This window comes from Diceros bicornis, chromosome 27, assembly GCF_020826845.1.
Source record: "Diceros bicornis minor isolate mBicDic1 chromosome 27, mDicBic1.mat.cur, whole genome shotgun sequence".
Taxonomy (NCBI): Eukaryota; Metazoa; Chordata; class Mammalia; order Perissodactyla; family Rhinocerotidae; genus Diceros; species Diceros bicornis.
Window position 1 is genome coordinate 1,651,422 of NC_080766.1, and position 121,896 is coordinate 1,773,317.

The following is a 121,896-nucleotide window of genomic DNA, read 5'->3' on the forward strand; positions in this document are numbered from 1 at the left end:
TTGGGAATCTGTGTCAAAACTTTCTTAGAAATTATGTGATCCTTACTAGCTGAAAGTAAGGGAGCTGGGTCATGAAGTTATTTCTAGGAGTTGGAGACATACAACGTTTAGCTCAGTTCTGGGCATCTTTGAAAGTCCTATACAAACTTGTTCCTACATAGTAACTTGCATCTTTGAATGAGAATGTGCTTGCTTACAGCAACGTGCTATATGTTCTGAATGCCCGAATTGGGAATCTGTGTCAAAACTTTGTTAGGAATTATGTGATCCTTACTAGATGGACGTAAGGGAGATGGGGCATGAAGTTAATTCTTGGAGTTGGAGACAAACCAAGTTTAGCTCAGTTCTGGGCATCTTAGAAATACCTGTACAAACTTGTTCCTACATAGTAACTTGCAACTTTGAATGAGAATGTGCTTGCTTACAGCAAGGTGCTATATGTTCTGAATGCCCGAATTGGGAATCTGTGTCAAAACTTTGTTAGGAATTATGTGATCCTTACTAGCTGGAAGTAAGGGAGATGGGGCATGAAGTTATTTCTAGGAGTTGGAGACATACAACGTTTAGCTCAGTTCTGGGCATCTTTGAAATACCTATACAAACTTGTTCCTACATAGTATCTTGCAACTTTGAATGAGAATGTGCTTGCTTACAGCAACGTGCTATAAGTTCTGAATGCCCGAATTGGGAATCTGTGTCAAAACTTTGTTAGGAATTATGTGATCCTTACTAGCTGGAAGTAAGGGAGATGGGGCATGAAGTTATTTCTAGGAGTTGGACACATACCAAGTTTAGCTCAGTTCTGGGCATCTTTGAAATACCTATACAAACTTGTTCCTACATAGTAACTTGCAACTTTGAATGAGAATGTGCTTGCTTACAGCAACGTGCTATATGTTCTGAATGCCCGAATTGGGAATCTCTGTCAAAACTTTGTTAGAAATTATGTGATCCTTACTAGCTGGAAGTAAGGGAGATGGGGCATGAAGTTATTTCTAGGAGTTGGAGACATACCAAGTTTAGCTCAGTTCTGGGCATCTTTGAAATACCTATACAAACTTGTTCCTACATAGTAACTTGCAACTTTGAATGAGAATGTGCTTGCTTACAGCAACGTGCTATATGTTCTGAATGCCCGAATTGGGAATCTGTGTCAAAACTTTGTTAGGAATTATGTGATCCTCACTAGCTGGAAGTAAGGGAGATGGGGCATGAAGTTATTTCTAGGAGTTGGAGACATACAACGTTTAGCTCAGTTCTGGGCATCTTTGAAATACCTATACAAACTTGTTCCTACATAGTAACTTGCAACTTTGAATGATCATGTGCTTGCTTACAGCAACGTGCTATATGTTCGGAATGCCCGAAATGGGAATCTGTGTCAAATCTTGGTTAGGAATTATGTGATCATTACTAGCTGGAAGTAAGGGAGATGGGGGATGCAGTTCTTTCTAGGAGTTGGACACATACCCACTTTAGCTCAGTTCTGGGCATCTTTGAAATACCTATACAAACTAGTTCCTACATAGTAACTTGCAAATTTGAATGAGATATGTGCTTGCTTACAGCAACGTGCTATATGTTCTGAATGCCCGAATTGGGAATCTGTGTCAAAACTTTGTTAGGAATTATGTGATCCTTACTAGCTTGAAGTAAGGGAGATGGGGCATGAAGTTATCTAGGAGTTGGAGTCATACAACGTTTAGCTCAGTACTGGGCATCTTTGAAATACCTATACAAACTTGTTCCTACATAGTAACTTGCAACTTTGAATGAGAATGTGCTTGCTTACAGCAACGTGCTATATGTTCTGAATGCCCGAATTGGGAATCTGTGTCAAAACTTTGGTAGGAATTATGTGACTCTTACTAGCTGGAAGTAAGGGAGTTGGGGCATGAATTTATTTCTAGAGGTTGGACACATACCAAGTTTAGCTCAGTTCTGGACATCTTTGAAATACCTATACAAACTTGTTCCTACATAGTAACTTGCAACTTTGAATGAGAATGTGCTTGCTTACAGCAACGTGCTATATGTTCTGAATGCCCGAATTGGGAATCTGTGTCAAAATTTTGTTAGGAATTATGTGATCCTCACTAGCTGGAAGTAAGGGAGAAGGGGCATGAAGTTATTTCTAGGAGTTGGAGACATACAAACTTCAGCTCAGTTCTGGGCATCTTTGAAATACCTATACAAACTTGTTCCTACATAGTAACTTGCAACTTTGAATGAGAATGTGCTTGCTTACAGCAACGTGCTATATGTTCTGAATGCCCGAATTGGGAATCTGTGTCAAAACTTTGTTAGGAGTTATGTGATCGTTACTACCTGGAAGTAAGGGAGATGGGGCACGAAGTTATTTCTAGGAGTTGGAGACATACAACGTTTAGCTCCGTTCTGGGCATCTTTGAAATACCTATACAAACTTGTTCCTACATAGTAACTTGCAACTTTGAATGAGAATGTGCTTGCTTACAGCAACGTGCTATATGTTCTGAATGCCCGAATTGGGAATCTGTGTCAAAACTTTGTTAGGAATTATGTGATCCTTACTAGCTGGAAGTAAGGGAGATGGGGCATGAAGTTATTTCTAGGAGTTGGAGACATACAACGTTTAGCTCCGTTCTGGGCATCTTTGAAATACCTATACAAACTTGTTCCTACATAGTAACTTGCAACTTTGAATGAGAATGTGCTTGCTTACAGCAACGTGCTATATGTTCTGAATGCCCGAATTGGGAATCTTTGTCAAAACTTTGTTAGGAATTATGTGATCCTTACTAGATGGAAGTAAGGGAGATGGGGCATGAAGTTATCTAGGAGTTGGAGTCATACAACGTTTAGCTCAGTTCTGGGCATCTTTGAAATACCTATACAAACTTGTTCCTACATAGTAACTTGCAACTTTGAATGACAATGTGCTTGCTTACAGCAACGTGCTATATGTTCTGAATGCCCGAATTGGGAATCTGTGTCAAAACTTTGTTAGGAATTATGTGATCCTTACTAGCTGGAAGTAAGGGAGATGGGGCATGAAGTTATTTCTAGGAGTTGGAGACATACAACGTTTAGCTCAGTTCTGGGCATCTTTGAAATACCTATACAAACTTGTTCCTACATAGTATCTTGCAACTTTGAATGAGAATGTGCTTGCTTACAGCAACGTGCTATAAGTTCTGAATGCCCGAATTGGGAATCTGTGTCAAAACTTTGTTAGGAATTATGTGATCCTTACTAGCTGGAAGTAAGGGAGATGAGGCATGAAGTTATTTCTAGGAGTTGGATACATACCAAGTTTAGCTCAGTTCTGGGCATCTTTGAAATACCTATACAAACTTGTTCCTACATAGTAACTTGCAACTTTGAATGAGAATGTGCTTGCTTACAGCAACGTGCTATATGTTCTGAATGCCCGAATTGGGAATCTCTGTCAAAATTTGTTAGAAATTATGTGATCCTTACTAGCTGGAAGTAAGGGAGATGGGGCATGAAGTTATTTCTAGGAGTTGGAGACATACCAAGTTTAGCTCAGTTCTGGGCATCTTTGAAATACCTATACAAACTTGTTCCTACATAGTAACTTGCAACTTTGAATGAGAATGTGCTTGCTTACAGCAACGTGCTATATGTTCTGAATGCCCGAATTGGGAATCTGTGTCAAAACTTTGTTAGGAATTACGTGATCCTTACTAGCTGGAAGTAAGGGAGATGGGGCATGAAGTTATTTCTAGGAGTTGGAGACATACAACGTTTAGCTCAGTTCTGGGCATCTTTGAAATACCTATACAAACTTGTTCCTACATAGTAATGTGCAACTTTGAATGAGATTGTGCTTGCTTACAGCAACGTGCTATATGTTCTGAATGCCCGAATTGGGAATCGGTGTCAAAAATTTGTTAGGAATTATGTGATCCTTACTAGCTGGAAGTAAGGGAGATGGGGCATGAAGTTATTTCTAGGAGTTGGAGACATACCAAGTTTAGCTCAGTTCTGGGCATCTTTGAAATACCTATACAAACTTGTTCCTACATAGTAACTTGCAACTTTGAATGACAATGTGCTTGCTTACAGCAACGTGCTATATGTTCTGAATTCCCGAATTGGGAATCTGTGTCAAAACTTTGTTAGGAATTATGTGATCCTTACTAGCTGGAAGTAAGGGAGATGGGGCATGAAGTTATTTCTAGGAGTTGGAGACATACAACGTTTAGCTCAGTTCTGGGCATCTTTGAAATACCTATACAAACTTGTTCCTACATAGTATCTTGCAACTTTGAATGAGAATGTGCTTGCTTACAGCAACGTGCTATAAGTTCTGAATGCCCGAATTGGGAATCTGTGTCAAAACTTTGTTAGAAATTATGTGATCCTTACTAGCTGGAAGTAAGGGAGATGGGGCATGAAGTTATTTCTAGGAGTTGGAGACATACCAAGTTTAGCTCAGTTCTGGGCATCTTTGAAATACCTATACAAACTTGTTCCTACATAGTAACTTGCAACTTTGAATGAGAATGTGCTTGCTTACAGCAACGTGCTATATGTTCTGAATGCCCGAATTGGGAATCTGTGTCAAAACTTTGTTAGGAATTACGTGATCCTTACTAGCTGGAAGTAAGGGAGATGGGGCATGAAGTTATTTCTAGGAGTTGGAGACATACAACGTTTAGCTCAGTTCTGGGCATCTTTGAAATACCTATACAAACTTGTTCCTACATAGTAACTTGCAACTTTGAATGAGATTGTGCTTGCTTACAGCAACGTGCTATATGTTCTGAATGCCCGAATTGGGAATCGGTGTCAAAAATTTGTTAGGAATTATGTGATCCTTACTAGCTGGAAGTAAGGGAGATGGGGCATGAAGTTATTTCTAGGAGTTGGAGACATACCAAGTTTAGCTCAGTTCTGGGCATCTTTGAAATACCTATACAAACTTGTTCCTACATAGTAACTTGCAACTTTGAATGAGAATGTGCTTGCTTACAGCAACGTGCTATATGTTCTGAATGACCGAATTGGGAATCTGTGTCAAAATTTGTTAGGAATTATGTGATCCTTACCAGCTGGAAGTAAGTGAGTTGGGGCATGAAGTTATTTCTAGAGGTTGGACACATACCAAGTTTATCTCAGTTCTGGGCATCTTTGAAATACCTATACAAACTTGTTCCTACATAGTAACTTGCAACTTTGAATGAGAATGTGCTTGCTTACAGCAACGTGCTATATGATCTGAATGCCCGAATTGGGAATCTGTGTCAAAACTTTGTCAGGAATTATGTGATCCTTACTAGCTGGAAGTAAGGCAGATGGGTCATGAAGTTATTTCTAGGAGTTGGAGACATACAACGTTTAGCTCAGTTCTGGGCATCTTTGAAATACCTATACAAACTTGTTCCTACATAGTAACTTGCAACTTTGAATGAGAATGTACTTGCTTACAGCAACGTGCTATATGTTCTGAATGCCCGAATTGGGAATCTGTGTCAAAACTTTGTTAGGAATAATGTGATCATTACAAGCTGGAAGTAAGGGAGATAGGGCATGAAGTTATTTCTAGGAGTTGGACACATACCCACAATAGCTCAGTTCTGGGCATCTTTGAAATACCTATACAAACTTGTTCCTACATAGTAACTTGCTTCTTAGAATGAGAATGTGCTTGCTTACAGCAACGTGCTATATGTTCTGAATGCCCGAATTGGGAATCTGTGTCAAAACTTTGTTAGGAATTATGTGATCCTCACTAGCTGGAAGTAAGGGAGATGGGGCATGAAGTTATTTCTAGGAGTTGGAGACATACAACGTTTAGCTCAGTTCAGGGCATCTTTGAAATACCTATACAAACTTGTTCCTACATAGTAATTTGCAACTTTGAATGAGAATGTGCTTGCTTACAGAAACGTGCTATATGTTCTGAATGCCCGAATTGGGAATCTGTGTCTAAACTTTGTTAGGAATTATGTGATCCTTACTAGCTGGAAGTAAGGGAGTTGGGGCATGAAGTTATTTCTAGAGGTTGGACACATACCAAGTTTAGCTCAGTTCTGGGCATCTTTGAAATACCTATACAAACTTGTTCCTACATAGTAACTTGCAACTTTGAATGAGAATGTGCTTGCTTACAGCAACGTGCTATATGTTCTGAATGCCTGAATTGGGAATCTGTGTCAAAACTTTGTTAGGAATTATGTGATCCTTACTAGCTGGAAGTAAGGGAGATGGGGCATGAATTTATTTCTAGGAGTTGGAGACATACCAAGTTTAGCTCAGTTCTGGGCATCTTTGAAATACCTATACAAACTTGTTCCTACATAGTAACTTGCAACTTTGAATGAGAATGTGCTTGCTTACAGCAACGTGCTATATGTTCTGAATGCCCGAATTGGGAATCTGTGTCAAAACTTTGTTAGGAATTATGTGATCCTTACTAGCTGGAAGTAAGGGAGATGGGGCATGAAGTTATTTCTAGGAGTTGGACACATACCAAGTTTAGCTCAGTTCTGGGCATCTTTGAAATACCTATACAAACTTGTTCCTACATAGTAACTTGCAACTTTGAATGAGAATGTGCTTGCTTACAGCAACGTGCTATATGTTCTGAATGCCCGAATTGGGAATCTGTGTCAAAATTTGTTAGGAATTATGTGATCCTTACCAGCTGGAAGTAAGTGAGTTGGGGCATGAAGTTATTTCTAGAGGTTGGACACATACCAAGTTTATCTCAGTTCTGGGCATCTTTGAAATACCTATACAAACTTGTTCCTACATAGTAACTTGCAACTTTGAATGAGAATGTGCTTGCTTACAGCAACGTGCTATATGATCTGAATGCCCGATTGGGAATCTGTGTCAAAACTTTGTCAGGACTTATGTGATCCTTACTAGCTGGAAGTAAGGGAGATGGGTCATGAAGTTATTTCTAGGAGTTGGAGACATACAACGTTTAGCTCAGTTCTGGGCATCTTTGAAATACCTATACAAACTTGTTCCTACATAGTAACTTGCAACTTTGAATGAGAATGTACTTGCTTACAGCAACGTGCTATATGTTCTGAATGCCCGAATTGGGAATCTGTGTCAAAACTTTGTTAGGAATAATGTGATCATTACAAGCTGGAAGTAAGGGAGATAGGGCATGAAGTTATTTCTAGGAGTTGGACACATACCCACTTTAGCTCAGTTCTGGGCATCTTTGAAATACCTATACAAACTTGTTCCTACATAGTAACTTGCTTCTTAGAATGAGAATGTGCTTGCTTACAGCAACGTGCTATATGTTCTGAATGCCCGAATTGGGAATCTGTGTCAAAACTTTGTTAGGAATTATGTGATCCTCACTAGCTGGAAGTAAGGGAGATGGGGCATGAAGTTATTTCTAGGAGTTGGAGACATACAACGTTTAGCTCAGTTCTGGGCATCATTGAAATACCTATACAAACTTGTTCCTACATAGTAATTTGCAACTTTTAATGAGAATGTGCTTGCTTACAGCAACGTGCTATATGTTCTGAATGCCCGAATTGGGAATCTGTGTCTAAACTTTGTTAGGAATTATGTGATCCTTACTAGCTGGAAGTAAGTGAGTTGGGGCATGAAGTTATTTCTAGAGGTTGGACACATACCAAGTTTAGCTCAGTTCTGGGCATCTTTGAAATACCTATACAAACTTGTTCCTACATAGTAACTTGCAACTTTGAATGAGAATGTGCTTGCTTACAGCAACGTGCTATATGTTCTGAATGCCCGAATTGGGAATCTGTGTCAAAACTTTGTTAGGAATTATGTGATCCTTACTAGCTGGAAGTAAGGGAGATGGGGCATGAATTTATTTCTAGGAGTTGGAGATATACCAAGTTTAGCTCAGTTCTGGGCATCTTTGAAATACCTATACAAACTTGTTCCTACATAGTAACTTGCAACTTTGAATGAGAATGTGCTTGCTTACAGCAACGTGCTATATGTTCTGAATGCCCGAATTGGGAATCTGTGTCAAAACTTTGTTAGGAATTATGTGATCCTTACTAGCTGGAAGTAAGGGAGATGGGGCATGAAGTTATTTCTAGGAGTTGCAGACATACAACGTTTAGCTCAGTTCTGGGCATCTTTGAAATACCTATACAAACTTGTTCCTACATAGTAACTTGCAACTTTGAATGAGAATGTGCTTGCTTACAGCAACGTGCTATATGTTCTGAATGCCCGAATTGGGAATCTGTGTCAAAACTTTGTTAGGAATTATGTGATCCTTACTAGCTGGAAGTAAGGGAGATGGGGCATGAAGTTATTTCTAGGAGTTGGACACATACCAAGTTTAGCTCAGTTCTGGGCATCTTTGAAATACCTATACAAACTTGTTCCTACATAGTAACTTGCAACTTTGAATGAGAATGTGCTTGCTTACAGCAACGTGCTATATGTTCTGAATGCCCGAATTGGGAATCTGTGTCAAAATTTGTTAGGAATTATGTGATCCTTACCAGCTGGAAGTAAGTGAGTTGGGGCATGAAGTTATTTCTAGAGGTTGGACACATACCAAGTTTATCTCAGTTCTGGGCATCTTTGAAATACCTATACAAACTTGTTCCTACATAGTAACTTGCAACTTTGAATGAGAATGTGCTTGCTTACAGCAACGTGCTATATGATCTGAATGCCCGAAATGGGAATCTGTGTCAAAACTTTGTCAGGAATTATGTGATCCTTACTAGCTGGAAGTAAGGGAGATGGGGCATGAAGTTATTTCTAGGAGTTGGAGACATACAACGTTTAGCTCAGTTCTGGGCATCTTTGAAATACCTATACAAACTTGTTCCTACATAGTAACTTGCAACTTTGAATGAGAATGTGCTTGCTTACAGCAACGTGCTATATGTTCTGAATGCCCGAATTGGGAATCTGTGTCAAAACTTTGTTAGGAATAATGTGATCATTACAAGCTGGAAGTAAGGGAGATAGGGCATGAAGTTATTTCTAGGAGTTGGACACATACCCACTTTAGCTCAGTTCTGGGCATCTTTGAAATACCTATACAAACTTGTTCCTACATCGTAACTTGCTTCTTAGAATGAGAATGTGCTTGCTTACAGCAACGTGCTATATGTTCTGAATGCCCGAATTGGGAATCTGTGTCAAAACTTTGTTAGGAATTATGTGATCCTCACTAGCTGGAAGTAAGGGAGATGGGGCATGAAGTTATTTCTAGGAGTTGGAGACATACAACGTTTAGCTCAGTTCTGGGCATCTTTGAAATAGCTATATAAACTTGTTCCTACATAGTAACTTGCAACTTTGAATGAGAATGTGCTTGCTTACAGCAACGTGCTATATGTTCTGAATGCCCGAATTGGGAATCTGTGTCAAAACTTTGGTAGGAATTATGTGATCCTTACCAGCTGGAAGTAAGGGAGTTGGGGCATGAAGTTATTTCTAGAGGTTGGACACATACCAAGTTTAGCTCAGTTCTGGGCATCTTTGAAATACCTATACAAACTTGTTCCTACATAGTAACTTGCAACTTTGAATGAGAATGTGCTTGCTTACAGCAACGTGCTATATGTTCTGAATGCCCGAATTGGGAATCTGTGTCAAAACTTTGGTAGGAATTATGTGATCCTTACCAGCTGGAAGTAAGGGAGTTGGGGCATGAAGTTATTTCTAGAGGTTGGACACATACCAAGTTTAGCTCAGTTCTGGGCATCTTTGAAATACCTATACAAACTTGTTCCTACATTGTAACTTGCAACTTTGAATGAGAATGTGCTTGCTTACAGCAACGTGCTATATGTTCTGAATGCCCGAATTGGGAATCTGTGTCAAAACTTTGTTAGGAATTATGTGATCCTTACTAACTGGAAGTAGGAGAGATGGGGCATGAAGTTATTTCTAGGAGTTGGAGACATACAACGTTTAGCTCAGTTCTGGGCATCTTTGAAATACCTATACAAACTTGTTCCTACATAGTAACTTGCAACTTTGAATGAGAATGTGCTTGCTTACAGCAACGTGCTATATGTTCTGAATGCCCGAATTGGGAATCTGTGTCAAACCTTTGTTAGGAATTATGTGATCCTTACTAGCTGGAAGTAAGGGAGATGGGGCATGAAGTTATTTCTAGGAGTTGGAGACATACAACGTTTAGCTCAGTTCTGGGCATCTTTGAAATACCTATACAAACTTGTTCCTACATAGTAACTTGCAACTTTGAATGAGAATGTGCTTGCTTACAGCAACGTGCTATATGATCTGAATGCCCGAATTGGGAATCTGTGTCAAAACTTTGTCAGGAATTATGTGATCCTTACTAGCTGGAAGTAAGGGAGATGGGTCATGAAGTTATTTCTAGGAGTTGGAGACATACAACGTTTAGCTCAGTTCTGGGCATCTTTGAAATACCTATACAAACTTGTTCCTACATAGTAACTTGCAACTTTGAATCAGAATGTGCTTGCTTACAGCAACGTGCTATACGTTCTGAATGCCCGAATTGGGAATCTGTGTCAAAACTTTGTTAGGAATAATGTGATCATTACTAGCTGGAAGTAAGGGAGATAGGGCATGAAGTTATGTCTAGGAGTTGGACACATACCCACTTTAGCTCAGTTCTGGGCATCTTTGAAATACCTATACAAACTTGTTCCTACATAGTAACTTGCTTCTTAGAATGAGAATGTGCTTGCTTACAGCAACGTGCTATATGTTCTGAATGCCCGAATTGGAAATCTGTGTCAAAACTTTGTCAGGAATTATGTGATCCTTACTAGCTGGAAGTAAGGGAGTTGGGGCATGAAGTTATTTCAAGAGGTTGGACACATACCAAGTTTAGCTCAGTTCTGGGCATCTTTGAAATACCTATACAAACTTGTTCCTACATAGTAACTTGCAACTTTGAATGAGAATGTGCTTGCTTACAGCAACGTGCTATATGTTCTGAATGCCCGAAATGGGAATCTGTGTCAAAATTTGTTAGGAATTATGTGATCATTACTAGCTGGAAGTAAGGGAGATGGGGCATGAAGTTATTTCTAGGAGTTGAACACATACCCACTTTAGTTCAGTTCTGGGCATCTTTGAAATAGCTATACAAACTTGTTCCTACATAGTAACTTGCTTCTTAGAATGAGAATGTGCTTGCTTACAGCAACGTGCTATATGTTCTGAATGCCCGAATTGGGAATCTGTGTCAAAACTTTGTTAGGAATTATGTGATCATTACTAGCTGGAAGTAAGGGAGATGGGGCATGAAGTTATTTCTAGGAGTTGGACACATACCCACTTTAGCTCAGTTCTGGGCATCTTTGAAATACCTATACAAACTTGTTCCTACATAGTAACTTGCTTCTTAAAATGAGAATGTGCTTGCTTACAGCAACGTGCTATATGTTCTGAATGCCCGAATTGGGAATCTGTGTCAAAACTTTGTTAGGAATTATGTGATCCTCAATTGCTGGAAGTAAGGGAGATTGGGCATGAAGTTATTTCTAGGAATTGGAGACATACAAACTTCAGCTCAGTTCTGGGCATCTTTGAAAGTCCTATACAAACTTGTTCCTACATAGTAACTTGCATCTTTGAATGAGAATGTGCTTGCTTACAGCAACGTGCTATATGTTCTGAATGCCCGAATTGGGAATCTGTGTCAAAACTTTGTTAGGAATTATGGTATCCTTACTAGATGGAAGAAAGAGAGATGGGGCATGATGTTATTATTAGGAGTTGCAGACATACAACGTTTAGCTCAGTTATGGGCATCTTTGAAATACCTATACAAACTTGTTCCTACATAGTAACTTGCAACTTTGAATCAGAAGGTGCTTGCTTACAGCAACGTGCTATATGTTCTGAATGCCCGAATTGGGAATCTGTGTCAAAACTTTGTTAGGAATTATGTGATCCTCACTAGCTGGATGTAAGGGAGATGGGGCATGAAGTTATTTCTAGGAGTTGGAGACATACAACGTTTAGTTCAGTTCTGGGCTACTTTGAAATACCTATACAAACTTGTTCCTACACAGTAACTTGCAACTTTGAATGAGAATGTGCTTGCTTACAGCAACGTGCTATATGTTCTGAATGCCCGAATTTGGAATCTGTGTCAAAACTTTGTTAGGAATTATGTGATCCTTACTAGATGGAAGTAAGGGAGTTGGGGCTTGAAGTTATTTCTAGAGGTTAGACACATATAAAGTTTAGCTCAGTTCTGGGCATCTTTGAAATACCTATACAAACTTGTTCCTACATAGTAACTTGCAACTTTGAATGAGAATGTGCTTGCTTACAGCAACGTGCTATATGTTCTGAATGCCCGAATTGGGAATCTGTGTCAAAACTTTGTTAGGAATTATGTGATCCTTACTAGATGGAAGTAAGGGAGATGGGGCATGAAGTTATTTCTAGAAGTTGGAGACATACCAAGTTTAGCTCAGTTCTGGGCATCTTTGAAATACCTATACAAACTTGTTCCTACATAGTAACTTGCAACTTTGAATGAGAATGTGCTTGCTTACAGCAACGTGCTATATGTTCTGAATGCCCGAATTGGGAATCTGTGTCAAAACTTTGTTAGGAATTATGTGATCCTTACTAGATGGAAGTAAGGGAGATGGGGCATGATGTTATTATTAGGAGTTGGAGACATACCAAGTTTAGCTCAGTTCTGGGCATCTTTGAAATACCTATACAAACTTGTTCCTACATAGTAACTTGCAACATTGAATGAGAATGTGCTTGCTTACAGCAACGTGCTATATGTTCTGAATGCCCGAATTGGGAATCTGTGTCAAAACTTTGTTAGGAATTATGTGATCCTTACTAGATGGAAGAAAGAGAGATGGGGCATGATGTTATTATTAGGAGTTGCGGACATACAACGTTTAGCTCAGTTCTGGGCATCTTTGAAATACCTATACAAACTTGTTCCTACATAGTAACTTGCAATTTTGAATCAGAATGTGCTTGCTTACAACAACGTGCTATATTTTCTGAATGCCCGAATTGGGAATCTGTGTCAAAACTTTGTTAGGAATTATGTGATCCTCACTAGCTGGATGTAAGGGAGATGGGGCATGAAGTTATTTCTAGGAGTTGGAGACATACAACGTTTAGCTCAGATCTGGGCATCTTTGAAATACCTATACAAACTTTTTCCTACATAGTAACTTGCAACTTTGAATCAGAATGTGCTTGCTTACAGCAACGTGCTATATGTTCTGAATGCCCGAATTGGGAATCTGTGTCAAATCTTTGTTAGGAATTATGTGATCCTTACTAGTTGTAAGTAAGGGAGTTGGGGCATGAAGTTATTTCTAGAGGTTAGACACATACCAAGTTTAGCTCAGTTCTGGGCATCTTTGAAATACCTATACAAACTTGTTCCTACATAGCAACTTGCAACTTTGAATGAGAATGTGCTTGCTTACAGCAACGTGCTATATGTTCTGAATGCCCGAATTGGGAATCTGTGTCAAATCTTTGTTAGGAATTATGTGATCCTTACTAGCTGGAAGTAAGGGAGATGGGGCATGAAGTTATTTCTAGGAGTTGGGGACATACCAAGTTTAGCTCAGTTCTGGGCATCTTTGAAATACCTATACAAACTTGTTCCTACATAGTAACTTGCAACTTTGAATGAGAATGTGCTTGCTTACAGCAACGTCCTATATGTTCTGAATGCCCGAAATGGGAATCTGTGTCAAAATTTGTTAGGAATTATGTGATCATTACTAGCTGGAAGTAAGGGAGATGGGGCATGAAGTTATTTCTAGGAGTTGGACACATACCCACTTTTGTTCAGTTCTGGGCATCTTTGAAATACCTATACAAACTTGTTCCTACATAGTAACTTGCTTCTTAGAATGAGAATGTGCTTGCTTACAGCAACGTGCTATATGTTCTGAATGCCCGAATTGGGAATCTGTGTCAAAACTTTGTTAGGAATTATGTGATCCTCACTAGCTGGAAGTAAGGGAGATGGGGCATGAAGTTATTTCTAGGAGTTGGAGACATACAAACTTCAGCTCAGTTCTGGGCATCTTTGAAATACCTATACAAACTTGTTCCTACATAGTAACTTGCTTCTTAAAATGAGAATGTGCTTGCTTACAGCAACGTAGTATATGTTCTGAATGCCCGAATTGGGAATCTGTGTCAAAACTTTGTTAGGAATTATGTGATCCTTACTAGCTGGAAGTAAGGGAGATGGGGCATGAAGTTATTTCTAGGAGTTGGAGACATACAACGTTTAGCTCAGTTCTGGGCATCTTTGAAATACCTATACAAACTTGTTCTTACATAGTCACTTGCAACTTTGAATGAGAATGTGCTTGCTTACAGCAACGTGCTATATGTTCTGAATGCCCGAATTGGGAATCTGTGTCAAAACTTTCTTAGAAATTATGTGATCCTTACTAGCTGAAAGTAAGGGAGCTGGGTCATGAAGTTATTTCTGGGAGTTGGAGACATACAACGTTTAGCTCAGTTCTGGGCATCTTTGAAAGTCCTATACAAACTTGTTCCTACATAGTAACTTGCATCTTTGAATGAGAATGTGCTTGCTTACAGCAACGTGCTATATGTTCTGAATGCCCGAATTGGGAATCTGTGTCAAAACTTTGTTAGGAATTATGTGATCCTTACTAGATGGACGTAAGGGAGATGGGGCATGAAGTTAATTCTTGGAGTTGGAGACAAACCAAGTTTAGCTCAGTTCTGGGCATCTTAGAAATACCTGTACAAACTTGTTCCTACATAGTAACTTGCAACTTTGAATGAGAATGTGCTTGCTTACAGCAAGGTGCTATATGTTCTGAATGCCCGAATTGGGAATCTGTGTCAAAACTTTGTTAGGAATTATGTGATCCTTACTAGCTGGAAGTAAGGGAGATGGGGCATGAAGTTATTTCTAGGAGTTGTAGACATACAACGTTTAGCTCAGTTCTGGGCATCTTTGAAATACCTATACAAACTTGTTCCTACATAGTAACTTGCAACTTTGAATCAGAATGTGCTTGCTTACAGCAACGTGCTATATGTTCTGAATGCCCGAATTGGGATTCTGTGTCAAAACTTTGTTAGGAATTATGTGATCCTTACTAGCTGGAAGTAAGGGAGATGGGGCATGAAGTTATTTCTAGGAGTTGGAGACATACCAAGTTTAGCTCAGTTCTGGACATCTTTGAAATACCTATACAAACTTGTTCCTACATAGTAACTTGCAACTTTGAATGAGAATGTGCTTGCTTACAGCAACGTGCTATATGTTCTGAATGCCCGAATTGGGAATCTGTGTCAAAACTTTGTTTGGAATTGTATGATCCTTACTGGCTGGAGTAAGGGAGTTGGGGCATGAAGTTATTTCTAGGAGTTGGACACATACCCACATTAGCTCAGTTCTGGGAATCTTTGAAATACCTATAGAAACTTGTTCCTTCATAGTAAATTGCTTCTTGGAATGAGATAATGCTGCTTAAAGCAACGTGCTATATGTTCTGAATGCCCGAATTGGGAATCTGTGTCAAAACTTTGCTGGGAATTATGTGATCCTTACTAGCTGGAAGTAAGGGAGATGGGGCATGAAGTTATTTCTAGGAGTTGGAGACATACAACGTTTAGCTCAGTTCTGGGCATCTTTGAAATACCTATACAAACTTGTTCCTACATAGTAACTTGCAACTTTGAATGAGAATGAGCTTGCTTACAGCAACGTGCTATATGTTCCGAATGTCCGAATTGGGAATCTGTGTCAAATCTTTGTTAGGAATTATGTGATCCTTACTAGCTGGAAGTAAGGGAGCTGGGTCATGAAGTTATTTCTAGGAGTTGGAGACATACAAAGTTTAGCTCAGTTCTGGGCATCTTTGAAAGTCCTATACAAACTTGTTCCTACATAGTAACTTGCATCTTTGAATGAGAATGTGCTTGCTTACAGCAACGTGCTATATGTTCTGAATGCCCGAATTGGGAATCTGTGTCAAAACTTTGTTAGGAATTATGTGATCCTTACTAGAAGGTAGTAAGGGAGTCGGGGCATGAAGTTATTTCTAGGAGTTGGACACATACCCACTTTAGTTCAGTTCTGGGCATCTTTGAAATACCTATGCAAACTTGTTCCTACATAGTAACTTGCTACTTCGAATGAGAATGTGCTGGCTTAAACCAACGTGCTACATGTTCTGAATGCCCGAATTGGGAATCTGTGTCAAAATTTTGTTAGGATTTATGTGATCCTTACTAGCTGGAAGTAAGGGAGATGGTGCATGAAGTTATTTCTAGGAGTTGGAGACATACCAAGTTTAGCTCAGTTCTGGGCATCTTTGAAATACCTATACAAACGTGTTCCTACATAGTAACTTGCAACTTTGAATGAGTATGTGCTTGCTTACAGCAACGTGCTATATGTTCTGAATGCCCGAATTGGGAATCTGTGTCAAAACTTTGTTAGGAATTATGTGATCCTTACAAGCTGGAAGAAATGGTGATGGGGCATGAAGTTGTTTCTAGGAGTTGGAGACATACCCACTTTAGCTCAGTTCGGGGGATCTTTGAAAGTCCTATACAAACTTGTTCCTTGATTGTAACTTGCTAGTTGAAATGCGAAAGTGCTTGCTTAAAACAACTTGCTATATGATCTGAATGCCCGAATTGGGAATCTGTGTCAAAACTTTGTTAGGAATTATGTGATCCTTAGTAGCAGGAAGAAAGGGAGATGGGGCATGAAGTTAATGCTAGGATTTGGAGACATATCCACTTTAGCTCAATTCTGCAGATCTGTGAAAGTCCTATACAAACTTGTTCCTACATAGTAACTTGCAACTTTGAATGAGAAAGTGCTTGCTTACAGCAACGTGCTGTATGTTCCGAATGCCCGAATTGGGAATCTGTGTCAAAACTTGTTAGGAATTATGTGATCCTTACCAGATGGAAGTAAGGAAGATGGAGCATGAAGTTATTTCTAGGAGTCGGAGACATACCAAGTTTAGCTCAGTTCTGGGCATCTTTGAAATACCTATACAAACTTGTTCCTACATAGTAACTTGCAACTTTGAATGAGAATGTGCTTGCTTACACAACGTGCTATATGTTCTGAATGCCCGAATTGGGAATCTGTGTCAAAACTTTGTTAGGAATTATGTGATCCTTACTAGCTGGAAGTAAGGGAGATGGGGCATGAAGTTATTTCTAGGAGTTGGAGACATACCAAGTTTAGCTCAGTTCTGGGCATCTTTGAAATACCTATATAAACTTGTTCCTACATAGTAACTTGCTACTTGGAATGAGAAAGTGCTTCCTTAAAGCAACGTGCTATATGTTCTGAATGCCCGAATTGGGAATGTGTCAAATCTTTGTTAGGGATAATGTGATCCTAACTAGATGGAAGTAAGGGAAATCGGAAATGAAGTTATTTCTAGGAGTTGGAGACATACCCACTTTAGCTCAGTTCTTTGCATCTTTGAAATACCTATATAAACTTGTTCCTATATAGTAACTTGCTACTTCGGATGAGAAAGTGCTTGCTTAAAGGAACGTGCTATATGTTCTGAATGCCCGAATTGGGGATCTGTGTCAAAACTTTGTTAGGAATTATGTGATCCTTACTAGCTGGAAGTAATGGAGATGAGGCATGAAGTTATTTCCAGGAGTTGGAGACATACCCACTTTAGCTCAGTTCTGGGCATCTTTGAAATACCTATAGAAACTTATTCCTACATTGTAACTTGCTACTTGGAATGAGAAAGTGCTTGCTTAAAGCAACGTGCTATATGTTCTGAATGCCCGAATTGGGAATCTGTGTCAAAACTTTGTTAGGAATTATGTGATCCTTACTAGCTGGAAGTAAGGGAGATGGGGCATGAAGTTATTTCTAGGAGTTGGAGACATACAACGTTTAGCTCAGTTCTGGGCATCTTTGAAATACCTATATAAACTTGTTCTTACATAGTAACTTGCTACTTGGAATGAGAAAGTGCTTGCTTAAAGGAACGTGCTGTATGTTCTGAATGCCCGAATTGGGAATCTGTGTCAAAACTTTGTTAGAAATTATGTGATCCTTACTAGCTGGAAGTAAGGGAGATGGGGCATGAAGTTACTTCTAGGTGTTGGAGACATACCAAGATTAGCTCAGTTCTGGGCATGTTTGAGATATCTATACAAGGTTGTTCCTACATAGTAACTTGCATCTTTGAATGAGAATGTGCTTGCTTACAGCAACGTGCTATATGTTCTGAATGCCCGATTTGGGAATCTGTGTCAAAACTTTGTTAGGAATTATGTGATCCTCACTAGCTGGAAGTAAGGGAGATGGGGCCTGAAGTTATTTCTAGGAGTTGGAGACATACTAAGTTTAGCTCAGTTCTGGGCATCTTTGAAATACCTATACAAACTTGTTCCTACATAGTAACTTGCAACTTTGAATGAGAGTGTGCTTGCTTACAACAACGTGCTATATGTTCTGAATGCCGGAATTGGGGATCTGTGTCAAAACTTTGTTAGGAATTATGTGATCCTTACTAGCTGGAAGTAATGGAGATGAGGCATGAAGTTATTTCTAGGAGTTGGAGACATACCCACTTTAGCTCAGTTCTGGGCATCTTTGAAATACCTATAGAAACTTATTCCTACATTGTAACTTGCTACTTGGAATGAGAAAGTGCTTGCTTAAAGCAACGTGCTATATGTTCTGAATGCCCGAATTGGGAATCTGTGTCAAAACTTTGTTAGGAATTATGTGATCCTCACTAGCTGGATGTAAGGGAGATGGGGCATGAAGTTATTTCTAGGAGTTGGAGACATACAACGTTTAGTTCAGTTCTGGGCTACTTTGAAATACCTATACAAACTTGTTCCTACACAGTAACTTGCAACTTTGAATGAGAATGTGCTTGCTTACAGCAACGTGCTATATGTTCTGAATGCCCGAATTTGGAATCTGTGTCAAAACTTTGTTAGGAATTATGTGATCCTTACTAGATGGAAGTAAGGGAGTTGGGGCTTGAAGTTATTTCTAGAGGTTAGACACATATAAAGTTTAGCTCAGTTCTGGGCATCTTTGAAATACCTATACAAACTTGTTCCTACATAGTAACTTGCAACTTTGAATGAGAATGTGCTTGCTTACAGCAACGTGCTATATGTTCTGAATGCCCGAATTGGGAATCTGTGTCAAAACTTTGTTAGGAATTATGTGATCCTTACTAGATGGAAGTAAGGGAGATGGGGCATGAAGTTATTTCTAGAAGTTGGAGACATACCAAGTTTAGCTCAGTTCTGGGCATCTTTGAAATACCTATACAAACTTGTTCCTACATAGTAACTTGCAACTTTGAATGAGAATGTGCTTGCTTACAGCAACGTGCTATATGTTCTGAATGCCCGAATTGGGAATCTGTGTCAAAACTTTGTTAGGAATTATGTGATCCTTACTAGATGGAAGTAAGGGAGATGGGGCATGATGTTATTATTAGGAGTTGGAGACATACCAAGTTTAGCTCAGTTCTGGGCATCTTTGAAATACCTATACAAACTTGTTCCTACATAGTAACTTGCAACATTGAATGAGAATGTGCTTGCTTACAGCAACGTGCTATATGTTCTGAATGCCCGAATTGGGAATCTGTGTCAAAACTTTGTTAGGAATTATGTGATCCTTACTAGATGGAAGAAAGAGAGATGGGGCATGATGTTATTATTAGGAGTTGCGGACATACAACGTTTAGCTCAGTTCTGGGCATCTTTGAAATACCTATACAAACTTGTTCCTACATAGTAACTTGCAATTTTGAATCAGAATGTGCTTGCTTACAACAACGTGCTATATTTTCTGAATGCCCGAATTGGGAATCTGTGTCAAAACTTTGTTAGGAATTATGTGATCCTCACTAGCTGGATGTAAGGGAGATGGGGCATGAAGTTATTTCTAGGAGTTGGAGACATACAACGTTTAGCTCAGATCTGGGCATCTTTGAAATACCTATACAAACTTTTTCCTACATAGTAACTTGCAACTTTGAATCAGAATGTGCTTGCTTACAGCAACGTGCTATATGTTCTGAATGCCCGAATTGGGAATCTGTGTCAAATCTTTGTTAGGAATTATGTGATCCTTACTAGTTGGAAGTAAGGGAGTTGGGGCATGAAGTTATTTCTAGAGGTTAGACACATACCAAGTTTAGCTCAGTTCTGGGCATCTTTGAAATACCTATACAAACTTGTTCCTACATAGCAACTTGCAACTTTGAATGAGAATGTGCTTGCTTACAGCAACGTGCTATATGTTCTGAATGCCCGAATTGGGAATCTGTGTCAAATCTTTGTTAGGAATTATGTGATCCTTACTAGCTGGAAGTAAGGGAGATGGGGCATGAAGTTATTTCTAGGAGTTGGGGACATACCAAGTTTAGCTCAGTTCTGGGCATCTTTGAAATACCTATACAAACTTGTTCCTACATAGTAACTTGCAACTTTGAATGAGAATGTGCTTGCTTACAGCAACGTCCTATATGTTCTGAATGCCCGAAATGGGAATCTGTGTCAAAATTTGTTAGGAATTATGTGATCATTACTAGCTGGAAGTAAGGGAGATGGGGCATGAAGTTATTTCTAGGAGTTGGACACATACCCACTTTTGTTCAGTTCTGGGCATCTTTGAAATACCTATACAAACTTGTTCCTACATAGTAACTTGCTTCTTAGAATGAGAATGTGCTTGCTTACAGCAACGTGCTATATGTTCTGAATGCCCGAATTGGGAATCTGTGTCAAAACTTTGTTAGGAATTATGTGATCCTCACTAGCTGGAAGTAAGGGAGATGGGGCATGAAGTTATTTCTAGGAGTTGGAGACATACAAACTTCAGCTCAGTTCTGGGCATCTTTGAAATACCTATACAAACTTGTTCCTACATAGTAACTTGCTTCTTAAAATGAGAATGTGCTTGCTTACAGCAACGTAGTATATGTTCTGAATGCCCGAATTGGGAATCTGTGTCAAAACTTTGTTAGGAATTATGTGATCCTTACTAGCTGGAAGTAAGGGAGATGGGGCATGAAGTTATTTCTAGGAGTTGGAGACATACAACGTTTAGCTCAGTTCTGGGCATCTTTGAAATACCTATACAAACTTGTTCTTACATAGTCACTTGCAACTTTGAATGAGAATGTGCTTGCTTACAGCAACGTGCTATATGTTCTGAATGCCCGAATTGGGAATCTGTGTCAAAACTTTCTTAGAAATTATGTGATCCTTACTAGCTGAAAGTAAGGGAGCTGGGTCATGAAGTTATTTCTGGGAGTTGGAGACATACAACGTTTAGCTCAGTTCTGGGCATCTTTGAAAGTCCTATACAAACTTGTTCCTACATAGTAACTTGCATCTTTGAATGAGAATGTGCTTGCTTACAGCAACGTGCTATATGTTCTGAATGCCCGAATTGGGAATCTGTGTCAAAACTTTGTTAGGAATTATGTGATCCTTACTAGATGGACGTAAGGGAGATGGGGCATGAAGTTAATTCTTGGAGTTGGAGACAAACCAAGTTTAGCTCAGTTCTGGGCATCTTAGAAATACCTGTACAAACTTGTTCCTACATAGTAACTTGCAACTTTGAATGAGAATGTGCTTGCTTACAGCAAGGTGCTATATGTTCTGAATGCCCGAATTGGGAATCTGTGTCAAAACTTTGTTAGGAATTATGTGATCCTTACTAGCTGGAAGTAAGGGAGATGGGGCATGAAGTTATTTCTAGGAGTTGTAGACATACAACGTTTAGCTCAGTTCTGGGCATCTTTGAAATACCTATACAAACTTGTTCCTACATAGTAACTTGCAACTTTGAATCAGAATGTGCTTGCTTACAGCAACGTGCTATATGTTCTGAATGCCCGAATTGGGAATCTGTGTCAAAACTTTGTTAGGAATTATGTGATCCTTACTAGCTGGAAGTAAGGGAGATGGGGCATGAAGTTATTTCTAGGAGTTGGAGACATACCAAGTTTAGCTCAGTTCTGGACATCTTTGAAATACCTATACAAACTTGTTCCTACATAGTAACTTGCAACTTTGAATGAGAATGTGCTTGCTTACAGCAACGTGCTATATGTTCTGAATGCCCGAATTGGGAATCTGTGTCAAAACTTTGTTTGGAATTGTATGATCCTTACTGGCTGGAGTAAGGGAGTTGGGGCATGAAGTTATTTCTAGGAGTTGGACACATACCCACATTAGCTCAGTTCTGGGAATCTTTGAAATACCTATAGAAACTTGTTCCTTCATAGTAAATTGCTTCTTGGAATGAGATAATGCTGCTTAAAGCAACGTGCTATATGTTCTGAATGCCCGAATTGGGAATCTGTGTCAAAACTTTGCTGGGAATTATGTGATCCTTACTAGCTGGAAGTAAGGGAGATGGGGCATGAAGTTATTTCTAGGAGTTGGAGACATACAACGTTTAGCTCAGTTCTGGGCATCTTTGAAATACCTATACAAACTTGTTCCTACATAGTAACTTGCAACTTTGAATGAGAATGAGCTTGCTTACAGCAACGTGCTATATGTTCCGAATGTCCGAATTGGGAATCTGTGTCAAATCTTTGTTAGGAATTATGTGATCCTTACTAGCTGGAAGTAAGGGAGCTGGGTCATGAAGTTATTTCTAGGAGTTGGAGACATACAAAGTTTAGCTCAGTTCTGGGCATCTTTGAAAGTCCTATACAAACTTGTTCCTACATAGTAACTTGCATCTTTGAATGAGAATGTGCTTGCTTACAGCAACGTGCTATATGTTCTGAATGCCCGAATTGGGAATCTGTGTCAAAACTTTGTTAGGAATTATGTGATCCTTACTAGAAGGTAGTAAGGGAGTCGGGGCATGAAGTTATTTCTAGGAGTTGGACACATACCCACTTTAGTTCAGTTCTGGGCATCTTTGAAATACCTATGCAAACTTGTTCCTACATAGTAACTTGCTACTTCGAATGAGAATGTGCTGGCTTAAACCAACGTGCTACATGTTCTGAATGCCCGAATTGGGAATCTGTGTCAAAATTTTGTTAGGATTTATGTGATCCTTACTAGCTGGAAGTAAGGGAGATGGTGCATGAAGTTATTTCTAGGAGTTGGAGACATACCAAGTTTAGCTCAGTTCTGGGCATCTTTGAAATACCTATACAAACGTGTTCCTACATAGTAACTTGCAACTTTGAATGAGTATGTGCTTGCTTACAGCAACGTGCTATATGTTCTGAATGCCCGAATTGGGAATCTGTGTCAAAACTTTGTTAGGAATTATGTGATCCTTACAAGCTGGAAGAAATGGTGATGGGGCATGAAGTTGTTTCTAGGAGTTGGAGACATACCCACTTTAGCTCAGTTCGGGGGATCTTTGAAAGTCCTATACAAACTTGTTCCTTGATTGTAACTTGCTAGTTGAAATGCGAAAGTGCTTGCTTAAAACAACTTGCTATATGATCTGAATGCCCGAATTGGGAATCTGTGTCAAAACTTTGTTAGGAATTATGTGATCCTTAGTAGCAGGAAGAAAGGGAGATGGGGCATGAAGTTAATGCTAGGATTTGGAGACATATCCACTTTAGCTCAATTCTGCAGATCTGTGAAAGTCCTATACAAACTTGTTCCTACATAGTAACTTGCAACTTTGAATGAGAAAGTGCTTGCTTACAGCAACGTGCTGTATGTTCCGAATGCCCGAATTGGGAATCTGTGTCAAAACTTGTTAGGAATTATGTGATCCTTACCAGATGGAAGTAAGGAAGATGGAGCATGAAGTTATTTCTAGGAGTCGGAGACATACCAAGTTTAGCTCAGTTCTGGGCATCTTTGAAATACCTATACAAACTTGTTCCTACATAGTAACTTGCAACTTTGAATGAGAATGTGCTTGCTTACACAACGTGCTATATGTTCTGAATGCCCGAATTGGGAATCTGTGTCAAAACTTTGTTAGGAATTATGTGATCCTTACTAGCTGGAAGTAAGGGAGATGGGGCATGAAGTTATTTCTAGGAGTTGGAGACATACCAAGTTTAGCTCAGTTCTGGGCATCTTTGAAATACCTATATAAACTTGTTCCTACATAGTAACTTGCTACTTGGAATGAGAAAGTGCTTCCTTAAAGCAACGTGCTATATGTTCTGAATGCCCGAATTGGGAATGTGTCAAATCTTTGTTAGGGATAATGTGATCCTAACTAGATGGAAGTAAGGGAAATCGGAAATGAAGTTATTTCTAGGAGTTGGAGACATACCCACTTTAGCTCAGTTCTTTGCATCTTTGAAATACCTATATAAACTTGTTCCTATATAGTAACTTGCTACTTCGGATGAGAAAGTGCTTGCTTAAAGGAACGTGCTATATGTTCTGAATGCCCGAATTGGGGATCTGTGTCAAAACTTTGTTAGGAATTATGTGATCCTTACTAGCTGGAAGTAATGGAGATGAGGCATGAAGTTATTTCTAGGAGTTGGAGACATACCCACTTTAGCTCAGTTCTGGGCATCTTTGAAATACCTATAGAAACTTATTCCTACATTGTAACTTGCTACTTGGAATGAGAAAGTGCTTGCTTAAAGCAACGTGCTATATGTTCTGAATGCCCGAATTGGGAATCTGTGTCAAAACTTTGTTAGGAATTATGTGATCCTTACTAGCTGGAAGTAAGGGAGATGGGGCATGAAGTTATTTCTAGGAGTTGGAGACATACAACGTTTAGCTCAGTTCTGGGCATCTTTGAAATACCTATATAAACTTGTTCTTACATAGTAACTTGCTACTTGGAATGAGAAAGTGCTTGCTTAAAGGAACGTGCTGTATGTTCTGAATGCCCGAATTGGGAATCTGTGTCAAAACTTTGTTAGAAATTATGTGATCCTTACTAGCTGGAAGTAAGGGAGATGGGGCATGAAGTTACTTCTAGGTGTTGGAGACATACCAAGATTAGCTCAGTTCTGGGCATGTTTGAGATATCTATACAAGGTTGTTCCTACATAGTAACTTGCATCTTTGAATGAGAATGTGCTTGCTTACAGCAACGTGCTATATGTTCTGAATGCCCGATTTGGGAATCTGTGTCAAAACTTTGTTAGGAATTATGTGATCCTCACTAGCTGGAAGTAAGGGAGATGGGGCCTGAAGTTATTTCTAGGAGTTGGAGACATACTAAGTTTAGCTCAGTTCTGGGCATCTTTGAAATACCTATACAAACTTGTTCCTACATAGTAACTTGCAACTTTGAATGAGAGTGTGCTTGCTTACAACAACGTGCTATATGTTCTGAATGCCGGAATTGGGGATCTGTGTCAAAACTTTGTTAGGAATTATGTGATCCTTACTAGCTGGAAGTAATGGAGATGAGGCATGAAGTTATTTCTAGGAGTTGGAGACATACCCACTTTAGCTCAGTTCTGGGCATCTTTGAAATACCTATAGAAACTTATTCCTACATTGTAACTTGCTACTTGGAATGAGAAAGTGCTTGCTTAAAGCAACGTGCTATATGTTCTGAATGCCCGAATTGGGAATCTGTGTCAAAACTTTGTTAGAAATTATGTGATCCTTACTAGCTGGAAGTAAGGGAGATGGGGCATGAAGTTATTTCTAGGAGTTGGAGACATACAACGTTATCTCAGTTCTGGGCATCTTTGAAATACCTATATAAACTTGTTCCTACATAGTAACTTGCTACTTGGAATGAGAAAGTGCTTGCTTAAAGGAACGTGCTATATGTTCTGAATGCCCGAATTGGGAATCTGTGTCAAAACTTTGTTAGGAATTTTGTGATCCTTACTAGCTGGAAGTAAGGGAGATGGGGCATGAAGTTACTTCTAGGTGTTGGAGACATACCAAGATTAGCTCAGTTCTGGGCATCTTCGAGATATCTATACAAGGTTGTTCCTACATAGTAACTTGCATCTTTGAATGAGAATGTGCTTGCTTACAGCAACGTGCTATATGTTCTGAATGCCCGATTTGGGAATCTCTGTCAAAACTTTGTTAGGAATTATGTGATCCTCACTAGATGGAAGTAAGGGAGATGGGGCATGAAGTTATTTCTAGGAGTTGGAGACATACCCACTTTAGCTCAGTTCTGGGCATCTTTGAAATACCTATACAAAGTTGTTCCTACATAGTAACTTGCAACTTTGAATGAGAATGTGCTTGCTTACAACAACGTGCTATATGTTCTGAATGCCCGAATTGGGAATCTGTGTCAAAACTTTGTTAGGAATTATGTGATCCTTACTAACTGGAAGCAAGGGAGATGGGGCATGAAGTTATTTCTAGGAGTTGGAGACATACCCACTTTACCTCAGTTCTGGGCATCTTTGAAATACCTATACAAACTTCTTCCTACATAGTAACTTGCTAGTTGGAATGAGAAAGTGCTTGCTTAAAGCAAGGTGCTATATGTTCTGAATGCCCGAATTGGGAATTTGTGTCAAAACTTTGTTAGGAATTATGTGATCCTTACTAGCTGGAAGTAAGGGAGATGGGGCATAAAGTTATTTCTAGGAGTTGGAAACATACCAAGTTTAGCTCAGTTCTGGGCATCTTTGAAATACCTATACAAACTTGTTCCTACATAGTAACTTGCAACTTTGAATGAGAATGTGCTTGCTTACAGCAACGTGTTATATGTTCTGAATGCCCGAATTGGGAATCTGTGTCAATAGTTTGTTAGGTATTATGTGATCCTTACTAGCTGGAAGTAAGGGAAATGGGGGATGAAGTTTTTTCTCGGAGTTGGAGACATGCCCACTTTAGCTCAGTTCTGGGGATCTTTGAAGGTCCTATACAAACTTGTTCCTAGATAGTAACTTGCAACTTTTAATGTGAAAGGGCTTGCTTACAGCAACGTGTTATATGTTCTGAATGCCTGAATTTGGAATATGTGTCAAAACTTTGTTAGAAATTATGTGATCCTTACTAGCTGGAAGTAAGGGAGATGGGGCATGAAGCTTTCTCTACGAGTTGGAGACATACCCACTTTAGCTGAGTTCTGGGGGTCTTTGAAAATCATATGCAAACTTGTTACTACATAGTAACTTGCTTCTTGGAATCAGAAAGTGCTTGCTTAAAGCAACGTGCTATATGTTCTGAATGCCCGAATTGGGAATCTGTGTCAAATCTTTGTTAGGAATTATGTGATCCTTACTAGCTGGAAGTAAGGGAGATGGGGCATGAAGTTATTTCTGGGATTTGGAGACCTACCCACTTTAGCTCGGTTCTGGGCATCTTTGAAATACCTATAGAAACTTGTTCGTACATAGTAACTTGCTACTTGGAATGAGAACGTGCTTGCTTAAAGCAACGTGCTATATGTTCTGAATGCCCGAATTGGGAATCTGTGTCAAAACTTTGTTAGGAATTATGTGATCCTTACCAGCTGGAAGTAAGGGAGATGGGGCATGAAATTATGTCTAGGAGTTGGAGACATACCCACTTTAGCTGAGTTCTGGGCATCTTTGAAAGTCCTATACAAACTTGTTCCTACATAGTAACTTGCAACTTGGAATGAGAAAGTGCTTGCTTAAAGCAACGTGCTATATGTTCTGAATGCCCGAATTGAGAATCTGTGTCAAAACATTGATAGGAATTATGTGATCCTTACTAGCTGGAAGTAAGGGAGATGGATCATGAAGACATTTCTAGGAGTTCGAGACATACCCAGTTTACCTCTGTTTTGGTGATCTTTGAAAGTCCTATACAAACTTGTTCCTACATAGTAACTGGCAACTTGGAATGAGAAAGTGCTTGCTTACAGCAACGTGCTATATGTTCTGAATGCCCGAATTGGGAATCCGTGTCAAATCTTTGTTAGGAATTATGTGATCCTTACTAGCTGAAAGTAAAGGAGATGGGGCATGAAGTTATTTCTATGAGTTGGAGACATACCCACTTTAGCTGAGTTCTGGAAATCTTTGAAAGTCCTATACAGACTTGTTCCTAGATAGTAACTTGCAACTTGGAAGAAGAAAGTGATTGCTTAAAGCAACGTGCTATTGTTCTGCATTTCCGAATTGGGAATCTGTGTCAAAACTTTGTTAGGAATTATGTGACCCTAACTATCTGGAAGTAAGGGAGATGGGGCATGAATATATTTGTATGAGTTGGAGGCATACCCACTTTAGGTCAGTTCTGGGAATCTTTGAATGTCCTATACAAACTTGTTCCTAGATAGTAACTTGCAACTTGGAATGAGAAAGTGCTTTCTTCAAGCAACGTGCTATATGTTCTGAATGCCCGAATGGGGAATCTGTGTCAAAACTTTGTTTGGAATTATGTGATCCTTAGTAGACGGAAGTAAGGGAAGGTGGCATTAAGTTATTTCTAGGAGTTGGAGACATACCCTCTTTAGCTCCGTTCTGGGGATCATTGAATGTCCTATACAAACTAGTTCCTAGATAGTAACTTGCAACTTGGAATGAGAAAGTGCTTGCTTAAAGCAACGTGCTATATGTTCTGAATGTGCGAATTGGGAATCTGTGTCAAAACTTTGTTTGGAATTATGTGATCCTTAGTAGATGGAAGTAAGGGAGATGGGGCATGAAGTTATTTCTAGGAGATAGAGACATACCCACTTTAGCTCAGTTCTGGCAATCATTGCACTTCCTGTACAAACTTGTTTCTACACAGCAGCTTGCAACTTGGAATGAGTAAGTGCTTGCTCAAATCAACATACCATATGTTCTAAATGCCCGAATTGGGAGTCTGTGTCAAAACTTTTTTAGGAATTATGTGATCCTTAGTAGATGAAAGTAAGGGTATGGGCCATGAAGTTATTCCTAGGAGTTGGAGACACACCTACTTAAGCTCATTTCTGGGAATCATTGCAAGGCCTATACCAACTTGTTGTTAGATAGCAACTTGCAACTTGGAATCAGAAAGTGCTTCTTCAAAGGAAAGTGCTATTTCTTCTCAATGCACCAAACATGAATCTCTTCCAAATCTTCTTTAGGATTTATGTGATCCTTAGTAGCTGGAAGTAAGGGAGATGGAGCAAGAAGTTATTTCCTGGAGTTGGAGTCATAGCAAGATTTTCTCAGCTGTGGGCATCTTTGCATGTCCTATACAACTTGCTAGACAGCAACTTGCAACTTGGAATCAGAATGTGTTTCTTCAAAGGAACTGGCTATTTCTTCTCGATGCCCAAAAAGGGAATCTGTGCCCAATCTGGTCAGGAAATGTGTGATACTTACCAGATGGAAATAAGTGAGATGGGGCATGAAGTTATTTCCAGGAGATAGACACATACCCACTTTCGCTCAGTTCTGGCAATCATTGCAAGTCCTATATAAACTTGTTTCTACACAGCAGCTTGCAACTTGGAATGAGAAAGTGCTTGCTCAAAGCAACGTTCTATGTGTTCTGAATGCCAGAATTGGGAATCTGTGTCAGAACTTTTTTAGGAATTATGTGAACCTTTCTAGATGGAAGTAAGGGAGATAGGGCATGAAGTTATTTCTAGAAGTTGGAGACATACCCACTTAAGCTCAGTTCTGAGAATCTTTGCAAGTCCTATGCAAACTTGTTGCTAGACAGCAACTTGAAACTTGGAATCAGAAAGTGCTTCTTCAAAGGTACGTGCCATTTCTTCACAAAGCACCAAACATTAATCTGTGCCAAAACTTCTTTAGTAATTATGTGATCCTTACGAGATGGAAGTAAGGGAGACGGAGCATGAAGTTATTTCCAGGACTTGCAGTCATACCCAGTTTTTCTCAGCTGTGGGATTCTTTGCAAGTCTTATACAAACTTGTTACTAGACAACAACTTGCAACTTGGAATCTGAAAGTGTTTCTTCAAAGGAACTTGCGATTTCTTCTCAATGCCCAAAAAGGGAATCTTTGACAAACTTTTTTAGGAATTATGTCATCCCTACTAGATGGAAGTAAGGGAGATAGGGCATGAAGACATTTCTAGGAGTTGAAACATGCCCACTTTAGCTCATCTCTGGGAATTTTTGCAAGTCCTATACAAACTTGTGGCTAGACAACAATTGCAACTTTGAATCCGAAAGTGCTTCGTCAAAGGAACATGCTATATCTTCTCAAGGCACCAAACGTTAATCTCTAGCAAAACTTCTTTAGGAATTATGTCATCCTTACTAGCTGTACGTAAGGGAAATGGGGCATGCAGTTATTTCCGGACATAGAGACCTACTCACTGTAGCTAAGTTCTGGCAATCTTTGCCAGTGCTATACAAACTTTCTTCTACACAGCAGCTTACAACTTCGAATGAGAAAGTGGTTTCTCAAGGGAACGTGTTATTTCTTCTCAATGTCCTAATTGGGAATCTGTGTCAAACCTTTATTAAGAATTATATAAACCTTACTAGATGGAAGAAAGGGAGATGGGGCATGAAGTTATTTCTAGGAGTTGGATACAGACCCACGTTAGTCCAGCTCTGGGAATCTTTGCCAGTCCTATACAAGGTTGTTGCTAGAGATCAACTTGCTGCTTGGAATCAGAAACTGCTTCATCACTGGAACGTGCTTTTTCTTCTCAAGACACCAAGTATTAATCTCTCCCAAAACATCTTTAGGAATTATGTGATCCTTACACGATGGAAGTATTTGAGATGGACCATGATTTTATTTCCATGACTTGAAGTCATACCCAGTTTTTCTCAGCTGTGGGCATCTTTGCAAGTCCTACAGAACTTGTTGCTTGACAGCAACTTGCAACTTAGAATCAGAAAGTGTTTCTTCAAAGGAACGTGCTATTTCTTCTCAATGCCCAAAAAGGGAATCTGAGACAAAACTTATTTAGGAATTATGTGATCCTTATTAGCTGTAAGTAAAGGAAATGGGGCATGCAGTTATTTCTAGGAGATAGAGACATACTCACTTTAGCTCAGTTCTGGAAATCTTGGCCAGTCCTATGCAAACTTGTTTCTACGCAGCATCTTACAACTTGGAATGAGAAAGTGCTTCCTCAAGGGAATGTGCTATTTCTTCTCAATGCCCTAATTGGAAATCTGTGTCAAACTTTTTTTAGGAATTATGTGATCCTTATGAGATGGACGTAAGAGACATGGGGCATGAAGTTATTTCCCGGACTTGGATTCTTACCCAGTGCTTGCTCAAAGGAACTTGCAATTTCTTCTCAATGCCCATTTGGGAATCTGTGACAAATCTTTTTTAGGAAATATGTGATCCTTACTAGATGGAAGTAAGGGAGATGGGCCATGAATTTATTTCTAGGAGTTGAAGACATACCCACTTATGCTCATCTCTGGGAATCTTTGCAAGTCCTATACAAACTTGTTGCTAGGCAGCAACTTGCAACTTGGAATCAGAAAGTGCTTCTTCAAAGGAATGTGTTATTTCTTCTCAAGGTACCAAACTTTAATCTGTCCCAAATCTTCTTTAGGAATTATGTGATCCTTACTAGGTGGAAGTAAGTGAGATGCGGCTTGAAATTCTTTCCAGGAATGGGTGCTATATATGGCTTGGCTTACCTCAACTCTGGATTGCCAGTCCTATAGTAACCTGTTGCCATACCTGCCCTGAGAAGCCATGATCAAGACACTGTCTTCTGAAAGGCATTTGAGATTCTTTCTCAAGGACCAAAAATGGCATCTTTTTCTTAACCTGGTTTACGTGTCTGATCATTACAAGATGGAAGGGAGAGAGTTCAGGCACAAAGCAATTTTTAGGAATGGATGTCACACCCAGTTTCGCTCAGCTCAAGGTATTACTGCCAGTCCTATACAAACATTTTGCCAGACAGCGACTTGGAACTTGAAGAAAGAAAGTGCCAACTCAAAGAAATGTGTAATTATTTCTGAAGTCCCAAAATGGTAGTCTGTGCCAAACTTGTTTAAGTATTATGTGAGCCTTATTAACTTGCACTAAGGGAGATGCGGCATGAATTTATTTCCAGGAATGGGTGCTATACATGGTTTGGCTCAGCTCCACTCTGGATTGTCAGTCCTCTACAAACCTGTTGCCAGAGCTGCCCTGAGAAGCCGGTATCAGAACATTGTCTTCTGAAAGACATGTGAGAATCCTTCTCAAGGGCCGTAAATGGCTTCATGTTCTAAACTTCGTTTAGGTATGTGATCCTTATGAGATGGAAGGGAGAGTGATCAGGCACAAAATCATTTTCAGGAAAGGGTGTCATACCCAGTTTAACTCAGCTCTAGCTATGTTTTGCAGTCCTATACAAACTTGTTGCTAGACAGCGACTTGCAACTTGGAATCAGAATGTGCCTCCTCAAAGGAACGTGCAAATCCTTCTCAAGGCCCCAAAGAGCATTCTGAGCCAAATCTTGTTTAGGTACTATGTGATCCTTACTAGATTGAAGGAAGTGAGATGGGGCATCAAGTTATTTCCAGAAATGAGTGCTAGACATGTTTTGGCTTATGTCTACTCTAGATTTCCCGTCCTATACAAACCTGTTCCCAGACGTGACCTGACAAGCCTGATTCAGAACTCTGCCTTCTGAAAGTCATGTGAAAATCCTTCTCAAGGGCTGTAAATGCCATCATGTTCTAAACCTGGTTTCAGTGTATGATCTTTGCGAGATGGAAGGGAGAGGGATCTGGTACAAAGTTATTTTCTGGAGTGGGCATCATACCCAGTTTAGCTAAGCTCTAGGTATGATTGCCAGTCCTATGCAAACTTGTTGCTAGACAGCGACTTGGAACTTGGAATCAGATACTGCCTTCTCAAAGGAACGTGAGATTCTTTGTGAAGGCCCAAAACGTGAATCTGTACCAAAATTTGTTTAGGTATTATGAGATACTAGCTGGAAGGAAGGTAGATGGGGAATGAAGTTATTTCCAGGATTGTGTGCTAGACCTGGTTTGCCTCAGGTCCACTTTGGATTTCCAGTCCTATACAAACCTCTTCCCTGATCAGCACTGACAAGCCAGGATCAGAACACTGCCTTCTGAAAGGCATGTGAGAATCCTTCTCATGTGCCATATATGGCATCATGTTGTAAACCTGGTTTCACTGTGTGATCCTTACGAGATGTAACGGGGAGAGATCAGGCACAAAGTTATTTCCAGGAATGGGTGTCATACCAAGTTTAGATCACCACTGGTATGATTGCCCATCCTATACAAACTTGTTGCTAGACAGCGACTTGGAACTTGGAATGAGAATGTGCCTTCTCAAAGGAACGTGTGATTCCCTCTGAAGTCCCTAACTGGGAACCCGTTCCAAATGTTGTTCAGTTACTACTTGATCCTTACTAATTGGAAGGAAGAAGTGGCTGTGCAGTTGCCGTGCCCAGGTGAGGCTCACCCCGAGGCGGTCGTGAGGGTGGTGGGTGGAATTGGGACGGCGTGTGTGTTGGCACCAGCAGTGGCGACAGAGACTCAGAGATCAGGGATCTCTCTCTCTCTCTCTCTGTCTTTCTGTCTCTCTCTCTTTTTCTCTCTCAGGGACCTGAGGAGAGGAGGTTGGCATGCCCTGCCCACCTCACTTACCTCTCCCCTGGGCCCTTCTTTCTCAGGCCACTCCAGGAGCCCTGCGGGCTTGGATTCCACCCATCAGACCAAGGGTACATGCGCAGCCACCGGGACCTGTGGCGGGCCTCAAGAGTCCTCAGTTGAGGCCCCGCCGACTGCCAGGCTCTGACCGGGTGGGGCTCTCTTTCTTGCCTGCCAGATTCAGGTGAAGAAGGAATGCCGCCCTTCTTTACTTGGCTTCAGCTGTTGTCTCCCTCCATTCCCCCACTTCCACTCAACTGGCTGGCTGCTTCCCTTCTTTGGAAGCGGTGGTCTGCCCCTGGTGGCCAAAGGCAGACTGGGGTGGGAGGTCAAGGCTCTGTTTCAGCCAGCTGTTTTGTGCCAGGCCTCATTTCATCCTGGAAAGACAGAACCATAGCGTCACCCCAGGCCTGCACTTTTTGACTCCAACCAGGTGGAGGAAAGGCTCTGTGGAGTCCGAAGGGCTGAGACAGGCATATGGCAATGTAATGAGTGTGGCCCAAGCAGGCCTCAGGCCTAGGGACCCGAGCCCACACTGGGCACACCCTTCCAGCATCAGGTCCCAGCCTCTTCTCTGGAGTTGGGAAGGCCTGGCCTTCCTAGTGCCCAGGTTATGGCTCTGAGGAGAAATCCATGATGGAGGGCATGTGTAAGGTCCTCTGCCTGAGGGTGCAGGTGCAGTGCCCATGGCGACAGCAAGGCTGGCTCGGCTTGCCTGCTTTCTCCAAAGGAGGCTGGCCAACCAGCCAAAGCAGCCACCTGGTCCATGCCCCTTTTGAGTGGACAAGTTCTGGAGGAAAATGCTCTGGGGCCTGGCACCAAGATTCCTTGGATGTGTGCTGGGCCCCATCAGAGCAGGAAGCAGCCTGGCAACCAGTGTGCCAGACCTGAGATCTGGTCTCCCACACCTGCATCCCTGTCCAACCCAGACCTCTCGAGGGAGGACGATGGTCTTGGCAGTGGTGAGTGAGGTAGGACTGGCAGTAAGACTTTCCTGGGATGCTCCGGGAGAGGGGGCCAGGGGATGGCCTGCCCCTGGCCAGGACTGCGGGACTGACCCAGCTCAGGGCTGTCAGGGGCAGAGAGAGAATCACCCTCTGCCCCTTCCCTTTAGGTTCTTATGGCAGGCCAAATGCTTAACAAATCAGATTATCTGGAGAAAATAATACCAAGCTTAAGCACGTGTGTACATGGGGGAAACCAGGGAAACTGAGTCTCTAAACACAATGGCAGAGATTCTCCTCTTATATCCTATCTTCACCCAAAAACAAAGGAGGATTTTGGGGATGGGGTTTTGGGATTAGAGAGAGGCAGAAGATAATTATCATGGAGTGGGACATGTAAACAATTGTCTGAACCATTTCCCCTGCACTGGGTTCAGGTCCAGAAGGGACAGCATGGAGGTGACCAGGAACTGGCCTCTCTGTGGTGGGGCTGGCCCAAGACAGCAGTGGTGGTGGGTGGAAGTGGGATGGCATCTGAGTTGGTACCAGCCATGGTGACAGCGACTCAGAGATGAGGGATCTCTCTGTCTCTCTGTCTGTCTGTCTCTCTGTCTCTCTCTCGGGCACCTAAGGAGAGGAGGTTGGCATGTCCTGCCCACCTCGCCTACCTCTCCCATGAGCCTTTCTTTCTCTGGCTGCTCCGGGAGCCCTGCAGGCTTGGGTTCAAACTGTCAGGCCAAGGGCGCAAATATGGCTGCCGGGGCCTAGGGCAGGCATCGGGGGTCCTCAGTCAAGGCGCCGCCTGCCCTCCAGGCTCTGACAGACTGGGGTGCTCTCTTGCGCCCACCAGGTACAGGTGAATAAGGTGCACCAACGTTCTTGACTTGGCTTCAGGTGTTGTCTCCTTCCCATCCTCCGCTTCCACTCAGCTCGCAGGGTGCTTCCCTTCTTTGGAAGCAGTGGTCTGGCTCTGGTGGCCAAAGGCAGACTGGGGTGCCAGGCCAAGGTTTTGCCTCAGCCAGCTGCTTCGTCCCGGGCCTCATTTCTTCCTGGAAAGACAGAACCACAGCCTCACCCCACGCCTGAACTTTTCAACTCCAACCAGGTGGAGGAAATGCTCTGTGGAGTCAGAAAGGCCGAGACAGGCATAGGACAAAGCAGTGAGTGTGGCCCCAGCAGGCTACAGGCCTAGGGAGCCGGGGCCACACTAGACAAGCCCTTCTGATGACAGGTCCCAGCCTCTTCTCTGGAGTCAGCAAGGCCTGGCCTTCTTAATGCCCAGGCCACGGCTCTGGGGAGAAATCCATGATGGAGGGCACACATGAATCCCTGTGCCTGAGGGCCCAGGTGCCATACCCAGGGCAGACTGCAAGGCTGTCTCGGCTCGTCTGCTTTGTCCAAAGGAGTCTGGCCAACAAGCTGAACCAGCCACGTGTGCCAGGCCCCTTTCAAGGGGACAAGTTCTGGAGCAAAGAGCCCTGGGGCCTGCCGCCAAGTTTTCTGGGGCTTGTTCTGGGCCCCGTCAGAGGAAGAAGCAGCCTGGCAACCGGTGTGCCAGACCTGAGATCTGGCGCCCTACCACACCCGAGTTCCATTCCTGCCCAGGCCTCCCAAGGGAGGAAGACGGACTTGGCAGTGGCGAATGTGGTGGGGCTGGTGCTGAGCATTTCCTGGGATGCCCCAGGAGAGGGCGCCTGGGGATGGGCTACCCCTGGCCAGGTCTCAGGGACCAAGCCAGCTCAGAGCTGTCGGGAGCAGAGAGAGAATCCCCCTCCGCACTTTCCCTTAAGGTTCTTATGACTGGCCAAATCATTAACAAGTCAGGTTAGCTGGAGAAAATAGTACCAAGCTTAAGAACTTGTGTACATGGGAGAATCCCAGGAAACTGAATCTCTCAGCACAGTAGCAGAGATTGTCCTGTTGAATCCTATTTTCCACTAAAGACAAAGGAGGATGTTGGGGGTTAGGTTTTGGGATTTGAGAGGGGAAGAAGACAATTCCCATGGAGAGTGACATGTAAATGTTTCTCTGAACCCTTTGCCCAGCACTGGGGTCAGGTCCAGAGGGGCCAGAATGGAGAGAATCAGGAACCGGCCTCTCTGTGGTGGGGTTGGAATGGGTGAGGGCGTGGGGGTGGTGGGGGAAGTGGTATGGTATATGAGATGTCACCAGCGGTGGCAGCAGAGACTAATGGTCTGGGATTTCTCTCTCTCTATCTCTCTCTCTCTGTGTTTCTCTCTCTCTGTGTCTCTCTCTCTCTGTCTGTCTCAGGGACCTGACAAGAGGAGGGGGGCATGCCCTGCGCACCTTGCCTACCTCTCCCATGGGCCTTTTTTCTCTGGCCCCTCCTGGGGCCCTGTGTGCTTGGGTTCAACCTGTCAGGCCAAGGGTGCATGCGTGGCCACTGGGGCCTATGGTGGGCCTTGGGGGTCCTTAGTGAAGGCTCCCCCCATCTGCAAGACTCTGACCAGCTTGGGCATTCCCTCATGCCTGCCAGGTGCAGGTGAAGAAGGTGCACAGCCATTCTTGACTTGGCTTCAGGTGTTGTCTGTCTCCCATCCCCCACTTCCACTCAGCTCGCAGGCTGCTTCCCTTCTTTGGAAGCGGTGGTCTGGCCCTGATGGCCAAAGGTGGACTGGGGTGCGAGGTCAAGGTTCTGCCTTGGCCAGCTGCTTCGACCCAGGCCTCATTTCTTCCTGGAAAGACAGAACCATGGCCTCACCCCACGCACGCACTTTTTGACTCCAACCAGATAGAGGAAAGGCTCTGTGGAGTCAGAAGGGCTGAGACAGGCATACAGCAAAGCAGTGAGTGTGGCCCCAGCAGGCTACAGGACTAGGGAGCCAGGTCCATGCTGGGGAATCCCTTCCAGCGACAGGTCCTAGTCTCTTCTCTTGAGTTGGCAAGGCCTGGCCTTCCTAGTGCCCAGGCCACAGCTCCAGGGAGAAATGCACGATGGAGGGCACCTGTGAGACCCTGTGTCTGAGGGCCCAGGTGCCACACCCAGGGCAGACTGCAACGCTGGCTTGGCTCGCCTGCTTTGTCCAAAGGAGGCTGGCCAACCAGCCAAACCAGCCGAACCAGCCACATTTGCCAGGCCCCTCTCAAGGGGACAAGTTCCGGAGCAAAGAGCCCTGGGGCCTGCCGCCAAGTTTTCTGGGGCGTGTGCTGGGCCCCGTCACAGGTGGAAGCAGTCTGGCAACCTGTGTGCCAGACATGAGATCTGGCAGTCTCCCACACCTGGGTCCCTGCCCCACCCATGCCTACCTTCATCGAGGGAGCACGACGGTCTTGGCAGTTGCGAGTGTAGGTAGTCATTAGAGACTTAACTTGGACTTGTAGTAAAAGAGCCTAACATAAGAACATTGGGCTTGGGCTCTGCCATTTGTAACCTGGGTGAGTTTCCTAGCCTGTGTACCCAGTCTCTTCATCTATAAATTGTGAGAAGAAAAACATCTACTACATCTGGATATTTTGAGTGTTATGTGCGTTAATGTATGTTCAAGCGCAGAATTAACATTCAGAGTGTAGTCCCTGGCTCAGAAGAACTGTTTGATGCTATTATCATAATTATCATTATTTCACGTCCTTATCATCCTCGTGAGTTGCCTGTAAAACCAACCATTATCCACAGTGTCAACAGTTTTCTTCCTGGTCCCTGCTTAAAGGCCTGCAGTTGGTGCCTCGTGCTCTTAATCTCCTGTTTTTATCCCAGTCCTTGTAGGGATACATTTATTCCTTTCTTCTTTGCACTAAGGTGCTGAATTGGGGGCCCACACCCAACCCTGCATGTTCTTTTAATATCCGATGCTTTTGAAACACTTATTACTGTTTACCTGGTGGATTATACTCCCTCACATGAACAACGTACAGAAGATAGGATGTAGGAATCGTTACATGTAGGACTCTGAGTTTATCATAACACAGATTACAGTTGATCAAGGACCAAAGTAGTGTTCCTTAATGCAAAAATCTTCAGAGATGAGTGTGTTCTAATGTGACACCACCTGAAAATAAAACAAGCACATAAAAGCATAAGTAGTTTTAAAAGGAAAAGCACACAACTAAAAGAATTGATCCCATTAAATACACTATTCTATTTGTTTATGTATCAAATTATTGATAGGAAATAGCCAGGTGTAGAGATAGTAGAATTGAAGAATTTCATAGAGAATTATTTAACAATTGTTCATATCTTGTGTTTTACATCTTTGATTAGGGTAATATTTTCACCTTTTCCTTTCCTGGTGTCTCTATCTTTCTCAACTTTTCCAAGAGATATATTTATATTATCCTCTAAAATTTTAGAGAAATTTTTAAAAAGTTCTGAAACATTTTAATTTGTATTAAATTAATGTTGTTGATTTTGTATATTGGAATAGCACTAGATTGCAAGTTAATTAGTGATAATTCGAGATTTAGTTTGGTAAAAGATGGTAGTTGGAATTAATACCAGGATGTTTGTAACCTAGTTTTTCTTCATTATTTGATGTAGTTTTCAAAGTGCCAGAGCTGGTCATTTTTAATATAATAAAGAGTCTCATTTTAAAATATGTGTTCCTGGAGAGGGTGATGGAAGTAAGTAGAAAATAATTTACTGTAGTGACTTGTTTTTCTCTAATGGATCTGTTATAAACCCAACAGCCATATAGCATTCTTTTGTCCAAATGACCTGATGGCACATAAATTTTCTTGCTGTGAATCGAGCAATCTGGGATCACACTATATTCTCCCTCTTAGTCAGGCTTTCAGTTGTAACAGTGACATTGTCAATAATATAGTGACAAATTTGCACACAGTCTAATATTTACTAAAATATATATATATCAATTGCAAACTTTGATAACATAATTGTTAAGTAAGGAACTATTTGCAGTGCACTTAAGAACTGATTGCTACACATTACTGTGTAGTGACATCATGGTTAAAACCATTCTTTGCAACATGTGGCCCATTTCAATTTTATTTTAAAGGAAAAGGTTCAATAATCTTTCTCTTTTTGAAGAAGAAAGAATTGCATTTCCATCTCAGAAAATTGAGAACTTGTTTTTTGCCTTCGTTTTTCTCTTCAGCTCTTTATATTGCTTATTAATTCACATGTCCAGTTACTTCAGATTCATGGTGCTACCTCCTCTGCCTTTTTCATGGTTCTCACTTTAATTTTTTCATAATCCCGTCTGTGAGAGAGGTTTCTCTCCACCTTCATATATCAAGGAAGGAACTGACCCTCCTTTATGTGAACTTGGAGACAGAGGCCAAAGTGAAGCCTCAGTGCCCCTCCCCACCAGTGAGTGGCAGAAGGGCTGCAGATTCCTGTGAATCTTTTTCTCCCCTCCTGGCTCTCTACATAGTTGGCATTGTCTCCATGGAGGAGCCCAGCTTGTTACAATGGAATTTTTGAAGTCTATAGGAGCTGGCTGAAGGATGAGACTGGCTAGAAAGGACACCAACAAGCAGTGTGTTCCTAAAGTTGGTGGCAGAAACATTAAGAAGAAGAAAACCTTTGCATTTATCTTCTTTTGTCTTTATCTTCTCGCTCTTTGTTTTCCTTTACTTATATGGTACAAACCCTGTCCACCCCCCATGGCGGTTTTTTTTTCCCTCAAATCCCCAGTACTTAGCTGTATATCTTGGTTGTGGTTCAACCCCTGGTGGTTCTTTTTCCTAGAGTCCCCTTGCATTTTATACATATCTCTTTAGTTCAAATTATTTCTGTAATGTAATTTATCTGTTTATACATATCTGTCTTCCTTGCAGACCCCCAACATTTCAAGACCTTTGGGCACATAGTATATACTTAAGTATTTGAGTGAATCAATGAAGATCTTTTGTGGAATAAGATCTAAATAAATAAAATACCTACCCAGCACACGAATGCAAGCATTTGAGAGAGAGTTTTCTGTCTGCTGAAGCAGGCTGTGGACAAGTTTAGGGGCTCAGTGCCAAGGTTACTCAATAGATTTAGATAAAATGAAAGAGATAATTAACTTCAGTTTTAAAATTCATGGAGAACAGGAGCAGGATATCTAGGTGTGACTCAGGACTTGATCATTCTTGTTGCATCTTTGAAAAATCCAGTGCTTTATCTTTCTATGAACATGTGACTGGCCAAGAGAGTGAACAGAGGACTGGCTTTTAGAAAGGCTATTTTGTCACAGGAAATCCTGGAGGAAAATATATGGAAGGAGAGCTGGTAGAAACATGGCAGAAACTTTTTGTGTAGAAACCCTAAAAATTGTGTTTACATGCTGGCTGAAAGAATTGTAATCCAACTTTTCTCCAATATAGATTTGAGCAGCTTTTAAATATCTAGGTATACAAAAGGATTACAATGGAAAATAGATCAAACCTAAAGGAATTTAGGATGGAACAATGAAATGAAGCTGAAATAAGCCAGTGCACTGAAATGTGTTTCAGAAGGACCTGCAGTTTTTTTTTTAATGTTTTAATTTTTTTTGTGTGTGTGTGTGTCAGGAAGATCAACACTGAGCTAAAATCCATACCTCTCCTCCTTTTTTTGCTGAGGAAGACTGGCCCTGAGCTAACATCCGTCACCAATCCTCTTCCTTTTTTTCCGCCAAAGCCCCAGCAGATAGTTGTATGTCATAGTTGCACATCTTTCTAGTTGCTTTATGTGGGATGCAGCCTCAGCTTGGCCAGAGAAGCAGTTCGTCGGTGCGTGCCTGGGATCCGAACCCAGGCTGACAGTAGCAGAGCTTGGGCACTTAACCACTAAGCCATGGGGCTGGCCCGAGGACCTGCAGTTTTTAAAAGTAGTTGGAAATGTATCCCTCAGGTTTAAAGTAGAAAGGGAAATGGGAACAATTCTCTATCATCTCATGTCCATGAGATTAAAAGCAACAGTCTCTCAGAGAAGCAAAACTTTTCTGGCCTCTAATGTCCCAAAAAAGTGTTTTGAATGGTGCCTAATGAAAGAGATTCTGTGTGACGTAATGCAAATACAGTGTCATCAGCTCATTTTCAAGTTTAGTTCAAACACTTTAGGACACGTTCGGTTGAGGCAATGCAGAATTCTATAAGGGGCCAAGGAAGAGGCTGACAGCATTCCCTCTCTCAGCTTCTCACTTGAAGGGAGAAAATGTTCTTGAACAGAATGACCATGTCTCCTAAAGATAATGCTCCATCTTCAATTTTTCTTTTTGTAAACTCAGCCCACATTTCCCCTTACATATGCAAGCTAAAGCCTGAGTGTAGACATCCTTTGTTGGCAATGAGGAGCAGATCCATGCTATTAAATGATCAAATAGGCAGAACATACGGTTGGGCCCTTTCAGGAAAATTACAGGTTCAACCCCACCTTCATTGGTGGAGGACATGGTATACCAGAATTAAAATATCTACCATTTATTATGTAGTTAATCATAAATCATGTTATTTAAATGAAATTTAATGAATTCTTCTTCTATTAAGTTGACTAGACTTTAGTCAACCTGATGTATAATTTCATATAGGTGCATTTTTACTTAAAATGTAAAACTCTTTAGAGACAGCTTCATTCAGTTTTAGAGGTGTATTTTGTATATTTTGGTGTGATTTTATTTATTTTCCTTCATAGCAGAGAGGCACATCCTAGTCTTTTTCTTGCTGCCCTCTCTCTACAAGATAAAACTCATCCAAGTTTATTTTGTTTTTTAAGGCATAGGCTTACTTTGTGATGATACAGAGATCATTTCTGAAACATATTTAGAACTGTGGGGAGCCCAGAATTTTAGATTATGCTCAGAATTTTGTGATGTAACTTCAAAAAAAATGGAACATTTAAAGTTTTGCCAGGAAAGTTTTCTCCTACTTTGCTTCACAGTAATTAAAAAAAAAAAACTGTTTAGTTTCTTAATTCTTCAGAAGGGTGAGTGAAGGATTTGGCAGGTTTAAATGTACCCTTGAGAGAGCTCTCTCTGAGTTACTCTTTCAAAGCAACCATCCCAGTTGATGAATATTTAATGGGGACTCTGTCAGTCCCAGAGATGAGAGAGGCAGTTCCTAAAGCTCCAGCAGGTACTGGGAGAGGAGAGCACTGATAAGCAGTGCCATCAGAGCTTGGATGAAGCGTGGTCATTCTCAAGATGTTAGAACTGAGTGGAGTTCTCAAATGCAGCCCAGGGACTCTAGACCTGAGCCCTGTTCAGAAGCCAGTTGAGTTGTCATTTGCTCTGAGCATGGTGTTGTCAGGGAAGAGGGAGGAGCCCCCTCTTCCCTTTTCCTTAAGGTTCTTCGGGCTGGCCAAATAATTAAAAGACAGGTTAGCAGGAGAAAATAATACCAAGTATAATAACACGTATACATGGGAGAAACCAGGGAAACTGAGTTTCTCAACACAATGGCAGCGATTCTCATCTTAAATACCATCTTCAGCTAAAGACAAAGGAGGATGTTGGTGTAGGTAGTGTTTTCGGATTTCAGAGGGGAAGAATGCAATTCACAAGGAAAGGGCAATGTAAATATTTGTCAGAAAATTCTTTACAGGGCTGCCTATAGAGAATGTGGTTAGAGAGACAGAAATCACAGTAATCAAGAGTATATAAGGCCGGCCCCGTGGCTTAGCGGTTAAGTGCATGCACTTCGCTACTGGCGGCCCAGGTTCAGAACCCAGGTGCGCACCGATGCACCACTTGTCCAGCCATGCTGCGGCCGCGTCCCACATACAGCAACTAGAAGGATGTGCAACTATGACATATAACTATCTACTGAGGCTTTGGGGGAAAAAAGGAGGAGGATTGACAATAGATGTTAGCTCAGAGCCGGTCTTCCTCAGCAAAAAGAGGAGGATTAACATCGATGTTAGCTCAGGGCTGATCTTCCTCACACACACAAAAAAAGTATGTACATTTAAGACCTCTCCTTCTGTACTGATAAGAGTTTCCAGAGACAAGGCCATACCCCCCCTTCCCAGTACATGGAGGGAGATACCTTTACAAATGTAAATATTTGGTAAACAGAACATTGAAAAGAATGGCCTTATTGAGGACCCTGCCAGGCTGTCCATACCCAGAGTTAAATTCCCTTAGGCAGTTAGTGGGGAAGGTCAAATGTCCGCCAGAGAAAATAATCAAAGTAACGTGATATATTTCAGGGTGGTCAATTTTGATTTCCCACAGTGTGTTCTCTCTGCTCGTGCCCCTTTTTGCCATTTCTCATGCTTCCCCTAACTCTTTCTCTTTCCTACACCTTCTTTCTTCTTTTTTCTCTCTTTCTTACTTTTACTCTATCTTATATTCTTTCTCCTTATCATTTTTTTCTTCTTCTCTCATTGTTCTCATTCATTTTCTTTTTATTTTGTAGTACAGTTACTCTGTACATCACTTTCATCTTAAAATCTTGACCCTCTACAACTCCTATACTTCAGCTAGCTATTTTGAAGAGAGTATTTTGATAAATTTCTCTTAGATGTTATAACATGCTGATTCAGGGAAATAAAAACTATCACGAAAGGGATGGGGATGGAGAATGAATTCAGTTCAGGTAGTCATGAAATAAGACAGAGGGAAACTGAGAGCTTAGGTGTGGGTGTTCAAAATATTTCCTGATACATCTTTGTAGTTCATTGGTGTGGTAAACTGCACACAGTCTTATTTACTGTTGGAGCCCAGAAGTTTGCTCCTCTGGGCAAGTCAGCATGTCTTGGCCTATAGAAAAGACTCTAGGAAACACTGCCTGCATTTCTAATGTAAAGAGCTGTTCGTGTTCCACCAGGAGACCCTTTGGGCTCTTCCCTGCACTATCTGAATAGAAACAGAGGAAGAGAAGCTTTTCTCAATCTGCACAAAGCCGGGACCCTATCTTGAGTTTGAGAGGATTTGCATGTGACTGAAAACACAAGTGTTCCAGAGTTTGGATTTGCTTTAATAGGATCTATTGGCTGGCTTTGATGTTAAAGGTCTTTATTCAAAATTGACTACCTCTAGTGCTAAGTTCAGAGTGGAGATTTGTCAGTATAAGAGAGAAGAATCCCTTTTTGATTAACTCAGTGAAATATAGTATTTGGGAAAATGGTTATATTTGAAGGCCACTTGTTAATATTCTGTTGCCACAGTGACATCTGTTGGTAAGTGACTACTTCATGTTATTCTTAATCATTTCTGTTTGAAAGACACACCTTGAGCTTGATAAATAAATGGCAAGCAATAGGATATATTGGAGTATATGAGGAAGCCATTTGGGGTAAAGCTAATTCGGCCTGAATTTGTTTTTCCAAAAAGGCCTGTGGCCTGCATTGTGTAACTGCTTTGCCATGTCCCAAAGAGAAGAGTAAATGCCTTTAAGATAAGGATGCAACTTCCCCGCCACTGGCATTGCCTTAAGGATAAGCATTTCTCCCTAATCTAGGATTTGATTGCTGCAGTCATCCTGTGACCACCCAGCTCCAGACAACAGACCTGACACCAGCCAAGCCCATCGAGACAGCAGACCTGCTCCCCGCTGTGTCCATCTATATCTATTCTGGCAGGGCAACCTGGCAGGGCGGATCTTGTTATAGTAAAAGAGACATTGCAATCATATGTGATACTTTCTCTTTGACAGTATGTAACTGCTCTGTACACCCCACTTCTTTGTTGCCCTTCCTTCCTTAGGGAAGGAAGGCCCCGGGCCACGGTCCTCAAAAGTTGGCTCATAATAAACTCACCCCAATTTTGATTTATAGTTTGATTATGGATTATTTACATCGACAAGCTGACATGCAGGAAGTAGTAAAGGCACAGTGGTATCTGTGTTGCCAGATATAAAATCTTTCCTCCCTCTTTCCCTTCCCAGGATGCCCACTCTTCATGGTTTCACCTACTTCCATGCTGTGCTCATTCTTCTGATTACTCCTTTCATTCCCTCCTACAATTACTCAACAAATATTTAAACACCTACTCTATGCCAGGCTTGGGATACACTAAGGAAAAAATTTTCTACAAAATCTCTGTCTTCACAGAGTTTGTTTTTGTTGGGTAAGAGAGATAATGGCTAAGTAGGCAGACAAGTGAATTACATAGTCTATCATGTGATGATCTGTTTCATGAAGAAGGTAAGTGACAGGCAATGGGGAGAGCTAGGGAATGAGTGGGTTGCTACTTTAGAGAGCCCAGGGAGGCTGGAGCAAGGCCCAGAGGGAAGAGACAGGGCAGGAGGACATGCAGATGTCCCAGGGCTGCAGAGATGCTGTGGAGGGACTGTGACTCGGATGTCAGTGGGCAGCAAGAAGCCAGTGTGGCTGGAGCACAGTGAGCAAGAGCAGAAATGCAGAGAAGGTTTGAGATGTCAGGGAGGGTGAGCAGATGAAAGAAGGCCCCTGGGCCCATCAAAATTGTGCTGTAAGTGAAATGAAAACTTTCAATGTCATTTAACTATACGTTATACAATTTAGGTAGTAAATACCTTTTGTTTTTCTATAGCCTTGTCACGTACATCAACTAAAATGTTGCTAAATTGGGAATGTCTAAATTATCCCCAGGAGTGACTGCTGTATCTTGTCAGGTGTCTAGTCTGCACAGCAGTCGGAGGTGGGAGTGACGTGACAGTCAGGAGATGAAGTCTAGTCTTCAGGTTGCCACCAACTGCTTGTGTTATGTCTCATCTGTAAAACGTGGAGGATGGAAAAGACGAGTGGTTTTCAGACTCCGATCCATGGAGCACTGGGGATTCCTGAAGGCTTTTTGTTTTTCTTCTTATGTTTGTAAACATCGCTGCAAGCTTCACGTAGAAGAAAGTGTCCCCTAGCTTTAAAAAGATTCCTAGACTTGGTTATCCCTCAGGTTTTCCAGTATGAAGAATTTGCAGTCTCACAGACTCCTAAAGGACAGACTAAAGGAGCACAATCCCTTTCTCCCGAATGTCTCTGGTGACAGTGCTCATCATCTCTCATTCAAACCAGAAGGTGATTTGTCAATAGTGAGATGTGGCATTTGAGACCCCATCCTTCAAGATGGCTGAGTTGTCATCTATCATTGTACAGACTTACGATAAGTGAATAATATAAAAAGTGAATGTCTCAGCAGGTACTTTCTGGCACAAAATAGAAACTAGGAATTGAGAAAAGTAATTATGATTGATGTCTGTCAATAAGGGCATAGGGCTATTCTAATTCCAAAAGTAATTAACTGCATGAGTGTTAGTCACTGTACATATTAAATATATTGAAAAGCAGTCATGTTCTCATAACACAGAAGTATAACTGGAAGATAAACTGGATGTTTTTGGTACTTATAGCTAAAGATATATTTTATTTAGTTCTATTTTCTGATTGAGAAAATGAGAAAATTTATTTTTTAGTATACTGACTATCTTCTTCCTTTCCAACATAGAATCTCAATCTGCTATTTTGGAAACTCCGAAAAAAATGTTCAGATGTTGTTCAACAAGTAAGAAGATCTTGTTAGGATGTGGAATCCTTTTCTCTCTTATTTGTCATAAAATTGTGACAAACTCTGATTTATCTTCCTGTCTGCCCAGCTGGCTAGGCCACCTTGTTTCTCTAAGCCTGCAGGGGAATCCAATCAGGTGGAAGGGGATGTTTTCTTCCACTTAGACTTTGCAGAGGAAATCAACCTTGAAGTGGAACTGAGCACATGCTTTTCAGAAGCTGCATCATTCTCTACCCAGCCAGAACATTGGACCTGACAACAACTGGATCCAGCAGAAAACTGGCCACTCTAGGAGATGTCATGTGGAAATGTGCTTGGTTGGACTAATAATGACAAGGATATGATTTTTAACAAAATCTCTCAGAGCTTTTCTAAAATCAAATAATATTCTTAAGTTGCTTTAGTAGATGAAACATTAGTTAGTGTCTTTTTAATTTTCACAGCTTTTTTTTCTGTTACTAAAGAAGCCACATTTTATGTCTTTTTTTCTTGTACCAAAATGGACTCACTATTAAAAAAAGGAAACCTGCAAGAAAGGAAACACTCATATGGGATAGAAATTGTGGATAGCAGTTGCTACTTTTTATATAAAACTATCTGTTTAATTTATTTATACTTTCTCCCAACTCGGCTTTTGAAAATAACTTAGTATTAGAAATTACCAGTAAGAAGAGGGTGTGCTCTCTTGAGTGTGGTCCAGTAGAAGTCAGGCGACTGAGACATGAGTTCTAGGCCCAGGTCTGTTTCTGGGTAGTGTGTGAAAATGTACTTAGGCTCTCTGGAATGTAGTATTCCTTTCTGTAAAATTAAAGAATTTGATGATTTTTGAAAACTTTTCCAAATATTAAATGACTTCTCTTTTAAAAAGAAGCAGACATATCCTCCTTAAACTTAAAAATTATCAAAAATGTTTTGTGACCTTTCACTTGTCAAGAACAACTGATGTCCCTTTAATTATATTTATTGAAAATAAAGATCATAAAAGTATAAATTTAGGAATCTAATAAATGAATTAGCATAAAAATGATCCAGGAAAAAATTTATGATCAATCAAGATACTACATTATGAAAGTATTACTGCTTATTACAGTATATAAAATTATGACACTAAAATAGCAGGTTTTTCCAGTTTGTAAGTTTATATTGTTACTCACATATCACTATTAACCCTATTATGTTTTACAAGTAATAAAATATCTTGAAAGGAAAAAACAATAAACCAGCAGCCCTGCATTTCACATGAAAGTTGTGCTCCCCTGGAGGGAAAATGAGGATACAACATTGGTCGAGTACTTCATTTTGTAATCCATTGGTGCCTCTCAAAACTATAGCTATTATTGTAAGAGTAAAGATACTCTTAAGAATAGTGCCACAAAACAGGTTTTCCCAGCTTCTTTTTGTCAAAGCTGAGACCTACATCAGGCTGGGGCACTTGAAGAGGCATGGTGGACTCAGCTGAGGGTTACTTAATTACTGTGAGATGATTAGCAAATAGCGAATAAGATGGAGAAAGATTAAAAAGAGGTAAAGGGAAACAAAGCTGGAAATAAGAATAATAGTGCCTTCAAAATATCCTCTCATTATTTTTATAGCTTTTTTTTTTTTTTTGAGGCATGACTAGGATAGTATGTTAGATTTTTCTGAATCCTTATCTCCAGGGCATATATTACTGAGTTCTTCATTATATATGAAAATGCCAAAGAAAATCTGGACAAAAGTATTCTATATTATCAACAAGGACAAAACATGTACAACATGTTAATTTATTATTATTATATTATTTATTATATTTTATATAATTTATATATATAATTATATAATTTTATATTTATTATTATATATTAAGATTCCAGCTGTAATAGTCAAGATATATATTCACGTGTGTAAAATTGTGATGATTTTCTATTTTTCTCGGGCTATGAACCGTGGTAAAATATACAGTAATAAGCAGAAAACCTGATGAACTAGGTGATTTAAAACACCTGATATTACAGCTTGGCCATTCGAGGGTGAAATGGATGAATTTAAATTTCACAGCTTCTCCTTTCTTTGTAGCCAGTGAAGTGTCTGGAAGACAGAAAACACATAAAACTAATTGAGAGTTAACAGTATTTGGAAGCAGTTGAGGTTAAGCACTCGACAATGATGTTCCTTACTTCTGGAGCTATTGACTCTTTGTTATGAGTTTATTGTATAGGCGGGTTCTCTTCTTAGATGATTTGTGTATGTGTCATAGAAGAGAGACAAAGAAGGAGAATTAACTGTCAATCTACTGTGCACCGGTTCCTTTATTGTATTATCTCATGCAATTCTTACAGTAATCTTTTAAAGTAACTATTATAATTCATATTTAACTGATAAAGAAAACCATGTTTACAAAATTGATCAAGGATAAGAGGGAAGATCTGAACATCAGTCTGTTGGGTTTTATGCCTCATATTCTCTCCACCGTGATAAAAATGGTACTTCAACATGGGTACTCACCGTCTGGCTATTTAATACCAGGTCCTGCCAACAGCATTGGATGAGATGAGATGAGAAGTTTATTTCCAAAGTTATTCTACTATATTTAAACTATATTATTTATGAGTCAGATGTCAAGACATGTTTTAGAGGCAGAGAGAGCAACTGATTAGTTCACCTACACATTTTTCAGGTTCACTATAACTTTCGTGTGCCACCTTGTGTCAACTTTACCAACTTTAGTGCTTCACTGTTCTTCTTTAAAAAACTCACAATTTCACTTTTCTTGTAAAGCACCTTGCTGTTTTCTTCTTAGTCACTAGATGGCAGTTCTGTATGTCTGTAAATTACCACTGCAGCAGGAAACGAGAGGTCTTAAGCCAGTTTACTCTGTACAAATGATGGCCATAGGAGGATTTCTGGTCCATCAAGGCTGCCTGTGTTTTTCCGTGGCCGTAACGGGGATGTCTAGGACAGCTTAGTCAGAGGCACGAAGCAGAGTCAGAAAGCATCCTCTAAGTTCTTCTTCAGATGTGCGTTCAGTCACCTGCCCTCTCACCTGAGTACAATGGAGTTTGTTGAATGTGTTCTGACTCTTACTCTCTCTGTAGTTAATAAGTCTGGGAGCTCCATACCCCTAGAAAAAACACATGACTCATAAAGAATTTTCTCAACTAAACGGAGTTGAGGGTTGTGGTGTTGCCAGAGAGTTTGATGCTTAAAGAAAATACAGCTGGTGCTCATGAGGAAGAAAGAGGGTCACCTACTCCTGGAGGGCTTTTATTGATGCTCCTATAGAATGAGCAAGTTTAAAATAAAACCACATTGCTTAAACCTCACTAACTGATTGTTTTATTTTCAAATAATGTGCTCTGAAAATCTGCTATGTCTAAAAAACTATTTCATAAAACTGACACAATTCTGTTTTTTATTCTCTGGTATTTGAAATACTATTAAAACTGTAACTCCTTTAACATTCTACAATATACAAACAGGCAAATATCAATTATATTCTCTAAAAATGTTTGCTCCCATGCTAAATATTAATATATGGTAGCAAAACTGGTTACCACCCAGTTTTTAACTAATTTTTTGCTTTTGAAATTACATATAAAATTTGTGTTTTGAAGTATTTTCCTAAAACTCAACATCTTTCTGACATAAGTGGACTAGTTGAGAGGTAACTAGAATGAAATTTGATCTTTAAAACTCTAGCTTTATGTAAGAATTGATAATATCAGGCAGTTGAAAGTTGAGTCTCTCCACATTATATTTATTAATTGTGAATAGCCACATCTATTACCAAGTGCTGAATAATAAAAAGAAATTAAACAATATCAGCACTCTTACCCCACATGTGGTACAGTTTATATGCAAATAAATTCTCAAAGGTCAGAGAAATGCTTATGATTTCAGATAACTGGTAATATACTTGCTCATTCCAGTTTTAACCTCATTTGAAATTGACTTAAAATTCTTCTCTTAGGATCCTGGTCTAATCAGTGCCCCCTGCTCCCCTCAATGCCTCATTTGATTGCAAAGTTATCTGAAGAATTTAATATTCTTTTCCATTTGTTCTCTTTAAAATATCTGTGATAGTGATTTTTATACAATGACCAGTTGGTACAATTTATTATTAGTTTCAGAAACATCTTTATTTAGGAACAAATCAAGGAAATGTAGCCAGAAAAACCCAGGACCCTGTCACCGTAGCCGAATCAATGAACGCAATGACCAGGGACCGAGGAAAAGAAAAGTGGTTTAATTTTGCCAGCAAAATGAGGCTGTAGTGGGCACATGCCCCAAAATCCACAGTCCTCCTGAGGCATTAGGAGTTGAGGCTTTTAAAGGAAAGTCTGTGGGAAATAATATATCCTTGGTGACTGATTATTTGTTGGAGGAGTGATCCCAGTCTTCTGGCGCCAAGCCGCTGTCATCTCTATCTACAGCGGGAGATCTAGGGCTCCATCAACCAATCTTCTCTCATCACCAGAAATTTGGCCTTGGGGTGTGGACGGCAACTGCTGCCAATTAACGATTACAGTTTACAAGGTTTTAGGTGGGGGAGGGGAGCTGCGGCTTTGCAGTTCGGCGTCCTCCCATCAGCCTGCGTTTAGCTGAGTTAGGGGAGCTGCAGGTGTCCTCTGTTTGTCTGTCCCTGTGATGAATGGTGGATTCGGCGCCAGGAAGCGGGAGTTGGGGAGCTTCAGCTTCTTGATAATTTTGAGATCTCAGTCTCCCTGTAACAAACCACAAGAACTGGTAATTAGTCAGAGTTTCAGTTTGTAGACACCTGGGCTTTCAACAATTTATTACCTCCATTTGTCTTGTGGAATTCAGGAACACAAAGGGTAAAACAACCCATATCTACATGTGAATATAACTTAGAGAAGCAGAGAAGGGGGAATGAGTGCTTTTTGATTTAACCCCATATATGGTGGGTTCAATGCTGGGGAACAGATATCAGGGCTGGTATCAGAAACAGATGTGAGGAATGTGGGGTTGCCTAGCTGATGGTGCTTGAGGGATTCCTCATGGGAGTCTTGGCATAGAAAAGTTTAAAGAGTAAAGCATCATTGGTCAGATCAAAAGTGTGGGGTGAACATAATTCTGAAGGAATAATGATGGAGATATAAGAAAAAGAAGCCACTTGAATTGCGTTGGAAGGTATTAGACACATCAAAGAGCTGGGAAAAAAACCTTGTTTAATGTAAGTTCTTTCTAAACTCTAAGGCAAAAAGTAATATGAATTTACATGGTAATTATAAGCCACAAAACAAAAATTCACAAGACAAGTAAAGAACTAAAGTAGAAACCAGAGTAAGAAAAATAGAGGTTAAAGGAGAGATGGAGAGAGATGGTTGGGGTAAGAAAACAGACAATCCTTGAAGTCTCCCTCAGACTCTGATCATTCTTAGTGCTCAGTAAACACTTTGAGCCCATGAGCCTGGGGAGGGGCAAAGTGAGAGGTGGTTGGGAGGGACCACAATGCAAGGATACCCTTGTGGAGGCACTGACATTGAAAATCAGTGACATTTTGCCAAGGTGTTTACCATAATATATTAAGGATTATTCTGGAAAGTTAAGGATTTTTCTGGAATGTACATTTTCATTTTATGGAAACTCCAACTAGCCTGGAGAACGATTTAGACATTTCAGCTTTAGAAATAAACAGAGGGGTCGGCTCGGTGGCACAGCAGTTAATTGCGCACACTCTGCTGTGGTAGCCCCGGGTTCACAGGTTCAGATCCCAGGCGCGCACCAATGCACCTCTTGTCAAGCCATGGTGTGGCGGAATCCCATATACAGTAGAAGAAGATGGGCACAGATGTTAGCCCAGGGCCAATATTGCTCAGCAAAAAGAGGAGGATTGACATCAGAAGTTAGCTCAAGGCTGACCTTCCTCCCCCCAAAAAAAAGGAAAGAAAGAAATAATGAGAATCTTTTCTGTCAGTTTTAAGAATGAAAACCAGTTAGCATCTGGAAAACAGTTGCAATTTGACATGAGAATGTGAAGAAAGAATTAGATGTCACACGTTGTTTTTGCTTTTCTCTGGGGCAGTAGGGCTTGCAGGGGGAATGAAGTTCCATCTTTGCTCTATTGAGTTTGAGAAGGTGTAAAATTCATTTGTGCTGGGCAACACTGTTGACCTGTGGAGAAAGACAAATGGTTCCAGCAGCTGATCTAAAGGAATAACTGAGCTCATAAAAGTTCTTAGCTTATAAAAGGTGCTTCTTCTTTATTGAACTTTACTGGACATCCATTGACCTATATGTGCAAGATATTTGTGGTAGGTATTGAAGAAAATACAAAGAATTATAAGGTTCCAAGCTCCTCCACATACATGAAACTGTTTGCAAGATGTAATTAGGTTCTGCCAAGGTATTTAGTGTATGTTGTATTACAGAACCTAAAAAAATTGGGAATGTTATTCAGAAAATGTAATTAAGGACAGCTCCTTAGGAGAGGTAGACTAGATCAAGTCCTCAAATGGATCACTTTTGGGCAGGTGGAGGGAAGAAAGAATGAGGATTTCAAATGGAAGAAGAGGGGAAAGGTACAGACGTAGAAAGGAACATGGCGTTTGGGCATGGGGGTGGGGAGGCCATGACAGGCACAGTCTTCCTGTGACTGAGAGGCAGCTCAGTTTCCTCCTCCAGGAGCCCAGCACTGCTTCCCACCTCCTGGCCTCCTCCACCTGCAGACCCCCGGCCTGAACCAAGGCCTATTTATCTGGATCGCTGCCCAGTCTCCCAACAGGTCCCTCTACTTCCAGTCTTAATTTCTTCTAATCTTTCCTCCACAATACCTCCAGAGTTACCTTCTAGAATCTAAATTTGCTTAAATCTGATATCTGCTTAGACTGCTACAATGACTGCTCAGAGCATCCGAGAGAACATTCAGACTCCTGAGCTGGACACGCAGGCTTTCTCTTGCTGTCCTCATCTTTAGCCTCATCACCCACTGTTTCCTACATGTTGGCTTTTTTCCAGCCTTAAAAATACCCCCGTACTCTGAAATCCTTAGCATCCTTTATATCTGTCTTTTTATATGTGTTTCTTCTGTCTTCCTACCCTCTTTTTTGATCAACTTAATTCCTATTTCTCAATCTAAACTCATGTCAAATGTTCCTTCCTCTTGGACACTTTTCCTGGGAGGTCTCCATTTAGAGACCCCTTTTGATGTCGCCACTCGGGGACCTTGTACTTATCTACTTTTTCTTAACTGTTGTTTTTTTCATGTCTCATTGACAGTGAGCTCCTTAAAGCTGAGACTATCCTTCTTCTTCATAAATAAATGGCAAGCAAGAGGATATATTGGAGCATATGAGGAAGCCATTTGGTGTAAAACTAATTAGGCTTGACCTTGTTTTTTTTCCCCCCCAAAAGGGGCCTGTAGCCTCTGTTCATCCATTGTATATCAGCTTTAAGCAATTAACATGTCCCAAAGACAAAAACAATGACCTAAGGTGCTGATGTGATAAATGCAACTTCTCCCACATTGGCATTTCCTTAAGGATAAGCATTTCTCCCTAGGCTAGGATTTGATTGCTGTGCTCATCCTGTGACCACCCAACTCGAGACAACAGCCACATCCATGGAGACAGCAGACCTGATACCTACTGTGTCCATCAATCAACGTGCTGAAAGGTCAATGTCACGGCTATTATGAAAGGAACATTGCAATCACATGTGAAACATGCTCTTTGATGGTATATAACCACTCTGTACACCCCACTTCTTTGGAGTGCTCCATTTCTTAGTGAAAGGACTCTCCCCGGCTATATGGCCCTCAAATGTTGGCTCATCATAAACTCAACCCAATTTTGATTTATAGATTGGTCATGGATTATTTGTGTCAACATTCTATTTGTCCCTCCAGTATCTAAACACAGTACCTGACACCTTTGGGGCACTCAGAAAATGTTTGATGATTGAATATGTATGTGAGAGACCACACTGACTGGAGAAGAAGAGGCTTTTCGGGGCGTGCTAGAAAATTCGCTCACATTCCTACCACAGTGGTTGAGGCTGTGTGCTTTGGACCAGTTTGTCTGGGCACCAATCCCAGTTATTCCACTTTTAACTGGGGAACCTGTGCAAAGTATTTACTCTCTGAGATTTAGTTTTCTCATCTATAAAATGAGGCTACTGAGAACTCCTGTCTCATAGGGTTTCAGTGAGACTGAAATGCATTAACTTATGTAAAGTGCTTAGAAGAGCTCCTGGCGCATAGTAGGCACTAAAATGTTAGCTGTTATGTTATCATTATTGCTCTTATATATAAGCAATACTCTGGTTTTGAAAAGATGCTTTCATAGTATAGTTGATCCTCATTATTTGTGGATTCCGTGTTTGCACACTTGCACACTAGCTAAAATGTACTGACAGCCTCCAAATAAACACTCACAGGGCTTTCATGTCCATTTGCAGATATGCACAAAGTGGTGAAAAACTTGAGTCACTCGACATGCACGTTCCCAGCTGAGGGGAACAAGGTGACGCTCTGCCCTCTTGTTTCAGCCCATGCTGTAAACAAGTGTCCTTCTTGCAGTCTATTTAGTGCCTCATTTCTCATCTTTTTGTGCCTTGTGTTGGTGACTTTGCTGTTCAATATGTCCCCCATGTGTAGCGCTGCAATGCTGCCTGGTGTTCCTCAGGGCAAGAGATTGTGACATGCCTTTACAGAGAAAGTATGTGTGTTCGACAAGCTTCTTTCAGACATGAGGTACAGTGCTGTTGGTGTGAGTTCAATGTTAATATATCAACAATATATTTTAAATAAGGTGACTTTAAAGAGAAACACACAGAGAATAAGGCTACGTATTGATCAGTTGAAGAAAATGTGACTAAGGCTTGCAGCAACCTAACCCTGCATTTCTCGTAGGAGCAGTGGGTCATATTCACTGACTCAGTGTTCACAGTGACTTTATAGAATGTCACACTGTGCATAACAAGCATCATTGTGCATATCTTATGTAATCCTCACATACTCCTTTATAGTAAGCAGGGTAGGGAATAGGTTGTCCACATTCTACAGGCTATTCCAGACCTTATGAGCCAAGTAGAGAATTTAAAATGTCTTGTGCTCAGCATAAGAGCCATGAGATTTTGAGCAAGGAAGATCTATGATGAACTGATGTTTAAGGAAGAATTACCTAGCAAGAGAATGTAGTATCAAGAGGAAGAGGGAGAATTGAGCCAGAAAGGACGACCAGTTGTTAAACTCTCCAAGTATTGCCAATGCTAGATGAGGAGATTCGGAGCTAAGGTGCTGATGTGATAAAAGAAAAGTAGCAGACAAATGATGAAATAATGGATTTGGTAACCATATATAGGGTGTAAGTTAGGCTGTGGTTCTCAAAGTGGGGTCCCTGGACCAGCAGCATCAGCATAACCTGGGAACCGGGTAGAAATGCAAATTCTCAGGTGCTGCTGCACACCTGCTGAACTGGAAACTCTGGGGTGGGGCCTGGCAATCTGGGTTTCAACAAGGCCTCCAGGTGCTTCTGCTGCCCATCAAGTTTAAGAGCCAATGAATTAGAAAAATGATTCAAACACGTCACCATGCCCAGGTAAGCGACAAGGCAGAGAGGTGGTATTTGTTTGGAAGATAAGATGCATTTTAAACTTTAAGAAAAAGTAGTTCAACGTCTGTTTCATCATAAGGATTCCAGCATTTAAGATCTTTTAGCTCTCTGCATTTAAGATCTTTTTTCCACAATATGTTTTCCTTTAGAGAGCCCCTGGTAAGTTATTTACCATTTACCACATGTTCTGAGAATCCCTTCTTTCTTGAAATACCCTTTCAGACGTGAAAATGTACTTTATTTTTGTACACAATCTCCTCTATTTAAAATTCGGATTTCTCTTCTTATAGGATCATGTACGGCACATGCAGCCTTACTGTAAATTTGGAATGTCATTGGTTTGTTCCAAAACCTTAGAATGTTTTAGAATTTAGAACAAGATGAAGAGAGAATTTATATGTTTCTCTGTAGGACTCATATTTTTCAGATGTCTAGAGGTATCCCAACTTGCCAGTAATGTGGCCTTAGATTTAGCAGAACTTGAAAATCCTAATATAGTAGGAAGTGAATTACTTCTTTTTTTTTTTAAGATTTTATTTATTTATTTTTTCCCCTCAAAGCCCCAGTAGATATTTGTATGTCATAGCTGCACATCCTTCTGGTTGCTGTATGTGGGACACAGCCTCAGCATGGCCAGAGAAGCGGTGCGTCAGTGCGCTCCCGGGATCCGAACCCTGGCCACCAGCAGCAGAGCGCGTGCACTTAACTGCTAAGCCACGGGGCCGGCCCAAAAGTGAATTACTTCTCTCGTATTAACATTTACAAAATAAATGATCACAATGTTAACTTACCAATAAGCACTTTCCATATTCCAGTCTCTGAAAGTATCTTGCTTACATAATAAACAAGATAAAGTTTCAAAGATGAGCCAAATAACTTTTCAGCAAAAGCTTGACTTGAGTCTATCTTGGCTTCCTTTTTGACAGTTTTAGCCTTAATGTTACAGTATTGTTTTCTTTTTCTAGGAATCAGATAACCTTGTATTTGGTGAATATTTTAATTTTTAATGGCCACTTGTATTTTGTGATACGCACGTGTTTAAACAATCTATAATAACCCACCATTACCACCCATATATAAGATTATACAGGAATGGAAGAATTTTGGCTGACACTGTATATAATTGTTCAGCCAAGGCAGATGGCAGACTCTACCACTTACAATGATTTAGGGGTTTGAAGCAGTATTTTTAAATACAAATAATCTCAAAATTGGTAATATATAAAATATAATACTGTGTTAACTAACCAAAAGAGTTAAATTTGTTACCTTTCCTCCATTTATAAGGATGCACCCATTATATAGATTCTGTACAAAATTGCAAAGATCACTTTTTTCCTTTTCAAAGTTTATTTATTTTAATTTTTAATAGTGAGAAGCTTAGTATTGGGTAAACTGCTGCACAATTACTGGAAATGCTGAGAGTCTTTTTGAAAAGTGTAAAAGTCTAAAGACAATGAAAAGTACATTTCTCCAATGTCAAGTCCTTTGAGCCTCTGTCTAGTAGTACACTGAAGAGATGGAAGATTAAGTACCAGCACAGGACACAAGAGAACAGGCTCCCAACTTGAGTCCTTCCCACTGACCACAGTGTGCCTGGCAGACGCTTGGAGATTAAATCTGGTCTTTGTCCATGGGTGGGCCCTGAGAGGAGGATTTTGCTTAAATGACCAAAGAATAGACAACATTTTTTCTTGATAATAAGTAATACTTACCATATAAATTTCTTTATAAATCTCTGAATAAAATAAAAAAATATAACCCGTACAGAAATCAACTCTTACTGACAAGCCCCACAGCCTTCTCTAGAAAGCTCAACAGAAAATGTCACAGCTGACTGTGAATTGGTCTTCTCTGAAAGCCAGCCAGCCCTTCACTGATAGCTTTGGATGAGGAAGGCCAGATACAATTCTTTGAAGATGTTTAGCTGAATTCAGAACCAAAAATCCTACCTCCAGTTGGCTCCTCTGTGAGAATGGATGGCCGGCCTTATTTCACAGGCTGGGCAGATGAGGTTTCAGATGAGCTCTGTTCCCCAGGGATGGAAAAGCTGGATTGTGACATTGATTCAGAGCTGACATTTTGCAGATAAAGATAGGGTCATAGAGGGAAACAAATATTTCAGCAAATTGGATTTTTGTTCTCTACAGTGGGAGTAATTTAACAAGCAGATAGTCTCTCACTCCAACTTCTCTTCCCTCTTCTCGATCTGTAATATCGCTGTAAAAATTCTCTCTATAAAAATTTCAGTCTTTTTTCTTTGCAGTCTATTTATTATCATCTTTACGAATTCTTTGACTTCACCACCTTCTTGGCACCACAACGCTAGCCATTGAGATATTAGTATAGATTCGGTTTTGCAATTTCATCCTCTTATCTCTATTTCCTCTGCCATTTCTTGGCTTTAGTTCTTATTGTATTTTATGCTTGAAAACATTTGAAGCTTACAAAGTATATCAGTTCCTTATTTTCTCAACTTTTTATTATCTAAGTGCCCTCAACTATCACTTTTTTAAAAAAAGAAGTGAAATACATAACAGAACAATACACTGTAATAAACTGACCACTTGTAAAATTAAGTTCAACCTGAAATCCTTCCCCACTTAACAGAGACCATCTTTTATAATTCACCATGCTTTAGTTTGGGCAGGGTCAGTTTATCAATGATTTTTGGATGTTTTAGACCACATGAGAGAAATACAGTGTAAGGTAAAATTGTTAATCTTGCAGAAGTTGTAGAATTTCCTGATGGTTAGGGAAATCAATGGCGGAGAACCTGAATCATAGGAAAAGTAGTTAATTAATTAGCACCTGACAGAGTTTGTTAATTTGGTAAGGATGATGATAAGACATATATGTTGAAAAGATAACTTTGCATATCAGAGTATTGTCAGAGGCTACTGGGAAAATTCGTAATGTTCTCAAATACTACAAAAAATGACCATTTTTTGATAAAAGATGTCATACATGATGGTATCATATACTTCTGTCAGAAAATTTGTAATGAAGAAAATGAACACTTGAGTCATTTTAATTCTAACAATTTTTTCATGCCTATTATTAGGTTAAAAAAATTTTAAGTAGTAAAGTGGTAAGTAATGTACTTGCTTCATTTTTAATTTCTTTTAGGAAAACAACTTTTTCACATTTTTAAAAAATATTTGTATTTATTTTATGCTGAATTTATTCCTGGGCACAAAGCCTTTTTTTTAAATTAAATAACACCAATTCTTTTCAAACTCTTTCAAAAAGTTGAAGAGGAGAGACTATTTCTAAAGTCCTCCTGTGGGGTTAGCAGTATGCTGATATCAGAGCCAAAGACACTAAGAGAAAATAAAATGACAGGTGTTTGAAACTACAGAAATAGAAAACTATAATAGAATACAATAGAAGAGAAAAGTACAATTTCTATTGTAGAAAAGTACAATATCTTTGATGAATATTGATACAAAAATCCTCAATAAAATAGTAACAAACCAAATTCAGCAGCATATTAAAAGGATTATACATCATTTTTAGGTGGGATTTATTCCTGGAATGCAAGGATGTTTCAATATATGAAAATAAATCAATGTAATAAACTACATTAACAAAATGAAGGAAAAAATAAAAAGATCATCTTAATGGATGCAGAAAAAGCATTTGACAAAACTGAACATGCTTTCATGTTAAAAACCCTCAGATATAAGGAAGCTACTTCAACATAATAAAAGCCGTATATAGAAATTCACACAGAACACCATATTCATGGGTGAAAGACTGAAAACTTTTCCTCGAAGATCAGGAACACGGCAAGAAGGCCCACATTCACCACTTCTATTCAACATGGTATTAGAAGTTCTAGACAAAGCAATTAGGCAAGAAAAAGAAAGAAATAGCATCCAAATTGGAAAGGAAGAAGTAATATTATATTTGTTTACAAATATTATCTTATATGTTGAAACCCCTAAAAATTCCAGAAAAAAATTTTTAGAACTAATAAATTCTGCAGAGTAGTGGGACACAAAATCAACATGCAAAAATTAGTTGTTCTTCTATACATTAATAATAAGTAATCTGAAAAAGAAATCTAGAGACATTACATTTTTATTTACAATATCATCAAAAAGAATAAAATACTTAAGACTCAACTTATTCAAAGAGGTAAAAGTTCCAATGATGTTTTTTGCAAAAATATAAAAATATGTCCTAAAATGCATATGGACCCTCAAGGGACCCTGAATAGCCAAAACAATCTAGAAGAAGAAGAACAAAGTTAGAGAACTCATACTTCCTGATTTCAAAACTTACTACAAAGTAATCAAAACAGTGTGGTACTGGCATAAATACACACAATATACTAATGAAATAGTATAGAGAGCCCAGAAATAAACCTTTGCTTATACAGTCAAATGATTTTTGACAAGGGTGCAAAGACCATTCATTGGAGAAAGGATAAGTTTTTCAACAAATGGTGCTGGGAAAACTGGATACCCACATGCAAAAGAATGAGGTTGGATGCTTACCTTACACCATATACAAAAATTAAGTCAAAATAGATCAAAGATGTAAATGTTAGAGTTGAAGCTATAAAATCCTTAGAAGAAAACACAGGGTAAAAGCTGTGTGTCATTGAGTCCAAATGCCATTGCCAACAATGATTTCTTTAATATGACACTAAAGACATAAGCAACAAAAAAATAACAAATTGGACTTCATCAAAATGCAAAAGTTTTCTGTATCACAAGATACTATCAACAAAGTAAAAAGGCCACCCACAGAATGGTTGAGAATATTTGCAAATCACATATCGGATAAGGGCTTAATATCTAGAATATATAAAGAACTCTCACAACTCAACAATTAAAAAAACACCCAATTTAAACATGCACAAAGGACTCGAATAGACATTTCTCCAAACAAGATAAAAAATGGCCAGTACACACATGAAAAGATGCTCAACATCACTAAGAATCAGGAAAATGCAAAATAAAACCACAATGAGATACATCTTCATACCCATTAGGATAGTTACTATCACAAAATCAGAAAATAACATGTTGGCAAGAATGTTGAGAAATTGGAACCCTTGTGCTCTGATGGTGAGAATATAAAACTGTGGAAAACAGTATGGTAGTTCCTTCAAAAATTAAAAATAGAATTACCATATCATCTAGCATTTCCACTTATGGGTTCTGAAATAATAGAAAATATATTTATTGGTCTCTGCCTCTAGTTCCTGGCACAGAGCTCCTAAAACCCTTGTAATTTCCTAAATGATAAGAGCACTAGGAGCATCTCTTGTTCTAATATTTGTCTTTGACTCCATCCCTGACACAGAGCTCCTAAAACCCTTGTAATTTCCTAAGTGATAAGAACACTAGGAGAATCTTTTGTTCTATTGAGGCAACTCTGGGTGGGCTCCTGGATGGCTCCTGGATGGGGGCTGGTCACCAGACAGACCAAGCCCTGATTAGAAGCTTGGAATATTTAGCCCTACTCCTTATCCTCCAGACAGGGGAGAGGGGCTGGAAACTGAGTTAATAATTGATCATGCCTACATGAGGGAGCCTCAGTAAAAATCCCAATAGAAGGAGGTTCAGAGAGCTTCCAGGTTGCCAATGACAAGGAGTGACTGGAGAGTGGTGCACCTGGAGATGGCATAAAAGCTCTGTGCTCTTTCTCACATACCTTTCCCTATGCGCCACTTCCATCAGGCTGTTCTTGAGTTATATCCTTGTATAATAAACTGGTGATCTAGTAAATGTTTCTCTGAGTTTTGTGAGCCACTCTAGCAAATTAATCAAACCCAAGGAGGAGGTTGTGGGAAGCTCTGGTTTACAGCCAGTCAGTCAGAAGTACAGGAAACAACCTGGGCTTCTAACTAGCATATGAAGTTGAAGTGAGGTTGGGTGGGTGTGCAGTCTTATAGGACTGAGCCCTCAACCTGTGGAATCGGATGTATCTCTGTGTTGACAGCATCAAATTGAGTTGAATTATCTGACGACCAGCTGACATTCCAAGAATTGCTTGTTGGAGGTCTGGGGAACCCTCCCACATGGGAGAAAATGAATCTCAGAACACCATTTATGGGTATACACCCTAAAGAACTGAATGCAGAGGTAAAAAGACATATACATACACCCCTGTCATTAACAGTGTTATTCAAAATAGCCAGAAGCTGGAAGCAAGCCAAGTGTCCATCAACGGATGAATTGACAAAAAAAATGTGCTGGATACACACAGTGGAATACCATTCACCCTTAAAAAGGAAGGAATTCTGACACATGCTATGGCATGGATCAACCTTAAAGACTTTATGCTAAGTGAAATAAAGCCAGCCACAAAAGTAAAATAGTGTATGATTCTACTCATATAAGGTACTTAGAGTAGTCAAATTCATAGGAATAGAAAGGAAAATGGTGGTTCCCAGGGGCAAGAGGGAGAGACAACAGGGAGTTGTTGCTTAATGTGCACAGAGTTTCACTGCAAGGTAAAAATAGTTCTGTGGATGGTTGGAGGTTATAGCTACACAATAATGTGAATGTACTGAATGTCACTGAACTGTACACTTAAAAATGGTTAAAATGGTCAATTTTATGTTATGCATATTTTATGACCATTTAAAAAAATTAATTATTTCCAACAAATAAACAAACACTAGCTACATGCAATAGCATAGATAACTATCACAATCATAATGCGGCATAAAAGAAATTATATTCAAAAGGCAATATATTTTATAATTCAATTTATATAAAATCCAAAAAAGACAAGGTCTGGCTTCCAGTAATGGTGGAGTAGCTTGTTGAACTAACACTCTCACAGATAACAATGATAAAATCTGCATAAAATATTATATATATTTATAGAGAATCATTTATCTATATGTAATATACATATAATAAATGTGTATGTGTGTGTATGTATAAATCTCTTCCAAAGCAAGCAGAACTGAGACAGCGTCTTCCCTTAAGTGATGGGAATTGCACCAGGAGATATTTGCAAGCTTGAGTCTTTTGCCTCAAAGCATTCCAAAATCTGTACATGGCCCAGACAGGGGAAAAACTACAGTCTTACTTGTAATGCTACAGGACATATTTTGGGGCTGGCAGAGTAGCTGGAAAGTTAGGGGAGAAATTCTGGAAGGGAGGGACACACAAAGAGGAAAATCTCAAAATATGTATGAATGTCTCCCCCCAACACACACCAAATTGGCAGATCTTTGAACAACACACATGCACGGTAGGCCCCAGAGGGCCTTGTGTAAACAACAGTTGGAAGATGAAAGAACTGAATGAGGATTTCAGCTATGCTCACTGTAAAGGAGACAGGATTGGAGTTTCAGTCCAGCCAAGTTAACTCTCTGCTAGAAAAACAACAACACTCTTCAAAGGAATACAATAGAATCCAGAGTCTCTATAACTATCATTCATGGTTTCCAGTACACAATTTTGAAAAATCATGAGATTTGAAGAAATAGGAAAATGTAATCCATATATGAGCAAAAGCAGGCAGTAGAAGCTATCCTCAAGGTGTTGCAATTAGCAAACAAGGATAAGAGAGTAACTATTATAAAGATGATCATGGTGGTAAAGAAAAATATTCTCATAATGAATGAACAGATGTTGAAACTCAGCAGAGAAATGGAAATTACAAAAAAGTACCAAATAAGAAGATGAAATAAAAAAATACTTTTGAGTTTACCGGTAGATGAGAAACAGTAGAAGAAACATGAAGATAGAGCAATAGAAATTATCTAGCCTGAAGAAAAGAATGTAAAAATTTTGAAGAAAAATGAAGAGAGCCTTACAACCTGTGAGATGATTGAGTCTCCAGCAGAGGGGAGAGACAGAAAAATTAAATGAGGCAGAAAGGTAAATCAATAAGTAATAGCATAACTTTCAAAATTTGGTGGAAAATCTAAAATTTTAGATCCAAGAAAGTCAGGAAACCCACAAAATAAAACACAAATTAAAACCATACCTAGGCACGTGATAGTCAAGCTGCTAAAATCCAAAGATAAAGGAAAATCTTGAAAGCAGTCAAGGAACTACATATATACATGGGAAGACATTACATACAGGGAGAAATAATGTGAATGATGGATGATACATTATCAAACACAAAAGAGACAAATCAATAACAAAATGACATCCTTCAAGTGCAAAATGAAAACCCAAAAGTCAACACAGGATTCTATATTTAGCAGAACTCACTTTCATAAAGGAAGCAGAAGCCACAATAAGAGACCGCACACATATTAGATAGCTAGAATAAAAAATCAAATTGCAAATACCAAGTGCTGGTGCGGACTAGGAGCAACTAGAACTAGGAATGCAACATGATAGTTTCATTTGGAAAACAGTTTAGCAGGTTCTTATAAAGTTAAACATACATTTATTATATGACTCAGATATCCCCCTCCTAGGTATTTACTGAAACAAATTAAAAACTAATGTTTAAACAAAAACCTTTGTGTGAATCTTTATAGCCATTTTATTCATAATTGCCAAAAGCTGGAAATAAACTAAGTGTCCTTCATCAGGTGAGTCGAGAAAGAAGCTGTGGTGCATCGGGACATTAGAATAGTACTTGGCAATAAAAAGGATAAACTCTTGATTCACACAACAACATGGATGAATCTTGGAGGCATTTCTCTAAGTGAAGGAAGCCAGATGCAAAAGGCTATATGGTATATGATTCCATTTACATGACTTTCTAGAAAAGGCAGAATTACAGAGATGGAAAGTGATCAGTGGTTGCCAAGGGATGGAGTGGGGGAAGCGGTTGACTACAAAGAGACAGTATGAGAGAATTTTGGGGGTGAAAAAAACAGCTCTGTATGGTACTGTAGAGATGGATACACGACCATAAAGTTGTCAAAACCCGTAGAACTGTACACCGCAAAGAGTGAATTTTACTCTGCAAATTTTAAAAATCAATCAGGATGCTGGGGAACTCAGATGGAATGCAGCAACAAATGAATCTCACTGTATTACAAGCACCTGACATAACCACACAGAAGGGGTGGGGGTGAAAGGTCCTGACCTAAGTAACTTTGGAAGACAGTGCTTTGACGGGATACTGTAAATCTAAAGTACTGGACAAAAACACTGTACACTAGGTGATAAATGTGTTTCTCATAAGGGTATGGATTAGCAATTCTGAAACTAGTTGACACATTAGTAAATATATTGTAGATAACTGGAGTTAAGTTTCTCACTGTTGGTAAAAGAAGTTACATATAAACAAAAGGAGAATGCTAGAATAAAATCTGTGGTGCTGGATTGGAGTTGGAAGTATCAGTATAAATCCATGTCTCTTTTAATATCTCTATCCAGATAGATAGTTAGATTGATAGATAGATGGATAGATCAACAGATAGATGTGTATACCTGAGTTTATATTCATACATACATTTCCAAGCTCTGCTGAGTGGGTCTAGAAGCAGTTACACTCTAGTATCAATGAGCACACCTAGCTCCCAGATCTGCATTTATATCATTCTCCAATAAAAAGAAGCAGGTTTTCTTGGAGAAGTGGCTAATTCTAGGGCTGGAGATGGAAAATACAAGATGAACCTGGAACACCTTGTAATGCCAGAAAGTAGGAAAGTGCTTTAAAAAAAACACAGAAAATGATGAGATGTGTCAAAAGGAATCAATCTGAAAGACTTCCCAATGGCTCAAGCTGGAAAATTGTGAGCAACAAAATAAATAATGGTAGCATTGGATTATTACCCAGAGAACAAAATAAATATCCATGAGTCTATACTGATATGAAATAGATTAAATAAGAAAGGAAGAAAGAAAGAGAAAAAAAAAAGAATGAGAGAAAGAGAGAAAGAGAGGAAGAAGGAAGGGAGAAGTAGGGGGGGAATCTTCCTCACAGAATTCCAAATAAAAACGTGGCTGGATAGCATGAAATAGAAAATTGCCACTAGAACACCACAGTAATAATTACTGTGAGCAAGACTGACTGAAGAATGCAAAAACTGTGGGTGAAACTTAAAGAAGAAACAGTACATTTGCAGAGCCTCAAAGCATCTCCCTCCAAATACTTAAATTTTTTCTCTTAATTTCTTTAAAAGACCTATGACTATTTAAAGCAAAAATTATAACATTGTATTGTGGGATTTACAACATGGGTAGATGTAAAATTTATGACAACAATAACATAATGGACAGACATAGGTAAATGGAACTGTTCTGTAGCAAGGCTTCCATATTTTACATTGATTAAACTGGTGCACTATTAAGTCTAGGTAGGCAGTGATATGTTAAAGATGCATATTGTAATCTGGACCAACCACTAAAAAATGCAAAGGTGTGTCACTTAAATGCTAATAAAGGAATTAAGAAGCAAAAAAAAGGGTTTGTACAAGAATGTTCACAGGAGATGACCTGCAAGACGAGCGCACTGTAGGGCAACCACAGAGCAGAACGCCCTCAGCCATGCCAAGGAGCAAACGCTGACACACACATGCTGGGTGAGTCTCATCAACCTCGTGTTGAGGGAGGCAAGCTGGACAGAAAACAAAACACTTGGGATGATTTCAGCCAAGATGAACCTATGATGAAAAAACCAGAGCAGTGGTTGCCTCGGGGGAAAGAAAAAATTGCCTGGGAAGGAACAGGAAGGAGTTTTCTGGGGGTGATGGAACTATTCTATTCTTAAAGGGGTGAAGGTTATATGGGCATGTTTATTTGCCAAAACTGTACAGTTGAGAGTTGTGTCTTTCAGTGTGCGTACATCTTACACCCCCCACACACAAAGGACTAAAAGAATAATAAAGTGAGGTGGGAATGGGATGGAATGTGGATGAAACAAAATTGGCTGACAGTTAGTAGTTGTTGAAGCTGGGTGACGGGCCTACTATGCTATTTTGTTTATTTTGTATATTGTTTAAATTGTTCTGTAATAAAAAACTCGTATAAGAAGACAAACTCGATATACAGTGTTTGCTGGTAAGATATCGCTTACCTTTTGGGAGGAAGGAGGGAGAAATGGATTGTTGGCGCTGGAATGAAGCTGGTGCTAGTTCTTGGTCACACAAGTGTGCTCGCTTTGTAATAATTCTTTGAGGTTTACATGGATGATTTCTGCATATATTTCTGTACTCATGTTATACATCAATAAACATTTTAAATCCTTCATATTTGCACAAAGATCCTAACTCAATATCTCAGAATAACAGCAATGTTTTGTTTTAAAGTGGAACACGTTCACTCATGACATCATCAGATGGATCTATTAATGCCCTCATCCTTGCGTGTCCCCCTGGGTCTTTCCATTTTTGCCTCAATTTGGCAAGTGGCATGGCTTTGAGTTTTTATGATGGGTATGGGCCCTTCAGGTGGGCGAGGTCCAAGGGAAAGATCTCTGCAGCGACCTTGACCACGGGAACCAGAGGGAGGATCATGGCAACCTGGAGGGATGGAGGGGATGATAGGACAGGTGGCCTTGTAAAGGCAAATTCCAGAATCCCAGGCACCCAATATTTCCATTTTAGATATAGAATTTACCCTTCAAATACTGGCCAGGAAGTTTCCAGGAGGGCTGCAAGCATCCTCAGCAATAGCCAGGCTGGTGAGCCCCACCCCTACCTGAGTGCTGGCCTCAAGGGATGTAGCCCAACCACACTGCGCATACTCTGGGGGGTGGGCAGGGCATAGAGAGTGGTCATGGTATAGAGAAGAGGCGGAATAGAGAGTGGGGTGGAGAAGCAGAGGGATGGGGACCAGGGGCGGGGGGACAAGGTAGGAGTTGGGGCCCCTAGCTGTGTATGCTGGGAGCTTTTGTCTCTTAAACGCTCCCAGCTGGGAGCTTGCAGGACCGCAGGACTACAAATCCCAGGAGGCTGTGAGCATGGGGCGGTGCCTAACCCTGGGGGGAGGAACAGGGCTGTGTGCGCTTGGCCGAGGGACACACCGCCCTTGACTCAGGACTCTGGTCCTGCACCCGCTGCACGTGGACTGAATCCCAGAGGGATGCGACGGGACTAGCGGGACCAGGGAGTTAGGAGGATGTGGCGGATGCATGGGCAGCCAAGGGCCTGCAGCGTGCAACTGGTTTTGTCCAAAATAGAAGTCGGACTCGTGCCTCTTCCACACCGCCTTCCTCCGTTGTTTGATTCCTCCTCCCACCTGCGTGCCTGTGGGTCTTTCCACAGCCCCCTACCAAGTCCAGGGCCAGGTGCTTCTCTAAAATGCTTATGGGAACTGGTTTGACATCCCAGAAACTTTCCACTTTGCCTGCTGCCCTCTGTCTTCTCCAGCCAAAGTGCCATCCTTTCATCAGCTTTTGAGAGAGATTCCCCCTTGTGGCTGGTCTTGCAAGTACAACTTAAGAGCTTTGCTGGGTGGTAACACTGGCTCTTTCTTGCCTTTTTCACAGGTGTGGAAGTTAAGGCATCTGTGAGGTTAATCACTGGTTTCCCCAGGATCTGCTAAGAGCAGAGGAGAACAACCCAATTCCCAGGCAAGTATCTAGTAGGCCATTTTCACCAACGCATTCCAGGGCAGTGGCCTCCAAAGCAGCAACCTTAAGACGAGAATAGCTTAATCATTTTGCCCTTTAGATTGATCACCTAATCTCAGCTCAGGCCTGAGTGGCCAGTCTCTCAGGGACACGAATGGCGACTCTGATCACTCAGGAAGAGACTAGTCATCCAGCTTTGGGAGAGGGATGTTCAAGGTAGACAGCACTTGGGCAGCATTTGAAACCCGTCACCTTTAACATCTCTGCTTTGGATTCTGGCAAGGTTCCCACATAAACATGCCTAGGGATAGTCAGAGGTACCATATTCTTTAAAAATTGATTAGAGTTGTGAAAGGAACAGAGCATAAAATATCTTGCTTATTTGCAAAAGATAAAATGCAAGCAAGACCTTCCTGTTAATTTTTTTCTGCTCATTCTCTTAGCTGTACTGTATGTTTGAATGCAGAAACAAAAAACTTGAATTGCCAAATTCTCTTTTCCTGAGATTGGTAAATTAACTTAAATGTCTTATTGAAACCTGTGGAGGAATGGTTAGCAGCTTTCATGATTTATGTCGTCCCTAAAAATCTGGGCGTTGATCTACATGAAAAAAACTCCCTGTTTATATTACACATCCCAATAGGTTACATTTCCGATTCCTGAATGTGGGATATTATCAAAACAACTGAAAAACCTGGTCATGGAAACTGGACCCTGTCACTTTGTCAAGAATTTGCCTCTTTATGAATTAATGACACATGAATTCTTTAATAGTTTTGTAAAGAAAGAATGAGAGTGTGTAGTGTCTCTGAATGTGGTAAGATAGGGAAGTCTTGTTAGACCACATCCTCGGGTTCTTCTCTCGTGTTCAATAGGCCCAGGTGATAGTCCGTGTAGTCAGGTGCAGCGCCGCTCCCCCAGCCCCCAGTGTTCCATCCTACTCTGGCCTGTGCCCTCTTCAGGGGGTTCTGATGACACTGGTCCACAAGTGTTGGAAGGAGACATTGTAACATGAGAATATTCATCATCTTAAAACAAGGATTAATGGAGAGGAAAGTCTCAGGGTGTGTGTGCTCTGATGCACTGCTGTTGGGGTATGGCCGCAGTGACCACTGTGCTCCCAGCAGTCCCCACAATAGCAGTCTCAGGCGTTTGATCTCCTGGCGCAACCACAGCAGCTGTTGACAGAGCTGGGAACTCATCGTGGTTCAGTGTCTTCCATCAGATTTTGTCGCTCTGACCCTCCTCTGCTTGCCCCATTCCCACGCCTATCCGCTGTGTTGATTGCTTTGTAGTTGTTTCCTAGGAGCCACTGTGTGTAACTCTATTTCACAGTGTCTTTAGGGACCCACTCTCACTACACAAGTCACTGTACAACAGCCCCTTATCCTGGTGTAGCCCATGTTTATCCTGTGTGCGCCCGGGATCCGAACCCAGGCCGGCAGCAGCGGAGCGTGCGCACTTAACCACTAAGCCACGGGGCCGGCCCAGAATAGTTCTTGATTCAAGGAGAAATGTGAGATTCTGTGTCTCACTCACATGCCTACAGAAAGCGACAGAACCACACCACAACTCCCAAGCTGTAAAGGGAACAGGACTTTAATATAATATTCAAATATGTCATTTATTATTTACAACAAATAACCACTGTCTCTCCCCAATGGGTGAGTAGGTGCTGAGGTAGAGATGTCAGGGAGCTGGGATGGGGTCATCCCTTCTCTCTTGGGCTTCAGGGGACCCCAGGAATCAGCTTACAATGCTCCCCTTCCCATCAAATGGGAGGAGCTGACCCTGTGCATCGCAAGCATCCCAGCTGTGTCCCCGCTGCTGAGGATGGGGCTGTGATCGGCCACTGGTATGGGGTTCGGGGTTGGGGCCTGGGGGCTGAGTAGAAGAGTCGGGTTATCTTGCGTGGCCTCCCTCAGAATCATGGCCCCCCACCATGTCCCCACTGCACTGGGTGCTCCAGACCCTGTGCTCAGTGCTGTCAGCCACCAGTACCCCATTTGTCCCTGCCACGTGAGCGATCATTTAGTATTACCTATTTCACAGAGGGGGAAACGGAGTCTCAGGAAGCTGAAGAGAGTCACCCCAGTCACAGGACTGGTCAATAGTGGAGCTGGGATCCCAGTGCCAGCTATCCGACTCCCCAAGGCCACGCTTAGCCCAAAGCCTTACTGAACCCCTAGGAGTCAGTCACCCCGGCCCAGACACTCACTCACCCCTGACCTTGATGATGGCCGGTTCTTCTTGGCCTTGCGTACTCTGCAGGCCAACTAGGTCTAACGCTCTGGCTGGCAGGACAAGGTGTAGCTACAGGACAGAGAGGCACCTGTGAGCCTACCAGGAACCACACCTCAGGGGTCCCCCCACTGCCTGCCCAGCAGCTGGAGTCTGGGTGTCCCAGAGATCACCATGTAATCAGGCCGGGGGATGAGTGGGGCACCATGGAGACAGGCTCTCTGGACTGGCCAACAGGGAGAGTCCACCCCTGCCCTCACCCAACTCCTGCCCGGCCTCACCTCTCATTCTCGTTGAGCAACTCCATGTCCTGGAACGAGGCCCCAAATCGCTCCCTCGGGCTCTAGCTTGTAATTCTTTGCAGCCTCCTGGAGCAGCAGGATCTCCCTCATGACTCGGTATTCCTGGGACCAGAGGGAAGGAGAGGATGCAGACAGGGCCTGGGTGGGGGATGCTGCAGGGGTCTTGTTGGAGGTGAGGAGTGGGGCAGGGGACCAGTCCTGGAAACCATCCTTCCCTCCAGTTCCATCCAGGATCTACCAGTTCTCAGAATGGGAATAATCAGCCCCTCCTCCAGGAAGATTTCCTTGATGCCATCCTCCCCTCAACCCACCCGCCAATTGGATGGGTCTTCCACTTCTCTGGTATCAAACTCTTCCACTCAATGTAAGATACAGCGGGTGAAGCCAAGGACTGTTCTGCCCAGAAGGTCTCTGATTTCCACCTCCTTCCTCTCCCCTGCAGGGAGTGCCACAGCTGCTCCTCAGTCCTCTTCTCAAGGTTGATCCCATTCCCCTGGAAGGTAGACAGCCAGAGTACATCAGACAAAGACCCCTAGCCTGACTAGCTCCCTATGCCCACCCCTTCTCATGTTGCACTACTGCCAGATCCCCAGAGGGGGCCAGGCATGCAGAGAAAACAGGACTTGGACCTAGGCTTGCCTCTGGGCTCCAGAGGAGGAGGACATGGGGGTGTAACTGAGGGACCTGGCAGCACAACTCTCTCTGATGACAGACTTGGAGGCTGAGGCTTCAGGCAGAGGGGACTGCTCAGGCACTTATGTGCTTCCTGACTTGGGGGGGGCCGACTTCTTTCTCCCTTCATGGGCAACATGGGAGTTACAGGCTGAGTCCAGCTCAGATAAAACCTCACGCAGCTCTGCCATCAGGCAACTCTGAGCTTCCCCAGCCTGGGTAACTGGAATGGGTTTCTCTGGCAGAAACTCTGTTCACTCATCGCTAAAATAGGCCTGATGCCCCAGCTGCCAGCGGTGGCTGCAAGGCTTTCATGAGAGGAGATGTGCCAAGTGCTGAGAACTCAGAGCTCAGTTCGGGGGCTCCCGCATCCCAAGGCTCAGAATCCTGGTCCTTCCTGCCTAGACCTCAGGTGCACCCACCTCGAAATAGTCACCCATCACCAGGTGCAGCATCAGCAGGTCACTGAGCAGAGTTCCAAGATAGGGGACAACACCTTGTGACATCGGGGTGTGGGTGGGATGAACCTTTGCTCTCAAGTCGACCCCATGTAGACCCTCTCCTGAAAAGTCCCCACCCTCAGCCACCTGGCCCACCCCAGGGTTCCCACGAGGAGCAGCCTAGGACCCTCAGCAGCCTCCCGTCAATTCCTACTCCCTTCACACCCCAAGAACACCACACTCCTCCTCCTCACCTCCCAGGGCCGGCTTCTGGCAAATCACAGGGTGTGCAGTCCCTTGCCCTCCCCAAAACACACTCATCCTGCACCAGCTCTTCCAGGCCCTCCTCTTGGTCACTTCTACTGGGGGATTCAGACACTGTGGCACCAAGATGAAGGGCCCTCATCTTTTGATTTCAGGCCTCCAGCTGGGAGCACAGAGCCCCTCCCCCACAGGCACACTAACCTGCCGCTGCTGCTGCTTCTCCTGCACTCTCTGGGGGTTGCTCTCTGGGGGAGCAAACGTGGAGGGCCCCTCCTGCCAGGGTCGAGGACAGTGTCAGTGAGGCCATACTCCCCTCACCCCATTTCTCTCCAGCACCACTGGCCTCCGACACTGGACATCTGACTTGAGTCAACTGGTACCAATGTCATTCCATCCTCCAAGGTCTTGTGATTCCAGAACAAGCCCAGCTCCAACTCTCACTCTGGGTGTGAGCTTGGGCTTGTGGCCTGGCCTCCTTGAGCCTGTTTCCTCATCTGGAAAGTGTGAGAACTCCGGCTACCACACAGGTTCTCATGAGGACTCAGTGTCACAAGACTGTCATCATTGTTCTGGCCCTCACCCCTCCAGGTGGAGTAGGCAGAAAGCTCCCACATTCCTTTCCTCCCTCTTACCTCAACACCACCCTGTGAGGCCTGCACCACACAATCACCATCCCTCCATTTCCCTGATGAGGAGACAGAGACCCAAACATAGGCAGTGTGTTGCTCAGGGGCCCACAGAAGAGAGGCCGCTTGCCCCTCTCAGTCAGAGGCCCTGTTCCAACATCCTTGCCTAACCCCCAGCCCCACCACTGACAAGAGTCCTGTCCCTTGAGCTCTCAAAGCTTGGTCCTGGGCTGAGTCATGGATGGAGAGGACGGGGTGTCTTGGGAGTCTGGTTGAGTGGCTCCTGCCTGCCCCAGTCCCGTGGAGTGTCTGGGCCCCAGGCTGGGCCAGAGGCCAAGCCAAAGCCTTCTCCTCCCCAAGGAACGCCTCAGGACATTCCCCTGCACTGAATCCTTTTTTTTTTTTTTGTGAGGAGATCAGCCTTGTGCTAACATCTGCCAATCCTCCTCTTTTTTTGCTGAGGAAGACTGGCCCTGGGCTAACATCCATGCCCATCTTCCTCCACTTTATATGGGACGTTGCCACATCATAGGTCGACAAGCGGTGCGTCGGTGCGCACCCGGGATCCGAACCGGCGAACCCTGAGCCGCCGCAGCGGAGTGCGCGCACTTAACCGCTTGCGCCACAGGGACGGCCCCTGAACTCTTTCTTTATCCACTCAAGAACTGGACCTCCAAGGTGCCACCTCTGATCAACAGAGAAGGGGATGACAGGACATTTTGATTCCCCGTTTACATGAAGCTCCTAAGGTCCTTTCAGCAGGATCCACTAAGAATCCATCAGTTGCCTAGACGCTTCTCATAAGCCACTGGGGGCATATGTCATTGCCAACCAGGCACTCAGGTTAGACTCCTGTGGTTGATTCAAGTGAAGTGACTGCTCTAGGGGTCCAGTGGGGAGTCCCAGAATGCACACACATCTCTCACCTGAGGATGAGCAGCCTGTTTTTCCACCTGGGCCATGGGAATCCTCTGCCACGCACATCCCTGGGGCAGGCAGGATGCAGCCCCTTGGAGATGTGGTGAAGATAGAAGGAGCAGCAGGGTCCTGGCTTCCTGAGGATAGGTTTAGGCTGAGGGCTAAACCCACCCCAACCACCCAACAGCCTGGAAGAAGCTACATCCAGCAGGATGGACATACATGGAAGCCAGAGACCTGTTGATGGCGCCAGCTCGGCAACTCCTCCTGGAACAGCCCAGCCAACACCATTGTGTCTCATGACCAGGGCCTCCCGCCCACAAATGGCACCCCACCTGCCCATGGGCAGAACAGATCCCTCTGCTTGTTAATCTGGATGAGATAGACGGGAATGTTTCAGAGAAAGTTCAAGGGAGAAACTATCAAAACCACAGCCTGCCCAGTGCCCCTCCTCCGCACCCTTCCTCTCTTTCCAGCCCCCAGCCTCCACTCTACCTGGATCATCAGTTCTCTGCTCAAGGACTTGTCTTGACTATTGAGTTCCTTAAGATTTTCAGAGCTCTCTCTCAGGGGAGGGGAAAGAACGAGGGATAAATTTAGGAATAATGTGAGGGGTCTGAATGCAAATCCCTTTTCTTTGCAAACCCAAGAGATTCAAACTGCTTGAAGGAGTGTTCTCACTGGGCTCCTCTGAGCGCTAAGGTCTCATGGTACTGGGAGGGGGCTCTCCTGTTGGTCACTGGGGTCTCCACTCCCCAGTTCTACAGAACAGCTCTGTTTTGACTGCTTTGAGTTTCAACTGGGCATGGGGTTCTGTTGCTATAAACACTTGAAAATCTCCAATTTGGCTCAACTTAGTACCTGACACTTAGGGAAGCCGAGTCCTAAAGCAGAACTGGTGCATTAAGGACCCCGGAAGGTTTAGAGACCCCCTGCCGAGGCCCAGGCCCTGTCCCCAGCATTTGCTGCCTCCCAGGAGTTCCCAGCTGACTGAGGGGCCAATGGCAGACATACAAGAGATCCCCCATCCACCCTGGTCCTCCTATGGAGAGAGGCCTACCCACCGGGAAACTTCCCCCGTGTGTTCTTCAGGTGGCTTGTGAAGGTTTTCTGCAGAGCAGAGTTGACAGTGCAGGACGAGAAGAAGTTCTTCAGGATCTCGAACTCCTGGGGAAGGGAAGAGAATGAGCTGTGAGGTGGGGCACTGTAGCCCAGCTTGCTCTAGCTTCAGTACCCTTCTATTTAAATCTCCCCTCCTGGATGAGACAGATGCTCAGGGAGTCCCAGAAGGGCACATTTAGGACCCAAAGAGTAACACTCACAGGGAGCAGGATTTTAGCTCAACCCAGGGAAGGAGCCAGGTAGGAAGTGAGCATCCTCTCACTGGGACCTGGAGTTAAAGTCAGCAGGCCCCTGGCAGGAAGGTCCTAGGGACTGTGCAGGGGCTTAGACCACACACTGCAATCCTGGGAGCTGATAAATGTGGAGAGGCAGTTCCCAAGGCTTCAGAGAGGGGCTCCACTGGGCCTCCCACAGCACACCTGGGCCACCTGGATCCAGCGCTCCACCATCCTCACCCTGTCCTGGGCTGTCTTGCTCGGGTCCCCGAGGCAGGGGATGATGACGAAGCTGGCCACCCTTCTGACGTGGTCGACGGTGGCCTGGACGTTGGGTGTCTGGTGCTCATTGCCGGGCTTGTTCCTCTTGCCCCAGGTGGATCCCAGACACGGAGAGGACACCACCTTCTGGAAGAGCTCCTGGAGAACAGGGGGAGTGTCACCGAGCCCTGCCACACCCCAGGTCTGTGCCTACAGCCCCCAAAGTCCCACACAGGAGTCACAGTTTAGAGCTGGAGCTCAGAAAGCTCAGGATGTGGCCTGAGCCTTGTGACAGTCCCTGGCTTTTCTTCTCTGTCCACTGAGGACACCCAGCACAGGATGACCCAGGACCCAATACTGGCAGGGAAGGGAGAGGGGCATTTGAACCCAGCCCGTGCTGGCTAACTCCAAGCTCCAGATGGTGGCTCAACTAGGCTCATCCCAAGGGGGCATCTTCCAATACCCTGATCCCCCCTCTGGTCCCACTCCACATTCTGATGCACATCCCCGCGTGGCAGCTACACCCACAGGCCTTGTCTGTCTCCCTTGTAGTGGAGTACACATCAGGCGTCTAATAAGTCCTGAGGCTGTTGAGACTCCTGAGCAGACGGTTGGGCCACCAAGGTCCAGGCTGTACACAGTGAGCCCTTCCCTGCACAGATGGGCCAGGGCCCACCCAGCTTTCCATCTCTTCTACCTCATGGAGTTGGCACAGTCACTCTGTGCAACAGGTCCTCTTAATGTCCACCTCCACGGTCTGCAGGTGGACAGCAAAGGCTTGGGTGTTCAGAAAGTTGCCCAGGTCTTATGATTGGTAAAGGGTGGAGCCTGGATTTGGGCCCAGATCATAGGAGTCTGGATCAGGTCTGGGGCAACGATAGCAGAGGGAAGGCCTGCCCCACACCACCCTGAAAGCCCAGCTGCTCACCGCATCCATCATGGTAAACTGCTCCACCACCAGCTTAGGAGGGAAGGCCATGAGATTAAGCTTCTCACGCTCCTTAAGAGCCACAGGTGGAGATGGACTTCTCACTAGAAATGATGGTCCAGGTGACTCTAGCTAAGCAGCTCCTACTCCTGCTGGAGCCCATGTTGGCCCTTGCTCCACCTCCAACACTGCTGGTGGAGGGGACACTGGCTCCAGTGCTAGAGGGGGTGGTGTCAACGGAGCTGGAGCCAGCTCTACCTCCACCACTGCCCACTGCTCTTCTTCTGCCGCTGGCTGGAGCTCAGCAGCTGACGCTGGAGTGGGATAAAAACAAAGATTCACCCACATAGCTGACTTTCCATGTGACCTTCTAAACACAAGAAAGATCCCACTCCCTTCCAGGAATACCCAGCCTGCAGTCCCCCTTACCATCTGGCTCTGCCTCAGTGGCCTCCAGAAGCTCACACCGGACAAGGGTAAAAGGGTCACGGCAGCTCATCTCCTAGCCAGGCAAGGTGACATTCATGTACATCCCCTTTAGCTTCAAAAAGGGACAGCCTGAGTCTGGTCCCTCCCTAGTTCTAGTCCAACCTCATCATCTCAAGCTCCTGAGTGTGGAGACCCTCTGCTCCTGCTCTCATCTCAGAGCAGCACTGGAAAGTGTGGGTGGCCTCATGTACCTGCCCCTTGTCTAGTGAGTTTGTGGAGTTGAAACCATTGGGCAGTTACTCGACAACCTAATGAGTGGAGTTCTGCAAAGACTGCCTGGGAACTGGGCCAGAAGAAATCAGGGGCTGCCTGCACACTGCCACTGGGGCCAACCACCAAGAGAATATCTGTTCCTCAGTTCAGGCACAGAGGGGCATCTCTGCAAAGAACTCTGGTCAGGGAGGGAAGGAGATGAATCCTCTAGTGCTCGGTAACAATATGAGTAGAGGTGCTCACCTTCTCATGCTGCCAGGCATGGCCTGAAGTATGAACATGACCTAGCTGTTAGGTTTCCGACACCTAACAACCAGCACCTGCTCAGGAATGACCCGCCCCTTATGTCCTGCCTTCTCTCCTCCTCACAGACACATGCACACACACACACACACACACAAAGAGGGGCAAGGGGTGTGGGGCTGATCAGGTGGGATCACAGCTGTGCCCTGGCCTGCACTAGCCTCCCCTGGGCTGCCCCGTGTTACCTTTCACAGCCTCCTGCCAGATGCCCAGAGGCGTCAAGAATTAAGGCTGAGCCAACATCGCCAACTACCAAAAAGATTCTCTTTCTGGGATTTTTTGAGCCCAGATCCTCCAAAAGTTGGGAAACAACAACAAAACATCTTTGCCTGTTGACTGTCTCCAATCAAGTGAGGTGGATGGGGCAATGTGGGTGCCTGGTTACCAGAGTTCTAAGATCTGTTGAGGTCTATGACCCCACGTCATCTCTTGAACTGTACACAATGAGACCACATAGCCCTACCCACAGGTCCCTGGAAACCTAACTAGGGACCTAGTTTTGAGGAGACAGAGATGAATGCAGACCTCCTTTTCCTTACTATTTCTTCATCCTGGGATAGTCCCTGTGCCTCTCAGGTCCTCCCCAGTCTCTAAACCTGCACCATGGGAATCAAGCTAGAATCTACTTCCTAGGGACATCACCCGGTGTATATGAGATAATATCTATTACCCCTGTGGGCTGGTGTCACATGTACCTAAGGCACAAACTTAGAGATGGAAGAATAACAAGGAGGGGTGGGACGTAGTACAGAACACCACTCAAAACAGGCCTGGGCTCCAAGAATGTGATATTGGGACAGTCACTTCCAACTTGGCCTCATTTTCAGGTCAACACCATGAGGGGGTTGCAACTAATGGAAATTCAGATATTGCCATCTGTGGCATAAAACCATTCAATTGTTTCCTGTTTTATGGAGAATGAGACCGAAGTGCCTCATCTTGGCCTATGAGGTGGGCAGCCTCCACAGTGGTACCCAGTAAGCCCCACCCATGTTATACACTTCCCCGTGGAACCACAAAGAGGTTAGTAACTGGCTTCTGAACATAATAAGAGCCAAAGTGATGGGATGTCTTGTCTAAATTTTAACTAAAAATGTCTCTCACTTCCTCTTACTCCCTCTCTCATGTGCCATCTCTCTCTCTCTCACTCTGTCAAATCCCTGGAAGTGAGGAATCAAATACCGGTGTATTGGGGCTGCCCAATGTGGAGGCACATTGAAGAGAGAAGCAAGGGAGTGCCTGGGCCAACAGACAGAAAGGAACTCAGGCTCTCAATACAAAATGAATTCTGAAGGCTGAGAGTGAACTTGTGGGCCAGTCCTCCCCTAGTCGAGCCTCAGTTGAGGCCACAGCCCCAATCTGTTAAACTCACTGAGACAGAGGCACCCAGCTAAAACATGCCTGATTGCTGATCCACACAAATTGTGAGATTGTCAACATTTGTTGTTTTGAAATGCAAGGTTAGGGGCAATGAAGTCAGAGAGGGAAAGGTAACGAACACAGCCTACCAGGCCCTGGCCCTACCTTCCACCCTAGCTCCTGTTCTCTTCTCCCAGCCTCCCTCCAGTTGCATTGGCCACCTTTCTAACCTCCTGTGGCCAAACTCACTTCTGCCTGTGAGACTCAGGACCAGTGGTGCCATCTCCCTGACACACTGCTCCCAGACTTGTGCAAGGCTGACTCCCTCTTGTCATTCCGGTCCCAGAAAATGTCACCCTAGAGAGGTCTTTCAGACCCTCCTACCCAGTGACGCCCAGCCCTCCCTCACAGCCCCCTGATGTGTTTCTCTACAGCACTTGCTCTTTTCTTTCTCATGTCTTTGCTTTTGTCCATTTCCCCTCTAGACTGTGAGCTCCCGGCAGGCAGGGACCACTTGGTCATTTTCATCCTGCACTTCAGCCCACCAGGGCACCTGGCACAGGGTGAGTGCTCAGGACACAGCTGCTGAATGAGTATATGGGTAGATCTTGCACCCCGCCCCCTGCTTTTGACCAACTTTCATTGTGGAGATGAACACTAGTAATAGGAGGTACAAGTTGTTTCTGAGGCAGGGGGACAGCCAGAAAGACCTCTGGTTGACTCTTCGCTGCTCCAGGAGCTCAAGAATAGTTCAGTGGACACCAAGTAAATTCCAGGATTACAGCAGAATGACTTGATATATATATATATTATGTAATGGTTACCAAAATAAGTTTAGTTAACATCAATCACCAAACAGAAAAAAAGATTGTTTCCTGATGATGAGACTTTTTAGGATCTACTCTCTTAGCAAGTTTCAAATATACCACACAGCAATGTTAACTTAGTGCTGTATATCAAGTATACCTCAATACAACTGAAAAAAAATAAAAGCAAAAACTCACTGGCCACCACTGACACAAGAGGCTGCCCGCCCCCTCGTGGCCAGAACTAGCACTGCTGCCCAGGCCGGAACTCCAAACAGAAAGGAATCTTTCTTCAGGTGTCCTCAAGGCAGATGCTCTCCAGGGTCCCAGGGGTAAAGCAGCAGGACCTGTCAGCTTCGAGGGAGTGGGAGGAATCTCGGGAGCCTACCGTGCACCTCTCTTGCTTTTCCCCACCAGGTGTCCTCTTCACTCCTAAGGCATCCTAACTGCAGCCATGACAATGATTTCCCCTACTTCCAGATGAGGACCGCAAGGGTCCAACAAGGATTAGTCTTCTCCCTGGACTCTGGACTTGGTGTCCAGTGCTCTGGCATCTTCTTCCTTATCCTCAGTTCTCATCCACCCAAGCCCCCTAGCCTCGTCAGTTCTAAAGGATCTCCAGGGGCTGGAAATCATTTTCTCAGGGTTTCAGAGCACAGTAGGTCATCAACAGAGAACCTAGTCCAACAGACATGTAGTGAGTGCATGGAACACTTGGAGTCACTCGCTGGATGCACTCCACTTTATACAGGAGGACCCTCACTGAGATCTTCTCTCCTGTTCCCAATGCCTACACAAAGGGAGGATGGGCTCATCACAGTTTTGGGTGCCCACAGAGGTGGACTGCAGGACCCCAGTCCTGTGATCCCCAGGCTGGGCCAGGGATGGATCTGGAACAGGTAGACACCTAGGAACCTTAGGGATTCCTCTTCCCATCTCTGGGCCCCTGTGCACGAATCTAGGAGAACGGATGCTACTGCCCCGTGGGAGAGCTGCCTCCAACCTCTCTCCCTCCTGCCTCTTGTCACATCCCCGGTGTCAGCTCTTTCTTGACTGCACCTCAGTGTTCTCCATATGAGAAGTCAAGTGTGACGGAGTGTGCCTGTGCAGGTGTGATGATGAGGAGAGGAAAATGACCCCATATGGAAAAGGGTGCGCAGCAATCCTCTAGGATCTTAAAGCCACTCATTGCCAAAGGAAACCTGAGGGAAGAGGTGGAGCCTTGGCCAAGTAAGCTGGAGCTCTCTCTAGTCTTCAGGACTCTGACGACCTCCTGTGGTCTGGGACAGTACCTGCCTCTTTCTAGGCCAGTTTCCCAACTGCACAGTGAGGGGTAAGATGTGCAATAGCACAAGCATGTGCTCGGCCAGGACAAGTCATCAGGCCCCATAGATACATTAAGTATGTTTTAATGTGTATTGAAGTGTATTGAAGACATTAATATTGCTGTGCAATCATCACCACGATCCATCTTCAGAACACTTCTCATTTTACAAAACTGAAACTCTATACCCATTCATGAATAATCCCCCATTCCCCCTCCTCCCACCCACTGGCAAACACCATTCTACTTTCTGTCTCTCTGAATCTGGTGATTTCAGGAAGCTCTAGAAGGGAAATCACACAAGGTTGTATTTTTGTGACTAGCTTATTTCATTTAGAGTAATATCTTGAAGGTTCATCCATGGTGTGCCGTATATTAGACTTTCCTTCATTTTTCAAGGATGAATAATATACCATTGTATGTATATAGCACATTTTGCTCATCCATACATCCCTGGACAGATACCATAGCAAGGCCCACAACCAAGCCCAAAATAAAATGGGGCCCCAGCCAGATTTTTCTCAACAGTACCCTGGAGACTACTTTTTTAAGCCATATCCCATATGATATTTACTAAGGATTTAATCTTGGGCCGAGAGTTGCTTTTCAGAAACTCCATTTCTCTTCCTTAAGCAAGTTTCAACTACTTTGAACCAATGAGACAACAAGACGGCTTGCAAGACTCAAACTGCAACTGCATAAGTGACTGGAGGATGAACTGGGGGACCAAGAACTCCCCTGCCAATCATGTTAAGGACACCGTCTTTTGAACGTGGGATGTGTGACAGAACATGAAAATCTGTGCTTGCACAAAATAAGTGACTGGAGGATGAACTGGGGGACCAAGAACTCCCCTGCCAATCATGTTAAGGACACCATCTTTTGAACGTGGGATGTGTGACAGAACATGAAAATCTGTGCTTGCACAAAATGCCTAGGACTGCTCCCAAACTTACTGCACCCGCTCCTTTGCCCTTTTCAAGCCCTTTTCAACAGCCCATTGGGGAGAAAGATTTAACCTTCGTCTCTTTGCTGGCCAACCTCGTAATAAAGCTTTTTCCCCTTCTACAAGAGCGGGTATCCTGTTTGGCTAATGGGTGCATTGGGCTGTAAGCCCTTCCTTGATTACAATACTTGTGTGGCTTCCATGTTTTAGCTATTATGAATAATGATGCCATGAACATGAGTGTTGAAATATGTCTTTGAGAACATGCTTTCAACTCCTTGGTGGGGTATACACCCAGAATAGGAATTGCTGGGTCCTATATAATTATATTTTTAATTTTTTTTAGGAATTGTTATACTGATTTCTACAGCAACTATATATTCCCACCACAATACACAAGGGTTCCAACTTCTCCACATCTTGGCCAACAGTGGTTCTATTCTTTTTCTTCTTCTTTTTTTTTTCTTTTTGATAGATGCCATCCTAATGAATGTGAGGTGGTCTCTCACTGTGTATCTGATTTGCATTTCCCTAATGATTACTGATGATGAGCATCTTTTCATATGCTTATTGGTTATTTGCATATCTTCTTTGAGCAAATGTCTACTCATATACTTTGTTCAAATTTGATTTGAGTTGTTTGTTTTTTGTTGTTGAATTTAGGAGTTCTCTAACTATTCTGGATATTAAGCCTTTGTCAGATACATGGTTTGCAAATATGGTCGCCCATCCTATGGGTTGTGCTTTTACTCTGTTGATAATGGTTTTTGAGGCACAAAACTTTTTAATATCCATGAAGTCCAGCATATGTATTTTCCTATTTTATTGGCTGCTCTTGGGTGTCAGAACCATGAAATCATTACCAAATCCTATCTTGTCAAGTTTTGCCTTATGTTTTCTTCTAAGGGTATTATAGCATTAGCTCTTACACTTAGGTATTTGATTCACTGGGAATCAAGTTATGTATACAGTGTTAGGTAAATGTCCAAGTTGATTCCTTTGCATGTAGATATCCACTATTTCCAGCACAACTTGTTGAAAAGACTTTTCCCCATTTAATAATCTTGGCACCCTTGTCAAACATCATTTGATCACATGGGTGAGGGTTAATTTCTGGGCTCTCAATTCTGTTTCCATTGCTCAATATGGCTGTCTTTATGCCATGACAATGCTGTTTTGATACTGTAGATTTATAGTAAGTTTTCAATCAGGAAGAATCAGTCCTCCAACTTAGTATCTCCTTTCAAGATTATTTTTGGTATCTGGGCTTATTTGAGATTCCATAAGAATCTTAGGATGGGTTTTTTTCTATTTCAGCACAAAATGCCCTTGGGATTTTGATAAGGACTGCACTGCATTTGTTGATCTCTTTGGATAATGTTGACACCGTCACAATAAGGAGTGTTCCAATCCACGGTGATCGGATGTCTTTCATTTCTAATAGTGCCGGATGGCTGTTCAGGTGGGGGGGGGGCCCTCCTCGAGGTAGTCGTGAAGAAACCCACAGTTCCTCCTCACTGTGCCTTCACCATTTCCTTAGAACCCATCAACAGTCAACAGAGGTCAAAATGCATGTAAAATGCACGCAGGAAGTTTTCAAAGATTGGATGTGCATGGAGCACACATTTCTTCCACTCCTCTCCATTAGCAAGAACCACGGACTGAAGCAGCAGACCCTAACACATGGAGACTGCAGACTCACCCAGCAGACCCCAACAAACGGGGACTGTGGACTAACTAAGGGCCAGGGACTCGGGTTCCTGGCAGAACCATCTGGCAGCTCAAGCTGAACCACTAAGCCTTTGCCTGGCACTGCTGACTAACCAAGTGCTAAGACTGATGCTCTCTTAGAGCATCCTGTCAGTCTAGACTGACCCACTGACCCTGGACTGGAAAGCCAGGTAGATCAGGAGGTCAAGGCAAACAGAGTGGATCTCAGATCCAAGAGAAACTTACCCACAGCCCTCAGAAACAGTGAAAAAGATGGAGAACTCAAAGGTTTTGCTGGTACCAATGACTGTTTCTCATCCTCGAAGCCATCAGGCGTCTCCTTTGGATCCCACTGCTGCCACCAAACTGGTACAAAACAAAATAAAATTCAGTAAATTTTAAACATCTTATTGGCTTTATTCAACAGTTCATGAATCAGGCAGCATCCAGTCTAGCAGAGAGAAAGGACCTCCAAGGAGTTCTACAAAATGAAGGAATTTATAGGCAGAAGGGAGCAAGAACAAGGAAGTTACACTAGATAAAAAAGCGGGTTGGTTACTGCAAGGTTACTTTCCTTTAGAGGATGGCAGGGTTCTATCAGGAAGATGACCTACCTGCTGCGCATGAGGTGATTCCTGATTGACTGGTTTAAGATTCTATTCCTGGGCCAAAAGTCTAATTAAGTCTCGACTTGTTTATGTGAGGCATAGCCTAAGCGGCTCCATTTGGGTCTGGTGTCTTGTTTTAAACACATGACTTCTGCTGGTCCCTGCTTTCCCCAGTTACCCCCCGGCTGTCCCTTCACTGACCATTGTTGGTCACACACCCACTGCACCTGCCTCCAGTCCTTCCCCTTCAACACCGTAATCTCACACACAGCTCCTCCCGACACTATCATGACGTCTCCCACCACACGTCGCCTATACTTTCCACACTGCCATCAAGATGCTTCACAAACACCACCACCATTTATGTCCAATGGGCTGAGAGGCCTGCCCGTGCACTGGGAATCAGGAGCCGCAGGGTCTGTCACTTGGCCTCCAATCACCTATTGTACCCCAGCTGAAGGGCTTACCCTGCGGAGACACTCAGTTTTACCCAACTCAATCGCACAACATCTTTGCCCCAGGCTTCCTTCAAAATGCTCCACCCACTTTCTGCCCCAACTGCTCCTTGAGGAGTCATTTTGGGGTAGCCTTCGAGACCACCTTGGTGATTTTGTGCTCAGGCCCAAACAGATCTTGGCCGACAAACACTTTAACCATACCCCCTGAAATCATATAGCATAGGTAACTAGTGAATGGGTGCAAATTACTGGTTTTACTTCCAAAGGCCGTAATGAATATTTCACACCAGGAACATCCACTTTTGGGTTTTACTGTAGGCTGATATCACAAGGCTCTCACACAGTGAGGCTCTCTCTTCCCCAGCCCTCTGAGCAGATTTCTCCAAGCTATATTCTGCAATACATCATTGTTTCTATCTCAGCCTGCTTCCCTCAGGTTGCAGGTCCCCTGAGGTTCCTGCCCTGACTGGCTACCACCAACCCATAGAGACACTGTCAGTCCTATAGGACTGGGTGTTCAGTTCTACTAGGACTGACTGACTGGACTGGACACAGGTGCGGTGGCCCTACCCACGCAAAATCAGGTAACTGAGGCAACCAAGAAGTATCAAAAACCTTAACCCAACATCGACAACAACTCCATAAGACCCTATCCTAGCCCTTGTGGAACAGTCTCATGAGTCTCTTGCCTAAATGGTTTTAGAGAATGGCCTGGCCCTAGATTGTCTATACCAACCAACGAAGGAGGGGTTTTTGCCTTTCTTAGAACCACTTGCTGAATGTACATCAACACACAAGTTCAAACCTACCTCCACCAGATGGCCCAAGAGGTTAAAATATTGCGTAATGTTACCTAAATCTTTTAAAAGATACCCAAGGCCCCCGAGATCACTGACCTATTTTCATGGCTGGTCTTTCCAAGTTGGCGACAATGGAAACAGACTGGATTTTAGACTGTTGCTTGTACAATTTTAGGATCTGTTACTATAGCCATCATCGGATATTTACTCTCTTGGCTACAATGTGCCCTATCCCTAATAACTCTATTAATTACCCTTATTAACTATCCCAACCAACTTTAAATTAACTAAATTAAAATTAATCAATACCCTGATTAATTTAAAAAATTCAAAATTTTTATGGAGAATCTACTTAACACAGAATACACTGTTGTAAGCATTTAAAGTATACAGTTCAGTGCCATTTAGTACAATGATTATGTCGTGTGGTTATCACCACTAACTAATTCCAGAACATTTTCAACACCCCCAAACAAACCCATACTCATTCACACTATTTTCTCCTAACCCAAGCCCATGAAAACAACTCATCTGTTTTCTCTCCCTATTGATTTGCCTATTCTGGACAGTTCATTCAAATGGCATCATGCTATCTGTGGCCTTTGTGGACGACTTCAGTGAGCACACATGTTTCAAGGTTCATCCATGGCCGAGCATGTAGCAGTAGCTTATTCCTTTTTATGGCTCCATAATGTCCTATATTATGAATAGGGCACATTTGGTTTATGCAGTCATAACTGGATAGAAATTTGGGTTTGTTCCACTTTTGGACCACTGTGAATAATGTTGCTTTGAATATCCATGGAAAAGTTTTTCTTTGAACATATGTTTCCAATGGTCTTTTGGACATACCAACCTTGTGACTCTCCTGGTCCATGGTAATTCTAGGTTTAAGATTTTTAAAAATGGCAAACTGTTTTCTGCAGTGGATGCATCAAATTACTTTCCCACCAGTAATGTATGTGGGTTTCCCATTCTCCATATCTTTACTAACACTTGTTACTTTCCATTATGTGGAGTATAGCCTTCATTTTGAGTGTGAAATAGTATCACACTATGCTTTGAATTTGCATTTTCTTAATGATTTATGATACTGAGCATCTATCTAGTGCTTATTGGCCATCTGTGTTTCACCTGGAGACATGTCCATTGCAGCTAGTTACCCATTTTCATTGGGTAACCAATGAAAATGGTTTCATTTCAAATTTCTTTGAATGAAGTTTCATTTCAAACTTCTTTGTTTTTTATAATTGAGTTCTAAGAGATCTACCCCAGGTAGATTCCATGGCTCCAGGCTCCCCGGGGGCTACTAGGAACTCAGGCCCGTGGCTTAGCACACCACCTGCCAGTTCCAGCAGCCATAGACAGCTCTCATGGAACCAGGCTTCTGACAGGCTTCTGCAGAACCAAGCCCCCAGCCCACCCAGGTGCTTGCTGACTCAGGCGGCCCCAGGCAGCTCCCATGGCACCAGGCACTGGCAGGTTCCCATGAACCCAGTCTTCCATCTTGACCCAGCGCCTGCTGGCTCCTGCAATCTCAGGTAGCTCCTGTGGCCCCAGGCTACCAGGAATCCAGACTTCTGGCCCACACCAGCACAAACTGTCTCTCATGGCACAGGCTTCTGGCAGGCTCCCGTGAGCCAAGACTCTCAGATCATCCCAGCTCTGGCCAACTCTCATGGCCCTGGATGACTCCTGTGGTCACAGGCTCTCAATGAGGACCTGCCAAACCAGGGTCCAGTGGGGTTACTCGTGAACTCAGGGTCCCAGCTGTGCCCAGGGCCAGACACAATACCGTGGACCCAAGCTTTCCACTCACCCCAGTACCAGGCTGCTCAAGGACTCCAGCAACAAGCCTGCCCCTGGACACCACCAGATGGCCTACCCAGGACCCCTAGATGGGCTGAATGTGAAGGCTTTGGTTTACTAAAGCCAGTCTGTAATAAGTGGAAGAAATGCCTACTTCCTCAAATTTGCAGACACCAATGGAAGGTCACAAGGATCATGAATAATCAAAGATCCATGACACCACCAAAGAAAAAGAATAAAACTCCAATGACCGACAAAGAAATGGAGATATAGGAACTATGTGACAAAGACTTCAGAACAATGCTCTTTGAGAAATTCATAAAACTCTAAGGAAACAAAGATAGACTACTAAATAAAATAAGGAAATAGTGCATGAACAAGTGAGAAGTTCAACATAGAAACAGAAATCGTTAAGGAAAAATAAACAGAAATCCTAGAGTTGAAGAACACAATGACTGAACTGAAGAATTCAATAGAGACCTTCTAAATCAGATTCAACCATGTACAAGAAATAATTAGTGCACTAGAAGATGTGTCATCTGAAATCATCGAGTCAAAGGAGCAAAAAGAAAAAAAAGGAACAGATAAGATTGGGGAAAGGCAGTGTGAATTATGGGATACCTTGAAAAGAAATAGATAAGCATTATTAAAATACCAGAGGAGAAGACAGGGAGAAAGGAAAAGAAAGTTGACTTAAAAAAGTAGCAGCTGACACCTTCCCAAATCTGGGGAGAGATGTAGACATCCAAGGTCCTGAAGCCGATCAGTCACCCTAAAATTTCAAACTAAAACATTCTTCTCCAAGACACATTGTAACAAAACTATCTAAACTCAAAAAAAGGATCAAACAACATGATCAAGTTCAACATGATGCAAATCAATGAATGTGATGCACCACATTGATAGAATGAAAGATAAAAATCCTAAAATAATCTCTCAAATCAGAAAAAGCAGTTTGACAAATTCAACGCCCCTTCATGATAAAAACTCTCAAGAAAGGGTTACAGAAGGAACATACCTAAACATAATAAAAGGTTTACATGACAAACCCACAGCTAACATCATATTGAACAGTGAAAGGTTGAAAGCTTTCTTGCTAAGACAAAGAACAAGACAAGGGAGCCCAGTCTCAACACCACTCTTCAACATACTGCTGCAAGTCTTAACCAGAGACATTTGGCCAGAGAAAGAAATATAAAGCATCTAAATTGGAAATGAAGAAACAAAGTGGTCTCTGTTTGCAGATATGATTTTATGTAGAGAAATACTTAAAGACTCCTCCCCAAACTGTTAGGACTAATAAACAAATTCACTCAAGCTGCAGGAGACAAAATCAACATATAGAAATCTCTTGCCTTTCTCTACACTAACAATGAACTATTTAAAAATGATATAAATGGCCGGCCCCGTGGCTTAGCGGTAAAGTGTGCGAGCTCCACTGCTGGCGGCCGGGGTTCGGATCCTGGGCGCGCACTGACGCACCACGTCTCCGGCCATGCTGAGGCCGAGTCCCACATACAGCAACTAGAAGGACGTGGAGCTATGACATACAACTATCTACTGGGGCTTTGGGGGAACAAATAAATAAATAAAAATTATTAAAAAAAATGATATAAAGAAAAAAATCCTATTTACAATGCCATCAAAAATAGTAAAATACTCATGAATAAATTTAACCAAGAAGGTGAAAGATCTAGAAACTAACAACTATAAGACACAGAGGAAAGAAATCAAAGACACAAAGAAATGAAAAGATATCTTATGCTCATGGATCAGAAGAATTAGTATTGTTAAAATGTTCATGCTATTCAATGCCATCTCAAGATTCTCTGCAATTCCTATTAAAATTCCCATGGCATTTTTCAGAGAAATAGAACAGATAATCCTAATATTCATGTGGATCCACAAAAGACCTCCAATAACCAAAGGAACCCCGAGAAAGAAAAAGCTGAAGGCATCACAATTTCTGATTTCAAATTTTATTACAAATCTATAGTAATAAAAACAGTATGATACAGGTATAAAATGAGACACCTAGACCAATAGAACAGAATCAAGGACCCAGAAATAAAACCACACACATACAGTTTGCTAACAGTTGACAAGTCAGCTAAGAAGACTCCATGGGGAATGGATAGTTTCTACAACAAATGCTGTTGGGAAAACTGGATAACCACATGCAGAAAACTGAAATTGGACCCCTATTTTACACCACTCTAAAAATGATCCCAAATTGAATTAAAGACTTAAAGGTAAGACACCAAATATAAAACAACTAGAAGAAAATATAGAGAAAAAAGCCCCATGAAACTGGTCTTGACATCGAGTTTTTTGGATATAATATCAAAAGTGCAAGCAACAAATGCAAAACTTAACAAGTGGGATGACATCAATCTAAAAAGCTTCTGCATAGCAAATGAAAAAATCGGCAAACTAAAGGGGTTAATATCCACAGTATATAAGAAACTCTTACAACTCAACAGCAAAGAAACCAACAAAACAATATGAAAATGGTCAAAGGACCTGAATAGATACTTTTCCAAAGAAGACATAAAAATGGTCAACAGGTACATGAAAAGATGCTCGTAATCACTCATCATCAGGGAAATGAAATCAAAACTACAATGAGATATCACCTCACACCTGCTAGAATGGTTATTCTCAAAGAGACAACAGACAACAAGTGTTGGCGAGGCTGTATAGAAGAGAGAACCCTGTGCACTGATGGTATGAATGTAAATTGCTACAGTCACTATGGAAAAAATATGGAATTTTCTCAAAAAAATAAAAATAGAAATATATATAAATGAGCAATTCCACTTCTGCTTGTATATCCAAAGGAAATGAAGTCACTATTCTGAAGAGATATCTGCACCCCCATGTTCATTTCAACATTATTCACAAACAGAGAACATGGACACAATCCAGGTGTCCCTCAATGGATAAATAGATAAAGAAAATGTGAGATATATGTATACATGTAATATATAATGGGATATTATTCAGCCATGCAGGAGAATGAAATCCTGCATTTTGAGATACCATGGATGGACCTTGAGGCATTGCGCTAAGTGATATAAGTCAGACGGAGAAAGACAAATACTATATATTCTCACTCATATGTGAAATCGAAAAAAGCCCAACTCAAAGGAATAGAGACAAGAATGGGTTTCCCAGGGTCCCGGGGTTAGGGGAAATGGGGAGATGTGAGTCAAATTGCACAAATTTCTAGCTGTAAAATGAACAAGTTTTGGGGATCTAATGTACAGCATGGTGATCATAATTAACAATACTATATTATAGACTTGAAATTTGTTAAGAGAGTAGATCTTGAAAGTGATCACTAGAAAAAACAAGTTAATTATGTGAGGGAATGGAGGTGTTAACTCAGGGTATTGTGGTAATCCTTTCACAAATCACCATCTTGAACACCTAAAACTTACATATGTTATATGTCACTAATATTTAAAGAAATCTAAAAAAAAAATCTCTCAACAAAGTAAAACCCAGGACCAGATGACTGCACTGGTGAATTCTACCAAAACATTTAAAGAAGTATTAAAAACAAGATTTCTTACACTCTGTCAAATATTGAAAAAGAGGGAACACTTCCAAGCTCACTTTACGAGGCCAGCATTACCCTGATACCAACACTAGACAAGGACACTAAAAGAAAATAAAATTACAGACCATTATCCCTGATGAACATAGATGCAAAAATCCTCAACAAAATACTAGCCAATTAAAAATGAATTCAATAGCATATTAAAAGAGTTATACACTACCACCAAGTGAAATTTATTCCTGGTATACAAAAATCGATCAATGTAATAAGCCACATCCAGAAAATGAAGGGGAAAAAAATGACCAACTCAATTGATGCAGAAAACCAATTGGCAAAATTCAACGCCCTTTCATGATAAAACACTCAACAAACTAGGAATAGAAGGAAAGTGCCTCAACATAACATAAGCCATATATGAAAAACACACAGCAAACATATTACTGAATGATGGAAGACTGAAAGCTTTTCCTCTAAGATCAGGAACAAGGCAAGGATGCTCACTTGCACCACTTCTATTCAACACAGTATTGAAAGTTCAAGCCAGAACCATGAGGCAATAAAAATAAATAAATAAATAAAAGGCATCTAAATTGGAAAGAAATAAGTAAAATGGTCTCTGTTTGAAGATGATATCATGTCGTATGTAGAAAAATCCAAAAGACTCCACAAAAAAGCCGTTTGATCTAACAAATGAATTCAGAAAAGTAGCAGGATACAAAGTCAACACACAAAAATCGGCAGCATTTCTATACACGAACCATGAGCTCTCTGGAAAGGAAATTACAAAAACAATTCATTTATAATAGTATCAGAAAGAATAACATGCTTAGGAATTAACTTAACCAAGGAGGTGAAAGGCTTACACCATAAAAACTACAAAACATTTCAGAAAGAAATTAAAGAAGACGTTCATAAATGGACACACATCCCATGTTCATGGATTGGAAGGCTTACTATTGTTAAAGTGTCAGTATTACCCAAAGCAATCTACAGATTCAATGTATTCCCTATCCAAATCCTAATGATATTTTTTGCAGAAATAGAAAAACCCGTCCTAAAATTCACATGGAATCTCAAGGGACTCAGAACAGCCAACAACAATCTTGCAAAAGAAGAACAAAACTGGAGGACTCACACTTCCTGATTTCAAAACTTACTACAAAGCTACAGTAATCAATAGTATGGTATTGTCATAAAGACAAACATAGAGATCAATGGCATAGAATAGCAAGCCCAGAAACAAACCCTCACATATATGGTCAAGTGATTTTTGACAAGGGTGCCAAGACCATGGAATGGAGAAAGGTTTCTTTTCAACAAATGGTGCTGGGAAAACTGGATATCCCCATGCAAAATCTTGAAGCTGGACCCCATCCAACACTAGATACAAAAATTAACTCAAAATGGATCAAGGACATAAATGTAAGACCTCAAACAAGAAAATTCTTAGAAGAAAACATGAGATTAAATCTTCATGACACCAGACTTGGCAATGATTTCTTGGATATGACACCAAAGGCACAGGTAACAAAAGAAAAACAATGGAAAAATTGAACTCCATGAAAATTTTATAAGTTGGTACATCAAGAGGCACCCACAGAGTGGGACAAAATATTCGCAAATCATATTTCTGACAAGAGACTGGTATCCAGAATATACAGAGAAGTCCTAAATTAAACAAATAAAAAACAAGCCAATTCAAAAATGGGCATGGATTTGAAGACTCCGTTGCTAAAGAAGACTTAGAAATGGCATATAAGCACATGAAAAGATGCTCAACACCACTAATCATTAGGGAAATGCACATCAAAACCACAATGAGACACCACCTCACACCCACTAAGTTGAGTGCTATCGAAAAGACAAAACAGCAAGTGTTGGCCAAGATGCGGCAAAATGGGAACACTTGTACACTGTTGATAGGAATGTAAAATGGTGCAGCTGCTATGGAAAACAGTGTGGATGTTCCTCCAAAAAATTGAACATAGAATTATCATGTGATCCAGCAATTCCACTTCTGCATATACACCCAAAAGACTTGAAAGCAGAGCCTTGAAGAGATATTTGTACACCCATGTTCATAGCAGTATTATTTACAATAGCTAAAACGTGGAAGCAACCCAAGTGTTTATTGACACATGAGTGGATACACAAAATGTAGTATATCCATACAATGGAATATTATTCAGTCTTAAAAAGGAAGCAAATTCTCCAATATGCTATACATGGATTAACCTTGGAGACATTATGCTAACTGAAATAAGCCAGTCACAAAAAGACAAATACTGTATGAACTGAGAGTAGTCAAATCATAGAGAGAGTAAGTAGAATGGTGGCTGCCAAGGGCTGGGGGAGGGGAGAAGGGAGGGTTATTGTTTAATAGGTATAGAGTTTCAGATTTACAAGAGTTATGTGGATGAATAGTGGTGGTGACTGTACAACTGTGGAAATGTATTTAACGCCATTGAAGTATACACTTAAAAATGGTTAAGATGAAACACTTTTTGTTATGTATATTTTGACTCAATATACAAAAAGGAAAAAAAAAGAAATGAGCTATCAAGTCACAAAAAGACATAGTGGACACTTAAATACATACTGCTAAGTGAAAGAAGCCAACCGGAAAAGGCTATATACACTGTTCCATAGTTTTCATATATTCCAATTACACGACATTCCAGAAAAGGCAAAACTAGAGAAACAGTATAAAGATCAGTGTTGCCAGGAGTTGGGGGGCAAGGGACGAAGAGGTAAAGCACAGGGATTTTAGGGCAATCCAACTCTTCCGTAGGATACTGTCATGGTGGATACATGAGATTATGCATTTGTCAAAATCCAAGTACATGACAGCAAGACAATGAACTTTAATGTAAACTACGGACTTGGTTATGAACGCTCTATGAGCATCAGCTCCTCACTTGTAAGGAATGGACTGCACTAACACAGGTGGTCAAGCAAGATGTTAACCGTAGGGGAAACTGTGGGGGAGGAGGGAGAAATGCTCTGCACTCTCTGCTGAATTTCTCTGTCCATCTAAAACTTTCCTAAAAAACAATCTATTAATTAAAAAATAATCAATGGAAGGTAGGGAGTGGGTAGAAATATAGACGAAACAGGAATATCAGAATATTAATAAATATTGAAGCTGGGTAATAGAAACATGGGGGGCTATCACACTTTTCTGTTTAATTTGTGTATGTTCAAGGTTTTCCACAATAAAACATTTTTAAAGCTCCAGATTAAATCTAGATTATATGTACAAGGAATCAAAGAATGTGAAGAAAACAGATATTTTTGAAGCAAGTACACTGAGGGAACGTGCAATCACACTGGATAGAGAGTGAACGTCCTGGTTCTACCAGGAAAGTTCAGAGCTCAGTGAGCAAGGCAGGTGACAGCACAGTCAGGGAAGTGACAGATAATGATCACAGAAAAATGTTTGCCCTCACTAATCACAGAAATGCCAACCATGGGCCCTGACAGAACTGCCCCAGGATTTATAATGTCATGACACCCAGAATTAGAGCGGGCTCAGGGACAGAGCACCACGTCCTGTGAGAATACCAACCAGCATCGGCTTTCTGGAGGGCAAATCTCCCTAACCCTGGAACCTGCAGGCCACTGGCTCGGCTGCTCTGTTGTATGGAATCTGTCCAAAAACAAAGGGATTGGGTACAGATGATGGACTGAATAAACACATGTAGAGCCCCTTTGACATAGAATCCCTTAAAAATGACCCAAAGATTCCTTCATTGATGAACAAATTCATAATAGCCTTGGGAACCATCAAGAGAGCCGACATTTTGATGAAAACATCAAAGAGAGTCAACAGTTGGTGATCGGAGATCCCAGTGGGGAGCTCCATGTGAGCCATGAAGACCAAGCCACAGTGTCCTCTCTCCCTCTCCCTCCTCCCCCTGCCGTTCACCTAACACCTTCTGCATCGCCCCTCCACTCCCAACCACTGCCCACCTCACGCTCCAGGAATACAGGAGCAGAGGCACAGGGCGCCCTTTCCACGACCACATCTGTCCTCTTGCTCTCTGCCCGTCACCAGGCAGCGGAGCTCTCTTGACATTAGTACAGCCATGTTTGGCCGCTCCATTGACCTACAGCCACCAGCACAAAAAGAAATATAAAAGCTGCTTTCTGCATGGTGGGAACTGGCCCTTCTCCCATGGAGATGGTTGCAATGTGTAAAAAATTCAAGGCCCCTCAAGCGCCGCAGCCTGGGGCAGACTGGCCATCTGAGCTAGGCTGGGAGGATAAGCAGGGTAAACAATGCACGTACACAACTACTGGGCTGGGACAATAGCCAGAGGGTGGGGCTCAGTGCTAGTACGCCACTGATAACCATTTGTGCATGGGAACATTGAATGCTCTCTCTGTAAACTCTGTAACTGCTTATATAAACTGCTGGAGACTGAGACACGGTGAGAGTTCCACCTGTGGAAGAGACGCCTTGCCCAGGACTGTGATTCCCGCCCAGCAGTGTCAATTGACAGGACTCTCCCAGCAGTGGGGCATGGATGTTGTGAGTAATTGATTTATTGTGAAGTAATTGATCTGATGTGTTCTCTTTTCAGTCAACCTGGTGTTTCTCTTTCTGGTTGATTTGTGTCATTTCACTTCAGTCGATCTGGTGTTTCCTTATCCGATAGATCTGATGTTTTTCCCTCTTATTATATGACCTATTCAAATGTGCTGCTATCTCAGCCGATGGGGATGTTTTCCCTTTCCAGTCGAGCTGGTGTTTTTTCCCTCTTATTATTTGACCTATTCAGATCCGTTTGCGGACTATCACCTTTACCATCCTCTCTATAATAAAATATACCTTCAGTCCATTTGTTTGGAGTGGAAAGTTTCTTTTACCTCTCCAATCGAATCCCCAAACCTCTCATAACAGGAGCCCAGCCCGGCACCTCTTCAGGGCCCAGCAGACTCCTCCTCCCTATCTGGTCCTACCTGCAGCACAGACACCTTGTAGCTAATCTCCGCCTTACAAACAAAACTCTCCCTTGGACCCATGCTCCCTTTTGGTTATTGTCCACTTTCCCAACTCCCCTTCATGGCTAAACCTCTTAAATAAAGTGCCTCATACCTACTGCCCTCCCATGGCTTCCCTTCCCCCACTCTAGACCCAGCTTTATTCTCACCCTCTCAAGGAGACTGAGGTCACCAGTGATCCCATGTGGCCGAGTCCAGCCATCTTTTCTCCATTCTGATCAGAGCTGTATCCCATCCAGCTGAGCACCCTTCCTTTCTGCAATACCCTTTCCCCTCATGGTTCCTGCAACTTCATGCTCCACCATTTCAGGCCCCTTTCCTGGACCCTCTTCAGCTACACCTCTGCAAACACTGCCTGCTCCTAGGCTGGGCCCAGGGCCCTTCCACAGCTACAGTGTCTCCAGGAAACCTCATTCAATTCCACGTTTTTAAATATCTCTGACCTCATCCCGACTCTGCTGACACACCAATGCAACTTTAAGAGGTTAGGTGCTAGCTCCCCAGCATCAGTACCTAAGGACTATCTCAGACTCGATTCGTCTCAAAATTTCACTGTCATATGAGTTCCAAAATAGCATCAAATCTTTCCAAAAGGAGGAAAAATTTGGATACAATAAACAGTTGTGAACAAAGTAACCAATAAAACGTATACTTACATCCAATCCTGGTTGCTTGATGGGGAAAATAAAAACACAGAACTAAGATCAGATATTCTCAAGCCGGGGACCGGAAGGTGATGAGTTGGGAGTGTAAAACACAGGAACTGATCAACTCTAAGCATTTACAGAAAGAGAGGCAGAAATGGTTGTTCCTAAAAGCTGAAAGACACCCACTAAAGGAATAGAAAAATCATGAGAAAACCTAACAAATTAAAAATTAAATTAAATGGTAGACTCACATTCCAATTTATCAATAATCACAATTGTAAATAGATCAAATTGCTCTATAAAAACATGAAGGTTCTCAAGTTGAGTTAAAATATTGTTATAAAATAAAGGGATATAATATGGTTGAAAATAAGGAGATAAAGAAATAAGACTTTAAATGGGACAAAAAGGGGTTCTCTGTGTTGATAACTGTCAGGGACACTTATGCACCTAACAATATGGTCTTGAAACATAAAGCAAAACTGGACAAACAAGAAGACACAGGCACCCCAAGGGAGGTGCCTTCCCTTTCCACAGGGAAACCTACCTTACCTCTCTTAAAAAGCCACAGGTCAAGTGATACAGTAAGTTAGGAAACAGATCTGCTGACAAACACAAAAAAGCTAGATCTAGCCTCAGCCCCAGGGACAACGTAAGCATCTAGTGGAGAGCGAACATTCTCCTCAAACCACGATGAAACAGTCACCACAATGGACTGTGTGCTAAGCCACAATGAAATCTCTAAAGAGTCCAAAAAGCAGAAATCTATAAGTGACTATATTACTGGAACTTAAAGCAATAAAAGTAAAAAATAATCACAAAATATTGGCTCCCCTCCCCCAACATAGCCACTTGAAAATCTGTCCACACCCTTCTAAATCTCTCAGGTTAAAGAGGGAATCCAGACAGACAGGAGAAACTCTTTAGAAATGAACAGCAATGAGAGCAGCATGAGGCAAATCCATGACGTGGGGACAAGGGGACAGAAGAAGGGACACAGCCTCCACTGCAGGTATCAGGGAATATCACCTGTACAGCAAGCTGAGCACTTCCCTCCAAGAGCCAGAACAACACCACAATAAAACCAATGACAGCAGAATGAAGGGAGAATTCACCAGACAGGAACAACAACATAGACCTGAGCAATGGAGTCAAGGGCTGGCTGTCTGGAAAGACCTGTAACAGTGAGAAACCTTGGTCAGTCTGACCAAGAAGAACAGACAAAGGCACCAAGAGGAACAGACAAAGGCACCAAATTGTACCATCAGGTACGAGAAACTACAGAAACAGCTTTAACGTGATAGGAGAACATAGTGGATAACTCTGACCAGGACATCAGTGGTCCTCAACTGGAGCCGTCCTTCCCATAGGATGCATCTGGAAACATGCGGGATGGGTTTTGTTTCTTGTTTTGGGTTGTCCTACTGGTTGTTGCCCCGGGGGTCCCGGAGATCCTGAATAGCCTGTCACATAGACCCGTTTCCCTCTTGAAGTGTTACTGACATCTGGGAAGACAAGCACTGATCCAGATTAAATGAGCAATGTGGTAGGAAAATGTTTTCCATGGATGTATAACAGGGAAAAGATGGTACCCTCAATATGTAAGGAATATCGAGAAACCAATGTTTACAACTACTAAACTGTAAGAGAGCAGGAAAATCAGAAACATAGCAAAGAAACACACCAAAAATATATCCAACCTATTTGTACAGGTGGAGAAATATGTAGGTAAAGCACAGGAAACAGTGGAGGAGATTACACACCAAATTTTACTACCGACAAGGAATAAAAGTTGGGAGGTAGGTGAGAAATAGGAGTTTTTACCACTTCTTAGCTTATGTATTTCTCTAGTGTTTTAATTTTTACAAAAGAGAATGTATTCTACTCAAAAAGATGTTTCAAATTTTAAAGAAATTATTAAAATGTTCAAAATGACTTCAGTTCAAGGATATTCATTAAAACATGTATGGAAAGCACCTCCCCATAATGTTAAGAGTCTCCTATAACTTTTCCAATAGTTTACTATGTCGATTTTATTTCACATTTAGATCCTAACTCATTGGAATTTACATTTGTGTGAGGGATGCAACAGAAGCTGATTTTCTCCTGTTCAAGTGGAAAACCAACTATCCAGGCACCATTCATTGAGTAGGTCTGGCTTTCCCAGCTGACCTGCAATGCCTCCTTCCCCACCTGCTAAACCCTGACAACTACCGGTGCCTCTTGAGCACCCTAGAGCGAGCGGGGTGAGCTCTGCAGCCTGGGCTCCCTGTGTGCAAGGGGCGGCTACCAGCAGAGCCTTCTCCCAAGACAGCAGCAGGCATGCTGCACACAGAGGTGCTCAGGGGCCGTCTGCTGTGGAGCAGGAAACTCCTCATGAGGAGCAGGCAGTGGGGGAGCCCTGAGCCCCAGGACTGACCTCGGCTGGGGGCAGCAGGCTGCTCAGTTAGGGAGCCCCTCCCTTCAGCTCGTCCAGCTCCTCCTGCAGCGTGTGCACCTGGCTGTCGGCAGCTGCCCCTCTTCAGCTCGCTGTCCTTCTCCACCTGCTCCTGCAGGCGGCACCCGTGCTCCTGTTCCCCCGGGACCAGAAGCAGTAGGAGTGCAGCGAGTCCAGGAGTTCTTAGGCCCCAGCGCTGACAGGATGACCCCGCTGAGGGACCTGGGGCCGGTGTTGCTGTGTTCATCCTGCACATCTTCCACGGCTGGCTCCGGGGTGACATCTGTTGGAGGGTGAAGGGGCTCTGGGAGAGTTTCTGAGGCATCATTGTGAATGATGAACGTGGGGGCTCTGGGCCAAGCTCTCATCAGGCCCAAGGCTGGCCCCACTGTAGGTGGGCTCCACATCTCTCTTCAGCCTCTTTCGGTCAACAGCCTCTCGAGGGACAGATGGCCTCTCTTGAGTGTGTGCTGAGGAGAAACTGTAAGAAGGATGCCAGCCAATAAATCTGCATGCCTCAGATCCTGAGGGATAAAGTCACCCACGGAAATGCCACTCTTATCCAGCAGGCCCTGGCTGGGAAGAGGCGGTCTCATCGCCAGCATCTACAGCAGACCTGTTTGCATCTCCCTGGCTGCCTCACGCTGTGGAGACCACACTGTCTCCTGGAGTTCCTTCCAGAGACTCTTTGCCCGCTCCTGACTGGTGGCTTCCTGGGTGGCATTGGGTTCGGGTTTGCCCTGCAGAAGGGCTCGCTTCAATTTGCGGGACCCTTCCTGGGCCCTCAGGTTTTCCCTCGAGGATGAGGATGAACCTGAAGCTCCTTTCCCATCTGCTTCACTGGCATGTTCCTCTTGTCCCTGGCGGCTATCTTGGTCTCATTTCTTCTGGGGCGGCAGTGGCCTTCAGCTCCTCCTTCTCAGTCAGGTGGAAGATGGAGGGCAAGGCCGTGGGCTTTAACATGTAGTACTGACCCTCCAGCCTGTTCAAGAGTTTTTTTTGGTGAAATGTTCACTACAGATGAAAGAATACTTAATAGGGTCCAGTCATCCCTGTGAACAACTTTTAGCAACTGGACAAGACGTTTTGAGTCCTTTATGTGGAGCCTGCAAGGATACATGAAAAAGTAATTAAAAAGAAAGAATTAAATGTCTCCCCCTAAAATAATCAATTATAAAAGCAAAACAAGTGTTTTTGGGAACACCCACACTTAGGAATTTTGCCCATTTAAAACTTTAGTAAAGTTTTAAGGAACACCTCTGCTTGCAAGTTATTACTGTAATAGAAAGATGAAAGACCCACTGTCTACCTTAAGGAGCTGACCATCTGTAGGGCAGAGAAGGAAGGAAGGTGAAGACCTTCTCCCAGGTTGTGGTAAGTGCCCTGTAGGAACAAAGATGCTCGGGCAGAGAGCACAGGATGGCACCAAGACAACACGAAAGGCTTCAGGAAGCCTCAGAAATAGTTCCTAGAAGCTCATGGCTCTCCAACCCTCCTGCTGTCCCTGGGATGCAGGACTTTGGGTGCTAAAATGGGGAGGATTGGTCCCCCTATTTCAAAGCCAGGCCAGGTGTCGGCCAGCAGAGCCTCCCAGGCACTCAGCAGGGCGCCTGGCCCCAGCTCTACTCAAGCAGCCGAGGATGCAGGACTGCCGCCAAGAGGAGGTCAGCCCCAAGAGCTGTGGTTCTGTGTTCCTCCTGTCCTTCCACTACCAGGAGGAAAACTGCTTCCTGTACCAAGCAACCAGCCCCTGAAATGTACTGACCAAGACACTTCATAATCTTTTCTCCTCATTAAGGTAAAATCTCTATTTAGAGAAAACTATGCACATGGGGAGGAAGGGGGTCTCTCTCGAGGCTTTCTTCTCCTCCTGAGTTCATCTAACCCTCATGAGGCCGAGTGGATACTAGGTCCTCAGGGAGTTCCAAGCAACCTGACCTTCTAACATTTCTCAATGCTTTGTGACAAGTTACAAAAGGACCCCCACTTCCTTTGCCCCCATACCACGTTAAACAATGACACATGCCAAGAGCAACCTTCTCTGTAGTGTTTTGCATCATTCTCAAAAACAGTAACAAAACTTTTGGGACACAGACTCTGAAGGAAACTGTCAAGAAAGCATGTTCTCTGACTTCTGAAACAAGCTCACATTACTAGTTCTTTGGATGGATTGTAACAACTTCCGACTTAAAACAAACCACTGTTAACTTTGAATAAGACTAAAGACAACAAGTGGCATTCAGGTCTTTAAATATTCAATAACAACCTGCAACATGAAACAAAAGGATCTGCCAGGAGGTTTTCAAAGTAGAATGTCTTCAGTGCACTGTTCTGGGACCTCCATTGCAGAGTCTGCAGGAAAGGACTCACTCAACTGGCTGAATTCCAGAAGCCCTCATGAAGGGAGCCAGGCCAAAGGGAAGGCAAACCCCTCATCTTGCTGTGGGATCCCAAGGAAGAAGTGAAGAGAGGAGCCCCTTCCCTGAGTCCCCAGGGTAAGCCTCCCAGTGAGGAGTGGGTTGCAACCTCCTCCACCCAGGATGCTGTCACATGCAGAATCTGCAGAGTCAGACGCCTCTCCAGGACTCACCTCCAGTGCAGAGCCACCTTTCCCTGCACTGCCAGGACCCTTCTAGCAACAGAGCATCTGAGAGGCGTGTCAATTTGGAGGTAGAAGCTGCATTTGCTCAGCCACATTCCTGATCTCAGAGATCAAGGCAGGCTCCCTGCCATCAAAAGAGCAGAAAAGTCATGGCAAATGCAAGAAGATAGTGACCTAAGAAAGAGTGTTTCCAGAATACCCTGTTTCTTGACATTGTTGGCCCCAGCCTGAATCAGTGGAGAGCAGAGTGGCCAGGGGGTGGGGGTGACAGTGTGGTGGAGGCCATAAGGTGGGTGCCAGTGGCCATGGGATGGCCGCAGTGGCCCGAGGTGCCCAGAGCAGAGACAGTGGCACAGACCAAGGCCACATAGCGCCCGGCGCTCACTCACCTTCTGGACCGGCCCCGAGGCCCCAAGCACAGAGTGCTGCCTGCCTTGGGCTGGAACACCAGGGGTCTGACTGGGCGGCAGCAGCTGGTTACCTGTGGAATGAGATGGCTGTTTCTCCTCGTTGCCCAGTGGTGGGAGCAGTTCGTGGCAGTGCAGTGATCACCATCCCGGGCCTCAGGCTGTCATGCTGCCAGGCTCCGGCCCCCTCTTCTCCGCCCCACAGTGGGACTGCCACAAGAGTAGGGCTCAAAGCGACACTGTGCAGCAAGTGGGAGCTGGTCCCCACGCCCCGCAGGATGGCAAGATGGCGGCGCGTGCCCATCTGTCCTCCGTAAAGCAAGATGGCCACATCTGTGGGCCTAGGCAAACTGCTGCCTGATGCACCCACCCTGGGGTAGCGCTGCCAAAACGCGTCTGTTCCGCTGCCCTGATGGGTCGCTGCTGCGGTGTTCATAGCAAATGACCCAGACCGAGGGGGGAGGGAGAATGTGGTCGGCCCTCCGAGAGGGGCCCCGCCGGACGCCAAGATGGCGACCGATGCACTTCCGCCCACACTTCTGGCCCTGCCCACGTTGCTCACCTGGATTGGCCCCAGTGGTTGAGCATCACATTCTGCTCATTCTCCTGGGCAGCGGGGAGAGGGACGCGGGTAGGGGCACCTGCACCGGTCAGCATGGAAGACTGTGCTCGCCTGGACTCTTAGCCGCTGGGACTGGCTGGCATGGTTTGGGGCGGGGCCGTTGGGGGGAGCAGCTCCTCAGGTGGAGCGGGTGGGGGCAGCTCCCATAGTGAGACCGGTGCGTCTGACAACCAGGTCCCTGCGTGTCTGGACTCTCTTTCCATCCGCCCTCGGTGCTCTGGCGCTGGCCTGACAAGCCCATGGCTGTTGGGGCAGGAGGGGCAGCAGGGAGTCAGGGAGGGGAGGGGCGTGCTGGGCGGGGCTGGGGCAATGGTTCTTGGGAGGCTTTTTCCTTCCCCACCAGGATTAAGAAGTCCCTTCTCTGGAACTGGCTTCGGATCCAACCACACAATCCCTGTCTGTGTGCAGAACTCTTGCCCTGGTCTCACGCCTGGCAAAGATTTCTTGCTTTGACCAAACTTTAGTCAGGCTCCTGAACCTTCTTGTAGGCCTGTCTGTACACTTCCTTGTAAAATCCAGTTTTAGCAAGAACCTTGCTAAGTCAGTTTAACCAGAACACCCACCCGTATGTCTGATCACCATCGAGATCTGCTCAGGCTCCTCCTCCTCCTCCACCATCCCTCAGGTGGTGTCTGATCACTCTGGCCTCTCTTTGGTAAGAATCCTGTTAGGTCAGGTTAGCCAGAAACCCCAACACTTGTTTTTTCTCTTAGTAATTTTCCATCCTGTGACCCCCACCATGCTGCCTGGCCATGAATTCCCACTTGCCCATGCTGCATTCAGAGTAGAGTCCAATCTCATTTCTCCCCCGCTGTGAATCCCATCACGGTGGTCCCTACGTATCACAGTGGTTCTGAATAAAATATGCCTTACCATCTTTGACAGGTCTCATTAAATAATTTTTCTTTAAAACCTCCAACCACAACAAAAACCCAGACCAGGCTCCTTTCCTTGCTCCCTCAAGCCATTTCAGAGCTACTTCAGATTCTGGCCCTGCTCTCCTCAGAGACCTCTATTATGCGAGTCATAAGACTTTTCCTAACTTTGGTGCGTGTGTGGAGGGGGGCACACACCAACATCAGTCTCTCCATGGGAACCCCAGCACTTGCCAGTGAGCAGTCATATTTTGAAAGGAATCTCTTTCTCTGAGTGGTAGGTCTCAACAGTGGACTCAAAATATTCAGTGAACCATGTTGTAAACAGATGTGCTGTCACATCCTTGTTGTTCAATTTGAGCATTGACTTTAACTTCAAGTCAGCAGATGCATTATGTCTAACAAGAGAGTGAGCCTGTACAAAGGCCCTAGGATGTGGATCGGAGGGAGAGGGGAGAGAACAGGATCAGTTAGAGGACCAGAGGTCAGAATGTGAGACAGGATTTGGAGAAGGAGCCAGAGCAGTCAGTAACAGCACAGCAGCCAGGTCAATGCCCCGCACACCATATCTGGGAGTCAGGACCATCTCCTAATTGCAGTCAGTGGCAGAGCCCCATTTCTGGTTGGATCTCTTGGGGGACAAGAAGGCAGTGTCTTACCACATCTGTCTGTCCACGTCTACCAGACCCTGGCCAGGGAGTGTGAAGAGCTGATGCAGAAGTACCTGCACCTGCTGCAGATCATGGAGACGAGAAGACAGTAGCCAAGCAGCTACGGCAGCAGATCGAGGATGGGGAGATCAATATCGAGTGGCTGAAGGCAGAGGTGACTGCTGGCTAGGGGTGCAGAGGAGGCTGGCCAGGGGGCCCAGGGCACAGGCCAAACACCTCACACTCTGGGCTCCTGCAAGATCGGGGGGGCACATGATGGGCAGGGGGACCAGCTTCCAGCCACAGCTATGCCAGCCTAGAAACTTAAATTTAGTGATGCTGGCAGAGTGGGAAGGGCCTTAGCCAGATCTGAGTTCAGATCCTACCTCTGCCACTTGACGGTTGCAACCTAGAGTACATCCCCCCATCATCTGTGCCTCAATTCCTTCATCTATAAAGCAGCCTTTTTATACTTGCCTGATAAAGTTGTGAGGATTGAGTGAGGTTATTTATGGGCGAGTTTTTAATTACTCTGCTGATGACCACATTGACTAAGCATTCCCACATTATCAGCTGAAGTGTCCGGGGACACAGAGTTACTGGTGAGTCATCACAGTGTGGGCTGCTGGCTAAGTTCTAAGCAGTCGTTCCCTCTGCCTGTCATAAGAGCTCCTACAGGGGCTTGCCGGGCATCAGTCTGGAGGCCACGCTGTTCCTAGGTTAAGGCTTCTAGAACTTCACTACTCAAAATGTGGTCCATGAAGCAAGAGCATGTTAGAAATGCAGAATCTCAGGCCCTGCACAGACCTCCAGAATCAGAATCTGCACTTTCACAACATCCCAGTCGATTGCCATTTACATTAAAGCTTGGGAGGCGCTGGCTTTCTGTCCCTTAGATGCCCCTCACCAGCTGTCTACCCCAGCGCCGAATGATGTGATTGCCTCTCCCCCCCTCATCTCACCAGTGCGCATCAGATGCTCAGAGCAATTTGGCCACATCACATAAGGACCGTGGACTCTGAGCTGAGGATGGGAAAATGGAAACAGATTCTAACCAGGGTTGGCTGCATGATTTGTAGGGCCTGATGCAAGGGAAAAATGCAAGGCCTTGGGTGGAGTCGGGGAAGTCGACCTCCCCTTCTCACAGCCCACCAACCCACCCATGGCAGACAGGCAACCCCCCAATATCAACCTTCAACCTCCTCTAAACTCTGTGCCATGATACACTTGGTACCTAGATGAGGGGTGGGCAAGATGCCCCTGCTGAGTCACCCACCTAGTGCCCAGGCATTGTCTCCTTGCCTTGCCCTGAGACAGGATCGGGTGTTCACTGCACCCGCCATTTCTGCACCTACCCCAAGGCCCCTGCAGAAGGTGGAGGGTGACTCACTGTGGAATGTGAGTCTTCCTGGCTGACTCCACCCATTTGCTCCCAGACAGAGGATAGAGGAGGTCATGGGTTCTGGGGGTGCCGGCATGTGAGGAGCAAGCAGCTGAGAGACCATCCCAGGGAGGCAACAGTAGGCAGGAACACATGAGGGCTGAGGCTCCAAGCCCCTGGGGTGTGCTCCATTGTTCCATCAGATGTTTCTCATGAAAACAAATTCAAAGAGAAATAATAACTTCAAGGTTGCAACTGCAGAACTTGAAGCCCCAAGCATGGGGCCTTCTGAGCACAGGACTCCATCACACGCCCTTGAAGCCAGCTCTGCCTAGAATGTTCAACGCTCTGAAGTTGCTAATTCCACCTTATGGTGCCGCTGTCAAGCTCTGAACTAATGATCACATCAGCTTGAAACTTGAGCTTGAACAAAAGTTTCAGATTCCACACACCTCCTCTACACTGCAGCAGGCACTGTCAGAGATGCTTTCTTAGTCAGTCCCCATAACCATCCTCATAGGTTGGAACGAGGAAGCAGGCTCAGAGAACTCAAGGCACCTGACCAAGCTCACACAGCTGGGAGGTGGCAGAGCCAGGACTAGAACCCAGGTCTGTGTGTCTGCTTGCCAGTCTTGCCACTCTACTTGTGGGTCCTGGGATCGGGGCTTGTCCCATGTCTAAACCATCTAGTTCATTCTGAGATCTATCCTAGCCCTACACATAGCCCTGAAACCAAGCTGAGTCCTTGCTAAGGACGAAGGAATAGGTCTAAGGACCAGTACCAGGTTACTGGCTTCATGATCAAGGGGGTCATTCACTCACTCACTCATTCTCTAACTGCCTAAAATCTGCTGACCACTGCCTCATCCTCTTCCCCAGGCTCCTCTTACCCCATCACTCGGGGCTCCAGCCAGTGTCCCCGGTCATGAGCTGTGCACACCTTGGCCTTTGCATATGCTGGGGCTTCTGTATGGAGTGCCCCTTCCACCCCCACGCTTCCCTGCCTGGTGGAATCCTACCAAGCTCAAATGCCTCCTCCTGGGGACTCTCATCCCAGAATGTGCTCCATGACCCCTGCTGCCACAGCTTTCCCACCCTCAGCATGCCATGGCAGAGCCGGCTCCTCAGGTGTCTGTCCCTCACCTGGTCTGGTGGGACTTCCTTGAAGGCAGGGGTGTCCTTTATCACTCTGTCCCTTCTGCCTCGCACATAGTAGGTACTCTGTAAGGACTTGATGAATGAATGGACATCAGGTTCTGTGGGAGGCAGCAAAGAGATGGAAGCTTCTAGCCTTAAGGTCTGATTGTGGTAGAGTGTGATGGGCACCATAATATAGTTTGCAGTGTGAACCCAGGTAGAAAACGAGTCATTTTATGGCCAAAGAAGGTATGGGTTCATATCGCATATGGCCTTGAAAGTTTTCGGGGGTTGGTAGGCCAGAGAAGGGGTGGGTGCAAAGGGCAGGGCCCTCTCTGGTGCTGGAGAGCACAAAACTGGTCAGTTTTGGTGAAAGTGTGTGTGTTTGTGTTTGTGTCAGCGTGGCAGCAGAGGCCTTTGTGGTGAGAATTAGGAGCAACGTTTCCAACTCAGTATATTACTCTCCAGGGAAAACGATATTTTAAAGTAAGGCTTTTTTTGTGTGTGTGTGAGGAAGATAAGCCCTGAGCTAACATTCATGCCAATCTTCCTCTTTTTGCTGAGGAAGACCGGCTGTGAGCTAACATATATTGCCAGTCCTCCTTTTTCTCCCTAAAGCCCCAGTACATAAGTGTATATCACAGTTGCACATCCATCTAGTTGTCGTATGTGGGACGCCGCCTCATCATGGCTGGACGAACGGTGCGTCAGTGCGCACCCGGGATCCGAACCCGGGCCACCAGTAGCGCAGCGGGTGCACTTAACCACTAAGCCATGTAGCCGGCCCCTAAGTAAGACTTTGCAAGATCAGCTTGGTAAACCTTTCTGGCTGTAGTCTTTCTCTCTCTCTCTCTCTCTCTCACTCCCTCACTCACTCACTCTCACTCTCTCTCTCTCTCTCTCACACACACAAACACACACACACACACACACACGCACACCCTGCAGAGCAGAGGGCACTTGTATGTTCTGGAGGGGCTCCAGGAAGTTGAAACAGAGCCCATTTCCCAAGAAGTAGGCCATCAGGTAGGCAGGAGGTGCTGAGGAGCCAAGTAAGTGATGAGTGACGCCCGTGACAAAGACAGAGGGTCATAGAACGTCAGAGCTGGGAGGGATCTGAGAACTGAGAGGTCCACAGAAGAGGAAAGGACTTATCCAAGGTCACTCCAAGGTCACTTCCAGCGCTGGAATCCAGGCTTAACTTTGGGTCTCCTGGCTGTAGATCCTTGACCTGTGCCTGCCACACACGTTATTCCTTCCTTGCTGGGGAGACGGGCCATATAAAATGTGCATATTCAGGAAACACTGTGTCACCTGATAGCCAGAAAACTTCCTCAAGCCCCATCCCACGTATTCCTGAGGATTTTCAGGGTCTTCCATTTTCCTGGCCACATCTGGCTTCCAATTCTGCTCTCCTGGCTTCTTGTATCACTTCTCACAGTGCCAGTCTCCACTCAGTCTTGACTGCTCCTTGCCCCCTTGTGGTCGCTCCATGTGTCCGTCAGATGGAACTAGATTCTGCTGCAATTACAAACAGCCCCCAAGTCTCAGAGGCTTAAAACAACAAAGAATGCTTTCTCTCTCACACTGTGTGTCCATTGTGTGTTCTGCTCCACAAAATTCTCACTCAGAGTCAGGGACACAGGCTGACGGGGCTCCCACCATCAGGAAATTCACCAGTCCCAGGGCAGGGGAAGGAATGTGGCAAATGATGCCTGACAACTCTGCTCAAGTTTTATTGGACACAGCGAGTCACATGACCACACCCGACTTCAGGGCCCTGGGCAGTACAGTCCTGCCCTGACCCAGGAGGAGAACCAGAGTATCCAGGAAAGCCCTAATGACACCCAGCTGGCTCCTCCTTCACTCCCCAAGCCCTCAACATGGGCCAAGTATGGACCAGACTTTCTGAAAGGCTTAGATGCACTCGAGGGGGTTTCCAGTACTGAAACAGAAAACAGCTGAAAGCTGAATAGAAGACATCCTTGCCCTCCTGTCGCTCAGCCTTTCCTGCTACAGGGATTTCTTGCTGACCTCCTCTCCTCACGCTGGCCTCTCTCCACACTCTCCCAACTGTCATTTTGGTGGTGGTGGGGGTGTTCATAATCCCTTTATCTGCCAAGACCCTCGCCTTACATCCAGTGATGTGCTGGAGCTGGCTCACACCAACTTGCAAGTCGGTTGTGAAATTTTCAAGAATCTTGCAAGCTTGTTATTCACTCTTTGGTAGCTTAAAATGGGCCAAGGTAGGAATGTTTACAGCATGGAAATTGGCCAGTGCTACCAGTCAGAGTTTTTCTTTCAGAGAGCTGGTCATTAATCCTTTACCAATATACCCTTGTCTACACCTTTTTTCAGGATCAGCTAAATACTTTGCTGGGCCCAGTGCAAATTGAAAATGCAGGGCTCTTAAGAATTTCAAGGCAACAACAGCAGAGCCTTAAACCAGGCATTAGACCCTTCTTAGCAGGCTGTGCACAGGTCAGACATCGAGGACACTGGCCCTGTCTCTACTCCCTCTATACCCTCTACACTCAGAGCCCCCACCAGCAGCCAACTCTCCCTAGAGGTAACGGGAGATCACACCCAAACAAAAGCAAAGTTATTAAGCAAAACTGTCCAGCTCTGCTCAGTCTCTTCTCTCCCATCTAAAGAGTCCTCTTGGGCTTCATCTTTTGTAACCAAAAAGCTACAAGGACCATCTAAAACAAAGGGAACATCCTCTTCTGAGAAGAATCCTTCCCTCCTCTAGAATCCTCAGTTTGGCACCATTTCATTGTTTTAATAGTTATTTTTCTCCCATTTATGATTGGAAGTAAGTTGGGACGGCTCAGGCAGCCCAAAGGGAAGGGTAGGAATTTAGAGGTGGTCATGGTATTTTCCTGGCTTGGGAGCACTCAGAATCCTGGAAGGCTGACTCTGCAAGAAACTGCACAGATCTTCAGTTCAGGGTTTGTGGTAAAACTGTAGCCTTGGGATCATGTTTACAAACCAACTTTGACATGGAGAGGGCCACCTTGACCCTCCCCAGGCAGCCTCTCTGCAGGGCCCACTCCATGCCTTGAGTCCTGTTTCCCATGTTCCTCCTGCCATCCCCACCCCTGCTGCCCTGAACTCAACACCCTGTTGTACTCTGCATCTTTGTTCACATCATCCCTTCTGCTCCAATTCCTTCTATACTCTAGCACACATGTTGAGTTTCTTTTTTTTTTTTTTGTGAGGAAGGTCAGCCCTGAGCTAACATCCATGCCAATCTTCCACTTTTTGCTGAGAAAGACTGGCCATGGGATAATATCTGTGCCCATTTTCCTCCACTTTTATATGGGACACAACCACAGCATGGCATGACAAGCGGTGCATCAGTTTGGATCCCGGGCCACCAGCAGCGGAGCTCATGCACTTAACTACCACAGCACGGGGCCAGCCCAATTGGGCTCCTGTTTTGTCCTTCAAAACCTCTGAGTAGCACTTGTGGATTCCATGGTGAGACCCTCCCACTGCATTAGGGGCCCACCTCTGTTCTGGCCTCACCTTGTTGGAGTATAAGTTACCTCTGTGGGTTTCTGACCCTTTTCTTAGGCTGGAAACTCCTCCAGTGAAGGGATCTGACTTATCCCCCTCTGGCTGTCTCACCCATGCCCAGCATGGTGCCACCACACGAACTCCATCAGGACATGCTGACAGGATTGGCACAAAGGGAGACAGAGATGGGCATCTCTTAGGCTTGGAAGAGGCCAGAGGGAATGGAGAAGGAAGGAGAGAGAACTGAGTTGTGTGGCAGCTGTTTGAAAAACAGGAAGTACAGAGATCTTTAGCAAAACCTTGACTGCTAACAAAAGAGAGAAAACCATGGACTAATTCCTCCATCAATGACTGCACCGACTAAATGCATTCTGGATTAAAGACACTGTCTCCAGAGAGGGGACTGTGGTGGGGCAGGAGCGAACGAGCAGTGCCGCCGAGGGATGCGGCAAATGAGGGTTTGCCTCTGATGGGCCAAGAAGGCCAGACTGTGGGATGGCAAGTGGGCAGGGCTCAGCTGAGACGCCCGACATTGAGCCAGGTTGGGTAGCCAGAGCTGGACTCTAGCCAGCGAGTTGGGATAATAAGCCGAATTCCCAACTCTCCGTGGTCATCATTGACAAAGGTCAACTGAGCAGGCCTTGGACGTCAGCCAAGCCAACCTGGATCCAAAGCAAATGCATCCTCAGAAGGAACCTTCAGGATAAGAGAAAGGCTGTCTCTGTGATCTCAGAGGGGCTGGGGTTCCTGCGGCCATCCTGACATTGGCTCCTAGCAGGGGTGGGCCGTGGCCCAAGGCTTCTGCAAGGTCTCCAAGCTCACAGCTCTCCAGAGCATTGCCCACCCAGCACAATCCTTAAATCAGACTCCCAGACTGCCAGTGTTGCCTGTGCAGGCAGCAGAGCATCTGACCTGACTGCATCTGGTTTTTGCTCTGGTCCCAGGGGAGTAGATGTCCTGTAGATGCCTCTGAGAAGAGCGCCATCAGTTTTACGTACAGACTACATTTACCCACACACCCACACCCACACGCATACCCCACAATCCTAAAGAGAAAAGGCTACCACGTGCAAATCCCAGAACTGGCAAAGAGAGCAGACTGGCATGGGGGTGATGAAATCAGGGCAGTGAGGGTGCTGGTTGGGCATCCACGTGTCTCTGAGCTCTCCATGAGCCTGTGTGTGAGTCCCTTAGTTCTTTAGAGTTCAGGTCCAAGAACAGCCATTATTTCATGTGCCTAGGTTCTCAGAGAATGGAAAAAATAGAAAAGCTTGCATTGACACTGAATATTTCTCCATTAGATATTTTCAGCCGCTCTTCAAGCACAGGCTGGTGTAGTTTTAGCAACCCGGAAGTGGAGAGTGGCTAACTGTCCCATTTTGCTTTCAAAGTGCTCCATTCCGTCAATTGTCAGAGCCCATTCATCCTGTGCTTCAGCAAGTGGCCTTGAGGGGACAAAGCCACATGCCCTGGAAAGGGAGGGGAGCTGGCTCTGTGGCATGTTTGTGATTTCCTGAGCTACTATCTTTGGACGTGTGCCACACAGCTCAAGTGTGTCTCTGTGCCCACTAAGCACGTTCCACCCCTGCTCTTGTTGTACTGAGAGAGTGAGACCCCAAGGTGGGGGTTTGCCCTCAGGGCACAAACTGCTGGGAGAGGAGACAGCCCCGTGGCAGCTCACAGAAGAGGAAAGCACCAGGGGACTCCAACACCCAAAGTGCTGGGTCATCATAGAGGGAGGGAGCAGAGAGCACACGTGGAGAATGGGACTAGGGAGGGGCATCTGATGTGGCAGAGAAAGACAGAGACCACTGCAGGGATATGAGGACAGGCTCCTACGCTGGGGCTGCCCTGACTCCCGGGGGCTTCACGCTTTCTCTCTGGGTCTGTTTTCCTGTCTACAAATGGGGTGCACGACAGAGTCCCTTTGGCTTCCCCTCTGTCGTTCAGCTCAAACACCAGACACATTGGGGTGGTTCCCAGGTCTCCAGGGTGGTAGGAGCTGAGGGTGATGAACAAGAACAGAGGAGGAACAGTTGGGAGGGGAGGGGGCTGCAGGAAGTCTCTCTGGTATCCTTACAGCTCATCCTGAGGGAGGAGACTCGGGCTGTGTTCTGGAGCTGGCTGGCTGGGGAGCATGGGCGGGGAAGAGGGTGCTGGGAGGGGAGCCACGGCAAATGTGGCTGCCAGGGGTGCTCAGAGGCCCATTACCCAACCTGGTGCTAAGCTGCCAGTGAGAAGGCATGATACCCAGGGATCTTTAGGTGGTGACAGGGCATGTGCTTGGGAGAATCTGGGTGTTTTTGCTTTTCTAAGTTGTCCCCACAAAAGGGGGTGGTCGAGAGGTAGTCTTTACTGAGCAACTTCTCTGTACCAGGCCCTCAAATTGTCCCATTACTTACAGGAGTGACATCATTTCACCTTCATATTTTACAGGAAAGACCTGAGGTTCAGAGATATTAGGCATCTTGCTGGAGGTCACACAGCTGAGAAGCAGGATAAGGTGGATTTGAGCCTGATCTGTGTGGGTCTCAAGCCCTAGCTCTTTTCACATCATCAGTGGCATTTCCTCTGAATTCTCCAGAGCCCTGAGTTCCTCTAAGATCCCTTGGGGTCACCGCAGCAGGTGGACACTGAGGGTGCCAGGAAGGCTGGCAGCGAGAGCAGCTCCCGTCCTCTGCCAGCTTCTGGGGCGTGTGATCCATGTTTAGAAAAGTCTATGTTTGGTTTAGTGCTCTGCTGTCACCATCTTGAAATTTTGTCATTTTTTAAGAAGGGGTCCTGCATATTTTCTCTGCAGTGGGCCACAAGTTACATAGTCCATCCTGCTGATGGTGTTTTCACATAAGGTGTCACTTGAGAAAGGCTGCTCGAGTCCCACCGGTGGTGGCAGCCCCTGCCCTCTCCCTAGTCCCCTCAGCTCTGCTGGACTTGTGGGCGAGGTCTTGGAGGGGCAGGAACTCCGTGGCCGGAGCTTACCCTGTGGTTCCTCTGTCAGTGACGCCATCGTGTGTTTGCACCAGATCTTGACCAAGGCCTGAAGACCTGCATCTCCAGCTGGCCCTCTGGGATCTGGGTGAGGAGGCAGCCCTGGTAGAGGTCCCCAGCCCCACCTGCACCAAAATCCACCTGAGAAGTCCCTCTCCAGGGCCCACTCCTCCAGGCTGGCAGCTCTTCCATCCTCCCGGGGTGTAAAACACACCTTAAAACACACAGAATCCCTCAGAGGGAGCAGAAGAGGAAAGACAAGTTGGCAAAAGCTGTTTTTCTAGGAGGAAGTGATATATTTTTAGTTCCTTATCTACTTTTCCCTTTTAAAAATTATGTATATGAACCCATTTGAGAAAATTTGACAATCTAGAGAATCAGAAAATGTTCAAAGCTATACCAACCATAGTTCTCCTTCCCAAAGATAACCACTGTAAACACTTTGTTGTGTTTTCTTCAAATTTTTTTCTATGCACAGACCTTGGGATGTTCCCCCCGCTTTATTTACATAATATCACATATATGAATGTTGAATTTGAATCTTGATGTGTTTGTTTTTTTACTTAACATTATAGCACAAGTGTTTTCTCATGCTGAAAGTATGCTTTTTGATGGCTGTATGATCCTCCAGTACCTGTGAGCATGCCATCATCCATGCAGCCATCTCCCATCATTGGTTCTTAAAGTTGTTGCAAATTTTTGTTACTAGAAACACTCATCTCTGCAACTGAAATGTTCCTATGAGAGAGCGTCTCCTTGGGACAGGTTTCCAAAAGTAGAATGACTGAAACAAAAGGTAGAAGCACGGTCAAGGCTCCCACTCCTTCCACCCTGCGTCACTGCTCTCTGAGCTGACTGCAACGCCCTGACGGCCCCGAGGGCTGCACAGTAGGACCACCTGCATCGCGCCTCTCCCACACTGAGTGTGACATTTTCTTGTTCACTTCCCTAAGTCAGAGAGCCCCGCTTTTCCCCCAAGGTCACAATGGGAAGAGGCCCTAGAAAGACGAGGTCTGCACTTCCTGTAGTTGTGTGGGTGATGGTGCCGTCCCATGGGTAGTGGAATGCCCTGTGTAAGCTCCCACTTAGAGTTTATTGCAAAGGAGGCATGTTTTTCTTTAATGGAGTTTATAAGCAGAGGTTTCAGTGGACCCATCCCTGCCAATCAAGTACTGAAGGGCAGGTTTGGGGAGATTGGCTGGGCTTTCGGGAGCTGGAAGGCAGGGTATTGTGTTTCCAAGAGGTTGGGACAGAGCAGGCCAGCAGCAGACCCAAGTTGCTGAGCCTGGGGAGGTGTGGAAGGACAGGGACAAATGGATAAAGGGACAGACAGCTGAAGGGACGTGACTCGGGAGGGCATGTCTTGTGGAGGGAAGCCCTGGAATGGAGGACTCAGGAGACCTGGTTCCAGGCCAGCTACTGACTCACCTTATGACCTCGGATGAGTCACTTCTGTCACTGGTGGGGCACACTGGGAGGGAGGCCTCTTGGGGGAGCCAGGGCTGAGGGGGATGTGGAGCTGCAATTCAGTGACCACGGAGGCCTCAGCTGAACCCCCAAAACTCCGGAGCTGGGTAGCCCTTCAGACCCTTCAGGCGGCGAGGCACACCACAGCACCCACAACAGCCCTCTCCGACCTTCCAATACACAGGTGTCAGACAAGATGGGGCCCCATCTCTATAAAGATCTGTGACTCTGATGGTGTCCTGATGCCTGGGGCCAACTATCTGGCCCTGGATAGGGCAGTGGTGCCAGAATCATCCTCAAAGTCAAGGGTGTCTCTGGGTGGGAGCTCTGAACTATGTCTCAACCTCTGTGGGTGGGGTTGGGTGACCAAGGGCTTGTGGAGCCACTCCTCGTGCAGACCCATTAGACATCCTGCTGCCCATGGTCAATTTCTATCAGGAGTTGGTCTCCAGCTACCAGTACAGCCTGCAGATCCTGGCCCACTGCAAGCAGAACAGTGACTTTGACAAGCTGCTGAAGCACTATGAGGCCAAACTGACTGCAAGGAGAGAGTTCTGGAGATCTTCCTCACTGACCCCATGTTCCAGCTGACACCTAGCCCTGTCCTTGAGGGCACATGCCTTGGGAGCCTTCTGGGGGTCCATGGCAGTGAGGGCCCCAGCTGGGAACAAGCCACAGCTGGGGGCACCATGGAGCCATGGCCGGGAGAGCCCAGACCCTAACAGGCCCCAGCTCTGAGCTGCCTGGAGAATGGGGTTAGGGCCAGCCCTTGACCCAGCAGACCGCAGGGTTGTCCAGCTCCGCAGAGCATGCAGTGTGGGAAGGTGAGCGGGAGCTCCTGGTACTGAGCCCACCTCCAGGCCCTTTCTCCTGCTGGCTTAGAGCATCAAGATCTGGGCTCTTGCCCCAAACAAGACCCTGGAAGATCCTCCACATTAGAGTTGAGATCAGAAGTGCTGTGGGTGTCCGTCCTCATCCCTGCTCATGAGAGTGCTGGTTGCTGAGAGAACCATTCTCCGTCCACTTGGTCACTCTCTCTCCCTCTCTACATTGCTGTTTTCTCTCTGACTTACTTCATCACTGTCTCTCTCCTTGCCTCTGTCCCTGTCCCCCTGCCTCTCCCTGCCGCAGATTCCCAGGCACATTCTGACACTGCATGAGCTCCTGGCCCACTTTTCACGAGCACATAGAGCCAACAGACTGGACGATGCCAGGGCTAAACTGGGGGAGCTCTCTGGGTGAGCCCGGCTCCGGGGTGCCCCCATCAGTGGAAAGGCCAGGGCTAAGGATGCTCCCCAGCAGGAGTTTCCTGAGCCCCAGATGCTAAAATATCATGTTCAGGTTAGGATCCCAAGCGGTGGTGGTTGGGGCACCCCCAGCTTGCCCCACCTGGAAGCAGGGTCTCCGGAGCAATCTGAGGAGTTCACAGCTCAAGCTCAGGGGGCAGTTGGTGGGATGGTGTGGGTGGTGTGCTGTCCCTGGCACAGATGGGGTTTGAGGAAGGGCCCTGGGCACTCACGTGGGCCCATCTGCCAGAACAGGGATCCGCCCAGGGACTCGCAGACACTCTGCCAACTTCCCCTGTTCTCCAGTGTCAGTGTCTCACAACCTGTGGTATAGGAGCCCCAGAGGGAGTCCTGGCTGATGGGCCTTCATGTGCCCAAGGGTGCAGTCACAGCAGGCAGTGTCATGGATGGACAAACGCCTGACTTTTCCAGTGTCAGAGGCCCCAGCCCTCTGGTCAAGGCCCCTCCGCTGCCCCTCATTCAGTCTCCAAAGCCCAGGGGGATCCTTCCTCTGCCGGGGCAGAAGCAGAGAGACCAGGGAGGAGGCGCCTACAACAGCCCAGGCAGCAGTTGACGGTGGCCTGCACCAGGTGGTGGCAGTGGAGGTGAGGAGGAGGTTCAGATTCGGGGTGTGTTTTGAAGATGGAACCAACAGGAGTTTCTGATGCATTAGATGTGGGGAGAGAGAAGATGGGAGGCAAGAGTGATTCGACAGTTTTTGGCTGAGCAAGCAGAAGGTTGGAGTTGCTGCTAACCAAGATGGAAAAACTGGCAGGATGGGCAGGTGTGGAGGGGAAATCTTTCTTGCTTCACTGGATCTTGACTGGGGGCATGTTGAGCTTGAGATGGACAACAGTGGTGGAGGGGACAAGATGGAGGAGGGCGTTTGAGTCTGAAGTGTAAGGGAGTGAGCCATTCAGGAGCCATCAGCTCGAGATGGTATTTAAAGTCACAAGACTGGTGAGATCACCAAGGGAGTAGGTTTAGGCAGGAACGAGGTGCGTACCAAGAGCTGAGCCCTGGGGTCTGCACCTTATGGAGGCTAAGAGATGATGAGCAGCCTTGTACTCAACGATGGGCTGCCAGAATCTGCAAAGGAGGGTCGGTCTGCAGCATGTAGGATCCAGTACCCAGCCCTGCCAACCACTCAGTGCCCTAAATGGCTTCCCGAGCCCAGCAAAAGGCAGCCAGTAGGGCCACGTCTCCCAGCTGGGCAGAGGGAGGACCAGGCTGGACTAGGGCAGGGCACAGGCCGCGGAGTGGGGGTTCATTCAGGGAGCAGATGTAATCAGAGTGTGTTTGTAGACTAACAAAAACCATTGTGGGGTGGAGACCCCAGTCCTCTCATGACCCAAGGAGCCAAATCCTGCACACTTCCCCAAGGAGAAGACTTGGGACTCCAACGAGGCTCCTCATCCCTGTGGCATGCCCTGTACCGGTGCGGGCCATAGCAAGGAAGGCACATGAGTGCCAAGGCATTTATCCTAAGATCCCGATCCCCTTTCCCGAAGCCTACTCATCTGATCACCTGATCCCCTGCATCTGGCCTGAACACACCCCTAGTGGCACAGAGGAGGGTTTTCCTATAGCCCTGACAGCAGCCCTTTCATCCTCCTCTCTCTCTCCCTTGGGGGACTGAGGAAAGCTCCCAGCCCTGCAGGAAGCCATCAGATAACAAACCCTCCCTGGCTGTGCTCAGAAACACTCCTGCCCTGGGGCTGACTCTCTCCTACCTCTGGCCTTTGTCCCGCTTTTTCTCCTGAACCTCATCTCTTGGGCTCACTGTAACCCAGGTTGTCAATTCCAGCTGCCCCGGTAGACTGCGGCCCTGGGAACTCCTCCCCAGCTGCGTGGACGGTGTGGCTTTCAGCACAAAACCCAGCCGGGGCTGGCAGGGGTCCTGAGCAGCTGCAGCTGGCACTTGTCTAACAGTGAAACTAGTGTTGCTACTGTGGGATCGCCCCCTTGTTTGTAGCAAATACAGCCCTCCTCAGCAAAATCTCCACCATCGTCAAAAGAAATGGTTCTGTTTACCTTTGCTAACTTCCAAAAATGAATCCCTATCCAGGGAACTAGCATATCCTTGAATGGTGCCTCCCTGTGCCCCGACCCTTCCAGAAGAGGGCTAGGGACTGGGCTGCTGAGAAGAGCATTGCTGGGAGGGAGGGACTGAGGATTCTAAGGAAGAGACTCCATCTCCATGCCACAGTCTGATAGCCAGAAAACAACGGGTAATAATAGTTGGATAATAACACCTTTGCAACCAGTGATACTAGCAACAGTGATCACGGCCCTTTACTCAAGCACCTGCCGTGTGTGCTGGGCCTGAGGTCAGCACGTGAAATGCATTCTTTTCCATCCTCACTCCGACATTCTACAGGTGAGCACACTGAGGGTCAGAGGGGCCCAGTAATTGGCTCATCGCTGAGTTCGTTAATCACCGATCCAGCTCGACCAGTGTCATCTCTCTTTGCTGGGAGGGTTAAATTGGACAGTGTCTACTAGAGAACTTTGGAAGCCATGTATATTAAGCAGCCCTCTTGGTGATCTGGTCGTGGTTGTAGAATTTGAGGCATCAGCAGACAAATAAGACATTTGTGCTTTTCTTGGAGTAAGTGGGGTACTTTCTCCAGATGCTCATCCCCACAAAATTACTATCTTCCTAAGACTTCTGAAAACCCACCAAGGCTCTTAACAAAGTTGGCAACTCACAGGCCTCTTTTCCAACGAATGCTATTTGTTTGTGTGTGAGGAAGATCAGCCCTGAGCTAACATCCACGCTAATCCTTTTGTTTTTTTTTTTTGGCTGAGGAAGACCGGCTCTGAGCTAACATCTATTGCCAATCCTCCTCCTTTTTTTCCCCAAAGCCCCAGTAGATAGTTGTGTGTCATAGTTGCACATCCTTCTAGTTGCTGTATGTGGGACGTGGCCTCAGCATGGCCGGAGAAGCAGCGTGTCGGTGCGCGCCCGGGATCCGAACCCGGGCCGCCAGTAACGGAGCGTGCACACTTAACCGCTAAGCCACGGGGCCGGCCCCACCACCAATGCTATTTTTAAAAAGCAGTTAAATGGCGCCACCTCCTGGAGGAGGGGTGTTGCGGCAGTCAGAACAGGACAAATAGGAGAGTTGTCCTTATTCTCACATTAAGGGACAAGGTGTGTCTTGCTCCCACCAAACATGCTGGAGCCTACGGGAGTCAGACTTTCATTGAGCCAGCTGGATTGCCAGGTGGTCCAAAACTAAGCCATTCCAGGACCTGAACATTAAGGAAGCAGCTATATAACATGCATTGAGGGAGGGGTGGAGACAGTAAATGCAAAGGCCCTGAGGAAGGATGGGTGGGTGGAGTTCTATGGATGGAGATAAGGCCAGTAGTGGTGTGGGGGGCAGAGTAATGAAGAAAGGTTGTTTCCTATACTCCTGTCCTCCCAGTTTTGCCGTCTCAGTTCCACGTGGTTCAAACTTTTAAATCAGACCTGCTTTCTAGCTGTTAATCTCCATTTCCATTTCCAACACCTGTCTCCTTGGGCTATGAGAAGGATGATGTGATACCATGCCCATAGAGTGCCCGGCAGAGCGGGCATTCAATATGCATGCTCTCTCCCCCTTTGTGACCACAGGCTCCACCTGAGAATCCTGGGTGCCGGGCCTTCTTCCTAGGTCTGGCCAGACGCCCGGCATTCCCTTCTCCCTGAGAGACGGGGGCAGCCTGTCTCTGACATTTTCTGTCCTGACAGGATAATGTACAATGAAGTAAACAAGACAAAGAGCATCCAGGAAAACATAGCCATGGAGGGCATGATTGTCGAAGGCTGTGAGACCCTCCTGGACACCAGCCAGACTTTTGTGAGATGGGGCATGGCACCCTGCCTCCCCCAAATCTCAAGGTAGACCCCAGCAGTGGTGGCACTTGGGGACACCACCAGTTCGTTTGGCTACTATGTGCCAAAACCTGCCAGCATGATTGTGGAGTATTCCAGGGCTGCTGGAAGAATGTGACAGCTGTATGTAGATGTCGGTATCTGCACACATGGATGCAGATATTACTGGTTTTCACAGTTCCCTTCTCTCCAGATGTACACATGATTCTTCCCAGATGCCCTTGATGTGTCTTTGGATGTCATAGTAAACACTGACATGTCCTTTTGGGGAGAGAGGAGTGGAGGAGAAGGACAGATACTGATTGGCCTGGTGAATCACAAGCATGTTCAGCATCCGAGGGGAAGTCATGTGGGTCAGTCCCTCTGTCCCTTGCTCATCATCCTTAGCCCCTTGTGGGAGGCCGTGATCACAGCGGTTCTCACGGGTAGGAGGTTGCCTTCACCCTCAGCCTCCACTCTCCTTGGGAGCGGTGTTTGTGAGGCACAACCCTGTGAGGGGGCAGCTAGAGGCTGTGACTGAGGGGACTGACTTCCAACTCAGAGACGTTAGTGCCGCAAGGAGTTTGAGGGTCACCTCTTCAGATTCCACTTGCTGTGGGACCCTCAGCTTCTGCTTGCATGCCCCCGAGGTGACCTGCACCTCAGATGGGCCTCCTGAGTTCCTTCTATCCAGCCCTGGGACTCTCGGAGCAGATGAAAAGCTCGCCAGCACTTCCTGTGGCCTGTGCAGCTGCCTTTGGCCCCTGCTGCCCTTAGCAAGGGTATCATCGACTTGGAGTTTTGTCCCGAGCCCCTCTGTGTGGCCCCCTGTAACTTTTCCCTAAGCCGACGCTGTGATCTGCTGGGCCCAGAGCCAGCCTCCCTGTGTCCTGGCTCCAGCTGAGCTGCAATGGGCCAAAGCTGGAAAAGGCCCAAAGAATGACCTCTCCTGGGGTGGGCAGTGTCACCACAGTCCAGGAATCTGCTCCATTGCCCTGAGCCTAAGAATTTCCTTCCCACCTGAGGGGCTGGGGTACACGTGAAGATCAGAGAATGGGGCCCAGCAAGGTTCCAGGCAGTGACAGATGTGGGCAGGAGGCAGAGTGGTGGCCCAGAGCAGGCCTAGGGAGATGGAGCGTCAGGGAGGGCTTCCTGAGGAGGCATCACTGGAGTCGAGTCTTGAAGGGTAAGTAGGCATGCACAGGGTGGATGACGTGAAGGAAGGCCCTTCCAGGCCAAGGAGCATCACTCAGGAGCCACAGGTAACTTGCCCTGGAACTAGAGTGGGAGCAGAGAGGGGAGGCGATGGTAAGGAAGGAGAAGTGCTGGAGCAGCCTGCTGGCGGGCCTTGAAGGCCTGAGTCCCGAGGACAGTGAGGAGCTGGCGGAGTAAGTGGGGAAACGAGGCCTGGAGCACGTCTTAGGGGAGCTGGGATGGCAAATGGGTTCATCACTGCCCCCTGCTCTGCCCGGGAGTGGCTTCCGTGTGCAACTTGTTGAGGACTGGTGGGCTCTCTGGGCTCTGCAGCCCAGCATGTCGTGACTGATTGGTGATGTCTGCTGTGGCTGTGTGTGGCAGCAGGTGTCCTGTGTCTCTTGCTCATCCCTCTGGGCCAGAGCCAGCTCCACACTTGTCCAGCCTCCTGCCTTCCCCAGACTCAGCCCTAAAGAGGTACAGCCTTTCAGATACAGGATACAACCTTCCTTAGAGAGGGAGTACAAACAATACACTAGTTGGCCTAAATTCAGCCACCAATTAAGAAAGCCTTCAGGTGCAACAATATACTTATCTTAATTTCAATCTCAGAAACTAACTCCTAATCTAATACTGCATTAATCTATTAATTCATAGAAGTA

General features: G+C 44.1%; 1 protein-coding gene and 2 long non-coding RNA genes across 8 annotated transcripts; all 3 read right to left on the reverse strand.

The window, feature by feature from the left end:
• Positions 1 to 51,153: 51,153 nt before the first annotated feature.
• LOC131423083 (uncharacterized) lies at positions 51,154 to 99,277 on the reverse strand. Of its 2 annotated transcripts, none has more exons than XR_009224215.1 (3): positions 99,224 to 99,277; positions 84,157 to 84,276; positions 51,154 to 51,458 (listed from the first exon to the last, which is right to left on the reverse strand). It is a non-coding gene; the product is annotated as an uncharacterized LOC131423083 (long non-coding RNA). The 2 variants fall into 2 exon arrangements; XR_009224216.1 differs by lacking the exon at positions 51,154 to 51,458 and adding an exon at positions 76,884 to 77,074.
• Positions 70,353 to 71,646, reverse strand: LOC131423084 (uncharacterized). Its single transcript, XR_009224217.1, has 2 exons — positions 70,994 to 71,646; positions 70,353 to 70,655 (listed from the first exon to the last, which is right to left on the reverse strand). It is a non-coding gene; the product is annotated as an uncharacterized LOC131423084 (long non-coding RNA).
• Positions 71,721 to 76,844, reverse strand: LOC131423075 (ral-GDS-related protein-like). Of its 5 annotated transcripts, XM_058570635.1 has the most exons (6): positions 76,761 to 76,844; positions 75,881 to 75,991; positions 75,299 to 75,401; positions 74,243 to 74,371; positions 72,892 to 72,963; positions 71,721 to 71,807 (listed from the first exon to the last, which is right to left on the reverse strand). In XM_058570635.1, the coding sequence occupies exons 1-6, from the start codon at positions 76,809 to 76,811 to the stop codon at positions 71,788 to 71,790; spliced, it is 486 nt and encodes a 161-aa protein (XP_058426618.1). In that variant the 5' UTR covers positions 76,812 to 76,844; the 3' UTR covers positions 71,721 to 71,787. The 5 variants fall into 5 exon arrangements, with proteins under 5 accessions (XP_058426618.1, XP_058426621.1, XP_058426619.1 ...); XM_058570638.1 differs by lacking the exon at positions 74,243 to 74,371; XM_058570636.1 differs by lacking the exons at positions 71,721 to 71,807; positions 72,892 to 72,963 and adding an exon at positions 72,970 to 73,184 and having other exon boundaries at positions 74,243 to 74,367.
• Positions 99,278 to 121,896: the final 22,619 nt, after the last annotated feature.

Excerpts from the sequence above, each read along its gene's own strand:
- LOC131423075 (XM_058570634.1), bottom strand. The coding sequence starts at position 76,811 with ATGGCCTTCCCTCCTAAGCTGGTGGTGGAGCAGTTTACCATGATGGAT. Across the intron at positions 75,402-75,880 it reads TCCAGGCCACCGTCGACCAC|GAGTTCGAGATCCTGAAGAA; the intron begins GTCAGAAGGGTG and ends TCCCTTCCCCAG. Across the intron at positions 73,185-74,242 it reads AACAGGCTGCTCATCCTCAG|ATGAGGAAACAGGCTCAAGG; the intron begins GTGAGAGATGTG and ends CACACTTTCCAG.